The sequence below is a fragment of the Rana temporaria genome, chromosome 2 (genome assembly GCF_905171775.1).
Source record: "Rana temporaria chromosome 2, aRanTem1.1, whole genome shotgun sequence".
Classification (NCBI taxonomy): domain Eukaryota; kingdom Metazoa; phylum Chordata; class Amphibia; order Anura; family Ranidae; genus Rana; species Rana temporaria.
The window spans coordinates 118,492,440-118,629,959 of record NC_053490.1 but is presented as its reverse complement, the minus strand read 5'-3'; the positions used below and the strand labels follow the sequence as shown (position 1 = coordinate 118,629,959).

Here is a 137,520-nt window from a genome sequence, read left to right as displayed (position 1 = left end):
TACTGCACACCTGGGGAGTGGTGATCTCTAACAACAAGTTGTGTCTGTAGTGTAGTAGTGTTCACAGTGTAAGGAGTATGGCCAAGGGTTACATTACAAGAGTGTCCAGCTCGCTTTAAGTCTTGCGGACACCTTAACCACTTAAGGACCTTTTTGTCACATCGTATTTGCACAGCGGTCTTACAAGCGCACTTTTTTTGGAAAAAATTTACTTTTTTGAATAAAAATAAATAAGACAACAGTAAAGTTAGCCCAATTTTTTTATATATTGTGAAAGATAATGTTACGCCAAATAAAATTATACCCAACATGTCACGCTTCAAAATTGCACCCGTTCGTGGAATGGCGTCAAACTTTTACCCTTCAAAATCTCCAAGGGCGACGTTTAATATTTTTTATAGATTGCATCTTTTGAGATACAGAGGAGGTCTAGGCCTATAATTATTGCTCTCACTCTAACTAACGCGGTGATACCTCACTTGTGTGGTTTGAACACCGTTTTCATATGCGGGCGCTACTCACGTATGCGTTCGCTTCTGCGCGCAAGCTCGTCGGGACGGGGCGCTTTAAAAACATTTTTTTTTGTTTTCTTATTTATTTTATTAATGTTTAAACTGAAAAAAAAAATGGATCACTTTTATTCCTATTACAAGGAATGTAAACATCCTTTGTAATAGAAAAAAGCATGACAGGTCCTCTTAAATATGAGATCTGGGGTCAAAAATGACAACAAGAAAATATTGCTTTAAGAAGCATGGGTGAAAGTGACGGTTTGACTTCCGCCCTGCTATGTTATGGGGACGGGTGGGGGCCATCTTGCCCTCACTCGTATCCCAGCCGAGCAGGGGACAGGACCCGATCGCCTCCGCTGCTACCGATGGCTCCAGTATGCGGCGGAGGGTGCGGGAGAGCGGCGGGAGGGGGGCCCCTCTCCCGCCGCCGATAACGGTGATCTTGCGGCGTTATCGTTTACAGGACTGCTCACATTAAAGATGGATATCTCGGTTGTGGCAGCAGCTGCTGCCGTTACCGAGATATCCATCCTTAACCACTTGACCACTAGGCACTTAAACCCCCTTAATAACCAGACCAATTTTCAGCTTTCGGGGCTCTCACATTTTGAATAACAATTACTCAGTCATACAACACTGTACCCAAATGAAATTTTGTCCTTTTTTCCCCCACAAATGGAGCTTTCTTTTGGTGGTACTTAATCACCGTTGGGTTTTTTATTTTTTGCGCTATAAAAGAAAAAAGACTGAAAATTCTGTAAAAAAAATAATTTTTCTTTGTTTCTGTTATAAAATTTAGCAAATTTGTAATTTTTCTTCATAAATTTTGTCCAAAATTTATACTGCTACATATCTTTGGTAAAAATAAGTACAAATTGGTGAATATTATTTGGTCTTCGTGAAAGTTATAGCATCCACAAGCTATGGTGCCAATATCTGAAAACTGTTCAGGGGTATTGCAGAGTATTGTGCGGGGGTATTGCAGAGTATTGCGCAGTGGGTATTGCAGAGTATGGGTATTGCAGAGTATTGTGCAGGGGGTATTGCAGAGTACTGCGCAGGGGGTATTGCAGAGTACTGCGCAGGGGGTATTGCAGAGTACTGTGCAGGGGGTATTGCAGAGTACTGCGCAGGGGGTATTGCAGAGTACTGCGCAGGGGTATTGCAGAGTATTGCAGGGATGGCTGGATCTGTGACTGCAATAGTCATCAATTTACCGCGATCCGTGATGCGCCGGGTCCTCTGGACCCGGCGGTCACGGACACTCCCGTGTGCGCGCCCCAGGGGGCGCGGGACCACAATTCTGGGAGGACATCCATGAACACGTCCTCCCAGAGTTAAGGAACCGCCTTGTAGCTGTAATTCGGCTATGAGGCGGTGATTAAGTGGTTAAAAACAGGACGTATATAGTCGTGAGTGGGTCCTTAAGTGGTTAATGCTGAATTCACATGTTAAAGGAAAAGATCCATAAACCGCACATCATGAAGCAGACCCATGTGCATGAAGTGAGATGAATGGCAGCCTCAGCCCAGACACCAGCCAGGCCACGCCCCCAACGCATTATTCCTTTTGACATTGCTGCAGCTTGGAGCTAGGACAAGCTCCCTGTCCCTGCCTGCAATGATAGCGGTCTAGTTGGACTTTACCTCTCTACCTGGGCGGCACCTAAATTATTTATTTTTTTAAGTCACGCTGTATTCACATGACCACGGCTCTAACTTTTAATACAGGCATTAGCAAGTACTGTTTCACAGTTTCCCCACTAGGGCAACTTAAGCCCTGTCCATGCATGCAGCAACACCCCTTTCACTTCCGAAAAAAGTTTGGTGTGTGGCATCAGTTCCAGCCACAAAGGCTTCAGGGGGAGGAGAAAGAAATTTGCCGGTGCCTATTTCCAGCTCCAGTCTGGAGCAGGGGCATTTCGTAATTCTAGAACTGGTCCTCTAAAGCCACGCTTTTCGCTGCAGGCTCTGCATTGGAGGAGGCAGGAACTTGAGAAGTGACTGGGACAGTGGCAAGGCCCAGGTAGGGAAGGGGATGTATCCTTTTGCTGGGTCTGCATGTCAGGAGTGTCTTGCACACCTGTTCCTCATTTGAGCATTCTTGTTTTGGCTGTGGCATTCTCCTTGTCTGTCTGTCCACCTGCAAAGTAATTAATGTGGCTAGTCTCTGGGTGGAGACCAAACCTGATTTAAGCCAGCCAAGCCTGCAATTTCCTGCTTGTGCTAGCGTGTGTAATATGTGTTGCAGGTTCCCTGTTTGTCTGTCCTGCTACTCATTTATCCTTTGGGGAAAAGGCTAGCTCCCAAGGACTCTGCTTTTTTTTTTTATTGTGGCAACCACAGTCACTTTGTCGTCAGCTGCCTCAATAAGCGGAAAAATCCAAGAGTCTAGTGTGGGTGGGGTCTGCTTCTTTAGACCCTACAGTGTCAGGTAGATACTGCCACATTTTCTCATCACCTCTCCGCTTTCATAGATTCTAGTGCCGCTAGTAATTTTATCGATAGGGACCTAGCACAACGTCTTCAGATTCTCTTGACAAATGTGCACAGACCCTTTTCAGTCTTAGCTGTTGACTCTGTGACCACCATGCAAGCTCTCGCATTACTGTGGTTACTAATTGCGGGGAGGACCGAGGGACCCCAGAAGACGTGGATCGGGGCCACTCTGTGCAAAACGAACTGCACAGTGGAGGCAAGTATGACATGTTTGTTATTTTAAACAACATTTTTTTTCCTGTACAAACACTTTAACCACTTCAGCCCGAACCATTTGGCTGACCAAAGACCAGAGTACTTTTTGCGATTCGGCACTGCGTTGATTTAACTGACAATTGCGCTGTCGTGCGACGTGACTCCCAAACAAAATTGACATCCTTTTTTTCCCACAAATAGAGCTTTCTTTTGGTGGTATTTGATCACCTCTGCGGTTTTTATGTTTTGCGCTATAAACAAAAAAAAGAAAATTTTGAAAAAAACAAAACAATATTTTTTACTTTTTGCTATAATAAATATCCCCAAAAAAGATATACATTTTTTTTCCCCCTCAGTTTAGTTAAAAAAAATTGCAATAAGCATTTATTGATTGGTTTGCGCAAAAGTTATAGCATCCACAAAATAGGGGATAGTTTTATGGCATTTTTATTATTTTTTTTTCTAGTAATGGCGGTGATCAGCGATTTTTATCGTGACTGCGACATTATGGCAGACACATCGGACACTTTTGGCGCTATTTTGGGACCATTCACATTTATACAGCGATCAGTACTATAAAAATGCACTGATTACTGTGTAAATGTGACTGGCAGTGAAGGGGTTAACCACTAGAGGGCTAGGAAGGGGTTGTGTGTCTTAGGGAGTGATTCTAACTGTTAGGGGGAGTGGCTACGAGTGACACGTCACTGATCGCTGCTCCCGATGAGAGGGAGCAGACGATCAGTGACCTGTCACTAGGAAGAACAGGGAGATGTGTTTACACTGACATCTCCCTGTTCTTCAGCTCTGTGACACGATCACGGGACAACGTCGGACATGGATCCCGCGGGCACGATCACGAAGCTCGCGGCAGGGTCGTACACACACCAGCAAATTTAAAGGGACGTACCTGTACGCCCATTTGCCTGTTCGTGCCATTCTGTCAACGTATAAATTTATGCGGTGGTTGGCAAGCAGTTAAAACACAAGGCTGCTCTGCAAGCATCTCCTACAAGATTCCTCTGCAGATGGGCTGGGAAAGCGACGGGTCACATGACAGGTGTATAGATTTTCTTTTTTTAATTAAAATAAATACAATGGAATCATCTATATACATAAAGCAGTGGTCATCAACCCTGCCCTACAGGGCCCACTAACAGGCCAGGTTTTATGTATTACCTTGGGGAGATGCAGACTAGAATACTGCAATCACTGAGCAGCAAATGATATCGCCTGTGATGTATTTCAGTTATCTTGCAAACCTGGCCTGTTAGTGGGCCTTGTAGGGCAGGGTTGATGAACACTGCATAAAGGGAAGGGGTAATGTAAAATTAAAACCGTGTGTGTTTAGTTTTATAGTAAACCAGTAAATGTTACCGATGGTTGTTTACAGACATGTTACCAGATACTTGCGCAAAGGAACAGTCTCAAAAGGCTTTGAGGCCAAATAAAGATATGAGACTAAATTATTACGAGCCTCAGGAGGCCCTACTGCAACATCTGAGCAATAAGACTATATTTTAATAGAAAGGTTAAAGGGGTTGTAAAGAATTTTTTTTTTTTCCATAATAAAGCATCCTTTACCTGCAGACATTCCTCTTTTCACTTCCTTATTGTTCGTTTTTGCTCAGAAGTTGCTCTATTTCTTCTCTGTTCTATTCACTTCCTGCTTATCTGATTTTACTGACCACCGTGATGGGAGGCTTTACTGCGGTGGTCAGTAACGTGCTCACCCCCTCCTGGGAACTACATCTGTGTGGCAGGACGCTCTCTACGTGTTAGAGACTTCAAGGAGGTGTGAATTACTGGGTGTGCCGCAATGCATACTGGGAAATGTTCTTACATGAACGAACAATGCAAACCAGGAAGTGAATGAGAGAACAGAAACTAGAATGCCGGAGTTGATATCGATCAGTGGTTCTCAACCTTTCTAGTGCTGTGACCCCTTGATAAAATTTCCCAAGTTGTGGGGACCCCCAACAGTAAAATTATTTTCGTAGCGTGCGTTGTATGCACCCAAGGCGAGACAAGTAATTTGCGCCCCCAATCCATGGACATTTAGCGCTCCCTAAATCCCTTCCACTCATACTGTATTAAAACCCCTTATGGTACATTTTAGGTTTTACCAGTCTTTCTCTTGGTTCTCCTTTCTTTCCCTTTTATCTCTCTCTATCCTAATTTCTTGTTTTTCCCCCATCCCTCTCTCTAGCTGTCTTTCTCTTATTCTTTCTCTCCCCTTTTCTTTGTTCCTCCCCCTCTTTTCCTCTCCCTTCCATGTATTCTTTATTTTTATTCCTTCTCCTACTCCTTGGTGGGGGCAATGGGATGAGCGGCAGTGCTGGTAGGGAGTTGGTATGAGTGGCAATGTTGGGGGGAGTTCTGATCAGCCAACTTAGGTGCTCTTGATCAAGGTCATATGCTGATCTGAGAAATTCTAGTGGGGACTTTTAATGACAACTATAATTAAAGTTAGTGTTACTCACTGTGTCTCCAACTTTGTGTTGTCTTGTAGCAGTGACACCTATGCTAAAATCAGGAGATAGGGTCCCCTCCAGCCCCTCCCACTTCACATTTCTCACCAGTCAGCTAACCTCCAGTCTCTGCCCCCCAGCCATGCCATGAACTGAATGGGCGGCTGCGAAGAGGCTGAGTGGGCGGCCACGGGCTCCAGGAACAGCCCAGCTGGGTGGCCACAAAAAGGCTAGGAGAGCGTGTGGGCTTCATGAGCAGCCCAGGATATGGTGACCCCTGGCAAATCATCATTCAAACCCCGAGGGGGTCCCGACCCCCAGGTTGAGAACCACTGATAAAGATGAAGGAATTCAATAGGTATTTACACGTTTTTTAACAGAATCATTACACTAGTCTGTCTACCTTGCAGACATTAATTTTAGGCAAATTTTTTTTCCCTTAGTGACCCTTTAAATTGTGCAGATTTATAGGGATCTCTCAAATAAGTAGTCATCCACAACCCTTATTTACAGGCAATGTAGCCAGTTATCAATTCTGTGCAATGATCATGTCAAGATTAAGCTCCCTCAGAGGCAACAACCAGCACTTCCACCAGTCAAATGTCTTAACATCCATTCCGAGACCTCTACCTGTTGATGGACAAGTAATTGTTCTCACAATTTTCTATTCTGAGACTACCAATCAGGAGCATGCACATTATGTCTAAATAAAACTTAGTTGCAAGTGTACTTTGCAAATTTCCTGATGTTCTGGTATCATTGGGCATATGTGGGAACATATTGACATACATATGTTGCATTTTTATTGATGACTGTGGCCTTAAAGAGACTGACAGGCATGAAGTGCATGCTCACAAATGTAACCACATTTGCCTTCAGTAAATAGGAGTACCTCCTGGCTGACCCAAGTGGTAAACCCTTTCCGGCTGGTGAAGCTCTAGCACAAGAGTGCCCAACCTTTTGAAGCGCAAGGTCCACTTAAAGGATCACTAAAAGATTTTTTTTTTTACCTTACTGCAGTACTGGTTTCATGTCCTCATTGTTCGTTTTTGCTTTGAAGTAGCTGTAATTCTGCTGTGATCTCCACACTTCCTGCTTGTCTGGCTCCTTATGAAAAAAACTCATGGCAGCTTCTCACTGTGGTCCAAGCTGTGTGTCTAAAACTCCTCAGAACCAATCAGATTCATTTAAAAAAAAAAAAAACACTGCCCTGGATTTGTTTGTTTTTGTTATGTGGGTCTCTTTACTTCACATAAACATGAAACCAGTTTAAAACCGAAAGTGAAACTAGAGGCACATTATATGATAGAATTTAATCTATTTTTAATCATTTTGAAAAGGAATCAGTTAACTTTTATGTCTCTATACCCTATAAACAGTCATTTCAGCAAAAAATATTTTTTCCTTTAGTGACCCTTTAAGCGACTTGGTAACTGGTCGCGGGCCACATATAGCAGAGCAGGCGGGTGGCAGGTCCATGTCCGCTCTGCATATGCAGCGCAGACACAGCCGGATCAGATTGGAGGTAGGACACAAGTCGGTTTACATCTGTCACTCCTTAGAGGTGAATGGAGGGTCCATTTGGGTCGGGCTGCTTTCACACTGATGCGCTGCAGTTTACAGCGGGTGCAACGCAGTGTACCTTTTGTCTTTTCTGCACTTTGCAATAGACTTCTATTATATTCTGCAGGTTTGGTGCACTTTCAGAAAGCTCACCAAACTCGCAGGTAATAACAGAAGTCTATGGCTCAGTGCAGGTAACCCGCAGGTGTGCTGCTCTGCATCTGTGGATTAGTTTGAAAGCAGCCCAGTAACCACTGCAGAAAAGATATGCCCATATACACTGTGATTTTAGTAATAAACTGACCTTTAACCACTTGCTTACTGGGCATATATACCCCCTTCCTGCCCAGGCGAAATTTCAGCTTTCGGCACTGTCATGCTTTAACTGACAATTGCGCGGTCATGCGACGTGGCTCCCAAACAAAATTGACGTCCTTTTCCCCCCCACAAATAGAGCTTTCTCTTGGTGGTATTTGATCACCTGTGCGGTTTTTATTTTTTGCGCTATAAGCGAAAATTTTGAAAAAGAAAACAATATTTTTAACTTTTTGCTATAATAAATATCCCATTTTAAAAATATAAATATATTTTTTTCAGTTTAGTCCGATATGTATTCTTCTACATATTTTTGGTTAACAAAAAAAAAAATCACAATAAGCGTATAGTAATTGGTTTGCGCAAACATAACGCCTACAAAATAGGGGATAGAATTATTACTTTTTTTTTATTATTATTTTTTTTTTTACTAGTAATGACAGTGATTTGCGATTTTTTTGTCACAATTGTGATATTACGGCGGACACATCGGACACATTTTTGGGACCATTCACATTTATACAGCGATCGTGCTGCATAAATGTGACTGGCAGGGAAGGGGTTAACACTAGGGGGCATCAAGGGGTTAAATATGTACCCTGGGAGTGATTCTTACTGTGGGGGAGGTGACCAATGGGACACACCATTGGTCTCCTCTCTCTGACAGGATGTGGAGCTCTGTGTTTACACACAGAGCTCCACGTCCCTGGCTCTGTGACTGCCGATCCGGGGTGCCTGGCGGGCATCGGCACCTGTGTGACGCCGCCAGGCACGCGCATCGGCACCTGTGTGACGCCGCCAGGCACGCGCCCGTATATAGACGGCCTCCCGGCAGATGAGAGCCACCTTGCGGCCGTATATAGTCGGCCGCAAGGTGGGAAGTGGTTAATAACAGTATTCTATTCTATTTCATCCCAGAGCAGGAGGTCGCTGGCCACATCAGAGGGCTCTGCGGGCCACTGGTTGGGCACCCCTGCTTAAGAACTACCAAATAGTGCTGAACCTTCCCTACTTGCCTCCTGTTCATTCCATTTGGGCAATAATGCAGCTTATCATAATAATGGGCCAATGAGCAATGTTTAGTGCTATATAAATGATCAAACAAGACCTAGGGTTGTAATAAAGTAAACTCTATTGTATTATATTTTTACACAAGGCCTAGCAATTGACACGGATATTCAAGCTGATTTTACAAAAGACGTCTATTATTTTTTTCCGTATTCCAACAGGATAATTATTAGACATGGTAGCAGTTTTTAGCTATTTATATCTGAATTAAAGTAGACTAACAATATACTGACAATTGAGAACAAATAAACCTATTAACAGGCTTGGTATTTCTACATTAGTACATCAAGTGCTACCTTTTAAGGCTGCATTCACACCTAGGCGTAGGCGATTTGCGGCGGTTTTTACTGCGACAAATTGCGGCGTTTTTTACCACGATTTGCCGCGACAAAACACTGCGTTTTTTACCGCGATTTTCGCTGGAGGGGTGATTACACATTGTGTAATATGGCCGAACGCCGAAGACTGAAAAAAAGGGTCAGGGACTTGTTTTGAGCTTCAGGCGTTTCGGCGTTCGGCGTGGAGATGTGAACCATCTCCATAGCCGACAATGTTAAATCACCCCTCCAGCGTATTGCAGGCTGTAATAGCGGCGGGCGTGAAAACGCCTAGGAGTGAATGGAGCCTAAGGCATACTCAATCTTTCCAACCATGTGGCTACGACCCATATGTAAGGTGTAACTGTAACATGATCACATTCCCCAACATGCCCACCTTCAAACAGCACTCCACTTACCTGAATCGTGGGTTACATTTCTCTTCAGCGTCAGTGATGGTGGAGCATATGTCCGGCTGCGTCCGCACGGGGGGGAAGAGCGCGTGGGACACGGAACAGGAGTTGGAAAGGGTGAAATAGGGGACCTGGGGCATGAGAGCAGACTAGAGTGGAGTAGCGGTCCCTGTCGGACCGATTGTAGTGAAAAAAATGAGAGATCTGGGAGGCTATGTAGTAAAGGAGGAGGTCCGGGAGCGCAGCGCCGCCCAAGTCGGCTGGGCACTTCAGGACCCGCCAGGACAGCTTGTGACGGGAAGAGCCCCATACAAAAGGAGTTGAGGATAGACTCCATGGCCTTAAATATGCGGGGGGGGGGGGGGAGATACAAAGGGGCTTGCCAGAAAACGTAAAAGTAGTTTGGGGAGGAGAATCATCTTGATAAGATTGATACGGCCCCTCACCCCAAGGGGGAGACGGGACCAGACCTGTGTTTTAAGTTTAAGCAAAGCAAAAAGGGGTTCCACATTAAGAGTGACGTAGTCAAAGGGGGACCTAGAGACCGTGACACCTAGATATTTGATAGTACTGGTCCTGACGAGGGGAAGGGAGGCCTGATCGGATGTAGGGGCACCAAGGTCCAGGGGGAGAATCTGGGATTTGGACCAGTTTATCTGGAGTCCAGAGTACAATCCGAACTCCGTGATAACCTGGAGAGCCGTCTGGAGCGAGGGCCCCGCGTCTGCGAGGTATAGGAGCATGTCGTCAGCATAAAGGCTAACAACTTCAGTCAGCCGACCGCAGCGGAGGCCCTCGATGCCAGAGTGAGCTCTGAGGGCAATGACGAGGGGTTTCACCTCAAGTGCATAAAGCAGGGGGGAAATGGGACATCCCTGCCGAGTACCGCGGGAGAGAGAGAATGGGGCAGAAGTCCGGCCGTTGACCTGAATGCGCGCTGAGGGGGACTGGTATAGGAGTTGGAGTCACTTGACAAATTTGGGACCAAACCCAAAGCTATACAGGCATTCCCACAGATATGCCCACTCGACGGAATCGAACGCCTTGGCCGCGTCCAAACTAACTACCACCCTGGAACCGATGTCCGAATGGCGCGCCTGAAGGTTCATGTGTAGCCGCCTGAGATTAAAGGCCGTATTTTTACCTGGCATAAACCCGGACTGATCCGGGTGTATGAGGCCAAGGATAACTTTGTTGAGGCGCAGGGCTAGGATCTTGGCCAGAATTTTGATGTCGAGCTGGAGGAGGGAAATGGGCCTGTAGGATTCAGGGAACAGCGGGTCCTTGCCCGGTTTGGGGATGAGAACAATTAGGGCCTCGCTCATGGACGGGGGAAGGGAACCAGTATCGAATATATGCGTGTATAATTGGCAAAGTCGCGGGACGAGGGTCTCACCAAATTGTTTGTAAAACTCGAGGGGTAGCCCGTCGGAACCGGGTGTTTTGGACGCGGGAAGTGCTGACAGGGCCTCTGTAATACACTCCTCGGTCACTGGGGCCTCTAGTAGGGCTATCTGGGGGAGAGTAAGCTTGGGGAAGTCAACGCCACTCAGGAAGGTCAATAGCTTGTCTCGGGTACGGTGGGCAGTAGAGGAATACAGTTCTGAGTAGAAGGACCTAAACTCCGTGGCCACCTGGTCAGGGTCAGTCACCCTGTCCCCGGAGGCCAGCTGGAGTGTGACCACCACCGGGGGCCTATATTCTAGGTGGGCGAGGTACGCAAGGAGCTTACCGGCTCGTTCGCCAAACTCATAGACACGCTGCTTGCAGAAGAAAATGCCTTGTTTGGCCTTTTCAAAGTGCAGCTGGTCCGCGAGTCTGGTCTGCACCCGAACGCGAGCGGCGTTGGCTGCGGATGGGTCGCTCTGAAAATCTTGTTCAAGGGCATCAAGGCGCTCCTCCGCCTGGCGGAGCAGCACCTTGGAGGTGGCTTTGTGCCTGTTAATTCGCGTGGAGAGTATAAGACGGGCATGTGATTTGAAAGTCTCCCAGACGGAGCCGAATGAGGCAGAGCTAGCATTTGTGCGAAAAAAGTGGTCCCACTCGAGCCGGACCGTGTCCAGGTCGGGCAGGACAGTGAGCCAGAACGGGTTCAGTTTCCAGATTCTCGCGGTGGGGGGGGGGGTCGGAAGCCGTAGTTTGATCCAGCATGGGGAATGATCAGAGAGGACTCTGGTGCCAATCTCTGCCTCGAGGAGGTGGGGGAGGAGGTGAGGGGTAGAGAGTATGAGGTCTATGCGGGACATAGTCGAGCGTGAGGGGGTCAAGCAGGAAAAATGTGTCTGCGTCCTGTGCATGTGGCGCCACGTATCCGTGAGCGTGAAGTCTGAGGAACTTTCCGAATCTAGTAGTGTCAGGGGTTGAGGGGGAAGGAGCAGTGGGACTCAGTCTGTCGAGGGTTGGGGAGATCACCATATTAAAGTCACCGGCCCAAATGGCCGGCACCATGGGGTGTCGGGCCATGAAGGCCACCCCCTCCTGTAGCATAGTAAACTGGAACGGGGGAGGGATGTAGAAAGCAAGAAGGAGAAGCTCAAGGCCCCCCACAGTTGCATGCAAAAATAATGATCTGCCCTGGGGGTCTGACTTCAGGGAGTGGAGGCAAAATTGCACAGACTTGGCTATGAGGATCGCAATCCCTCGGGCGTTAGAGGTGTGTGGAGCCTGGTATAGCCAGCCCACCCACGTTTTTTTAAGGCATATTTGTTTCTGGCCCGCTAGGTGGGTCTCAACCAGGATGGATATGTCGGCCCGGAGAGTTTTAAGATGTGAAAGGACAGCGGTACGCTTCGCCTTCTCTCCAAGGCCCCGGACATTCCACGTTAAAATCTTAAGAAAAGCCATAGCAAGTTAGGGGGAGTGTAATAAGCAGTCGGACACCCAGGGGGCAGCACAACACAGAAAAAGCACCCAGACCAATACATCACACAGTGCATCGTAGCATGGAGGAGCCAGGCTATTCCCAGTGCCAAATAAGCACGTGGAAGGCCTTGGCGCAGGAGACATGTCAAAATGGAGTCAAATGCAATGAAAAAAAAAAAAAAAAAAAAATAATAACATATGTACATGTGAGCCGAGGCTAAACAGTCTGCATAGAAACTGGACCAGCACTGCAGTTCCATCACACTACCGATCACCAAACGTGGGTGGGCAGTGGCTGGCCAGGGAAACTTGGATTGGGGAACAGTGTTCCTGTATGGCGCAGGAGCCATATTGTTGGTGGGGTCGACCAAGCTGAAGAGCGCACAACTGTGCAGGGGGGGATACCAGAAACTCTGGTTATGGGTGCAGGTTAGCCGCCAGAGACCCATATAGGTAAAGGGGGAGAGGGGGGAATTCAAGCAGAAGGGGGGGGGATCACCAGCACCCCATATCCCAGGTCGGAGGTGTAGCTTCCATCGGGGCACAACGGGGAGTATGCAAAAAAGTGTATGCGCAAGAGTCAACTCACGGTTGTGCAGTGGGCCACGGGTGTGCAGGGTGTCCACAGAGGAGGAGATCGCGGGTCCATCGGAGCAACGGACGCAGTCAGCAACGTGGCGAGGATCCCAGCCGGGACCCGTGGTCCGTGCCATGATGCGAGGGGAGAATGGAGGAGGTCAGTCAAGCGAGGCAAACGAGGGGGGGGGAGAAGATGAGCGCCACTCGACTCCGCGGACTTGAGAAGAAACAGGGCCCCCATCTGTGCAGAACGAGGAGCAGGGGAGAAGCAGGTGCGTTGGTGAGTAACAGGGGTGCTGGGGATGCAGGATAGTCAGGGAGCGGGACTCACCGGTTGTAGCACGGCGGAGGCAGGCGGGAGAGACAGGCTCTAGGCCAGAGCCCAGCGGGGGTCACCATGATGCTCCAGCCAGGTAAGAACGGCCTGCGGATCCTCAAAGAACTGGACCTTGCCCTCACAGACCACACAAAGCCTCGTTTGGTTTGTTTTTTAGTAGTTGAAAGGATAGCAAACTAAAAAAAACAAAAACACTTCACAGTAGGCATCTGTCATAGTATTCAAAAATTAGAGTGTGAGGCCTCTGGGTTTGCATGTTAACCACTTCCAGACCCGCTCATGTACATTTACGTCGGCACTTTAAAGATGGATATCTCGGTAACGGCAGCAGCTGCTGCCACAACCGTGGTATCTATCTTTAGTGCCAACGGTCCTGTACACGATAACAGCGGTCTTCGTAGCGAGATCACCGTTATCGGTGGCGGGGCCCCAGCTGTTCACTGGGGTTGCGAGTGAAGGAAAAATCTCCTTCACCCATCCCCATAGCTCTGCTGGGCGGAAGTGACGTCAAAACGTCAGTCCCGCCCAGCCTCTTAACCGCTTCCATACCGGGCACTTACGCACCTTCCTGCCCAAGCCAATTTTCAGCTTTCAGCACTGTCGTACTTTGAATGACAATTGTGCGGTCGTGCTACACTGTACCCAAACAATTTTTTTATCATTTTGTTCCCACAAATAGAGCTTTCTTTTGGTGGTATTTGATCACCTCTGCGGTTTTTATTTTTTGCGCTATAAACAAAAGAAGAGCGACAATTTAAAAAAAAAAAACACAATATTTTTTACTTTTTTATTTAATAAATATCACAATTTTTTTTAAAAAAAAACGTTTGTTTTCCTCAGTTTAGGCCGATACGTATTCTTCTACATATTTTTGGTAAAAAAAAAAATCGTAATAATCATATATTGATTGGTTTGCGCAAAAGTTATAGCGTCTACAAAATAGGTGATAGATTTATGGCATAATTGTTTTACTAGTATTGGCGGCGATTTGCGATTTTTTTTACTGTCACCGTGACATTGCGGCGAACACATCGGACACGTTTTTGGGACCATCCACATTTATACAGCGATTAATGCTATAAATATGCATTGATTACTGTGTAAATGTGACTGGCAGGGAAGGGGTTAACCACTAGGGGATGCTGAAGGGGTTAATATGTGTCCCTAAGGTGTGTTATAACTGTAGGGGGAGGGGACTCTCAAGGGGAGGAGACCGATGTGTGTTCCTCTGTACTGGGAACACACATTGGTCTCCTCACCGCTGACAGGTGGATCTGTGTGTTTACACACACAGATCCACACTCCTGCCGTCATTACCGACAATCGCGGGCACCCGGCGGCAATCACGGCCGGGTCACGGGCACGCGCCCTTAGATCGCCGGGAACGCTGGACGTCATATGACGTCCACCCGGATCGAGGAGGGGTTCCTGCCGCCGTCATTTCACAATGAGGCGGTAGGGAAGTGGTTAAAGAAACATTTTTTTTTTTTTTGTCATTTGAAAAAAATTACAGTTTCAATTTTTTTTTTCTTGCATTTTAGTCTGAATATGAGATGTGAGGTCTTTTTGACCCCAGATCTCATATTTAAGAGGACCTGTCATGATTTTTTTCTATTACAAAGGATGTTTACATTCCTTGTAATAGGAATAAAAGTGATCAAATTTTTTTTTCAGTGTAAAAAGTAATAAAATACAAATAAATAGGGAGGCTCCCGTGATGGCGGCTTAAGCTCGGAGCTCCGCACTGCCCCGGCCATTCCGCCGTCCTAGCCTCGGACGAGGGCAGCCGGCAGCCGAAATTTTTGGTTGAGCACCTCGGGGAAGCTCAGGGCTAAGAGCCCATGGACAACAGCTCGGTCCGGCGGGACCGGAGGACAAGCTCTACGCTGACGGAGGTCGCGGTCGAATCCAAAATGGCGACCGCACCTCAGGTAATAGAAGCTAACGCTGAGGGAAGGAAGGAGGGCAGACAGGCTGCATCCCAGAACCCGGTCTCCTATGCTGAAATGGCTGCACATGGAGCTCCTCTCCTCTTGTCCCTCTCACCTGCTGCCTCAGAGCCTCATAAAGGGAACCCATCACAGCAGCACTCTGTCCCTCATAATACTCATATGGGAGCCGCTCTCTCCCCCTCAGGCGCCATTTTCTCCTCAGGCAGCCAGGAACCCATCATGCCTCAAAACGCAGGGGAACTCTTCTTAAAACTATCTGAATTGCTGGAAAGGGGCCTAGCTACTACTGCTAATAAGATAACTAATGATATTAGATCCGATTTCCAGAACCTTGGTTCCAGAATGGAGGTGATAGAGCAAAAATTGGATATCACAGTCTCCAGGGCTAACCAGAACACTGACCATATACAATCTTTACAAGAACAACTTGACACTGCTTTGAACAGAATTGACGACCTCGAAAATCGTTCGAGAAGAGAGAATTTTAGGGTCAGGGGGCTCCCTGAATCCACAGCAGTTCAAGACCTCTTAAAACACCTTTTGCCATCAATTAATGGTCATAAATTAGAACTGGACAGGGCTCACAGATCCTTAGGCCCTCTCAGGAAGGACGGCTCACCCAGAGACATTGTAGTAAAACCACATTACTATTCAGTAAAAGAGGAAGTAATGAAAGCCTCACGTCAACATCCTTCCATTTTGTTTCAAGGAAGCAACATCCAAATTTTCGCAGATATATCCCCCCTAACCATCCAGAGGCGCAGGTCCCTAAAGCCCCTGCTATTGGTTTTGTCTCAAAAGGAAATTCGGTATTGGTGGGCCTTTCCATTTGCCCTGAAATTTTCAATTAATGGAAAAAATCACTCCTTCTCATCCCTAGCTGAGGGAGAAAAGATCCTATTGTCCCTGAAGCTCATTTCGTTGGATCCAGCAATGGACACTTCTACCCCACAGACAGGATCCTCCAAAAGGCCTACTCCCACTAGCCCTATTTCGCCGCCTTGGAAATCTAACAAAAGCAGACGCATAAAAGAATCAGCCGCAACTTGACTTTTTCATGTCAACACTCCTGCTTTCCTCCTAAAGGTTTCCTGAGATGTCCCTAATGGGGGCTTCTCAGTCGGGAATTCCCAACATCATTGGGGAATCTCTGGTCTACTTGGACCTAAACATGTTCAACCAATTTCGTTCACTTTTGCTCCTCCTCAGGATCGACTTTTGCAAGTCTTCTCATTACCGGTGTTTTTTTTTTTTTTTTTTGACTTTTCAGTGCTACTATGCTACATATTTAAGTTCATGTTTGTTCCAGTTAGGTGAGAAAATCTGAGATAAATACTTCTTTGGTTTTTTTCGGTATTTTTTGATAACATCTACACTTATTTTTGGCCCTCTCAAAACCTTACGTTAGTTATCATTGACTCAGGGTCATTGAACATAGATGCAAAATTTTGCAATATGATACTGTTCTAGAATTACATGTTGCCGGGTTTGATTTAATTCTAGTCCTGATCCAAGGGCTTCGGCTGCCCTCGTTCAACAAGTTCTACTATGTCACAGTTTTTTCTTTTTTAGATTTACATAACTTTGATAATTTTATGAGCCTTATTCCTCTCAGGGATGGCTTTGGCCGGGGCAGATGCCTTGTGCCCTCGTCCAACCTTCGACTGTGGATACTTCACGGTCGGGAGTTGGACTGGTAGCCCTTAATTTGGGCTATGTGAATGTTTTGTTTGGCGGGAGGGGGTTGGGGTTTTTCTCCCACCACTCTCGTCGGTATCATTTAATATGCTTTATTATATGCATTTTTCTTCTTCTTTCCTGTTATTCTAGTCTATCTTCTATTGTCGCCAGTCTACGGACACAGCACCTTCCAGGCCCTCTTCGGGGGTTTGGTCCCACTGGTACTGTCTGCTCTAGGATCCCACGACTCCCACTGTCAGGGGTAAGTTTTCATAGCTATGATATGATATTGTTTTTCAATGGTTATGCCACGTAGTACCATTCCGTCTCCACTCCTTAGAGTGGTGTCCCACAACGTCCAGGGCCTGAATTCCCCGGTCAAACGCAAGAAGGTGTTCCAATCCTATAGTTCTCAAAAATTGGGAGTACTTCTTCTACAAGAAACCCATTTTCCTGCAAGCTACTCCCCCTCGTTCATCCACAATCATTATCCACAGTTCTTCCTGGCAAATGCTGAGGATAAGACCAGAGGGGTCGCAGTTCTTTTTGCTAAATCCTGCCAATTTAAATCGCAGTTAATACACAGGGACCCGGAAGGCAGATTTATTCTAGTGAAGGGGTGGTTAGATGAGCAACTCTTCTCTTTTGTATCTTACTACACTCCTAATAGAGGCCAACTTAAATTTTTTCAAGATATGTTTAACACTGTAGATCCACTACTGGAGGGGATAATCATATTTGGAGGAGACTCCAATGTGGCTTTCGATCAAAGTCTTGATAAGTCCAGACCTTTATCATCTCAATTAACCCGTCCTACTAGGATTAGTTCAAATAGCAAAGCTGGTCTTCCAACGAGGCCTTGTTGATGTCTGGAGGGAATTTAATCCCTCTAAAAGGGATTATACTCATTTCTCCAACCCCCATCGCTCCTACTCAAGGATAGACCACATTCTTGTCACCTCGAGGCATATCCCCCTGATCACTAAAGCACTTATAAAGGATACGTCTCTCTCCGACCACTCAATGGTGATCTGTTCCCTGCGAGGTCGAACAAGTGACTATCGTCAATTTCATTGGCGCCTTAACGAAACCCTCCTTAAGAACCCAAATGTTATTATGGACATTGAGAAAGCATTACTGGAATACTTTAGCTTAAATGATGTGGAAGGCATCTCAGCTGAGACTTTGTGGGCCGCGCATAAAGCCTCGATCCGTGGTAAGATGATACAAATTGCCGCTAAACTGAAAAAGGCCAAAGCTTTGGAAATAGAAAAATTAGACAGAGAATTTACAGAGCTATGCAAACAGCACAAAAAAAAACAAACAACCATTACGACTTCTCAGTTGGAAACCGCTAGACTTAATCTTAATCTAGCGCTTACCGTAAGGGCTGAAGGGTCCCTGGGTTGGAGCGGAGCAAAATTTTACCAACATAAGGACCGAATGGGCACTATGCTGGCCACCAAACTATCACCGACTTATCGCACATTCTCTCTCCCAAAAATTAAAACTCGAGATGGGACTACAACCCTCAACCCTGAAAGCATACTTAAATCCTTCCAAGGTTTCTACTCTACACTTTACCAGTCTGATGTCTCAGCTGGGATTCCTGAGATTCAGTCCTATATTGCCAAGCTACCTATTCCTAGCCTTCACAGGGAACATGTGGAACTCATGGAGGCTCCCATCTCCGTGAGGGAAACATTGGAGGTGATTAAGAACTTGAAGGGCGGTTCAGCCCCTGGGCCGGATGGCTTCTCAAACCATTATTATAAAAGCTTTGCCGATACCCTCGCCCCTCACCTTACAAGGTTTTTCAACTCCAAGAGAACGGGGGAGGAACTGCACCCTCATCTGAACGAGGCGTTCATATCGGTTATCCCTAAGCCTGATAAGGACCCGGAATTAGTAGAAAATTATAGACCCATCTCGTTGATTAATAACGATATGAAAATTCTTACAAAAATTTTGGCTAACAGAATAAATTCGTTCATCTCCCATTATATACACAGAGATCAAGTCGGTTTCATACCGGGAAGACAGGGCCCGGACCAGATCAGGCGGGCAATCAATGTGGTCTCATTATTACAGTCGGGGTGGGATGGAGGTCATCCTCAGGAGGGTATGCTCCTTTCACTGGACCTTCGGAAGGCCTTCGATTCTATATCATGGCCATACTTATTTGAGGTTTTAAGGCGGTGGGGATTTGGAGAGAGTTTTCTGGGTATACTGCGTTCCTTATATTCAACACCACAGGCGAAGGTCAAACTACAGGGGTACTTCTCAGACCCGATACAGATTAGAAGAGGGACCAGACAGGGTTGTCCCCTGTCACCGGTGATTTTTGCATTGGCAATAGAAACCTTGGCCATTGCCATTAGATCTAATCAAGACATTACTGGTGTTGGTTGCGGACAACACACTCATAAGTGTGCTTTGTTTGCTGACGATTGTCTCCTTTTTGTTACCTCCCCAAACACATCCTTGACGGCCATTTGCAAAGAACTTGAATCTTTCGGACATGTTTCAGGACTGCGAGTGAATATGAACAAATCACATGCTTTAAATATAAATTTGCAGTCCACAATGGTAGAGAATCTGAGGGCCTCCTTCAAATTCCAGTGGGCGGATTCTTCCATTCGCTACCTTGGGATAAATCTAACTAATAGATTTGAAAATCTTTATCAGGCTAATTTTCCTCCTATGTACCGCAAACTCGAAATGGACCTAAAAACATGGGCCACTCACAAAATATCTTGGCTAGGGAGAATTAATTCCGTCAAAATGACGCTCCTACCCAGACTGCTATATTTATTCAGATCTCTCCCCATTGCAATAAAAAAAGATCAACTTAAAAAATTCCAGGGAAAGGTGCTTAAGTTTGTGTGGGGAGGTAGAGGATACAGGTTGCCCCAAAATGTTCTATATGGGCCCATAACTAAAGGGGGTCTAGGATTACCACATCTCTTTCGCTACTATCAAGCAGCCCGGCTGGCTCAGTTGTCTTCTATCTACTCCGGTCGTGAGAAACCGGATTGGATAGAAATGGAGGGACAGGCAGTTCCTCACAATTCTCTGGATGACCTGCTTTGGTGTCCCCAAAGATTGAGACCGGCCATTATGGCCCCTACACTCTCCCAAGCCTTCAGGCTTTGGGATGACTTGCGGAAGTCTCCAGCTATAACCTCTGCCATACAACCTTTGGCTAATCTATTTCAAAATCCCTATTTTAACCCGAAGGGGGACTCTACAATTTTTCGATGGTGGTCGGACAAGGGACTTTATAGGATTGGACACTTTCTTGCCCCATCGGGACTGATCTCGTTAGCACATTGTGTGGGGACCTTAGGAATGCCGGATACAGAAAAAATTAGATACTCCCGAATATCTCAATTTATTAACTCAATCTGGAAAAATAAGCCAAATCCCCCTGACTTCACTCCTTATGAGAAATGGTGCATCAAATCTACAGAACAAAGAGGTGGCATTTCCATTGTATACAATTCATTATCAGAACCTACATCCAAATCTTCCTACATGGAAGCGTGGGAGAGGGATCTACAGATGTCATGGACCATGGAGAAGTGGCATGAGGTAGGGTCGAGGGCTTCCAAAGGTCTCATCAACATCTCTCTAATAGAAGCTAACCTCAAAGTATTTATGCGGTGGTATTTGGTCCCCTGCAAGCTAGCTGCAATGTTCCCAACCACATCCCCATTGTGTTTCCGAAATTGCCTAGCCCAGGGTTCTATGTTGCATACCTGGTGGGAATGCCCTAAAATCAGGGGATTTTGGAACAAGGTGTTCTCCCTCATAAGGAAGGTGACCGGGATACCGGTGGATAAATCTCCACAAATAGCGTTATTGGGGGCTGACGTCCCCCAGGCCAACAAATACACTCAAAAATTGATAGCTTTCTTGCTCACTGGGGCTAGGATCACACTGGCTGGGGCGTGGAAACAACAGTCTGTATCTTTCCAGAAGACCAAAAGTAAAATCTCATGGATCATGCACCAGGAGAAAATGGTCAGTACAATACTCAATTCTTCTAAATCTTTCGAGGCTGTATGGGAACCCTGGGCTAGATATATAGGCATCTCTCTGTTATAGGGATAAGGGAGGGTGGAGGATATCCATCCTTTTTGGACTGCTGTTATTTGTTGATGTTGGGACGTATAGAGCGAATCATATAGTCCGTAGCTGGCGACAATAATCTATGTTCTCTTTCTCATTCTTTCTTGTCTCCCTCTGTCTCTCTTCTTTCCCCCTTTTTTTTTTTTTCGTTCTTTTTTCTCTTCTTTTTCCTTTACATATCTCCATAAAAACATTAAGGTATGTTAGGCAGTTGCACCTTGAAAAGATTACAGTAGAGAACTTTATCTTCTCTCTTCTTTGTTTATGCTTATGTGTTATATTGAGCACTGGAGATTACTGCTTGTTAAGTAAGCTCTCGTCAGGAGTCTCATGCTTTCACTAAGATATGGAATTAGGCTAGGTTAATCCCTACGTTGGGATGGATCCATGATCCCGGAAATATCAGTTATTCCGGGACAGGGGGTCCACTTTCACCCTAGTTAGGCACACATTGTGAGCTGAAAGTATTCACTGGTTCTTAGGCACAGTATGAACCCACTGGGGGTGCCGGGAATGCAGTCAGTACCAGTTGCCATTTTATTATTTTTTAATCGCATTCTTATTCTCGTTTTCTCCATTTTGAAGACTTTAGTCCCAAAGTGGTGAAAATATCCTATTACATGTATAAGTGATGTCCTTGATCTAAACTCCTTTTGACAATTTTGTTACTTTAGTCTCTGAACTGTATGTATACCTTTTAGCCCCAGGTTGTGCTGGAGGCTCATACTATGTACTGTACTGCCTTTCAATAAACTATTTTGAAAATCAAAAAAAAAAAAATACAAATAAATAAGAAAACAAAAATTTTTTTTTTTAACCACTTAAGCCCCGGACCAATATGCAGCCTAAAGACCCAAGGGGTTTTTACAGTTCGGGACTGCGTCGCTTTAACAGACAATTGCGCGGTCGTGCGACGTGGCTCCCAAACAAAATTGGCGTCCTTTTTTCCCCACAAATAGAGCTTTCTTTTGGTGGTATTTGATCACATCTGCGGTTTTTAGTTTTTGCGCTATAAACAAAAATAGAGCAACAATTTTGAAAAAAAAGCAATATTTTTTACTTTTTGCTGTAATAAATATCCCCCAAAAACATATATAAAAACATTTTTTTTCCTCAGTTTAGGCCGATACGTATTCTTCTACCTATTTTTAGTAAAAAAAATCGCAATAAGCGTTTATCGATTGGTTTGCGCAAAATTTATAGTGTTTACAAAATAGGGGATAGTTTTATTGCATTTTTATTTTTTTTTATTTTTTTACTACTAATGGCGGCGATCAGCAATTTTTTTTCGTGACTGCGACATTATGGCGGACACTTCGGACAATTTTGACACATTTTTGGGACCATTGTCATTTTCACAGCAAAAAATGCATTTAAATTGCATTCTTTATTGTGAAAATGACAGTTGCAGTTTGGGAGTTAACCACAGGCGGCGCTGTAGGAGTTAGGGATCACTGTGTATGTGTTTACAACTGTTTGGGGGTGTGGCTGTAGGAATGACGTCATCGATCGTGTCTTCCCTATAAAGGGAATGACGCGATCGATGCGCCGCCATAGTGAAGGACGGGGAAGCCGTGTTTACACACGGCTCTCCTCGTTCTTCAGCTCCGGGGAGCGATCGCGACGGAGCGGCTATAAACAAATAGCCGCGCCGTGGTCCCGGATCGCTCCCCGAGCGGACCCGACCTCCGCATGTAGCGGGGGGGGTCCCGATCGGACCCCCCACCCGCTAATAGGGGAGGACGTACCCATACGCCCATGTGCCTGTACGTGCCATATTGTGGACGTATATGTACATGGGCTGGTCCTTAAGTGGTTAAAGCGCCCCGTCCCGACGAGCTCGGGCGCAAAAGCGAACGCATACGCGAGTAGGGCCCGCATATGAAAACGGTGTTCAAATCACACAAGTGAGGTATCGCCGCGATCGTTAGAGCGAGAGCAATAATTCTAGCCCTAGACCTACTCTGTAGCTCAAAAAATGCAACCTATAGAATTTTTTAAACGTCGCCTATCGAGATTTTTAAGGGTAAAAGTTTGACGCCATGCCACGAGCGGGCGCAATTTTTAAGCGTGACATGTTGGGTATCATTTTACTCGGCATAACATTATCTTTCATAATATATAAAAAAATTGGGCCAAATTTATTGTCTTATTTTTTAATTAAAAAAAGTGATTTTTTTTCCCCAAAAAAGTGCGCTTGTAAGACCGCTGCGCAAATACGGTGTGACAAAAAGTATTGTAATGACCACTATTTTATTTTCTAGGGCAGTGATGGCGAACCTTGGCACCCCAGATGTTTTGGAACTACATTTCCCATGATGCTCAACTACACTGCAGAGTGCATGAGCATCATGGGAAATGTAGTTCCAAAACATCTGGGGTGCCAAGGTTCGCCATCACTGCTCTAGGGTGTTAGAAAAAAAATATATAAAATGTTTGGGGGTTTTAAATAATTTTCTAGCAGAAAAAAATGTTTTTGTCTTGCAAACACCAAATCTGAAAAACACCTAAGGTCTGGAAGTGGTTAAATAGTAGCATGTGAGACTCCATTTTATATCATGGCATTGCAAAGCACAAATTAGTAAAGTTGTAGACAAAGTTGTAAAGCGAAAAAGCCAACTCCGAAATTTTGCAGCCCAACTCCCTGCCTATTCTGTTATAGTATACGTGCTGTATAGGATAAGCCCCAGAGCACCCCGCTATGAATATTACTTTACAAACGGATATACTGCTGAATGCTTGGTCTAAAATGCTGCAACTGTAGTACAAGACGACCCCCAGCACAAAGCAATGATTAACAGTAAATGGCAGTTTATTGTTGTGCTGTGCAGACAAGTAATACTGGTTCTCAATACTTGGTCTAATTTGCTGTGATTGCACATAAAGAATACGTCCCATAGCACAATGAAAGGAAAAAGAAGATTATGACTATGTTGTAGGAAAGCAGCACTGGTACTCAATGCTTGGTCCAACATGCTGCAACTGCACACAGGGCCGCTGATAGGGGGGGACCACCAGCCCTCCTGTAGGGGGCCCAAGCAAACAGGGGGGCCCGGACAGCAGAAGGAATCATTGTGGTCGGATGGAGGGGCAATTACAGAATGACTTCCCCCACACCGACATTCTTTAAAAAATGTATTAAAAAAAAAGCAGGGGGCTGTATGGGGCCCCGTGATTTCTAACAGCAGCCCTGACTGCACATGTAATGGCCCTACAGCACAAAGCAATGAGCCTAAAGCAAGTCATACAGGATGCACTTTTTCTTCAACCAGGTTGAACAAAATAAAATAAATTGCTTCCCTCATCCACAAACTCAGGCCCAGTTCACTCCTGGGAGTTTTGGGATTGTGGTAGAATGGCTGAGATTCCAGCCGTGATCTCAAAAAGCACTACAATTACAAAACAGGTTCAGGTGCCATTGTTTTTAATAGCTGTTAAAATGCGGCGTGGTTGTGCCGCAAGTCAATCGAGGCAAAATGCATTGCGTGACGCTTGTCACCCAAAAATGAGCAGAAGCTCCTTTTGGGCGACAAGCTTCATGCAATGCAATTTGCCATGCAACAATCGAATCAAAACTACACCACAATTTAAGTGCTATTGAAAACGATGGCACCTGCACCTATATTTTGCGTTTTAACTTCCACTTTTCAGAATCCCCCCCCCCCCCACTTCCGGTCATAGATAGCCGCAGTATCCTCGGCTACCTACGCCACATCCCGTCCCTCCTCTGGTCTGGGAGACACACAGGTCCCAGAAGACAGCAGGGACCAGTGAGGACGCGCCGTGCGACTCGAGCATGTGCAGTAGGGAACCAGGCTGTGAAGCCGCAAGGCCTCACTTCCCGATTACCTTACCAAAGATGGGACAGATCGGCTTCGGGTGCCAATATCGCAGGCACCCTGGACAGGTAAGTGTCCTTATTTTAAAAGTCAGGAGCTGCTGTATCTGTAGCTGATGATTTTTTTGGTGGAACTCCGCTTTAACTTACCCCCGATCTAAAGTCAGAAGACAGTTGGATGTGTGGCAACATTTGCCCCTCTCGTTGATTGGCCCAGGTAAACCTTCTCATTTTACTGACATTTTTGTACTTTTTATGCAATTCCCCCAATCTGTGTACCCCGGTTTCTATTTTAAGCATGCAAATCCCATGATAAATTTTCATACCCTGCAAGAACTCCTTGGACAGGGAGTCCTGGTGCTACTGCATCTCTTGAAATATTTTTTAGCATGACAAATCGTCTTTGCAAGACACCGGTTATTATGTGATGGAGATGCAGCAAACATGCTCCTGGGATCTTATGAAAGTCTAGATTATCCGGTATACAGGGGTCCCCAGGTGGCTTATCCTTTGACCAGCTCAATGCAAGCCAAACAATGCTTGGGACAAGGTGCAGGCGGTGATGCAACCCGACGGCCTGACATGCTCTGCCCTATTGTGGTTCAATCCTAGATTTCCACACTTTGGTGACATCCCGGATCCCATTTTGTGGGGCAGAGTTGGCATCAAATACCTGCGGAATATCACAGGGGAGGAAAGACTTCCCACGTTTGATCACCCTCCAAATTGGTATCTCTTCTGCTACATGCATTTTTGGCACAATTTGGTTCTGATACCATGGACATCAAGTCATCTCCTTTAGAGCTATTGTATGATGAATCTATGATGATGTCGCCATCTGAAATCTATAAGGAATTGTTCACAGAGAGGCCAAAAGCACTCACTAAATGTAGGGAAATCTGTATGCCATTAATCCCCAATTTCCATGGGGACAACCCGTTTAGGACTCATGTCAGCTACATACAATTTAAACTGCTCCACAAAGCTCATTATACTCCAGCAAAAGTGCCCACTATTTATGGCACTCTCAGTGGAGGGCTGGCCTACCACTTCTCCTGCTGATTTCAATCACATTTTCTGGCACTGCCAGCCGATACAGGAGTCACCCGCACCCTCCCACGACCTATTTCCCTTCCAGCCCCTTTGATCATCCCGGTGTGCCTGCTGGGGCATTAGCACCACGCAAGGCACAAAGGAGTTTCCTCTCAATCTCACTTTATGCCTGCAAGAACAAAAACAAAAGCCCCCTCATCTTATTTGAAGGGCATTGACAACAATTTACCACTATATAAAGCCACGTATTTGAGCAGGGGCTGCCCCAAAAGGTTATGACATTGTTGGCTTTCAGACACGTTGGATTTCTTTTTTTTTTTTTCTTTGATACTACTGTAATAGTCCTAATGTTTACCTCTTACATGGACTCAGAGTCTTAGCCAAGGGTGCCACCTTATCTTATGTGGATCAATGCTCTGTACTTGAGCTGTATCTAAACTTGTGGGCCAATTATCTTGTTTCTTCTGCACATAAAGAAGCAGCATAATGGCACTTACCTGCAATTGAAGTCTGAGCTGTCCCAGCTGGTGGAAGCATCCATCTTCTGCCCGCTTCCTTCCAGGGGACACAGACTCCAGCTCTGCGATTGGCCGGCGCCACCACTCCCACGCTGGAGCAGTCAGTCACAGCACATACAAGTGAAGAAATGGCATGGAAGTCAGTTTCTTCACAGCGCATGCGCCGATGACATCAGTGCGCTATAGGGTAAATATCTGCTAAACAGAGCATGTTTAGGAGATATTTCCACTACCAATAGGTGAGGCTTACCTATAGGTAAAAGTGAGACAGGAGGGTTTGCAACCACTTTAATAGAAATGCTGCACATACAGGAGGAGGGGCTGGGCTTTTCTTTTACAGGCAGTTGATTATGTTATATGGGCTTATGACTTGGTGAAATGTATGATGGGGTTATATTGCCGTTTTGGAAACATTTTTTTCAAATATAAAAAAGTGTCCACAAACCATACACCACTGAACAAAGGCTTAATTTGTAATTCACGGGTATTAGCTTATCTGTTCCATGGAAGTAGATTTTTTCTCATCCGATTTTCTTACAATATTTGACCAAGTAGTAGAATTTATGCAAGGAGTCCTGACTTTCCTGAGCTGCATTCTTCTAAGAAATAGAGATCTGGGTCAGCACGACAACCAGGAAGGTAGCCTTTTGTGTGTATGTCAGCCCCTCTGCTTTCCTATTAAAAACTGACCACACTAAGCAGAACACACCGTAGTCAATTCTGTAGCTATGCTGGGAACTCTGCCTACTCTCCTTCAAGGATCATATTGCTTTGACACCTACCCTACGGGGGGGGGGGGGGGGGGGTAGGGTAGGCATCAAAACAATATGATCCCATTCACTGGGACGCTTAGTGTGCTGCCACTTCTCCTCCCCCAGCTCTTATGTAGCTGAGAACAGAAAGAAGATAGCTAAATATTTTTTTTTGTTATAAGATTTTTTTTTTAATATATACATTTATTTCTAATTTTAGACATAATGCTTTGTTTTACAAGGGGATTGATTACTTTGAGAGTGGTGTTGGCTAGTTTTAAACCAGCTATCTTTAACCACTCGGACCATTTGGCTGGCCAAAGACCAGAGCACTTTTTGCAATTCGCCACGGTCGCTTTAACGGACAATTGCACGGCCATGCGACATGGCTGCCAAACAAAATTGATGTCCCTTTTTCCCTGCAAACAGAGCTTTCTTTTGGTGGCATTTGATCACCTCTGCAGTTTTTATTTTTTGCGCTACAAAAAAAAAAAAGTTTAGGCCGATACGTATTCTACATATTTTGGTAATAAAAATACGCAATAAGCGTTCGAGTGGTTTGCGCAAATGTTATAGCATCTACAAAGTAGGGGATAGTGTCCTGGCATTATTAAATCTTTTTTTTTTTTTTATTAGTAATGGCGGTGATCAGCGAATTTTATCGTGACTGACATTATGGCAGACACATCGGACACTTGACCCGCGGTCGGACTGCACATGCGCCCACAATTCCGCATCTTAAAGGGGACATACAGGTACGTCCATTTGACCACAGGAGCCATTGTATCAACGTATATCGTCGTGCACTGGTCCTCAAGTGGTTAAAGATTTAGGACCTGGCAACCTTGCCAGTCACACCAAGACTGAAACACTGCTTTACTGTTCTTTCAGGGGACATTAAAGTGGAACTAAAACACAAAGTGAATAGTTACTGTTGTAGGCAAAATGTAGAAATGTTAATTGAGCAGTACCCATTTGTCTGAGATTTCTCCTGAAAAATAGGGCGTACTTCCTGTTAGATGTGCCTATAGCTACAGTCTCATAGTTGTAGGTATGCAGCGTGAGATCCAAGGCAACATGATAGATTAGGAGCAAGTCAGACAATACCTATCCTTAAAAAAGGTGTTACTCTTTAAAGAACAATTACTATAAATGGTACCTTACTTTTCATTAAGGAAGAGAAATATATGACAGTTAAAAGCACATACATTTGTGTAAAAGTAAGCATTAAATCAGAGTGAAGTAAAATTTACCAAAACACAAGTAGATACATTTACTTAAAAACAATTTTTATTTCAGACAATTTTATATTAAGGCTTTCATTTTTGTAAAGGATTTGTATGCTACTTTTTCCAGAATTTGTGTGTGAATGCAAATAAAACATAAAATAATGTGTTATTGCCTCCACTGCAATACCTGGCACCCTGAATGATTGTTGAGTAGACCACAAACGTTTTCACCAAAACATATTCCATTGAGTTAGGTGTAAATATGAAGCTCTAAAACAGGAGGGGAAGTGCAGGCAATACCTCGGTCAATCAGACTTTCTGTATGGTATTTCTCTGGTGTATGGTAAAGCTGAACTCCAGGTGGATATACAGAACATAAAACAGCTCTGTAATCACTAGCACATTAAATCTATTTTTAAATGAAAGCAGCATAATTAACTGAAGACTTGGTGTAAGCCTCTTGCAGTTGCCTGTAGAGCAGAGCTCAGAAAGAGGAGGGAAATGTAGGTGTGCTGCAGTGCAAGGAACCATGCTGACAGGACAGATGAGTACATCAGTGTGCTGCTGCTCTTTTCACTGTCCAGTCACAGGGTACAGGTTGGGACCTCCAAGTGAAACTGCATCATAGATAGGATAGATAAAGGCTGACTGCTCCCAACACACAGACAAGGCTGGGCTTTGGGACAGAGCTGTGCATTTAGTAATTTGCCTGGAATTCAGCTTTAAAAAATGAAAGCCATCAGCTGACTAGTTACACAAACCTTTGCAAGTATACGCATTTGAAAAAAATAAATACCCAACTGTCCATTAAAGAGGGAGATATTTACTATATGCGCTGCTGCCGACGTCATCAGCCATTTCTACAGGGCCTGTGCCGTAACTGGCAGTGCACATGCGCGGGAGTGACATCACGGCTTCGGCCACAGCCCCCGAACCCAGCAGTAACTCCGGGGAAGATGACAGCCGTGTCAGCGGTGTGCCAGCGCCGCTGCAGGGCATCATTCTAAGGTAGGCATTTCATAATGAGCTAGTATGTTTACTAGCTCATTATGTCTTTGTCTTGCAGGTTTTTTTTTTTTTTAAGGGGGGGGGGGGGGGGTTGGAGGTTTACAACAAATTTAAAGCGGGGGTTCACCCGTACATAACAATTTTTTCCCTTAGCTTCATGCTCATTTTGTCTAGGGGAATCGGCTAGTTGTTTTAAAATATGAGCTGTACTTACCGTTTACGAGATGCATCTTCTCCGCCGCTTCCGGGTATGGGCGTTCCTATTTTGATTGACAGTCTTCCGAGAGGCTTCCGACGGTCGCATCCATCGCGTCACGATTTTCCGAAAGAAGCCGAACGTCGGTGCGCAAGCGCAGTATAGAGCCGCACCGACGTTCGGCTTCTTTCGGCTACTCGTGACGCGATGGATGCGACCGTCGGAAGCCTCTCGGAAGACTGTCAATCAAGAAGGAACGCCCGCTCCCGAAGACCCATACCCGGAAGCGACGGAGAAGATGCATCTTGAAAACGGTAAGTACGACTCATATTTTAAAACAACTAGCCGATTCCCCTAGACAAAAACGAGCATTCATCTAAGGGGAAAAGAGGAAAAAAAAACATCATTGGGTGAACTCCCGCTTTAAGGTTTCACAATATCAGAGCGCTCTTCTGATTTAGTTTCAGTTTAGTAAGTTATGATTGCCCAATTCCACCAATCAGATATCAAGGATGATTTACTAAAGGGGTGAAGAATCTTCACACAAATTCTTTGCATGTTCACTGCAATTATCCGATTACATACAAGTGAAATATGTAAACAAGAAATTGCTTTTTACATGGGTGGATAACTGAAGTGACTATTCACACAACGGTTTGTGGGAAGATTCTCAACTCCTTTAGTAGATCAGCCTCACTGGCTATGAATTTCTAACTTGCACTGGAAAAACATTCTAAATACACCTGTGGTGAGAGGAATACATTGGCTGACACAATAGGGCTAGTTGTCTGTCTTGGGAAGTCTATAGTTGTTCTGGGCCAGTGACTCCAGCACTGAAGCATCAGGATGTGGCATGCAGGCAACAGACTTCAGAAAGTGTCAGCATTGGGGGCCCACATATTTCTTCCATGACAGATTTATTTTTAAAAGGCAACTATGTACAACAAAGCTTCCACAGGTCACTCATTAACTTAAGGAATGCCTTGAAATGAAATAAACACATCAAAAATGTACTTTCATCCATGACCAGCATTCACACATATCAATGTTTATAGGAAATACACCTTCCATAACAGAGCTGGATCACAAAATTCTTGAAATGGCAGCAATGTTTTTATTATTGGAGGTATTTGCTGTCCCACAAGACTTCTAGAATGCCACAGGTGACTCTGTAAATACAGAATAGCAATGCCTTGCAAAACTCTTGCAAAATAAATGCAACAATAACTATTTGACAAAAACAGGATTACAAAAAGAAAAATGAATCAAAAGTAAAAAACAAAAAAAAAAAAAGTAAAATGTCAGAATACAAAAGTTAGAGGGGCGAGTTATAATGGGATACAGTTAAATAGCCAATGAGATTTAATAGTTTAACTGTTTAATGCAGGCCATGTTACACCAAATCTACACCCAGACATCAATAAAGTTCCATAGCATGCAAAGGGGTGCTTACAGGAACTTATATCCGATAATGGTACAACACAGAGCAAGAAGTTGAAGACTGCACAGTTTGACCTGGCCTTGAGTTTATTAGTAACAAAATGAAGACATAAGCTGCTTTGGGATTGGCACAATCTGACAAGTGGGGACTGTGCTCTTGAAAAGTAATACTCTCGAATCAGCAAATCGATACTAGTAATCTCAGGGCACTCTTAAGTCACAGGCTCTATTTCTGCAAAATGCCTGGCCTTTTGGGTGGACTGGCTTAAACATGTTCTATACTCTAGAATGACTCTTTACATCTGATCAGATAGAGGAAGAGCCAGCCTCAAGTTTACAGTACAAAACAGCATGATCACTGATACACAGCACTGAAAGAAGTCTTAAATCATTAACCGGACCTTTACCTGTCCAGCAGTCAAGTAAAAATGGCTGATAACCCCATGTGGCAAGCAAATAAAAAAAGAAAAAAAAAATGTAAAAAAGCAAGTAAAAATCTGGGGGGAGGGGCTTGAGAATAGGGACAGCTAGGAAAGATGGCTGGTGTTACAAAAAGCATCATACAAAAAGACACATGCTACATAAAAAAATACTAACCCCCCCTTACCATCTCTTTCAGACAGTACAGTTTGATGGGTTGACCAATAACATACACCAATATGATTCAAGAATATCATATTCCTTTCTTCCTGCAGCCAGCACGAACAGCTAAAAATGCTTCTTTGCTATAGTATAAAAAGAAGAGACCAGTGAAGGTATGAGACAAAGTAATGTGCTACTTTGTCTGCGATGCACTTCAAAGTTCACTTCATTTCAAGGTATCTGGAACCGTTTGTGCAGGCAAAACCTGATTTGATAAATAAGCCATGGCAACAACTGTTATGGTCTCTTCTCACCACTGCTCTAGTATGTTTCAAAGAACAAATGTGACTTCAGTCTGCACAAGCAAGGTCAGCATAACTGTTCTCTAATGGAAGAAAATTAGGGTAGCAAATTGCCAGCGATGTGGCAACACTGCGAGATTTAGTTGTCTCCAATACGTTCAAGCCTTGGGAGCCCATTGAAGAGCCCGGAGAGACGAAATCTGTGTCTTCAACGACAAAATAATCTGGATTGCAAGTGGAACTTTATTTTAGGATAATGTGGTAACTGTCACTTGTTTCAGCTGAAAGAAATCAAAAGAATAAGACATTTGTTAAAATTGAAAAATGTACCCAGAACCGACCTTATATAAAAAAAAATTATAAAAAAAATAAATAAATGGATGATAAAAGCCCAGAACATTATATATTTTCTGAAAGAAGAAGAGGCTATGGAGGAGGCAGACAAAGAGGAAAAAAAAAACGAACATTTGGGGTCATACAATATTAGTGCAACAGTTTATCAAAGGCATATGTTTTCAATAAAGACTACACCAGTATTAATTTTAGTGCACTTAAACATATTACCCAATTTTCAGGTCAAATACAAAAAAAAAGTTCAGGTTGCACTGAGTAAATGTATATCCAGCATATCAAGCCTAAAAATACCCATAGGCGTGAAACCGATAAACTTCTGTACCCCAAATTATGCATAGGCAACGCTTTAAAAGCCCTTACAGGTCATCAGTTAACCATACATAATGGCCCTCACTCAGGTATGCAGTGATATAGAACATGTAGTGTAAAAGTCATTTTCAAATGGGGCAAAATTGTTGAAAACTTTTCCAACGTATCTTTATTGCAATTGAATTTGGGACCAATAGCCCTTTAGGCCATAGCATTTTTAGAGTAATAGGTTCTATTAAGAAATCACTGCAGCACCAATAATGCTCAATTAGCCGCTTATCCAGCCATCACTACTGTGGAATGACAGCACTGAACCCAGGAATGGGATAATACACAAGAGGGAGGATCAGTGAACGGATGTTACCCAGCAACATGCATCATGCTGGTCGCTGGACTGCAGGTAGCCAGGGATACTTGGCGTGAGGTGGTCCATTCAAGTGCTCGTGGAACTGATTGGGCAACTTGGAGAAAGCAAACAGATGGCTTGTAAAACACACACTGCAGCAGCCAGGAGTGTGCATGAAAGCTGCCAGTGGCACAGACTTAAAGTGGTTGTAAATTCCATTCATGAAATATGACCCAAGCAAACATATCTGTAGAGTTTACTTATCTATATCCAAACCTCTAGTTTCTCTCTTGTACTTCATTCCTCTATTATCAGCAGTCTCACTTCTGACAAGTTCGCCGACACACGAGATAACCGCAGCCAAAAATTTGTGTCGGAGAGGAAGCTCGTCAATTCAGACTACAGCTCTGCATGTTCCTTCGCTCCTCTGCCTATATCAGTGGTTCTCAACCTTACTAGTGCCGTGACCCCTTGATAAAATTTCCCAAGTTGTGGGGACCCTTAACAGTAAAATTATTTTGGTATAGTGGGTTGTCAGCACCCAAGGCAAGACACGTAATTTGTGCCCCTGACCAATGGATATTTAGCGCTCCCTGAGTCCTTTCCACTTGTACAGTACAGTGCTGGTGGGGACTTGGGATGAGTGGCAATGTTGGGGTGAGTTCTGATCAGCCAACATAGGTGCTCTTGATCAAGGTTATCTTCTGATCTGAGAACTGTAGTGGGTACTTTTTGTGGCAACTATAATCACAGGTAGTGTTACTCACTGTGTCTCCGGCTTCACTGTGAGACACCACTTTGTGGTGTCTCGTAGCAGTGACACCTATGCCGAAATCAGGAGATAGGGTCTCCTCCAGCCCCTCCCACTTCACATTCATCACCAGTCAGCAAACCTCTAGTTTCTGCCCCCAGCCATGCCGTGAACTAAATGGGCGGCTACGAAGAGGCCGAGTGGGTGGCTCCAGGGACAGCCCTGCTGGTCGGCCCCAAAAAAGCTGGCAGAGCGGTGCAGGCTTCAGGAACAGCCCATGATTTGGTGACCCCTGGAAAATCATCATTCGACCCCCAAAGGGGTCCCGACCCCCAGGTTGAGAACCACTGGCCTATATGGAGGGTGGCTTTCCTCCAACCAGCTCTCTCACAGTATAATCCCAGGCTACCCACCCACTACTGAAAAAGGAAGAAAGATTTTTAACATGATCTGCATATTCCAAAGTGTGTGGAAAGGGGAAGACAGCAGATATACATGTAAAACTTGCATAGTAGGATTTGTCTAGAGGGGTGTGTGTGTGTGTGTGTGTGTGTGTGTTCAATGAGTTTCTGGACTCCTGACAGACACTTGCATCTTTCATCCAGTGCTGCACCAACTTTTCTGGATTCTGAGTCATGGGGAAAAGCAAAAAAGAATTGTCAAAAGGTGGGAAAAGGTAGTTGAACTGTATAAAAACAGGAAAGGGATATAAAGAGATATCCAAGGAATTGAGAAGTGGAAAATAAGGGGTTCTGTTGAAACCAAACCACAGTCAGGTAGACCAACTGAAATTTCAGCCACATCTGCCAGTGAAATTGTTTGGGATGCAAAGAAAAACCCACAAACATCAGGTGAAATACAGGACTCCCTGAAAACATTGTTTTCAAGATGCACAATAAGGAGGCACTTGAAGAAAGATGGGCTGCATGGTCGAGTCGCCAGAAAAAATCCATTAGAATGCAAATGCCAAAAAGTTTCCTGGTTACAATACGCCAAACAGCACAGAGACAAGCCTCAAACATTCTGGCACAAAGTATTTAGGAATGATGAGACCAAAATTTTGCTTTTTGGCTACAACCATAAAAAGCTACATTTGGAGGATTTAACAAGGCCTATGATGAAACCATTCCTACTGTGAAACACAGAGGTGGATCGCTGATGTTTTGGGGATGTGTGAGCTACAAAGGCACAGGAAATTTGGTCAAAATTGATAAGATGAATGCAGTATTTTATCAAAAAATACTGGAGGAACATTTGCATTCATCAGCCAGGAAGCTGCGCATGGGACATACTTGGACATTCCAACGTGACAATGATCCAAAACACAAGGCAAAGTCGACCCATCTTTGGATACAGAATAAAATGAAGGTTCTGGAGTGGCCATCTCAGTCGCCTGTCCACAATATCATTGAGCCACTCTGGGGAGATCTCAAACGTGCAGTTGATGCAACACAGCCCAAGAATTTACAGGAACTGGAGGCTTTGCCAAGAGGAATGGGCAGCTTTACCATCTGAGAAGATAAAGAGCCTCATCCACAAATACTACAAAAGACTTCAAGCTGTCATTGATGTTAAAGAGGGCAATACACGGTATTAGGAACTGGGGCATGTAAAAATTTGATCAGGTTCATTTGGGTAGCTTCTGTTGCCATTACGATTTAAAAAGAGTAAACACAGTTGATTGATAATAAATGGCTCCAGCCAAACACTAACCATGAGTGAAAGAAAAGTTTGTGTTATTCATATTCTCTAAAAAACAGCCAAGAAATTATAAATTCTGCCAGGGTATGTAAACTTTTAAGTACAACTGTATATGAGGGTTTCCAACCACTTTAAACCCTGGTTCACACTGGTGTGATTTGACATTAAATTTGACATGTCAAATCGGCAGCATTTGCTGGCAAGGGCAACATTCTAAATCTGTGCGACGCCGTTTCTGTACTACTTTTTGTGAAACGGCACAGATGTCTCTAATCGTGGCCAAAATCGGGACTGACAAGTGGGAGTGAAATCGTGCAGGTTCAGCTGAACTCGCACGGCTTCTTACCTGCAGCCCAGTGCGAACCTCGGCTAAAGCAGAGATGATTGCAGCAAAAAGTTTCACTTCTGGTTTGTTTTAAAGCAGTTAACCAGCTAGGCAAACATCTGGTTAAACTGATTTTGCTTTGATCAGATGCTTTTAAAGGCACAGCACAGATCTGGGGTCCAATAGACACAGATCTCTCTATAAAGAATACCTGTCACTGCCTATGTTATCACAAGGAATGTTGTACGAATAAATAAAAAAGTACACAGTCCCCATTCCCCAATGCTTATGCGCAGATGGGAATAAGATAGCCACTGCTCCAGGTCATTCCATGCTGCATGTAGGCAAGGGATCCTGGCAGGTGCAAAAAAGATCCTTATTCATGCATGAAACTCCAAATGCAATACACCATACAGTATGAAGAAAAAAAACAAAACAAAAAAAGCGCAAGGATGCGTTTTGCGCATTAGCGCTTATTCACCACACGAGGTTATGAAGCGCTAATGAACGGAACGCGTTACCCTTGCTCATTTCCCCCCACTGTATGGTGTGCTGCTTTTGGAGTTTCATACATTAAGAGGAGTGCAACCATCTGGGATTGCTCGCTTACCTACAGCGGGGATCGAAAGTTTGGGCACCCCAGGTAAAAATTTGCATTAATGTGCATAACGAAGCCAAGGAAAGATGGAAAAATCTCCAAAGGGCATGAAATTGCAGATTAGACATTCTTATAATATGTCAAAAAAAAAAAAGTTAGATTTTATTTCCATCATTTACACTTTCAAAATTACAAAAAACAAAAAAAATGGCGTCTGCAAAAGTTTGGGCACCCTGCAGAATTTATAGCATGCACTGCCCCCTTTGCAAAGCTGAGACCTGCCAGTGTCATGGATTGTGCTCAATCATCGTCTGGGAAGACCAGGTGATGTCAATCTCAAAGGTTTTAAATGCCCAGACTCATCTGACCTTGCCCCAACAATCAGCACCATGGGTTCTTCTAAGCAGTTGTCTAGAAAACTGAAACTGAAAACAGTTGACGCTCACAAAGCTGGAGAAGGCTATAAGAAGATAGCAAAGCATTTTCAGATGTCAAATATCCTCTATTCGGAATGTAATTAAGAAATGGCAGTCATCAGGAACAGTGGAAGTTAAAGCAAGATCTGGAAGACCAAGAAAAATATCAGACAGAACAGCTCGCAGGATTGTGAGAAAAGCAATTCAAAACCCACGTTTGCCTGCACGATCCCTCCAGAAAGATCTGGCAGACACTTGAGTTGTGGTACACTATTCCACTATAAAGAGATACTTGTACAAATATGGTCTTCATGGAAGAGTCATCAGAAGAAAACCTCTTCTACGTCCTCACCACAAAAATCAGCGTTTGAACTTTGCAAATGAACATATAGACAAGCCTGATGCATTTTGAAAACAAGTTCTGTGAACCGATGAGGTTAAAATATAAAACTTTTTGGCCGGAATGAGCAAAGGTACGTTTGGAGAAGAAAGGGCACAGAATTTAATGAAAAGAACCTCTGTCCAACTGTTAAGCATGGGGGTGGATAAATCATGCGTTGTGGTTGTATTGCAGCCAGTGGCACAGGGAACATTTCACGAGTAGAAGGAAAAATGGATTCAATAAAATTTCAGCAAAATTTGGATGGTAACTTGATGCCATCTGTGAAAAAGCTGAAGTTAAAGAGAGGATGGCTTCTACAAATGGATAATGATCCTAAACACACCTCAAAATCCATGGGGGATTACATCAAGAGGCATAAACTGAAGGTTTTGCCATGGTCTTCACAATCTCCTGACCTCAACATAATTGAAAATCTATGGATAGACCTTAAAAGAGCAGTGCGTGACAGAAAGCCCAGAACTCTCAAAGAACTGGAAGACTTTTGTAAGGAAGAATGGGCAAAGATACAAGAATTGAAAGACTCTTGGCTGGCTACAAAAAGCGTTTACAAGCTGTGATACTTGCCAAAGGGGGCAGTACAAGATATTAACTCTGCAGGGTGCCCAAACTTTTGCAGATGCCATTTTTCTTGTTTTCTGTCATTTTGAAAGTGTAAATGATGGAAATAAAAGCCAACTTTTTTTGACATACAAGAATGTCTAATCTGTAATTTGATGCCTTGGAGATTTTTCCATCTTTCCTTGGCTTCGTTATGCACATCAATACAAATTTTTACCTGGGGTGCCCAAACTTTCGATCCCCACTGTATATGTAAACGGCAATATATGTAAACGGCAATCACACCACAAGTTAGGCATTACTGCATTTATCAGAGTGAAAGCAATAATTCTAGCACTAGACCCCATGTTTACCTCTAAAACTGGTAACCTGCAAAACATTTAAAGTGTCTATGGATAATTTAATGCATCATAGTTTGTCACCATTGCAGGGGCGTACATCATTTTAAAAGCATGAAATGTTAGGTAGCCATTTACTCACTGCAACATCTTTTATAAATGTACCAAAAAAATGGGGTATTATATTGTAGAGCGATTTAACACACTTTTTTTGTGTACACAAATATCATGAATTAAAAAATTGCAACAGCCACCATTCTATTCTCAAAGGACTTTGCCATCATAAAATATACAATGTTTGGGGGTTCCAAGTAATTTTTTTAGCGAAGAATTTTTTTTTTTAGTTTTACACATATGAGCAAAGTCAAAATTGGCCCTGAAAAGCAAGTGGTAAAGATTTAAAAGGTCTAATTGGTATCAGACCAATGCACACCGAAGCTGGGTTGCAGTGTTCTCATCTTTTATGCTACTCCTGTAACAAGCACCTAGGTTTGTGCAGCCTGCATCATCGTGTATGGTGACCAGTCTGCAGGAGACCTGCACACACCCATGTGCCAAGATAGGATTCCCTTGTTATTGAAAGCCCAAAACTACATTAACTGAAACTAGTAGAGGGATACCTGATGCCAAAACTTTTTTTTTTGAATAGCCAATTTTAAAATATGCCCCTTAGCCGAAAGGGTTACTAAACCCAGGACCCTGCATTCACATCTGGTCTCCCACAGTACATCAGCAGTATATAGCAGTCTTGTGCCTTCTAACAGAGTAGAGTGAAAACTCCTACAAGTGTTAAATAGACCCCGACTGTCCTATGAGGCTGCAGGACCCCCCTCTATTGGGACAGTGTGGATTGGCCCTGTGCTGATCACACGCACTGCACTTACAAGTGAAAAAAAAAAACGCTCTAGCAGTACACACCAAAACTGAGCATGTGCAGCTTGACCCCAAGGCTCTGTTCTAATCGGGAGATAGTTTGGGGTCTATGGAAGGAGTATCAGAGAAGACTTGATCAAAAAACCTTTTTAACCCCTTATGTTCCACAGGGAGTATAATCAGCATGCTTTACTGCATATATACAGACCGATTTACTGTTGTGGGCTTAGTAACACTTTAAACTTTTAAAAATCACAATTAACTATGGTCGTTTTAATATTGTCGTCCTGACAAATCTACCTCTAGAGATCCATCTGTCTGTCCATCTCATGTAGTGTATTGTATTTGTCCATTCATTCCCAAGGAAGGAACAACGCGGCAGCTGGGGCCGCCATGCACAAACAGGCATATTTTAAATTGATACACCCATAGATCTGCAAATACGCATTTGTGCATAAGTGCTCAGAATTCCAACTACACGGCTCTGTGTGAATAGCTTATACTATAAAGAAAAGCAAAACAAGTTGATACCAAGCAATACATTTTAAAAGTTATCCTGTAGACAGTAACAGGTGAGAGTATTAAGTGATTTCCGAGAACAACCACTAGATGGTGATAATAGAATGTAGTTTCCAAAACCTAGTATACATACGAACTGCAACTATTGATACCCAAATAGAAATTTGTTCAAATGTGTATGTTTACTGTTCTCATGCTACCCAAATGCACTTTTAAAACTTGCTTCAGAGGAAAAAGCAGTAACATGATATCTGAAAGTCAGCCTCAGAAATGTTTAAACTGCTCACCCAGACAATAAATGCGTAAAAACTGGCTCTCTTCCTTGTCCATTGAGAGACAAAGGAAGTCCGATACTGGTGCGTTAGAAAAGTAAAAAAAAGGAAAGAATTGGACACCGAAAAAAACAACTGTAAGCCATCCTCAGGATAACGACAAGTTCTTCAGCTCTCTCAACTACAGTCTAACCTTTGCTAGGACTCTCTTCAGTTAATTTCTATGTGTATTCTTCCTCCATTGACATTAATCAAGATTTCTCCAGACAATGCCTGAGCTCGTCTCTAGCTATGCAGATCATAATTTCCGCAGTCCAACACTGGAGTGTTGTACCCAGCCCCTGCTGAGCATGTGGGGCTAGCCTGGAATGTGATCTTCAGGCACTGACAAAAGTAAGTTGCAGAGTGCATTTCAGGTCCAGAGTCACTGCATTGTCTGCACCGGGTAAGGCCATTGGATACCCTTATGCACTGTTACGCGCATATACATTTTCCCACTACCGCCACTTTTACTGCAGAAGGTGTTAATGTTGGGGGACTAAAGGAAGGAGTAAAAGCAGACATCATCCACTGGGTGGAATGTCTTGTGGGCTCATTCCCACCAACAGGTGCCTCTCCTGTTTTGTAAAGCACCATGTATAACTGGTCTGTTTCTACTGCATGTCTACAATAACCTGGCCACCTCCAACCATCCAACTCTTATCAGCACCAACTGCCTGGGTTTGTGAGACCAAGCCCCACATTAAAGTGGATGTCAACCCACTTTTTTTTATGTCACAAATGTAGAGAATGCGATTTCCTATCATCTGTGCCCAGTCTTGCCACACATAGTTAATCCAGCTCGGAGCAATCCACTTTTATTGTGGAGTGAAAATTAACAGACTTCCAGATAAAAACCCAAATAAAAAGTCCTTTCCGTCCCCTTGCTTTGAGTGACAGGGTTTTTACATATCTCATGCACTAGCTTGGACATATGCACATTGCTGGATGTTTATCATAATATGGGTGGTGATCCACAGTTCATTGTTAGAGGTAATGTATGTCACTCGAAGCAAGGGGACGGAAAGGACTTTTTATTTAGACAGGTTTTTATCTGGAAGTCTGTTAATTTTCACTGAATAAAAAAGAGGATTGCTCAGAGCTGGATTAACTGTGTGGCAAGACTGGGCGCAGATTAGGGTTGTCCCGATACCACTTTTTTAAAGACCGAGTACAAGTAGCGATACTTTTTTTCAAGTACTCGCCGATACCAAATACCGATACTTTTTTTTAAATCTCATGTGACAGCGGCGCATGTGTCAGTTTTTTTTTTTATTATCTTTAAACAATTTGTTTTCATTTTTTTTTTATTTAAAATGCTTTTTTTTTTTTTTAAGGGGGGGGGGTGGGGTTGGTGGACCGTGTCAGTTTGTTTTTTCTTAATTTATTTTTTATTTTCTACAATAAATTTGTTTTATTCTTTAAAAAAAAATGTTAAGCCCTGTTGGGGGGGGGGGCTTTGGTGAGATATCAGGGGTCTTAACAGACCTCTGACATCTTCCCTTTGAGACAGGGAAAGGGACTAGGGACACATGTAACCCTGTCCCTTTCTCAGCAGCATCAGCTGCGCTGAAAATGAAAGGAGAGAAGACAGCGTCTTCTCTTCATTCATAAAATGAAACATTGTAATCACAGTTTACTTTTCAGTTATGTGAATAGACTGAGTCAGTGATCACTGACTCTGTCCATTCAGAGCATTAAGGAGCCGGATTTACGGGCTCCTACCCCGCTCTCCATCCTGACATTTCCAGGGGGTGGAGGAGCACGGAAGGGGAGAGAAACACGGCGGGATGCACGGATACACGGTGGGATGCAGACAGACTGCAGCAAAACGGAGGGGGGCTGGAGGACACGGGGCGGTGATCGTGTGTGGGGGAGTTACAAGCACCGATCACCGCTGATTTTAAAGCAGCTGAAAGCCGCGCAGGGGGAGGGGTGTAGAGAGAAGCGGAGAAATTAATTTTAAATCTATACAGCGGTGATCGGTGCTTGCAACTTCCCCACGCACTGATCACCGCTGACAGTACAAGTATCGGGTGAAGCATCGGGAGCATTTGCCCGAGCACAAGTACTCGGGCAAATGCTTGGTATCCGTCCCGATACTAGTATCGGGACAACCCTAGCACAGATGATAGGAAATCTAATTCTCTACATTGTGACATCAAAAAATCCACTTTAAAGTGAGGGGCTTGGTCTCACAAACCCAGGCAGTTAGTGCTGATAAGAGTTGGCTGGCTGGAGGTGGCCAGGTTATTGTAGACATGCAGTAGAAACAGACCAGTTACACATGGTGCTTTTTTGGGTTTACATCCACTTTAAGGCTAATTGCATTACGGCCACGTGAGGCAACATGTCCTGTTGCTATGGGTGACTCAAGCCCATAACAGTTCGAGACTCTTACGCCATATTCTCTGAGGGGACAAATACCTGGAAACCAATGACCCTGTTGTCCCAGGATATACATAATCCGAGTCTCTCAGCTTCACAGAAGTGAGACACAGTTTACTAGCCTGTTGTCAGGGGCCTCTACAGTAGTAAGAGGTTGTGACCAAATTCAGCCAGTTCCTTGATGCAATCTCTGGCTGGCCCAAAGGCCATCTGCAACCCAGATTTAGAGCCATAAAAATCTGTCTCTAAAGGAGGCACAGCAGTCTCCTGCCTTCACCCAAGAATTACAAGAGGTTGCCTCAGACCTCATTTATGCAGCCTGCTGTCTCATGGCTTGGGTCTTTCAGAGCTTACAGCTGCAAAGACCTATATCCATTACACTTGCTATTCGAGATATTCCTCTACATGGACTGGAAGCACCCGAGGGGTCCCCGCCAGTGTGTTGGACTGTTCCCCTTTGAGTAGAAATTTGATAAACAGTGGCCTATACCACTGTGCATTCATTAGTAACACACCTCAACAGGAACGCTACTAGACAGGTAGAGTACATACTTACTACTGACAGAATCCAGTCACAAACCTCAGTTTGTTCTGCTGGTTCTACTACTCGTCCTGTATTGGCTGAGACTGTAATTTTTCAAAATGTAACAGAATAACTTGGATTCCTCACAGTGCATCTCTCCAGTGCCAGGGTAGAGCCCCTTTATTGAACATCCAGGTGCCACGGACCTCCCCTTTAGACTCCCAGACTATCTTCCAGGTGTTACCAAACAGATTAATGCACCTTCCCCAGTTTCGTTGTGTTCCTCTCACCCCTGGAGCCCTTAGATTCAGCCCCTGTATCAAACTTTAAAGTTGTGCCCCATTAGGGTCACCATTTCAGTTAGAAAAAAAAATTAAATAAAAAAAAGCAGATGAAAAAAGTCCTCAATGGTGCACTGTACCCATAATCTGCACCGCTCTACAGGAGGGACACCCTGATCTATGTAGATCTGGACCAGCTCTTACTATTCCCAACCTGGATCCTCAGTGTCACACATTCACACTTGCCATTTCTTGGAGCATCAACTGTGTTTAGTCTAGTGATTTTTCCTGACATTCCCACTGTGGGACGCTCAATTGACCTCCATGAAAGTCCATTTCATCGATCCTTTAATCCCTATTCCTCAAGGGGCCATTACTTGAAAATGTGCCAGCAGCAATTTAGTATGCCTGGGAGGAGTTCTCCGACATACACAGGAGTCACATGACACCCCTTGTGGGTCTTGCCTAGCGAGATTGCACGCCTAACCAGACAACCTCTTCCATGATGGAGTTCTGCCGCTTTGGCGCCAAGAAAATAATGTAAAGGCTTTGGGCCTTCTCATGTAACCTGGCTGGTCTTTCTCACATGGACCTGCAGGTCCTAAGTTTTTTTCCAGGGGTTGTCCCCAATTCTTTTTGCTCCAATCATGCAGTTTTTTTTGTTCACAAGAATGTGTTAAAAGTGTGCGTTTTCTGTGGGCTTTGATACCCCCTTGTGTGGAGTCGTTTTCACTGGTGGTGACCTTTCTTCTAGGCCACAAATCTGACGATGATTCCTCAAATTCCCTGATTGTGTTGGCAGGTTCCCTTATGTGGAAGACAGTTTCAGCTTCATCTGGTTCAGAATCAGGCCTTTGTCCTTTCAGTGGCTCCTGCTCTGCAAGCAGTTCCCAGGTCTTTCACTGGACCCTTTAGCGATGGTTGCTGTGGCGTCCTCCCCTTAAGTTGGGGTGCTTATGGACGTCACCGACATTACCTGAATTCTTGTGTCCCTTCAAATGGAACAGGATTTTCAAACCGTAAAATATTCTTAAAGTACATCACATGATGCCGTATTGGTTATTCTTAGACCAATGGTTAGGCTCCATTCACACTTTGCTTCATGATTTGGAATCCCAAATTGCAATTGCAGCACAATGAGCATTAGGGTACAATTATCCCTTAATGGCACCAGAAAAGTGATGCCACTCCGCCATGATTGTCACATGGCAAACCATGCCTTTAAAAAAGTGCCATGATTGTCGCACAGACTTATTTTTTGGCATCACACATGTATAGAGCAGCCCATTCAAATGAATGGGCTGACCCTTTGCAACATGCAATGCAAAATTGCAAGCAGGAATGATTTTTCCTGCTACGTTAAAGAGTGTGAATGTAGCCTTATGCTTCTTTTCCAAGTAACTGGACACTGGCAAATGGAATTCTGAAATCCAGCCCAGCATAACCCCTCCCTTACCCAGCATGCCTCCGTTTCAAAAGGGGCAAAAAAAAAAAAAGGAACTGTATTTTGCTCATAGTAACCAGCGCTTTACTTTTATACCTCAAGTACAGGTTGGAAAATAAGTTTTTCTTTTGGACACTTTGATCAATAAGGTTGTTTATATACAAGGAAAAATAGTATCAGTCTTTCATACCTTTCATTGAATCCAACACAAAGCACGACTCATCCTGGAAGTTCTGAATCATCTAGTTAAAGAGAAAAAAATAAAAATATGGGAGAAGATTTATCAGGATTTTCATAAATTTGGTTCTAAATTTTGTTAACTTGAAGAACTAGTACTGTAGGCTGGTAAAAACAAAAAGGAGAAGATGTATTGACTCAAACGATTAGGAAATTTTTAAGAGAAAAAAACAAAAAGGCATGGTGGGACATGGTTTATGTACAGTATGTTTAAATACAATTCCTTTATCATAGGCTAAAATATTATATTTTTAACATTTTAAATACTGCACAGGAGTTTTTTGCCCCATTATTTCCAACCAAATGATGGCTCTGTAGAATCTTTTAGCAGCATTTTTCCCCCATGTTCTCCCTACTCTCAACCTTCTCCCTTCTGTGCTGCGAGGGCTCTAAAGGAAATTTCAAAATAGACAGTCTGTAAGTAAACAGCTACTACTGCGCTCTACCTTTAGAAAACCCATAATGCTCTGTGAATTATATACGTTTCTGCAATGAAGCATATTTTAGCTTTTGTCCTTCAGTTATGGGTGATAAAATGTGTTAAACAGCAACACACTTGTGTACTGCAGTCCGATGCCATTAATTTAATTTGCACTGCAACAGACCTAGGCTTAGGTGTACCACAGCATACAGATACGGGTTAATAGTTCCATTGTGGTTTAATATAGTAGGCTGCCCTACTACAAAGCACATCAACATATTTCAAGATTTGTGCAGCAACAGTCCAAAAATATACAAATATGGCCTAAATGTATTTTTCGAAACAAAGATTTTTATACTTTTTTTTTTACAAATGAAAATATAAATCAAAGATTAAAAAAAAAAAAAAAAAAAAAAAATTGAACCTTTGACACATTATAGTTTTTCTTTAAATTCGTTTCTACTAGAAATCCAGTTTTGAATTAACTTCACATATCACAAATTTAGACTTTCCCCTTCCAGAAGTCTGTTGGTATGCAAGTTAGCTGATCTCCTTAACCAAAAATAGGGTGTGAGGGGTTCTCTTCAATGAGGCATTGGAATTGGTTTTACTTTAATGCTTTCTCTGCCTCTAGCCCATACAGATCAGAAACACTAGGTTCCAAGTTTGAATGTTGTCCAGCTGCTGTTACCTTGAAGTGTTCAGCTAAACACCTCAGGATGATTAACAGTCAGAGGTGTAATCGGTGAATGGAAAAATCTGATTTCCAGTCAGTCTCCATCCTGCATCTTGCTGCATTGGTCCATGGCTCACAAATAGGAACCAAAAAGCCCTAGTGAGAACACTGAATCTGTACAAAACTCCTACACTCCTTTAAAATCAGAATAAAAATAAAATAAAAAAATCCAAGAATTAATAAGACAACAGCCTTGAGAAGAATAATAGAGTACAAAAAGGTCATGCAAATAATTCAAAGAACACTTCTGTCAGACCTGTAAAAGGGAGCCTTTGAATATTATGTGACCTAGGTAACGCATTAGTGGTTTTACAGCAAATGTTGAAGCAGTGCATTTGGTTAGCTTTTATACAGTGTACAAAGACACAAACCACACACAAAAATGTGCTTTTAACAGAGATAAATACAATTAAATGGCCATCAACTAAAGATAGTGTACACATTCACAGCTCAGCAGTCTGAACAGCACACATGTGATATGAGAAACCACACTCTTCCACCGGTCAAGGGCAAAAAAGCATATTTTAGTCAGTGAATATACATCTGTATCGGTTTCTGTATTCTAGTAAAATGAGCAGAGAGAAGAATACAACATTAACCACTTTAGTACTAGTCTGCAACACAACTTCATTACCAAGCCATTTTGCAGTGTCAAATTTAATACAGTATATATTTTTTGGGACAGCACTTGTCTTTGGGGGCATTTAAAAACCATTGGGTTTTTAAATTATAGAATGGAAAAAAAATACCAAAAAAATAAAAAAAAACATGTATACTCCGTTATAAGAACAGTGAAAAATAAATGCCAGCACTGTAAAAATTACCCCTTTTTGGAAAGCAGACAACCTAGTGTTTTCACATTTCCATAGAATTGTGGCAAAAAAATGAAACATGCTAGTATTGAGGGGGTAAAACATGATGCTTAGTAAGGGTACACGAGATGTATTAAAAAGGAGAAGTATAGCCAATGCTATTTTGGCTACAACTTCTCCTATGGATCACAGGAGAGCACTTAATTATGCACTCTTGTGACCCATTGTCAGCCGACAGTAGACTTAAAGCGAGCCGTCGGCTGACGTCACAGAGCTGGTCCAGGCTCCCAAAATATCCTGACCATATGGTCGCAATCCACCCAGAGCCCTGGCTCCGCCTCTTAGCAGATCGCTGAGCGCCAGAGCCAGCCCCAGCCCCATCAGTGTTTTCCGGTGAGCTCTGGAGGGGCAGAACAGACAGCCAGAAACAAAAATTCCCGGCGCTCTGCTCAGAGTGGAGGGGGACAACTTAGCAATCAGTGGCGTTTGGCTCTACACTGAGAACTGAGTGAGCAGTGTGCAAGACAGATGTAGCATTAGATTAATGCTACACTCACCTGAAAATACATTCTTTTTTAAGCCATATTTATCTTTTAAATATACAGGTCATAAACGAAAAGGTGGTGGAGGGGTTTATGTAGCAGTCACAGGGGGGTAAAAATATATATAAAGAATGCTGCCGCTGACCAGGAATGAATGATTCTTTAATTCCTCCTTCCTACAATGCAACAGGAAGGGGTGGGCTTACCAATGCAAGGTTTACATTGGTGATCACTGCGATTGGTCATCTTGGTGATCACATGGTACAGAGCCGCTCCAATCAGCTCGGTACACAGTTCGAGGACTTAGTTCTCAGCTATTAACAGGCGCAGCAGCTGCTCAAGGACAAATTCTGTTGTGCCTTTTATAAACATGGATGATCATCCATTTACATCTTTTTCCATAGAAATGCATTTATGTTCATTTTTCATTAGTCGATGGATGAAAAACAAACAGTCCGCATGTGTGAAAGGGGCCTTACGGTCAAATGAGACTATGATTGAATTATTTGGCCTCAACACCAAACGATAGGTCTGGTGGAAATCCAATACAGCTCATCCAAATAACACCATTCCTACAGTAAAGGAATGCCAATATGGACAATCTCTGTGGAACGTTTCCAACACCTTATTGAATCTGTGCCATAAAGAATTAAGGCAGTTCTGAAGGTGAAAGAAGGTCCAACCTAGTACTAGAAAGGTGTACCTAATAAGGCCAGAGAGTCTCCGTCTCATCTTTTAAAATATATTTTTCATTCAGGAGTATCCGAGCCCATGGTCTTGCAAGACACCTCAACTATCTCCTACATATCGCAGTCATTCACCACATATTGCATTAATTTTTCTTTTCAGTCAGAGAATAGAAGTGGAAATGTTAATAAACGGGCTATTCTTTAGAACATAGTTGTGTAATGGCAGTAAACCATGCAGGTTAAAAGTACATGTTGGTCATGTATGAATGCGGCTAAAAGCATCAAACTGACCTTGTAGTGTCCAGAAATACACTTGTGTTATTTGTAGATCAGTCAGTCATACATTTTCAAACTGCCAGAATTTTGCTCAAAATAAAGAATCAAAACAATTGTATAGTGCAAACTGTAAATCATATTACCTCATCACTTATCAGAACATGAATGCCCGTGGGCCCCTGTTTGTAAATCTGGTTAATCTGATGAGGAGAAATGTTAAACAGCTGGGCTATCTTCTCAGTCAATTCCAGAGATGTGAGCTCCTCCAGGTAGATGGCATGATACACTGTAGGCAAAGAAGGACCTTTACTACTGATACAAATGAGCAGAGTAAATAGTTCACCCCAAATGAGGGGAAAAAAACACGTGCATATAATACAAAAACAATTGTGTTAAAAGGCCCACTGAAGTTTCAAAACCTTTAATTTCTTTGGAGTTCATAACCCTGCACATTATGGTTTGGGACACATTTTTGCTAGGAAATGCACAGCTGTACAGGCAGAGCCGAGTCGCAGCCACCCCTCAGCATAAGTGTCCTTGCATTGACTTCACAAAGAGGGAAAGGGGCATTTATATTAGTGCCAAGATCCAAACTGTCTAAATGTAAAACAGGATTTTTTACTTGCATGTAAAAAGCCTTTCTGCAAGTGCATTACAGGACAGTAGATTGACTAATTTAGACCAATGAGTTATGCTTAACTTCCTTTTAATTGAACGCTGGCAAAGCTGAAACACAGCGTGGCATAACCCCTCTCACTCCTAACATGCCTTAATTTTTTTAGCCAGCTACAGCAGTGATTAGAACATGTCCTGTGATGTAATTCCAGGAAAATTTTTTTTCTAGATAAATGTAATAAAAAAAAAAAAATAAAAAAAACTGTCGCACATCGTAGGACACAGGATCACCCAATTCTTAAAAGGATGGCCAACACAGCAAACAGCCTGTAAAAACAAAAGAAAAAGCACAAAACTCTGCTCGGTCTAAATTGACTTTCCAAACCAAAACCAGCACCTACTTAGGCCTGTAGTAGGTAAAACTTAAATATGGGGAGAAAAAATAAAAATAAAAAAAGACAACCAGATGGCTGTCTTACTGACAGACAAGTCTGATGTTGGAACATCCAAGAAACACTAAAGCCTTGTACACACAATCAGATTATATGAAGAATTTGTCAGGGTTTTGTTGCATGTTAGTCTTAAATCGAAAGTAAAGAGGTTACGCACCATCATTACATTTTCGTACGACAGAATTGAACATCAGAAGTGATGTAATGTGTTGAATTATTTTACATGTGTTCTTTCATTTCTGAGCATGCCTAATCTTGCTCTTCAGATTTCTTTTCGGCCGAAAAACATACGAATGAACAGAAAAATCAGACGTTGTGGTCACAACCGACAACAATTTTGGAGCCTGCACATCCAGTTTTTGTCTGATGAAAATTCATAACCTGATGTCAATAGCAGCATACCAATGATCAGAAAATCAGCAGATCGTTCATTAGGCAAAATTTAACCTCAGTTTTCTGATTGTGTGTATGGTCAACACCACTGGTACAATATGCTCAGACCAGAAAGAGGCAACCTTTCCCTTAAGACCCTTGATCTGAGAGACGAGTTGGTAAATACACCTAAAAATTGTGAAATAAGAAGCAGCCTACCCCTTATAAGAGCAGAACAAGGCAGTTTGACTGATAAATGGAGGCTGTAGTCAACAGCCCTATCCAAATAATGGAGAGCAATGAAGGATACTAATTGTATTTTTGTTTACAAAAGGTACTTCATCCTTTAACTGGTTGAGAATGTTTAGATCCAAAATTGGATGTACACACCCCATTTGGTTTGGAGAGAGAGAGAGAGAGAGAGAGAGAGAGAGAGAGAGAGAGAGAGAGAGAGAGAGAGAGAGAGAGAGAGAGAGAGAGAGAGAGAGAGAGAGAGAGAGAGAGAGAGAGAGAGAGAGAGAGAGAGAGAGAGAGAGAGAGAGAGAGAGAGAGAGAGAGAGAGAGAGAGAGAGAGAGAGAGAGAGAGATGCTGTTCCAGGGCAGCCAATGGATGTGCTTTCCTGCATAAGCAAAAGGTACACCAGATGGTATGAACCGGGAAAGGGGGATAAGAAATTTAAGGTGAAAAACTCCAGCTCGTAGCACCTGGACAAGATGTGCTGGACCCATTGGTTTGAAATGTTCCATATCCAAATGGCCAACAAAATAACCTCCCAACTTGAGTGGGGACTTGTCCCCATTCTGCGTTTAGTTCTTCTTACAGAACTGGGTTCCAGGTTTGGATTTTGCCAAGGTCAGGAAGGGATAAAATTAACTCTTTCAGTTCAATCATCTTGGTTTTTCAGGGCAATAGGATGCCCATGCCTTTGGTTACATTTGGATACTTTTATCTATAAGATTATTGAACAGACATTTATTTTTAAAAGCCATCCGTTCAAGCTTTGGAGGGACACACTGGCAACCAACACTTGAGCACAGCACATCGGAAAAGAGCTCCAGGTGCTGAAGTGTCCATGGACGGACACCGCTCCTTAAATCTTGACGAGTGGGTTATGTTCCCTGTTTACAGGAGAGGACTAGGCAGAAACATGTTCGATAATTAAATACATGTTACATTAACATAGTTGAACAGCCCCGCCCAGGAGGCGGTCCCTCCAGACATAACCCTCCTCACGGCAGCATGCAGCCTCAGTTCGTAACAAGCGGTACAAACCTAAAAAAAGGAGGGGTGGGTGCTGTGTCCGTCCATGGACTTGGAGAAAAGGATTTTACGGTGAGTACAAAAAATCCTATTTTCCCTCATCGTCCATGGACGGACACAGCTCCTTAAATCTTGACAAGTGGGATGTCCCCAAGCAGTGTCAAAAACGAGGGGTAGGAAGTATATCAGTAAAACCAATTTTAACTTCACCCCAAAACAAGCAGAGCTCCTCAACGGAGGAGGTGCAACTTTAAACAGCCGCCTGCAAAAACTAGCGGCCGAAAGAAGCATCAGAAGATGCACTAAAAGCAACCATGTAAATTCTGGAAAAAGCGTGAACAAACGAGCAAGTCGCTGCCTCGCAACACCTGTGAGACCGACGCATGATGTCGGAAAAAAACCCAGGAAGCACCAATTGCCCTGGTCGAAAGTGCCGTGACCGGAAAGGGGGGCCGGCAGCCTGCCTGATCTACCGAGAAATGGTGGTCGACGAGACCGCCAACCCTTTTTTGTGGACCAGACACCGACACAAAAGAGAGTGAGATCTCCGAAATGGAGCCGTAGCAGGCTGGTACACCCGCAAAGCGTGTACCACGCCTAAAGTATGAAAGGCAACCTCTGTAGGATGCGCCGGCTGAGGACAGAGGGATGGAAGAACAATGTCCTTATTCCGGCAAAAGGCCAAAACCACCTTCGGAAGAAGGAAGCAATTTTAAGATCCACTCCAAGCTGTAAAAACAGCAGGACCCTGGACACAGAGTACGTCACTCCACCCCTTCGCACCAAGAGATGTAGGCCTGCCAGGTGCAACGCTAGATCCTCTGGAAGACTACCGTGCCCTCAGCATTGTTGAGATGACCGAGTCGGACAGACCACGGTCACTTAAAGTCTGGCTTCCAATAGCCATGTTGAGCAAGTCAGTGACTGAACAACAGGAGGAAGTATGGGACCTCGAGACAGAGGGACCTCCCGCCCTGGTAACCGCCAGGGTACCTCCGCTACCAGGCGTCAGATATTGGCGTACCAAGGACGCCAAAGTCAATCTGGAGCGATCTCCTCAGCCTCCACTCTGGAGCAGCCGAGGAAGCAACTACAATGGAGGAACAGCAAAACATTGCCGATACAGACCCCACAGCGTGACTGACGCGTCTACCAGATCACTACACCTGGCCACCAACTTCGACACCCTTGCGGTGGAGACGAGCGGCCAGATCAATGCTTTGTGAGGCTCACCTTCTGCAAGGGAGCCAAAACACCCCAAGCACAAAGACCAGTCGCCCTGGTCCAGCATCTGGCGACTCCCGTAGTCCGCCTGCTGGTATACCTGATGGTAGACCGAAGCCACGGCCGTGGCGTTGTCTGGCTGAAACCAGATCGGACGACCTTGCAACCTCCTCGACCACGAGGAGAAGCATAGCCTGATTGCCTAAAATAGTAGGACAATGAACGGTAGACAGCACCTGGTATTCCCAGGCGGTCTCCCACCCAGGCACTAGTCAGGCCCGACCCTGGGGAGCTACCGAGACCAGACGAGAGCAGGCACATTCAGGGAAGGTGTGGCCGTAGGTCCACGCAAGTCCAGCGACTCAGGGCCGCCACAACCCGTGAGGCTGGCATCCGTCGTAAACACCGACCACTCGAAGGAAGAAACAACTTCCCGCACCGAAGAGTCGGGGGATATCCGTCACAAACTCAAAGAGACCGACTAGGTGGCGGACCGGAATCTGATGATTTCAGAGACAAGTGATTTTTATCACCTGGACAGTATTTCCCCTGGAAAACCAGAGTGTGGAACTGGGCATACAGTACCGCCTCGAAGGAAGCTACCCACAGGCCCCGGACCAGCAGGTGCCCGGAGAGAAGATCGATTGCATGATGCCAATACCTTCACCGCAGACTAAAGAGTCTGCAATTTCTCCAGGGGAAGATGGACCTTCGCCACCGAGGAGTCCGGATCAACCCTAGATACTCCAACGCCGAGTCGGAACCTAGCATTCCCAGGATTTTAACCCTGGGGTCGCACACATGGAAGGCGGGCTTGCTGCCACTGAGCTACACCTTCTGGCCTAAACGTTTAACACCCACCCGAATCTTCGGAGAGTCTGAATGGGAATAACATTCACTAGGTCTGAGACAGAAGCTGCTCTCAGAAGAAAGTCATCCAAGTAGCCAATGAGGCAAAGCCTCGCTGACCCAACAAAGTTAGGATAAGTGCAAGCTCCTAGCTGAAAACCCATGGTGCTCAGATCAAAAGGGAGGGCCACATGACAGAGACCCTCTCTCTCATCACAGAAAAAACACTGACATGCGCAAAAACGGGACAAACATGTATGCGTCCCTGATGTCCGAGGACGCCCCCCAAATGGAGCGCAGTTACCACCGAACGAATGGATTCCATGCGGAGCTACCAGACGTTCACAAAAGGTATTCAGGGCCTGAGGCCCATAGAAAACCCCAAACCTCTTGTCCTGCAGGAAAGGTAAAATTACCCCGCAGCTTAGCAAGCCCCACACTGCCCAAGGAAGACCAACGGGCCGGGAGAGGAAGGCACAAGGAAATAACTTTGTTCTTTGGATAGGAGGAAACCCTATCTAGTACTCCGAAGAGACCACCTCGCAGACCCACTGGTCGGAGAGCAGGGAGGTTTCACTGAATTGTGAACCTGCAAGCCGCCCCTCCCACCTAGAGACAGGGAGGGAAGGCTACATACATTGGCAGGATTTGGGTGCCGGCGCGATCAGCTTACGCACCCGGGGACGGATTAGTCCCCCAGCTGGGCCTTTGACGGCCTGAGAGGGTTGCCCATAATTAATACACACAGTGTGTATGTATATTATGTAGGTGTATGTACACATGCCTTTAGAGGAAACCCACGCAGACACAGGGGACTCAGCACACCGGAGGAGACTGCTCAGCGCCGCTGCCTGCCCCAGCACACCACCGTGTGTGTGAGGAGAAAAGCCGTGAGGTAGCTGTGGGGTGCTGCGTGAGGAGAACGGCACCGTAGGAATCAGCACTAGAGGCCGAGGACCCAGGCAAGATGGCCGCCGAACGCAGCATATGGAGCCTGACACGGCCACAGGAAAATGGCCGACCGCAATAATATGCTGTATCATGGCTACAACTAAATGGCCGCCAATGGGATTTCCAATAGAAACTGAAAATCCCCCAGCCATAAAACACACATAGGCCAGACGCACAGTCCCCGCAACCAGTCCCCCCCCCCCCCCCCCCCATTCCGACAGCATGTAAAACAGCAGAAAGAAAAAAGGGAGCAGGAAAGGGAGGATACCCAAACCCCAGGAATGCTCAGCCGTACCACCCCACCTAAGAGGGAGGGACTGTACTTACCCGTCCATGCGACGACATACTGACGCATTCCAGACAGGCGTATAACCGCAATTGAGGAAGCCGTCGGCCCGGTCCACTGAGTGAGACACAGCCCAATCATTTGCGGACCTCGGAGAAAAGCTCACTGGCCACCCCCAGGAGTCATGGGGCATGTCGTGGCAGACCCAGCCTCTTTGCAAAGGTGTGCTCACGCTCGCTGGCCGAACTGAGAAGACTACAAGGATCTATAATATCCAGCCTGTCTCTCAGCCGACAGTTGATAGTCAAAAAGACAAAATAAAATCTTTTCCTCAGGGCGCTGGGCCCAAAGGGAGCCATACGTCGTCGTCCTTTGCTAGGCAGAACGAAACGGAGGCTGCATGTTGCAGTTAGGAGGGTTATGTCTAGAGGGACCGCCCCCTGGGCGGGGCTGTTCAACTCGGTTAATGTAACATGTATTTAATTATCTAACATGTTTCTGCCTAGTCCTCTCCTGTAAACAGGGAACATAACGCACTCGTCAAGATTTAAGGAGCGGTGTCCGTCCATGGACGATAAGAGAAAGTCATTTTTAGCCAAATCCAAAAAGTGAAACATTTACATGGCTGAAAAGTTTCTCATCTGTGTGTTAAAGCTTTGTAACCTGAATGTGTTAGCTACAGAAAAAAAGTACCCTTACAAACATACCATAGAAAGAACCATTTCCTTGCTCTCCATTTTCATGTTTCTGTTGCTGATGCTCACGTAGTTGTTGTGACTCCTGACATACATAAATCGTAAGCCTCGGCCGGACCACCCTAGATGTTTGTAGAACAAAAAAAAAAAAAAAAAAAAATGAAGAAAAGATTTTAGAGCTTAGGCCACAATTCAGAGCTACATCAAATCCATACAAGACACAGTTCAAGTTAAATTTAATTTACTCACCTCCCTTTCAGTGCATTGAATAGCCGTATGCCATCAGCAGGCCCACAGATCTGGATAACATCGTCTCTAGTTAGTTTTAATAAATCTGCACCTGAAAACAAAGGCACATTTTTTAATTGCTTTAGCTTCATGATTGATGTATTTGCTGGATGAAAATTTACATTGGCTGAAATTACTGACTGCCTGAAATGTTAACTACCTGGCAGTCATGCTCATTCAATGGCTTTAACACCGAGTCATCAATCCAGAAACAAGTATGCAAATCTAGAAAGACAAACCCATTTGCTGCAATCTTGCCCAAGGTGACTCAAAGTACTGAAGACCGATAGCCAGATTGCTAGCATTTTCATCAGGTCAACAATGCCAGCCCAAATGATCTCAGAATAGGTTTCCTACAAAATTTAATGCAACCCTACACAACTTCTAAAACTAACTCTGCACTGGGACACTGTCAAAATACACAACAAATCTCAAAAACAGGATATGGGAAATATAAGAACAAGATCCCTACACAGATTGTTCAAAAATGTAATGTTTTAAAAATGAAACTTTTTGGGCATAGCTAAGCTAGCTAACACTGACAGTAAAGGGTTCAATAAAAAAAAGTTAAATTGTTAGGGACATGAGTAACTATGATCTAAGTTTCCAAAAATTAACACAATCCCTGTTTAGGTCTTTTGCAATTCAATCTGAACATTGCCAGGGGCATGAAACATAAAAATTGTGATTTGTGAGGCTGCACACAGAAATATAACATATCTAGTAGGAGAGAGCATTTCATAATTTAAGAAAACTTAAACCATATGTTGAAAATAGGGCATATATTAAAATTATGTATACTTTGAGTGAAAATGCTGGGCATATTGGGAGTGAATTATCCACTAATCTCAAGAAAATAAATGAAAGAAACAGAAGCAAGCTATACACAGTATGGTGTGGTAGTTTTTTTTTTTTAAAGTTATATTTCTGAATCTACCCAATTAACACTACAGGAGTTTTATTTGGTGTTGGGCCTGTACTTAAAATATAACCCAGGTATTGTCAATTGATCCAAACTTAGCTGCCATCTTTGGCTAGTGTTTTACTATTCATAGTATTTCTCAGATAAAGATTTGGTTCCTGCTCTCCCATTGCTTTCTACACACTGGGGTTGATTTACTAAAACTGGAGAGTGCAAAATCTGGTGCAGCTGTGCATGGCAGCCAATCAGCTTCTAACATCAGCTTGCTCACTTAAGCTTTGACAAAAAAGAAAAAAAGAAGCAGATTGTTTTTTAATATAGAGCTGTACTAAGTTTTGCACTCCAGTTTTAGTAAATCAACAGTGAAAAAAAAAAAAAAAAAAAAAAAAAAGAGAAGAAAACTTACTCCCACCCAACTTTTAACTCCTATGCCAACTATCAAGTAGAAAGAAGATGCTTATACTTGCCTATCCTCCAGGTGCTCCGGTCCATTCACATGATTGGCTCCCAGCTGCTGCTTTTAGAACAGTGGAAGGACATCTAACAGATGCCCCATAGTAAGCCTATTGGGTGAGGTCACTGGCCATGCATTCTATCTGTTGGGGCTCTCTGCACAAAAGCCGGCTGCTGGGGAATTCACGCAACTGGAGCAGAGAGCTCTGAGAATAACCATCTTTTTAAAATGGTAGTTTTTTTTTTTTAGTTAAAACATGGGTGGGAGCAGTTTTAAACAGTTTTCGTCCAGACTTCTACTTTAAGACCCAGAAGATGTTCCGCTCATTCATTATGTGGAACGTGACAGTGACGTGTAGAAACGCACCAGGTTTTGCAGTTCAAATAGAACAAATCAGCATTCCTAAACAGATGCCTTTGCTTGCTCTATCTTACAGATGCATGTATAGAATTAAAAGCGTTTAAAGTCTTGTTTAAAACAAACATGTTACACTTACAAGCTCTGTGCAAAGGTTTTGTACAGAGCAGCTCAGATCCTCCTCTTCTTGGGCCTGTCGTTGACGCTCCTGACACCTCCCTGCTGCCAAGTGCCCCTACAACAAGCCCCCTCTCACTCCTCATCGGCTCACAGACTTTAACAGCAGCGGGAATCAATGGTGCCCGTTGCGGTGTCTCAGCCAATCAGGACGGAGAGTCTCCCTCAGCCGAGGCTCTCGTGGAACATCACTGGATCGAGATGGTGCTTAGGCAAGTATTAAGGGGGGAAGATAAACATTCTGCCTTTAAAACCAATAATTGGATTTTTTTGCTCTGTGCACTTCGAGGTCAGTCCCATAATTTCTGCCTCTTCACCCCAATATGCACAGCAGAAATTCTTTCAGAAGCTTTCTTCTGTCATATTATACAGCACTCTCTAGCCCCTCAGGCACTAAACTTGGTTACCATGACATTGCCCGTTGTGGGCTGAGCCCAATTTTCACCCCTGCAGTACAGGAGACAAGAGTAAAACTTCCCTGCGTGTATCACACTACAAAGGCTTGCATTTTATGTACACTATGTTGGACATTCATAAACAGGTGAAATAAAAGTGGCCATAGACCGGTATATCCTCCATCTATTTTGACAAATCTCAAATACCGTATTTATCGGCGTATAACGCGCACTTTTTTCCCCCTAAAATCAGGGGGAAATCGGGGGTGCGCGTTATACGCCAATGTCATTTTTTTACCAATGGGGGGAGCGGGGATTGGGCGGGGGTGTCGTGCCGGCCATCCTACCTCTTCTGGTCCTGGGACTCCTCTTCTTGCTCCTCCTCCCCCTCCGAGTGTAGCTTCAGATTGGAGGAGGAGAGCGGTCACATGAGAGGAGAGCGATCATGTGACCAGCCGGGGAACACAGTGAGAATGAATGAGAAGGAACTGTCAGCTACGGTATGTAGAAGGGACTGGCAGTGCTTTATTTTTAAACTTTACAGTACGCTGGCAGTCTCCTGGGAGTGCAAGGGGGCTGTGTAATGTAAATGAGCTGTACTGTGCAGGGAGACAATGCTGTGTAGTGTATGGGGGGGGGGGGGGGGGGCTACGTAGTGTGCTGGTATCTATGTGCAATGTGCTGGTATCTATGTGCAATGTGCTGGTATCTATGTGCAATGTGCTGGTATCTATGTGCAATGTGCTGGTATCTATGTGCAATGTGCTGGTATCTATGTGCTGGTATCTATGTGCAATGTGCTGGTATCTATGTGCAATGTGCTGGTATCTATGTGCAATGTGCTGGTATCTATGTGCAATGTGCTGGTATCTATGTGCAATGTGCTGGTATCTATGTGCAATGTGCTGAGATCTGTGTAATGTGCAGGGGGGGGGCTTTGGAATATAAAATGGGCTGTTTAAAGTTTTTTTCCTGAAACTTCCCTCTTAAAATTAGGGTGCGCGTTATACGCCGGTGCGTGTTATACGCCGATAAATACGGTAACTATCCTTTTCAAAGAAGCTGGGAAGCTACATATCCACTATTTAAAAGGACATACCACCCTTACAATGCACTGTATGCAAAGCAGCCAAAATGACTTCCCTCATTTAAGGTAACACCCTGCCATAACCTGTCATTTTCAGGTTGCTTTTTAGGTGTTAAAACTGCTTACAGGCCTGTAATAGGAATAAGCTCTAAATAAATAATTCACATATGCATTCTTGTTTAACATAATTAAGCTGCATAACTATGGGTACTTCAAGTTCACTTTAAAAAAAAATAAAAAAAATGCACATCTTTTAGCAGGTAAAAAAAAGTGCAATTTTTTTGTTTACTATGAGACGGCACAGAATTGCAGCCACGTTCAGCAGACTGCGGATGCCATGCAGGGCTATTGCAGACTGTCTGTCCAGTTTGTGGGGGCCGATGCATCTGTAACAGGTTACACCCCGAATATGGACAGAACATGTTAAAGTGGTTGTAAAGGCAGGTTATCTTAATGCATTCTATGCATGAAGGAAAAAACCTTCAGTACGCAGAAGACCCCCTAATACTTACCTGAGCCCCATCTCTATCCAGCAATGTGTACCAGTGCCTTGGCCATCCAAGACTCTCCCTCCTGATTGGCCGAGATAGCAACAGCACCATTGGCTCCCGCTGGGGCCAAAGTCAGCTAGCCAATCAGGAAAGGAGGGAGCGGGGGCAAACAGCGGCTGCATGTCTGAATGGACACACAGCTGTGGCTGGTCTCCGGTGCCCCCATAGCAAGCGGCTTGCTGTGTGGGCACCCAACAGGAGTGAGGAGCCAGGAGCGCTGGCATGAGATCTGAAAAGTGATCGATGCAAAACCACTACACAGAGCAGGAAAGTATACAAACAAGACTTTAGTATCACTTTAAGAAAGGTGAACTTATCCTTTATTATCCTTTCTACTCTTACCCTTTCCCACTGCTAAGGAATCGGTTAAAAAAAAAAAAACCCTCTAACTGCATTATGTCAACAAATACTAGAGCCAACTACATGGAGATTTGTATTTATTTTTTTCCCCCAACCCCACACTTCCCTTTATGCTCAGCATATCACTCAAGTGGGAGAGACTTATACAATTGTGCTTGGTTCTAAAGAGGGAAAGAAGGTAGGTTGCAGGCGGAGGGAATGTAAAAAAGCATTGTATTAAAACTTTTCCTTCTAGGGAGTTACCTGAGAAATTTGAGAATAGCCGCGAGAATGCAGCAAATCTATTTCTATGTAGCCACTGTTGTGCCTCCTGAGGGGTTGATGTAGGCAAGAGGTTCTACAAGAGAAATGCATAAAGAGAGCTCCACAAAACTCCATTCTATACATTAGGTAACAAACCAGTGTCTCATGAGAAGGGCATTTCCTCTTCTAGAAGACTGTATGCACACACAATAAGGAGTGCGTGTGTACTGTCAGACTGTGGCATTATTCCTAAAATAAGGGTAAGCAAACTGATTTTTCACATCCCAACAGTGCAAGTTCTACACTTTTTTTTTTCTCTTAAAAAGGAACTGTCAACTCCACATAAGACAATAGTATGCGATTGTGATACATTGCATAAACACACAATGTGCTATTCATATTTTTAAACATTTATTTTTAATATTGGGGTAGAGTATTATGATTCCGACACATTTAGATACAATTAAAATGCACCTATATGCATCATAAAAAACCCCCAAAAAATAAATAAAACAGGCAGCAAAAACATACTTTGTACAGATTATTGTATTTTATATGTTAAAAAAAAATCCAGTTCATTACTGCTACAAAGTTATCAAGCTGTACCGATGCCCCATTTTTACTTGTAAGCTTTCCTAGCTAAAATTCCATTACTATTAATTATGGACTGTCACAAAAAGCATAAGATGGCCTTCTTTAACAGATCAAAAAATTACTTCAGTGCACAATGCCATTTTAAAATGCAATATTGTCAACTTAAGCAATGTTATTTTTAACATATTGAAAACTAGATGTACCATGTGTTACAGGGAAAACACAGCTAGTTTAGGAACTTGGGAAAGTGTCTTTTACCTCCCATCACCCCCCAGATGGCGTACTTGCCTTCAGATCCAGCAATATTCATTTTGGAGCCCTGCCTCACATTGCAGAGCCTTCACCAGCTCCACGCAATACTGTGCATGTGCGCTGCCATACCATATATACACAGCCCCAGAGTACAGCCATTTCACTGAAATGAATGAAGTTCAGGTCAGCATACATAGGACACCTGCCAGAGGTTCCCTTTGTTAAGGCTGTGTGGCACCGTGCATGGGTGCACAGCAAACATCGCTGGATCAGGTCTCAGGGTAATGAGTTTGTTACAGAGTGGGCGGCATTCAAGTGGGTGGGGGAGAATCTTTTTTTTTTTTGGTAAAAAAAAAAAAAAAAAAAAAAAAAGGTAAAAAGTTGTCCTTTAAACCCTGGTGTTTGGGAATAAATGCGAAACATTTAAAATCGTGACGCAAAAACATTTGCTTCACCAAAACTGGTTCTCTGCATTGAAATTTAAAAAAACGGATATATAGTAGGTATCTGGCAAATGCAAATTTACAAGGTAAAAAGGCTGCACAGTAACTATAAAGATTGACTGTTGACCCAATGTGCTTATGTTCAACTCACAAAAGGAATACAACATCAAAAGGGCATTCGTTTTCAAATATAAAATAGTAATTATTTTGAAACAACCATAAGAGATTTTTATTTTATGCAAAATACTGGAGTATTCTACCACAAGATTGTGTTTATTCTGAAGCCATATCTAGATTGATACAAATAACAAAAAGCTTTGAAGTATAACTAAAGGCTAAAAACATTTTAGTTTTGGATAGGAGTGCAGATTAGAACACCTGTCAAGTTTTTATTACCGTTTTTGCCCATTAGTCACATTTGCCGCTACAATTGAAAACATTTAAATTTAGGCTGTCCTCAGGTAAGTAATAGAGGGGAATTTTCCAATGGTGACACCAAATCTGGTGTCAGGGATTTTCCCACTTTAAAAGTATTTCCTCTCACTGCCTGTTTTGGCTATTGGACAGGAAGCAAATGCAAATCTACCCAATGGAATACAGACAGCAAAATAAAAAACAAAAAACACAACACATTGACACCATCAAAAATGAAAAGTTGTGTCTTTCTACTTTAAAGCTGAATTTCAGGAATTCAGCCACTTTTAAAAAAGTGCAGGCACACGAAGTGAAGTCCAACTAGGCGAATGACACCTACTAGACTTCTGTACATTATATGCAGGTCACAAGTTTTTGGCACTGCCCAGGATACACTGCAGTTTGAGAGGAGAAAAGCACACAACTATGCCCGTTACTCCCCTTTGATGCCCGTTCACAGAAGCCTTTGCAATATATCTGTTCAAGGACTTCTGTGACCGAGTAGGTGGAGGAGAGGGGTGGGCATAGCAGCTGCAGTGACTCTTCTGTTGAACACACCGAGACCAGATGGTTCAGCATTGGGCAAAAGTGAAAGCTGTCCTCAGTGTTGTAAAAACCCATCAGATGTACTTCGTTGGATTTAACTCATTGTATCCTTTTTTTTTGCAAAAGGAGCCAGAATTCCTGGAGTTCAGCTTTAATGCACAGGAATCTCAAACATGCACTGTAATGGGTCACAAAACAAATGATAATGCTCACATTAGGGAAAATCTGCCACCCACCTGAGGTTATTGAAAGTATGGACGTGTACTAAAACTTATCTTTACAATGTAAATGTTGCTGCAACCTTTCCACTAGTTTTATAAGTTGACATAAGGACAACTTGATTGGATCACTATGGAACTTTTGTATACATAACGTATACTGCATCACACCTTACAGATCATGGATGTAATCCTGCAACCGGATACTCACAAAAATGCCTAAGCTTTGCATATGTAATTACTCGTACAACTTCCCAAATGAACATAACGTAATAATATTGCTATGAGAAAGTGTTGGAAATCTAAATGCAATACAAGGGCCACATAACTCAAAACAGAAGCTTGCCATAGCTACAATTGTCTATGAAGTTGATTTACAGTCTGCTACAGCAAATGTCTGTGCAGGTATAAAATAAAAAAAAAAAGTGGCTGAGCTGCAAGACATGAATTGGGGTGACAGATTTTCCACTGACTGCAAGTCCTTTCTACCCTATGAACAAAAGCAGCTACAAATTCACTATTATGAGATGGCCCATTTTTAACAAGAACCTGCCCCAGACTATGCACAGTAAAGTATTTATTTAGAAAAAAAATAAAATAAATATGAAACACATGCTGCTGTACTTTTTTTAAAAAAAAACTGGAACTGAATGCAATACACAGTAAAATTATATATTTTTGTAGAACAAGCCAAAAAAAAGCACTCTAGGTACTCCCTTTAATCCCTATATTCAGTTCTGCATGCACACTGCTAAGCATATTTTTTCACCCTTCACTACAAAAAGTCTAGGTTATTACCTGATAACTCCCTTTCCAGGAATCCTCCAGGACGGTCACATGAGAGATAGGTTCCACCTCCTACAGGAAACACAAGCACAGAGATAGTTTAAAAAGGCCACCTCAGGGCTGCCCCTCAGTTATACAAAAATTACCCGGACAGCAAACACTCAAAGTTCGATCATAAATGAACTGCAATATACAAAAATAAGTGTGGGAATCCATGGTCCTGGAGGATTCCTGGAAAGGGAGTTATCAGGTAATAACTCAGACTTTCACCAAGTCATCCTCCAGGACGGCCACATGAGACCCCAACAAACCGTACCTTAGGTGGATAACCACTTGAAGGACCTGGCGACCAGAGGCCAGATCTTGGACGGAGACCAGATTGATTTTTATAATGCTTTGTAAATGTGGAGTCACAGGTCCGAATCGCTGCTTTGCAGATCTGCTCAATGGAAGCCCCAGCCCCATCTGCCCAGGAGGCAGCAATCATGCAGTTGGACTGGGCTTTCAGACCTGAAGGACAACTGAGGTTTTGAGAAGCATAAACCATGCTAATCGTCATTCTAATCCATCTAGCTATTGAGCCTTTAGATGCAGGCTTCCCCTTATGTGCTCCTCCAAACAAAAAAAAGGGCTGAAGATTTCCTGAAGGATTTGGTGACATTTGACATCTAAGGAGGCAAAGCTTTAGTCTCCCCGATTTAAAGGGTTAGTAAAGGAATTTTATTTTCCTTTAAAATAACAAACATGTTATACTTGCCTCCACTGTGCAGTTCGTTTTGCACAGAGTGGCCCCCGATCCACGTCTTCTGGGTTCCCTCGGCAGCTGTCTCTGGTCCTCCCCGCAAGTACTGACCACAGTCAGTGATGGTGAGTAATTGCGGGCGCGCTCCCGTGATACAGCCGCTCACTGTTTTGCCAGCTCCGCCCCTCGGCGCGCCGCGTCACTGGATGTGATTGACAGCAGCGCTAGCCAATGGCTGCGCTGCTCTCAATCCATCCGCTCTAGCCAATCAGCGGCCAGGCTGAGCGCCGAAGAGGATCTCGGGACCGAGCGCGGGACTTTCAAAGGGGTCAGGTAAGTATAACGGGGGCTCGGGGGGAGATGTGGCAGCATCAGATGTTTTTTAACCTTAATGCATAGATTGCATTAAGGCGAAAACATTTTTTACTTTACAACTCCTAAGAGTTTTGGCAGTAGGACGGTAACACGACTTCTTGAGTCCTGTGAAATTAAGAGGCGACTTTAGGAAGTAGCAAGTAGGGCTTTAGTACAAGTCCATCTGGAAAGATGGTGAGGAATGGCTCAATGGATAAGGCTTGAAATTCACTCACTCGCCTGGTGGAGGTGCTGGCCACTAGGAACACCAACTAAAGCAGTAATGTTAGCGAGGAGTCAACCAACGGCTTAAAGGGCTCTACGGGTTAATGCTGATAAGACTGTAGAGAGATCTCAAGTTGCTATCCTGATGGCCCTAAAGGGGCGACTTATAGAACCGGTCTTAAAATATTTTGATCATATGGCTTTCATTTAGTGATCTAGCTAAAAAGACTGCCAAAGCAGAATAAACAGAGAGAGTGCCAATCCTGCCTCTGCACCATCCTGAAGAAAATCCAACACCGGGGATAACGGTTGGATGATCCTAGTTAGACATATTTGCTGTGCATTTCCCCTCCTTCCTTCCTTCCATGGGTTTTCTGCTATTCAACAGGAGGAAAGGAGACCCTTGAGGAGAGACCCTTTAAAAACATTTCCGGTTCAGGATCCACATAATTGTTCGTGTCGGAAGCTGAGGGTGGACAATGCCTGACTGGGTGAAGTAAATCGTTCTGCAGGGGGAGAGTCCAATGTTCCTTAACCATTTTCTTCAGAGACTAAAACCAGGCCCTTCTCGGCCAGTAGGCTACCAATCTGACCCTTGTGCTTTCTGCCTGAACTTTCACCCTTCACGCTGGGCAGCAGCTGAATGGAAAGCATAGGCCATCGTGAATTGCCAAGGGAAACCCTGGGAGTCTACTCCCAGAGATTCATTCCCTATTCGGATAGAAGAACTTCTGTCTGTTTGATGTGGCAAACAAATGCACTGCTGTCGTTCCCCATTTCTGGGTTAATTTTATTAAGATCTACTGGTTCAGTTCCTACTCCGCTGGATCCAGTTGTTGCCAGCTCAATTAATCTGTAAGAGTATTGTCTGATCCGTTGACGTGAAACGACTGACATAAGGTTGGTCTCCGCCCAGGACAACAGAATGAGTCGCACACAGTGTTTTTGATCTGGTACCCCCGATAGTTGATGTAGAATACAGTAGTGCCATTTTCTGTGAGTACAAGTACACGTCTCTCTGCTATTTCTTCCTTGAATGTGCGCAGTGTTAGATTTGAAGACGCTCTTGACAAGTCTGTATCCTAGAGTGAGCTGCCCATCCTGCTGAACTCACATCTGTAGTAATGCCTGAGTGGTAGGTGCTCAGAGTTCTTCTGCCAGTAGGTCTCCTCTTTTACCACCGTAGTGACTGCTTGATGACCTGTGAAATGGAAGTTACTTCCTCCAAGGACTCCACTTGGCCATCCCAGTTCAACAAGTATGACTGGAATGGTTGCATGTGGCATTGGGCCCATTGTACTGCAGGTATGGATGCAGACAGGCCGAGGAAAGACATGATATTCCAACTTGTCACCTGCATTGCTTTTGCAATCTGGTATGTGGTCTTCACCAACTTGATCTTTGGAGGCCTGTGTTGATCGTGTAGGCCAGAAAAATCCACCTTTGAGAAGGGACTAGGTTGGATTTTTCCAAGTTCAGTTTCCATGCTAGCGACTCCAGAACAGCTCGGCTGTGTGTAAGCTTGTCAACATTTGTTTCTGTGCTGCCATAGATTAGAAAGTCATCCAGATATGGCACGATTGGGACTCATTTCAATCTCTGCTCCTGCACGTCTTCTGACATAATTTTGGCAAATATGCGAGGAGCCAAAGCTAGTCCGAAGGGAAGAGCTCAATATTGGAAATGCTGTACTCTTTTGCCGTCTTATGGCTAACCTTGGGTACTTCTGATGGATGTGTACATGCAGGTATGTAGCCTTTATATCCAATGTCACCAGGAAAGACTACTCTGGGAGTAAAGCTCTTACTGGGAATATGCACTTTTGAATTTCCTGTACTGAATTGCTTTGTTTAGCAGTTTTAGGTTCAAAATCAAATGGGATTCACTGAAGGTTTTGCTCTTAAAAACCATGGGAGTAGAAACCGTACGCCCAATATCAAATTTTCACAGTAGATTCGAGTTTTGGGATTTGTTAGTTGCAAATGCACCTGGGAATAGGACATTGGATTTTCCCTTTCCTTTATTGAACCCCCACTTGCGCCGACCTTGAGGTTTTTCTCTTTAATTGTGGCTCTCGTCTGTTTGACGAATAAACCTTTTCTCCTCGGCTTCCCTTGAACAATTTCTCAGTCTCATCCACTGGAAAGAGGTGTCTTGAAGCCTTTTTTGCCTCACCCAGACTTGATTCCTCTTCAGATTTTGAATTCTCCTGCAATAGTAGCTTGCCTTCCTCCTCTACTTCTGAGTCTGAAGTATTGACCGACACCGGAGGAGCAACTGGAGGTCTTCAGGGTCTCTCATGGCAATGCATGTCCTTTGAGCTTAGTCCTGAGGGAGAGGGCCGCTCTGTCTTTAATATCACAATTTTTTTTTTGCAGAGACTGCAAAGTAGAACTTATCTCTTGTTTGAAATCTAGAAAACCCTTGAAGAAAGGCAGTTTCTTCATCAACTATTTTCTTAAGGCATTTGTGGCAGGAGTTTGTCACCGAGGGAATTTTTGGTCCGCAGGTGCAGCAATATTTATTTTTCTTGACCTTGTCTATAGGATTTTCCTCAATTTCGCATCACTTCCACCGGCAGTCACACCCCGAACAAAGGACTGCAACACGACTTCTGGTCAGAGCACCATCTTTGCAACGTCACTTCCACCGCATCGGCCATCTTGGTCGCAACATCCACATGGGGAAGCAGCCAGCAGACAAGGGATCAAGCAAAGAGGCGAGCCCAAACCAGGACCTCCGAGCTGCTGTCACAGCACAGCAAGTGCCCCTCAAGGTTCTTCACCCTCCACCACGGGTGTAGAAGGGTGAAAAAAAAAAAAAAAAAGAAGTGGAAAATTGCGAAGGTGACAAGAAGAAAAAGGGCTAGTCCTAGAGCCCACCCCCTCTTTCCAAAATGTTGTCCCTCCCCCCCCTCCCTAGAAAAAACCCTGCAGCAGACCACCTACCTTGCCAATACAGGAAGAGAGAAATTAAGTATTTAGGGATACCTGCCCCAAATACAATGCAAAAAAAACAAACTGGAGATGATTCCTCCTTCCTCTGTGCAGGTGCTTGCAGGACACAGGAAACACAAGAACTGAGGGGCAGCCCTGAGGCGGCCTTTTTAAACTCTGCACTTGTGTTTTCTGTAGGAGGGGCCTCATCTCTCATGTGACCGTCCTGGAGGAGGACTTGGGAAGTCTATTTTTAATATGCATTTTTGATCAGATGTGTTTACACATTTATGCACGTTCCAGTGTGAAAAATGCATGCCAGGGCACATTCATAGGAAAACACTGGAACTAAAACACAAAAGGCATGAACTAGTGTCATCAGAAAACATTTACTGTATATATGCTCAACGTGTTTAAGAAGGCACCAAACTGAATCTGATGTAAACAAGCTCAAATTTACCTCAACTCACTTCACTAAGGAAAAAAAAAAAAAAAATGGTCTTCAAAAAGTTAACAGGGGCACTGAAATATTTTTTCTCCCCCTATTGCAACCGATTCTGGGAGGCTGCCAGCCCTCCAATGTAAACACACCGCAGGTGTTTCTAGCCTGTTTGAAACAACTGAAACCTGTCTTTATCGTCATTGTGAACTTTGAGGGGCTTTTAATAAGTTTAGTGATGTATTGTTTTTAGAGCCCTTATACTGCTTGTTAATGTGCAATTTAATGTCCATAGTCTTTGCACAGGTGCATTTTAAAGACTACCAAAAAAAAAGTCACTTCCAGCGCCATTATGCCTAGCTCTGAGGAAGGGGGTGCACCCCCGAAACACTTTAGCTGTACCCCGTGTGCATGCCCATGCACTGTGTTTATTGCCTTTTGTCAGCTGCATTTTGGGAATAGCCACTTTTATACAAAAATTTCTTATTAAATTATCTCTGGTAATGCACTACCACCCCGTTTTCCCAACTTCTGGACTACTGTCACAGAACGGCAACATTTAACTTGCTAATTACTAGCTAGGGCACTTTATGCAAGTTGCAACATTTAAATCTTTCCTATACCCCAAGTAACTGGAGCTCAGATATTGACCGACAAGTAAAAGGATTCTAAAATACTGTAAATGGCCAATCACCCAGCTCACAAACGGTATATTGTGGCCAAGTTAAATATAGGGAATGCTGCACAATACGTGTGAATGATAAAGTGCTGTTTATACCATTTAAGGCTGGGTAAATCATATTAAAGTACCTGTATGGGTGTCAATGCGGAACTTACATCAACGATTGGTGCCGGGGGCTCTGGCTGATGGTTTGGAGAACCATTACTGTAAAAGAAAAGTGACAAAAAAAAACTGTTAATAAATGTAGGACCATCGCAAGATGGCAATGTTAGGTGCCACAGTGGTCAGACAGTGCCAAACAATTTTATACTGATAAAACATTATAATGTCTAGGAAAGGATGGAGATGTAAATGCAAAAAGTGGACCGAGAGGCCCCCGAATGAACAGAGACCCAAGGTTACATTCATACTTGGGTTTGACCATTTATTCGCTATTATTGTCTGGACTATAGATCTATGTTTGTCCCAGAGAAGGGCAGAGGAGAGCTGCAGATGACAGAGGTCTGTAAACTGACCACTGTGTCAGGGCAGAAACTGGTAGGATCAGCCAGGTATTTAAGGTGATACAAAAAGGGACAAATTACACAGCACAAGCACTTCTGTTATTCATGCTTTAACCACCAACGGATCGCCCGCCGTCATACCCTGGCACTTTGAAGAGGGATATCATTGCTATGGCAGTAGCTGGCTGCCATTACCCCGGTATCTTCTTCAGCGGGCGGTCCACTTTCAGATAAGTGGTCTCTGCATCGGATTCGCAAGATCACTTTTAATCGGTGATCATGTCTGCTCTCTGTGGTATGGAGCTGAGCGAGGGGAAGATGCCCCCCACCCAGCTCCATACCATTGCAGGGTGAAAGCGACATCAAAATGTCACATCCGCCCATAGCTCTTAATGCGGAGGTTCACACAAAAAGTGAACCTTCCTTTTTTTCTGAACCCTCCCCCCCTCCGGTGCACGCCCCCCCGCTGGTTTCTGGGAAACACACTGGTCCCAGAAGACAGCGGGGACAGATGAAGATGTGCAGCACGACTCACGCATGCACAGTAGGGCACCGGGAAGTAAAGCCGAAACACTTCACTTTTTTCCTCACCGAGGATGGCGGCGGGGACAGCCAAGCGATAGCTCGGCTTCAGACATCGCGGGCACCCTGGACAGGTAAGTGTCCATTTATTAAAAGTCAGCAGCTGCTGTATTTGTATTTTTTATTTTGTAAGGCGGACCTCAGTTTTTAAAGACATTGTTTTTAAAGTTTTCATTTTTCCAAAAGGACTTTTATTGCATTTTAGTGTTAATGAGATCTGAGGTCTTTTTGACCCCAGACTTCATTTAGGAGGTCCTGTCATGCTTTTTCTATTACAAGGGATGTTTACATTTAGGGTAACAAACGCTTTAAAAAGACGCAAGCAACAAGTGTCAGAAAAAGGCTAAACGTTAAAAATCTGTATTTTTTGCTAAAAAATTACTCAGAACTCCCAAATATTATACAATTTTTTTTTAGCAGAGACCCTAGAGAATAAAATGGTGGCCGTTGCACCAGCGTGACATAATAAAATATTATGTCACACTATCTGCACAGCAGCCTTTTTAAATGCAATTTGTGGGGAAAAAATAAATAAAAATATACTTCAATAAATTTAACCGTAAATTCAGCACAATTTTTTGTATAATGTGCAAGATGTTACGCTGAGAATCGTGATCTTTAACCACTTCCATACCAGGTACTTACGCAGCTTCCCGCCCAAGCCAATTTTCAGCTTTCAGCACTGTCGCACTTTGAATGGCAATTGCGCGGTCATGCTACACTGTACCCAAACAAAATTGGCGTCCTTTTTTCCCCCACAAATAGAGCTTTCTTTTGGTGGTATTTGATCACCTCTGCGATTTTTTTTTTTTGCGCAACAACTAAAAAAAGGCTGAAAATTTGGAAAAAAAATTACGTTTTTATTTTTTTCTGTTAATTTTTTTGTAAATAAGTTTTCTCTTTCAATTACGGGCACTGATATGGCGGCACTAATGGGCACCGATGAGATGGCACTGATGGACATCGATGAGGTAGTACTGACGGGCACAGATGAGGTGGCACTGATTGGCGGCGCTGGTATGCGACACTTATGGGCACACATAGGCGGCACTGATGGGCACACATAGGCGGCACTGATGGGCACACATAGGCGGCACTGATGGGCACACATAGGCGGCACTGATGGGCACTCATGGGCGGCACTGATGGGCACTCATGGGCGGCACTGATGGGCACTCATGGGCGGCACTGATGGGCACTCATGGGCGGCACTGATGGGCACTCATGGGCGGCACTGATGGGCACTCATGGGCGGCACAGATGGGCACTCATGGGCGGCACAGATGGGCACTCATGGGCATGGATGGGCACTGTGGGGTGGCACGGATGGGCACTGTGGGGTGGCACTGATGGGCACTGTGGGGTGGCACTGATGGACACTGGGGTGGCGCTGATGGACACTGGGGTGGCGCTGATGGACACTGGGGTGGCGCTGATGGACACTGGGGTGGCGCTGATGGACACTGGGGTGGCAGCACTGATTGTTGCCAGTCAGTGCCCATTTGTGGGCACTGACTGGCATCTTTTTTCTTTATGTTTTTTTTTTTTTTTTTTTTGACTTTTTTTTTTTGGCTTTTTTTTTTTTTTTGCCCACCCTGGTGCTCCAGGGTGGGCATCCCTGGTGGTCCAGTGTGGCGATCCGAGGGGGGGGCTGCGCTGATAAACAATCAGCGCTAACCCCCCCTGTCAGGAGAGCCGCAGATCGGCTATCCTCTACTCGCGTCTGTCAGACGCGAGTGAGGAAGAGCCATCGGCGGCTCTTCCTGTTTACATCGTGATCAGCCGTGGTTGGACACGGCTGATCACGTGGTAAAGAGTCTCCGCCGGAGGCTCTTCACCGAGATCGGAGATGCAGGGTGTCAGACTGACACCCCGCATCACCGATCGCCGCGATGCGCGCCCCCACGGGCGCGCGCGGCATGAAATCCTGCAGGACGTTCTAGAACGTCCTGTCAGGATTTCATAACCACTTCCCGGACGTAAATCGGCCATAGGCCGGGCGGGAAGTGGTTAATCTAAGCAAAAAATAAAATTGCGATTCTCATTTTATCCCGAATCGTGCAGCTCTAGGTCACACTAAAGATCTATATAGGGGAAGCAGAACCTCTTTTTGCAATCAACTGAAATAAGTACCCTAAAATCTTTATTCTATAGTGCTGGCCAACACTGTACCCCCAATGTTGTAGTCTCTCAGGGGATTCTTTTTACCTAGGTGCATCATTTTACATTTAGAAACACTGAACTGCAGTTTTAACTGCTTTGACCAACCTTCCAGAAATGCCAAATCATGTTTCATGTTGGACACCTCCAGGAATGTCAACCTTATTACATGCCTTTTGTATTAACAAAAAGTCATACCTTGCCCAAAAAGCCTTTAGTTAGATCACTTACAGTATCTCACAAAAGTGAGTACACCCCTCACATTTTTGTAAATATTTTATTATATCTTTTCATGTGACAACACCGAAGAAACACAATGTAAAGTAGTGAATGTACAGGTTGTACAACAGTAAATTTGCTGTCCCCTCAAAATAACCCAACACAGCCATTAACCACTTGAGCCACGCTATAGACGCAAGACGTCCACAGCGCGGCTCTCAACTGCCGGGTGGACGTCCCTGGATGTCCTTTTATGTGCATTCCCCGGGTGCGCAGCAGGGAAACATTGTGCCTGGCGCATCACTGAGATGCCGATGCGCGTGCCTGGCGGCCGCAATGTCCGCCAGGTACCCACGATCGGCAGTGACAGCAGGGACGTGGAGCTCTGTGTGTAAACACAGAGCTCCACGTCCTGTCAGGGAGAGAGGAGACAGATGCTGTGTCCCTTGTACATAGCATCGGTCACCTCCCCCAGTCAGTCCCCCTCCACAGTTAGTTAAAAAAATAAAAATCATAAATCTATCCCCTATTATGTAGGCACTATAACTTTTGAGCAGCAAACCAATCAATATACGCTTATTGTATTTTTTTTTTTTTTTTTAACAAAAATATGTAGAATACGTATCGGCCTAAACCAAGGAAACTTTTTTTTTTTTTTTTTAAATTGGGACATTATAACTAAAAGTAAAAAATTGTTTTTTTTTTTTTCAAAATGTTCTGTCTTTTTTTTGTTTATAGCGCCAAAAAAAAATAAAAAAAAAAATCGCAGAGATGATCAAATGCCACCAAAAGAAAGCTCTATTTGTGGGAAAAAAAATTATAAAAATATAATTTGGGTACAGTGTTGTATGACTGCGCAATTGTCATTCAAAATGCGTCAGCACTGAAAGCTGAAAATTGGTCTGGGCAGGAAGGGGGTTTAAGTGCCCAGTAATGAAGTGGTTAATGTCTAAACCACTGGCAACAAAAGTGAGTACCACCCCTAAGTGAAAATTTCCAAATTGGGCCCAAAGTGTCAATTTTGTGTGGCCACCATTATTTTCCAGCACTGCCTTAACACTCTTAGGCATGGAGATAACCAGAGCTTCACTGGATACCCACTGGAGTTCTTTCTCCACTCCTTCATGACGGCATCACAGAGCTGGTGGATGTTAGAGACCTTGCGCTCTAGCAAATTCCGTTTGAGGATGCCCCACAGATGCTCAATAGGGTTTAGGTCTGGAGACAGCTTGGCCAGTCCATCACCTTTACCCTCAGCTTTTTTAGCAAGGCAGTGGTCATCTTGGAGGTGTGTTTGGGGTCGCCATGTTAGAATACTGCCCTGTGGCCCAGTCTCTGAACTGAGGGGGTCATGCTTGGCTTCAGTATGTCACAGTTCATTGAGGGGAACCATGAATGCCAACATGAACTGTAGCTTCCCAGTGCCAGCAGCACTCATGCAGCCCCAGACAATGACACTCCCACCATCATGCTTGACTGTAGGCAAGACACACTTGTCTTTGTACTCCTCACCTGCTTGCCGCTACACACGCTTGACACCATCTGAACCAAAACATGTTTATCTTGGTCCCACAGGACATGGTTCCAGTAATCCATGTTCTTAGTCTGTCTTCAGACAACAGTTTGCAGGCTTCCTTCTGGGACGACAGCAATGGAGACCATTTTGATGCAGTATGGTCTGAGCACTGACAGGCTGACCCCCCCCCCCCCCAACCTCTGCAGCAATGCTGGAAGCACTCATATGTCCATATCCCAAAGTCAACCTCTGGATATGACGCAGAGCACGTGCACTCAAGTCCTTTGGTCGACCACGGCGAGGCCTGTTCTGAGTGGAACCTGTCCTGTTAAACGGCTGTATGGTCTTGGCCACCGTGCTGCAGCTCAGTTTCTTGGCAATCTTTATGTAGAGCATCAATTTTTTTTCAGATCCTCAGTGAGTTCTTTGCCATGAGGTACCATGTTGAACTTCCAGTGACCAGAGTGAGAGCAATAACCCAACACCAAGTTTAACACACCTGCGCCATTCACATCTGAGACCTTGTAACACCCATAAGTCACATGACCCTGGGGAGGGAAAATGGCTAATTGGGTCCCAATTTGGACATTTTCACTTAGGGGTGAACCCACTTTTGTTGCCATCGGTTTAGATATTAATGGCTGTGGATTGAGGGGACAGCAAATTTACACTGTTCTACAAGCTGTACACTCACAACTTTACATTGTAGCAAAGTGTAATTTCTTTAGTGTTGTCACATGAAAAGCTATAATTAAAACATTTACAAAAATGTGAGGTGTACTCACTTTTGTGAGATACTGTACATATAGATTACATAGAACAGGACCTACTACAGAGTACTGTGGTACACCACTAGGCAACTGGTCTCTACCCTTAGTGAACCCCATTTACAACCACACTCTGGTATCTATCCTTTAGCCCAGAGTGTCAACTTTTTCTCAGTCAGGACATCCTTTAAGACTGTGCACAATCCCAGAGCACACCAATCTGAGGGCTTGTTCACATCAGCATGTTTTTTTTTTTTGCATGTTTGCAAACGTCTCATGTGATAATGGGCGTGAATGTACACGCAAGATAATAGTACCCACGTACAGCTGCAAAATGCAGAATATACTTGTGTGGTACAGGAAAATGTGTGATTGTTGGCTCACTGCATCTAGCACAAATCCACCCTCTAACCACAATTTAATCAGACACATAGAACAAAACTTACCTTTCCCCAATTGTAAAACTGTTATGTGAACTGTTAAACCCAGGAGAGGGAGCATTTGACACATATGCAATCTCTGGCCACGGAGAGCACTGTAATAGACAAAATACATGATCAAACATTTATGTTTCACCTTAAGTGACTACAACTAGGCTTGTTATAATTATGAAGTGAGGCGAAGTGTAGAACCAGCATTTAAAGCATCCGACAGAGAAAAAACAAACAAACACATAAAAACATCACTACCTCCAGCATAATACAGACAAAGGTGTCCATTTGCTCACAAATTGACTGTTGTAGGGCCCATTAAATACTGTTATACAAGTTTACAGCATTTGTACAAAGCCATTTTTTTTGCATAAATGATTTAATAAAGGGTTCTTCCATTACATGGCTTGCTGTGCATTCTGTGATTTCGAATTAGTACCTGCTCAGCTGTAGGCCTGTCTTAATCTAAAAAGGCTGTATACTAGGCACGGAGAGATGGCTGTGTCCCTCTAACAGCGGTGTAACAGAGCTGAACAGCATGGGAACACAATATGCATTTACAGCATATTGAAGAGCCCCTTCACCAAAATTTGCAGATAAAATACATTACCGTATTTATCGGCGTATATCGCGCACTATTTTCCCCTTAAAATAAGAGGAAAATAGTGGGTGCGCGATATACGCCGATAGCCGATTCCCGCACTCTGTTTGAAATCCTGCGCCGACATATACCGAGTGCAGTACACTCGGGTACATTCGGCCAGGTTCGGCTTCGCTTGTGCTCACGCATAAACGTCACAGAGCGTGAGCGCGAGCTAAGCCGAGCCTTGCTGAATGTACCCGAGTGTACTGCGCTCTGTATATGTCGGCGGAGGCGTTCGAACTGAGCGCGGGAAGCGAGGACTCGACGTGAGGCGCGTGCTGGAGAAGCCGGGAGGACACCATCGAGGCCGCAGACGGACGCCGGACCGGACGATGGACGCTGGGAAGACACCAAAACTGTAAGTAATAAAATCATATAACTTTTTTTTTACAGGAATTTCGGGGGCAACATTAGGGGTGCGCGGTATACGCGGGAGCGCGTTATACCGCGATAAATATGGTATATATAATACAATATATCTTTACTGCCCTCACTACATCTAGAGAGTGCAATAACTTTTCATCCGCTGTCTGCGGTTCAGGAAAAAAGGAAGGCAAAACAATGTCTTGATTTAAATGAAACGCTGATACCACCTTAGGAAGAAAGGTAGGATGAGGGCGTAATACAATTTTGTCTTTGTGACAGTTTAAATAAAGTTCTTTAGAAGAAAAAGCTGCCAATTCTGATAACCTTCTGGTGAAAGATAGCAAGCAGAAAAGCAAATTTCTTGCTCAAGAGAATCAAAGGAATCTCATGAATAGGTTCAAAAAGGGTGCTCTTCAGAACTGATACTAGGTTCAAATCCCAAGGACACAAGGGGGACTTGACTGGCGGGTTTAATCGCAGTACTCCCTGAATAAATGCCCGAACTAGGGAATGAGATGCCAATAGTCTTTGAAAAAAGATTGATAGAGCTGATATTTGACCCTTGATGGTACTCAGGGCTAATTTCATATCTACACCAACTTGGCAAAAGGCTAGAATTCTACTTATGTCATATTTTAAAGGGATTCAATTTCTTGGATTCGCACCACGAAACTGAGGTACTTCCTGTATGGGAGGGGTTATATGGAGGGAAACTTGTTCTCATAGGTTGTGCCAGTGTCCAATCACCTCTGGTGACTAACTATACAACCCACTATGTAATGAATAAAGGCTCTGTGTCCTGTGGTGTACGATAAAGAAAAGGGCTTGTTCCAGCAACACCAATGATCACAAATAGATTTCTCAAACAGTGCTCAAGTGACCAATCACCAACAAACTATACCTTTTGTGCTAGTAGCCTCATTTTCACATTTAGATTTTTTTTATCACAGTGCAGATTCTGTCACATTTAGAGTCAAAAGTTTCAGCATGGTCTCCCCTGCCAAACCTTTCCTATTCTGGCAGCATTTAATAACGCTGTGCTGACTAACCCCTTGCCCCCCCACCACCACTTTCCTACATAACCTTTTATGTAGCTACCAGGGGAGGAGCGTTGGAAAATAGCGTTGTGTGGCACCTGAGCAACAGCTATAGCCGCTAGTAGTAGTTCACAACATTCAACTGAACTTGTACCGTAAAGTTAAAAAGATGATTCATAGCCAATTCAAGACACTTTGGTATTGAGTGTCACGAAAATACCCCAGCCCTTATAGCCATGAAGAGATCGAGAGAAAGGTTTCACCACCCTACCATCCATCCATCTGACCAGCAACAAGAGCCACGCTAAGCCATATTAGAAGTTAGATCATCACAGATTCAGCAGTTGAGGCTATAAAGATTCCTCTTCTTGGCCCTGTCCGACTACTGATCTCTTATGGATCTGTTTTGGTACATTACTTCCAAATCTTTCAGATCTGAGACACTCCGATGACCAAGATATCCATTAGCTCATTGCATTTTTCCACCTAGTGCACCCTTTCTGTGGTGCATGGTGATCTGGCCTGCACATGTATCTGGCGGATGGACCTGGTCTTATTTTTCTACCTCCAATTGAATTATCGCATTTGTGTTGATGAAACGCTAAAACCATGTGCATTTTCCGAAACGCGTTGGATGGTCTGACGTTTTGATAGCTTCTGGGCTTTGGTTCTTAGTTGGTCTTTTAATTACATGTGTTATTTATATGTTTTTGGTTTTATCCAATGCTGTTGTGTACTGTATGTTTTCACCATGAATTGTCCATCTATGTGATTAAACACATTTTTTTCTACATGCTCTCTGCCTATGATCCATTTAACCACTTCCATACCGCGCCATAGGGAAATGACAGCGGCAGGAACCCCTCGCCAATCCGGGTGGCTGTCATTTGTCAATGTCGGGTGGCTGTGTTCCCGGCGATCCAGGGCGTGCACGCCCGCGGCAGCGCTCGTGACCCGGCGTGGGTGCCCAGCGGCCGCGATTGCCGCCGGGTGCACGCGATTGCCGGTAATCGCGGCAGGAGTGTGGATCTGTGTGTGTAAACACACAGATCCACCTCCTGTCAGCGGTGAGGAGACCTATGTGTGTTCCCAGTACAGAGGAACACACATCGGTCTCCTCCCCTTGAGTCCCCCCCTACAGTTAGAACACACCTTAGGGAACATATTAACTCCTTCAACGCCCCCTAGTGGTTAACCCCTTCCCTGCCAGTCACATTTACACAGTAATCAATGCATATTTATAGCATTAATCGCTGTATAAATGTGAATGGTCCTAAAAACATGTCAAAAGTGTCCGATGTGTCCGCCGCAATGTCACTGTCGCAGTAAAAAAAATAAAATAAAAAAAAAAAGGAAAATCGCCGACAAAATACTGGTAAAAAAAAAAAAAAAAAAAAAAAGCCATAAATCTATCACCTATTTTGTAGACGCTATAACTTTTGCGCAAACCAATCAATATACGTATATTGCGATTTTATTTTTACCAAAAATATGTAGAAGAATACCGTATTTATCGGCGTATACCGCGCACTATTTTGCCCTGAAAATCAGGGCAAAATCGTGGGTGCGCGATATACGCCGATACCCGCTTTCCCGCCACGAGTTTGAATACTGCGCCCGCATATAGCGAGCGCAGTACACTCGTGAATCTTCGGCCAGTCTCGGCGCCTCTCGTACTGACGTCCTGAGCGTACAGGACGTCAGTGCGAGAGGCGCCCGAGCCTGCCCGAAGATTCACGAGTGTACTGCGCTCGCTATATGCGGGCGCAGTATTCAAAGTCGTGGCGGGAAACGAGCGGGAGGACGCCGCCGAAGGACGCCGGACCCGCCGAAGATGGACAACGGACCAGCCGAAGATGGACACCCGAAGCCGCAGAAGGACGCCGGACCCGACGAGGCCGCAGATGGACGCCACGCAAGACATCAAAACTGTAAGTACAAAAAAACAAAAAATCTTTTTTTCCCCACAGGATTGGGGGTGCGCGGTATACGCCAGAGCGCGTTATACCGCGATAAATACGGTACGTATCGGCCTAAACTGAGAAAACGTTTTTTTTTAAATTGTGATATTTAATAAAAAAGTAAAAAAAGTGTTTTTATAAAAATTGTCGCTCTTTTGTTTATAGCGCAAAAAATAAAAACTGCAGAGATGATCAAATACCACCAAACGAAAGCTCTATTTGTGGGGGGAAAAAAACAAAGATTTAGTTTGGGTACAGTGTTGCATTCAAAGTGCAACAGCGCTGAAAACTAAAAGTTGGTTTGGGCAGGAAGGGGGTGAAAATGCCCTGTATAGAAAGGGGTTAAAGTCCCACGTTTCTGAGTAAAGCTTTTTTTTTTACCCCCCCCACTACCTAAACCTGCAGAAATTACCACGCACGGCCAAACCCAAACCCTTATACACAAGTGCTCATTTCTGCTTTTTAACATTGTGAGTGGTTACAATTATATTAACTGAATATACGGTTTTACACTATGTGGGTCCTCCAGGCTTTTTGTTTGTATATTACAACGGAACATCTTATGTTGCTAAATCGGGAGATACTGGTGACCATTGATGAACCCACTGTGGAAAAATTGGTTCCTTCTACAGATGGTAAATTCATACAGCCTTCTTGACTTTTACCTAGTAAAGGGTCCTTATACTTTGGTAAGATGCAATTTTGTCTAATGGTGGAGGCACACTTGGGTGGTGTTGTACATTTTGGATTGGAATGATTTTTCCACATTTGATTTCCTCACGAATTTGGACTTCGGATTATTTAAAAAAAAAAAAAAAGTATATCGGATATCACATTTGTCTCGATTTACTGTAGTCACACTTTGAGTGTGGCAAAGTTTGTTTTATTGCTCCTGCATTACGCTAAAGTATTTTGCATGTTAACCAGTACCATGGCAAGTCAGCAAGTTTATGGTTAATGGGCTGCCAACAAAACTACAATGAAAGCTACAATACACCTAGTCTTTATTTTATATCACCATAGTACACATCTGTGCACTGGTGCAGAGATGTAGTGTGCTATGGTGATTCACATGCACTAGAAGAGTGTCACTGAAAATAGATGGCAATTCAATGCTTTGCACTAACCAGTGGTTTACTGCCCATCACCATAAAAAAAGGTTTGAATCTGGCTCCATGGTTCCCAAAAAAAGCAACACTAGACTATTAGACCATAACTTGGGGAACGGATGTCATCTCAAAATTTACATCAGCGTACATCTGTGCTATGTTTTTCCATTTATTCTTTAACATTTGTATTGGTTGTAATGCCGATGTAAAAATGTGAATGGAGTGTGTGGACACCATACAAAACCCACGATTACAGATACCAGACTGAAAGATGATCATTACCTCTGTGAGGATAGTCGTTTCATAAGATGGCTGATATTTTTCCTTCTCTTGTGGGGTTCTTTTCTCCATCTTTTCTCGGTCAGTTTTCTGTTTTCGATCTGCTCCTTTTGGCTGAAGGTTTACATGGTAAATGACAATTAAAACAGTAAAGTTCAAGAAAGAACTATGCACAATGTTAAAAAATACTCAACCAATTGTGCCAATTACCAAATTTGTGCATTTGCTGCCAACATAGCCATACCACATGGTTTTATGTTAGCCATTTCAAGGAAAATGCTTGTAAATTGCAGGTGGTAATACAATTATACTAGTTCTTTGCATTTATCGTGTCTTTGAAAAGATCCTGGTTTATTCTCTCAGACACCAAGTTGGTTGAGAAGATGAACCATTTTCATATTACTGGGTTTAGTAACACTTTAAAAAAAACAAACACACACCTTCTGTGCCACAGGATCTCCCCTTTCTTACCCGAGCCTGATCTTAATCCAGTGCTGTGTTAGATTGCAGCGGCTCCCTCTACTCTCTCGTTCTCACAAGGCAGACTATCAATATCGATCAAATCTTGTGACAAGGGAGTAGGCCGAGATGTGCCGTCTATAGAGGCATTCAGCATGGCATTGAAGCTGCTTCCTATGGGAGCACTTGCCGATGAGACGGAGCCAGGAGTGCTGGTGGGGACCCCTTAAGACAGGGTTTGACAAATTTGCTTGGAATCTAGGAGCCAGCTAAAAAAGTTAGGAGCCAGAGAACGCACCCCGTCCCGACGAGCTTGCGCGCAGAAGCGAACACATACGCGAGCAGCGCCTGCATATGTAAACGGTGTTCAAACCACACATGTGAGGTATCGCCGCAATTGGTAGAGCGAGAGCAATAATTCTAGCCCTAGACCTCCTCTAACTCAAAACATACAACCTGTAGATTTTCTTAAACGTCGCCTATGAAGATTTTAAAGGGTAAAAGTTTGTCGGCATTCCACGAGCGGACGCAATTTTGAAGCGTGACATGTTGGGTATCAATTTACTCGGCGTAACATTATCTTTCATAATATTAAAAAAAAAAAATGGGGATAACTTTACTGTCTTATTTTTTAATTTAAAAAAGTGTAATTTTTTCCCCAAAAAAGTGCGCTTGTAAGACCGCTGCGCAAATACAGTGTGACAGAAAGTATTGCAACGATCGCCATTTTATTCTCTAGGGTGTTAGGATAAAAAATATATATATATAATGTTTGGGGGTTCTAATTAGAGGGAAGAAGATGGCAGTGAAAATAGAGAAAATGGCATTAGAATTGCTGTTTAACTTGTAATACTTAACTTGCAATACCAACGGCCACCACCAGATGGCGCCAGCTCACACAAGGAAGAGCTGGGGACTTGACCAAAAAAAAAATTAAAACATTTTTTGCCCACCTTCCAAGCCAAGTCGCCAGGACGCTATTTCTAGTCACCATGGCGACCGGGATTTGTCGAGCCCTGCTCTAAAGAGGATTACGGTTGCTCTGTGCAAAAGTATTGCACAGAGCAGGCAAGTATGACAATTACTAAAAGGAGGGGGCGAAGAATTACAATTCCTTCAGAAACCCAAGAAAAAGTAGGTAAATGGTTACTGTGTACTGCAGTGAAAATGGCTGTTAAACTGGTTTGCAACTCTGTAAAGCATCTAAAATAAAGCACATGGTTTTAATATATCCTGGCATGTTTAATAAATTCCTTAAGTAACTGCTAACACCGTCTAACTCAAGGTCAGACGGTTTCTTTGTACTAAAAACAAGAAAATGGTATGCATCTATAGTGATTATATAAAAGTAAAGGGGTTAATTTTGTATAAAGTGTGCATTTTTAAAATGGCAGATTTCAACAGAAATAAAAAAAAAGTTGAATGCATGATATAGAACTTTCATGAACAGTAGGCAGATAGGTAGACGGATAAGCAGCTTCCATTACAGGAGCTTGTACAGTGCCTTTGTTCCACATACTTGAAGGAGTCAATTTACTGCAGTGCTGAAGGTTCTTGACTGGAGAAGTGTCATTTATATTCAAATGAAGAAAAAGCGCCCAAGGCCAAAAGCTTACGTCTGGCAAGAATAGAGCGATTCTGTAGAATAGTAGACAAACCAGTTGTCACGTTGAATAGAGAATTTCCTAGATTTAGTCTTTATAAATTGCTGGCATGAAGATATCCAAGCCAATACATGATTGAAAACTTACAAGGTCTCAACTTTTCATCTCAACTAATGCAATAAAACTTGCTGTAAAAATGTTTGAGAGTCCATCCAGACACACCGGAATTCAGAAACAGACAGGTTAAGGAGGTTGGGACACTGAAAAACCAAATCAATTGTAAGCCAGCCTCTGTATAACCCTTCCTCTACAAAGCAGTCTGTTTTGTGATAAAGCAATGCACAGGGCCAGCAAAACAGAGGTGAGACCTGTGTCACCCAATGGACAAGAACAAAAATCGTATCTTCTCTATCGTCCATTGAGAGACACAGGCAATAAGAATGTGCAGGGACACCCCAAAGCAGTGCCAATTGAGGGGTACGGAAAAAGCTTACAGGCTTCCTCAACATACTGAATGTATGCCACAGAAGGAATGCCCAACTCTCAGGTTCCATAAAGGTCTCTCTACTCAAGGGGTACCAGCAGCAGGATTCCAGGGCATTTTACCTGACAAACTAGAGAAGCACATGATCATTGAGGGATAGATGCATCCCGTCATGTAGGAGAGGAGCACCTAGGTGCAGAATCCTACTTCTGAATAGACTAGCAGTAGAGGGGAGCTAGATGGAAATGCATGTTTCATCGATCATAGGGAGCAGACCACTTAAACTGTCACAACAAAAGACCTTCCAGGAGGTGAAGGCCCAGCTACACATGGCAAGAAAAGAGGAGCCAGTGAACACAGAAATAGCCCTCAGTGCTTTGGAGAGGGACAAGTACACAGTACAGAATGATGTGCTCCCCCCCCCCCCCATTTACATGTCCGAGGTTTACGTTCACTTTAAGATAGCTGCTGGCTTAATGGAATACCTTGAAGACTTTAATCTGACAGCTGGCTGAATGCAGGTGTTCTGTGTACTCTCCATTTTCATTCTCTTTGAAGGTATCTATCTGAATTCGGAAGGGAACACCTTTTTCACCCCCATGCTTCCTCATGGTAAACTCTGTACTAATACAGTGTACCTATATAAAAGAAAAAAGTAAAATTAAATGCAAATCTAATGGAAAACATTCTCTAAACTAAGCTTTTCTTAAACTATAAATTGTATATTTTGACAATTTTTGATACATACTTATGAACCCAAAATGCTTACAAATAACAGTTTAGTGATCTGTAAAATCCATTTCTTGCAGTGCAGTACAACACAGGACACTTAAAAAGGGGTTGTAAAGGCAGGTGGTTTATCTTAATGCATCAAGATAAAAAGTCTTCTGTGTGCAGCAGCCCCCAAAATACTTACCTGAGGTCCATCTCTGTCCAACGATGTCTACGAGTGTCTCAGCTGTCCGAGATTCTCCGGATTTGCCAAGGCACAGCAGCAGCGCCATTGGCGCCTGCTGCTGTCAAAGTCAGCTATCCAATCAGGGAGGGGGGGGTGCCGGGTCAGGGCTCAGTGTCTGAATGGACTCCGCTCAGGTGCCCCCATAGCAAGCTGCTTACTGTGGGACACTGACCAAGAGGGGCCAGGAGCACAGAAGAGGGACCCGAGAAGAGGATCTGGTCTGCTCTGTGCAAAACAACTGCACAAAGCAGGAAAGTAATTTTTTTTTTCTTTAAACACACGACTTTACAATTACTTTAAAATTCCAAGACCATTAGGTTAAGCTCCACCTCAAGGTGATTGGACACTGGCAAACAAACATCTGGCTCTGCCCTGCATAACTCCTCCCACTTCCAGCATTACCCCAGTTTTGTCAAATAGAGTGAAACAAGAGGTGAGGAATCAGTGTCCTGTGATGTACTCCAAGAGTGGTAAAGTGGTTGTAAGGGCAGAAGGTATTTTATCTTATGGCATTCTATGCATCAAAGAATATAAAAAAAACAAAACAAAAAAAAAAAAAACACACACACTTAATCAGCTCCCCTTATATGTACCCGAGCGCCATCTACATCCAGTGATATTGCACGAGAGACTAGGCTTTCCTGTTGGTTCAGGGATCTTCTGTCCAAGATCGGCCTTATGTCCCCATTTGGTTTTAGAACCGTAAACAGGTTTGAATGAAACCCTGTGCCTCTTTTCAGAGACCGGAACCCTGATGCACTAAATGCTCTAGTGTTTGAAACAATACGTTTCTTTTTGGAGAATCCTCAGGAACATTGGATCTTAAAAGCCTCTAGGAGGTGCAAACCCCTGTAATTACAGCTTGTAATCGCAAAACACTGTTGAGGTGACCCACCACTGTTCTCATAATGTCCACAAATTGGAGCAGCCTTCAGCCCACTCAATAGAGTGGGGGCGCCCACTCAAGAGGGCTTGCTGCCGGGTTTAGATGAGTTCTGGACCCAGGGCCTTGGCACTGAAACACCCGATGAAGTCTGGGGTTTTAATGAGGGATGCCTGGTCCTTCTCTTTACAGGAAGTAAAGATCCCTTTCCTCCAGAAATCTTTTGGATGTACTTGTCAAGTTTAAAGGTTTCCCATGGAAGGGGAACCCCCATCAACTTCTTACATGGAAGCTTGGCTGACCTGTTAAGCCACAGAAGTCTGCGGATGTGTACGGACAGGAGAGCCAAAACGAGAAACCTGCTTTATTGAATGCTTCAAGGTATCAACAGAAACACAGTGCTCAAGGTATATCTGCTCTGTTTTCAACAGGATCATCCTCTTTGTTAGGCCATCTGACCTCATCCTTTAAAAAAGGACTTTCAGACTCCAATTGCTGCAACAGCTGGCTAAATAGCTGAACTGGCCAGAGAAAAATAGTGACTCCAGTTTATCAACAGGGTCCTTCAAGCACTGTGTGTTATCCACAGGACAAGTTAAGTTCTTGTTTAAGGAAGAGACTGCTGCATCTATGGCTGGCATGCTTCATTTCTTATACTTTTCCTTCCTAAAGAGGTTCTCCCTTTTATATCCCATGAAGGCAAACAAGGGAGATTTGCTCTGGCACTAAAATATCATTATGGCAGCTGATAGCCGCCATAACCCCGGTATTTTCAACGGCAATCGACTGGCTTTCAGATAAGTGGTCTAAAAAAAAGATTTATATTGCATTTTAGTGTAAATGTTAGATCTGAGGTCTTTTTGACTCCAGATCTGACATTTAAGAGGTCCTGTCATGCTTTTTTTCTATTACAAGAAATGTTTACATTCCTTGTATTAGGAACAAAAGTGACCCAATTATTTTTTTTTAAAGAACATTGTAAAAATAAATAAATAGTAAAGTAAAATTTAAAGCGCCAAGCTCAAACGCAGAAGCAAATGCATACGCAAGTCGCGCACACATATGAAAACTATGCTCAAACCCTACGTGAGGCATCGCCGCAATCGTTGGAGCAATAATTCTAGCACTAGACCACCACTAACTCTAAACATGTAACCTGTAGAAAATTTTTCAAATGTTGCCAGTGGAGATTAAGGTTAACAGTTTGTCGCCTATCCATGAGCGGGCACAACTTTGAAGCATGACATTTTGGGTATCAATTTACTTGGCGAAACATTATCTTTCACAACATATAAAAAAAAAAAAAAAAAAAAAAAAAAAAAGTATTTTTCCAACGACCGCCATATTATTCTCTAGGGTGTCGGATTATCTCTCTCTCACACACTAAAAAATGTATTTATTATATATATATATATATATATATATATATATATATATATATATATATATATATATATATATATATATATATATATATATATATATATATATAGTTATTATATACACACACACACACACACACACACACACAATATAATGTTTGGGGGGTCCAAGTAATTTTCTAGAAAACAACATGATTTTGACCACTTCAACCCCAGATTTACCCCCTTCCTGACCAGAGCACTTTTTGCGATTCGGTACTGTGTTGCTTTAACTGACAATTGTGGTCGTGCAATGCTGTACCCAAAAGAAATTGAGATCCTTTTTTGCCCCCCTCACAAATAGAGCTTTCTTTTGGTGGTATTTGATAACCTCTACAGGTTTTTTTTTTTGTTTTTTTGCGCTATGAACAAAAAAACAAAAGAAAGAAACAATTTAGAAAAAAAAAAAATTCCTCAGTTTAGGCAATACGCGTATATTGATTTGCACAAAAAAAGTTATAGCATCTACAAACTTGGGGATAGATTTATGGCTTTTTTTTTTTGTACTAGTAATGGCGGCGATCTGCGATTTGTAAAATCGGGACTGTGGCATTATGACGGACAGAGCGGACACTTAACACATTTTTGGGACCATTGATAATTTTACAGCGATCAGTGCTATAAAAAGGCACCGGTTACTATAAAAATGTCACTGGCAGGAAAGGGGTTAACACTAGGGGGCGATCAAGGGTTTTAACAGTGTTCCCTCGCTGTGTTCTAACTGAAGGGGGATGGGACTTGCTAGGGGAGATGACAGATCGCTGTTCATACTTTGCATGAACACACGATCCGTCATTTCTCCCCTGAAAGAACCGGGATCTGTGCGTTTACATAAAACTGCAGCGGCTGGTCGGTAAGTGGTTAACTGGTAAACACGTGCCAAAAAGAGGCTCGGTCCTCAAGTGGTTAAAAGCGGAATGAACCATCTCGGTAAGTGTCTGGATCTGCAATTGAGAGGCTGATACCAACTGGACATCTTCTGGTCCAGATCCCTCAGAAGCAGACTCATCTGCTGGGCCATCTCCTAAGTCCTGGGCATCTAGCTCTTCCCCCTTCAACTCATTCCTGCTCCAAATTAGGAGGCTCAGGCGAGGGGGGGGGATCTGTCAAACTTTTTGCCACCCTGCAGGATGGATGTAATCATGCCAGCAATCGGGTGCTCTAACGCGGCTAGGGCTGACAACAGTTCATCCCTGGTGATGAAGGGTGAAGCAGAAGCGTTGACTTTAGGCACAATGGCTCAGATTGCCTGGAAGCCTCTGGTCTCTCAGGGGATACAACACTAGGACTTTGCCTAGACTCCCTAGGAGCCGACATCATCATAGGTGTGCCCTTCCCTGTAGGGGGAAGGGCACACTTTTTTTTTTTTAAGACATTGCAAGCCACAAAAACATTGCAAGCCACTCTTTTTTTATAGACATTGCAAGCCACAAAATTTGAACCTGGGTTTAGCATTTTACCCCAGAAAGGAGACCCTTTAATACACCAAGCCCCTATGCAACAATCCTGCCAAGCACTATAGATTGCCAAACCAACACCTGGTGACTCATGTGACCCGGGTAAGGAGGCATGAACTGCTAAAAGCTAAAGCTTTTTAGAGCCTCCTCTGTGTCCCACAGCTCTGCCCACTGGAAGCGCCATGTCAGCCACACTCAGCCTAAAAAAAGATGGCTGTGCGCTGGGATGCTTTGCACGCACATGTGCACGCAACAAATTTCCGTGCGCAGACTATCCACAAGAAAGCAGCCAAGACAAGAACGGTACTCCTTACCCAAAACACGAACAATAAGCCCAAAAATCCCCCCTGCGGTCATCGGTAAACAGGTGTCCAACCATAGCAAATTGATAGTTTATTACACACATGGGGCACCACATAAGAATGCGGAGCTGGTTGTGAACGACCTTCTGATACTTGTCAATCTTTCTCTAACCCATGGCGTGTTTCCGGCTCGCTGGAAACATGCCATTATCACACCAATTTTAAAAAAACCCAACTTGGACCCTGGCTGTCTTTCTAATTACAGACCCATTTCTGCTATAGGTTTCCTGGCTAAACTGGTGGAATACGAAATTTTTCTCCAACTTCAATCGTACTCGGAGACAACAGGTCTGTTCCACGACTCGCAGTGCGGTTTCCGCCCGGGCCGTGGGATTGAGCTCACGATTCTTTCCACCAGAGAGAAGCTGCTCGGAGTCAGGGATGCGGGGGGAGCGGCTGCCTTGGTGCTCCTTGACCTCTCCGCGGCCTTTGACACCGTGGACCACGCTATGTTGATTGCCAGGCTTCGGGACGAGTTTCACATTACCGGCTCCGCTTCACATTGGCTTTCAGACTTTCTCACCCACAGGACCTTTCAGGTTAAAACCGGTCCTTTCCTATCTGCCATCAGCACCCTGAGTTGTGGGGTGCCTCAGGGCTCTGCCCTGTCACCATGGCTGTTTAATGTGTATCTTCGGCCGCTTGCGAGTCTGCTGGACACCCATGCAGTGTTTAATCGGTTGTACGCAGACGATGTCCAGTTGGTCGTTGACAGCCTATCCAACCCTGCTCCTGGCCTGCAGCTTGCTTCCTGTCTATTAGACATCAAACAATGGATGGATCGCAATTCCCTTAGTCTAAATGCTAAAAAGACAGAAATTCTCATCTCTGGACGTATTGATCCAGCTGTCTTTTTGGGAAACTGGCCCACGAGCCTTGGGCCGTGTCCGGTTCCAGTGAATCAAGTCCGCGTCCTGGGGACAATTTTTGACTGTAATCTGAATTGGATACCCCAAGTCAATCAATGTATCCACAATGCACTGTATTATATCAGGTGTTTGAGAAAGGTCAAAAATTTGTTTTCTCAGTACCACCGGAAAGTCTTGGTTCAATCTCTCGTCAACTCCCGGATTGACTTCAACAATATTGTGTATTTGGGTATGCCTCTAAAGTGGCTGAGGAAAATCCAGCTCGTCCAGAACCAGGCCGCTAGACTAATCTCCGGCTTAAATAGGCGGGAGCATATTACCCCTACCCTGCGATCACTGCACTGGCTCACTGTGGTAGATCGCATTGAGTTTAAGGCTCTCTGTCTCGCCTATCGCGCTTATCATGGGACGGGCCCACAATACCTGAATTCCTTGATAACGCGATACACCCCTGCACGAGGACTTAGATCACTTACAGCTGGTCTCGTCACTTGTCCATCTGCTCGCCTGCTTACCTTCGGGGGTAGACGCTTTTCTGTGAAAGCAACAGCCCTATGGAATAGTCTCCCTGTTTCTATCCGGTCTCTCCCCTCCATTATGGCCTTTCGTAAAAGGATAAAAACTTGGTTTTTTGAGGGAAAAGCAGGCTGAGTCACGTTAGTTTTCCCTGTTGTTCCTTGGTAGTTTGCTTTTTTTTTGTGCTCTCCTTTTTTCTTTTCCTTCTATTTTCTTTCCCTGACTTGATTTATCTATTTACAGGTATGTCTTCTGCGCTTAGACGCTTCCCTGACGGGTCAGTATTTGGCGCATTACAAATCCAATCAATCAATCAATCAATCAATAAGTAAATGGGGTGGGGGAATTTCACTTACCAGGCGATGCAGGGCAACCATAGAAACTAAGAGCCCAATCTTAACCCATCACAGCGGGTTCCATCATGTGGGGGACCTTCAAGGACTGGGTACCCTTTTCATGTTTTGGGGTCCACTCCCTTGGACCTGTACAGCACCGTGCAAGCATGCCTTCCACTATGCAGGGTCCAGCACCTGGAGGTCGCATTACAGTCAAAGCTAGCATAATTTATCTAAACATATAAGCCAGTTTTAAATGGATTTGATATGTCAATCTCTTGATTCATTTAATAACCGTGCTGGGACTCCAGATCTGGTGCTCGAGGGAGCTCAAAAACGTGCCTATCCACCTTGCAGACACTGGTTAAAAAAAAAAAAAAAAAATCTGACGTACTTTCTGTATGGGAGGGGTTATATAAAAGATCACTTCCTGTCTAAAGACCTTTGGTCTACCAGTGTCCATTCACCTGGAGATGGCGTATAACCAAGTAAGGAATAATAGCCTCACTCCGTTTCCCGTGATGTATGATAAAGAAGGCATTGTTCCTCACCAAAAACGGTTCTTAGATGATTGGGAGAAGTTGCTCTCGGGCATGTTTTTGTACCAGTCCATATTCTTGGCTGGGTTCTTAGGCAAAATCGTGAGGGAGCCCAGTCCCTTGGGCTGAGAATCAACCCCACACATCAAAGGTCTCAGAATGCTTTACTGTTGGCATAACACTGTACTGATGGTAGCGCTCACCTTTTCTTCTCAGGAGAAGGTTTTTTCCCCAGATGCCCCAAACAATCGGAAAAATAATTCTTCAGAGAAAAAAAAAAAAAAAAAAAAAAAGAAGGACTTTACCTCAGCCCTTGGCACTCCAATCCATGTACCTTTTACAGACTCCAGGCCCGCCTCCAAAAGTATTTTTCTCACTGTGCATGCAGATGCACCCACACCTGCCTGCTGCCATTCCTCAGCAAGCTCTGTACCGCAGCTGAATAAACTGTAGGAGACGGTGCTGGCACTTGCTGGACTTTCTTGGGCTCCCTGAAGCCTTCGCAAATGCAGTGGAAAGGTTTATGGCAGGGATATGCAATTAGCGGACCTCCAGCTGTTGCAAAACTACAAGTCCCAGCATGCCTCGGCCTCTGGGTGTAATGCTTGTGACTGTCAGAGTCTTGCTATGCCTCATGGGACTTGTAGTTCTGCAACAGCTGGAGGTCCGCTAATTGCATATCCCTGGTTTATGGGATCAAGTTTATTTTCATGGCAAAGAGGGACTTTGTAATTAATTCATCTGATCACTATAACATTCTGCTGTATATGCAAACTGCCATCATGGTCAATGTACTGGTAATGTAGTCAATAGGTTATCCTTTTGGAAAAATCCTAGCACAGCACTGAAGTGGTAAATACCGAGTCCTAAAACTCCAATTGCTGCAACTATAATGTGCTTTTATTTGAACAGGAAGATAGAACAGTTTGAATGTCACATCCCCATGCCTACAGGCTTGTTAAAAACCACCTCTCTGTATAAACTGCGGTGTGAGGCAACTGAGCTGAACAATCTAGTAATATGGAAACAGCTGTTTAGTTATGTCCACAGCATATCACAACTGGATCTAATTTCTTTACAAACTGAACAGTTATAGGGTATTTATAAAGAAACAGTATGTCCTTATATAGGACATACTGTTGCTTAACCACTTAAGGACCGGGCCTATTTTTCAAACATGTTTACAAGTTAAGACCTCATATTTACACTAAAATGCAATAAAAAGGCTAAGTTATGGGCGGAAGTGATGTCGCTTCTGCCCGGCAATGGTATGGAGCCGGGTGGGGGCCATCTTCCCCTCACTCAGCTCCATGACAAGTAGGGGACAGGAGCCAGGGCACCGGAGTGCGGTCGGAGGGGGGTTGAGGGGTGGGTAGGCACCTGTCCCACCACCAATAAGCTATTTCATGACAAATCCGCCTATTAGACCACTTATCTGAAAGCGGACCACCCACTGAAGTAGTGGATACCGGTGTTATGGCAGCTAGCCATTGCCATAACGATATTCCACTTCAAAGAGCCACCGTATAATGGGCCGTCCGTAAGTGGTTAACATAAAAAAACATTTACAATTTAAAATCTAAAAGCAGAGGGATGTTCTCTACAAATGTGCCCAATTCTTGAATTGGCAAAAAGAAAAAAGCTGGGGCGACGACAGCCTGCTCACATGACATGTTAAAGTCATGTGGTCAAACTCTCCTCCAATCACAGTGTTCTTTACAGGGTTATTCAAAAAAATTTATTGAATGTCACAGCTTACATTTTATGAATAAGTCTTAAAACATTGTAGTGTAAATGCTGTAGGGTCCAGTAGAGAGCAGTAAATGGGTGCTTTAAAACACAGATGGGGCCAGGAACTAAAATTAGGTATCTTGTCATAAGTGGCCATGAGAACAGATAGCTGAGAGTCTCTTACTTGGATAAACACAGATGTCCTCTTTGAGGGATCCCAGAGAAATTCAACAGTATTAAGCTGTGTAGGATTTGCTCGCGGGTCAATAATACCCACAGACATTGGAATATCTAGGGTTTAAGAGAAAAAGAAAAGATACTTTGTTATCTAATCAAACAGAACACACAGGGCAATAATACTGCAATTTTAAAGAAACTGGCGCCAGCCCATACATAGATTTGTGAAGTATTAGTGTTGAGATGCAACAGGCCATCTTGTAATCTGGCAAAGTATTTTAACACAATTTTATCAGTTTTTACTTTGTAACCAGCGATAACACAAGCGTAAACATTTCATACAACCTTATTAAAACATAGCATGGGTGCTTTTAAAAGTGTTGGACCCCTTTCACACTGTTTTTTTTATTTATTTTTTTAATAGCTGTAAAATGTCTCATTGGCAATCCCAATGTGAAAGCCCAAGTGCTTCCACACCGGGGTGCGTGCTGCTGGCAGAACCTCAAAGTCCTGCAAGCAGCTTCTTTGAGGCACTTTAGGAGCAGTGTACACACTGCTCCTAAAGCACCCTTGCCCATTGAAATCAATGGGCAGCTCCGAAGCACCTGCAAAACGCCTTGGCAGCACCGCTTCTAACCCTTTATCAGGCTGCTAGCGTGGGTTAAAAGCACCCTGCTAGCAGCCGAAAAGCGCCTCTAAAAACGATCAAGCGCCGCTTTACCGTCAACATGGAATACAGTCGAATACAGTCTAAATAATTCAGTGGAAAACTGGCAGCAATTTTTTTTTAATAGAACCTTTATTTCTTGAACCTACAGTGCCAACTATATGCATGTTATAATGAAGTCCAACATAAAAAGGCAGACCATATACATATGTTTCTGCATGCTTAATACAGAGACACGTTTCTTCAGCGCAGACTTTGGTATAGTTTCAATGCAAGTCTATGGACACGGCAATCCGATTTCTTTGCACTACAATGTACGTTGATGTGGGACCATCTTGAATTTCACATGATGTATCTGAATGCCTTGATTACTTATGCTCTACTCTTTCCAAACCTTGGTACTGATTTTTTATTTTTTTAAACACCCACAAACTAAAAGCATTGTCATTAGATATTCTTATTAAATTAAACAAATAATTCTGGTGTCCGAGCCCTAGGCAGGATCTACAAGAAGGAGCACAGGCTAAACCTATTCATGTCCCAGCTTCTGGCTGAGGGGGAAATCATGGTATATTATTGATTAAATGCACCAAAGTGGTTTTCCTCATGGAATCCCTCTGACAATATATACAAAAAGTGTATATCTGGAGACAATAGTAAGATGAAACAAAAACCCAAATCAGTACACCTCTGCAGTACATGCATTTTTTCTAGGCTTTGCCTTTTTTTTGTGTTTAAAAAAGTACAAAAAATGTCGGTCAATCTGCCAGAAATCTATGTAGCTCCTAAATTCCTGTTTAAGCTTATAATACAGTGCCTCTACTGCACTGAAATTACAAGATTGTCATCAATGTTTTAGTTTTCTTCTGCTGAACTACACAATACCTCACTCCCCCCTCATACCAAAAACATAAAAAGGGATGTGTTCCGTAGTTCAGCAAGAGAGAAGTGGACAGAGCTGACTGACTGACACTGGTTGGGATTTCAGTACAGCAAAGGCAGAGTATTTTCAGGTTAAACAGGCAGTTGATGGCACAATTTGATCGGATGGATAGCTAGAGATGTAGTCACACAGGTCCCACCCACCTAAAAAAAAACACACAACATCACGCTGGGAGCCATCTTGCTGAGCTGACAGATCTACACTGTATATGCAAGCTATGAATAGCACCTCCCCTATGCTCCGTTCTTGGGAGACTGGCCTTTAGATCCTGCATAGGACATCTTCCCAAGAGCTATACACAGTAGGTATAGAAAAGAACCACCCTTTAAAAATCTAATTCTGTTGCTTTGCATACTGAAAATTAAGATAGACACTGGATTTGTATTTCTATACTCACTGTACATATGACAAATGTAAGACTAAGGAGTTATAACATTATGTAATCCATTAGATACAAAATTATGTCTGTACTGTGAAAATTGTTTTCCAGCTTTACAACTGCTCCCGTGGTGTCCCCAATGAAGCAGGTGTGTCCCCGATGAAACGGATTAGCACTAACCAGCGGGATACATTACCATTTATTTAACCTACGCATTTGTATTGATTTTAACTTTGTATTAGCACGTTTGTAATTTAGAGCATCTCACAAGAGTGAGTACACCCCACATTTTGTTATTTTATATCTTTTCATGTGAAAACACTAAAGAAATGACACTACTACAAAGTAGTGAGTGTACTGCTTGTATAACAGTGTAAATTTGCTGTCCCCTCAAAATTACCCAACACACAGCCATTAATGTCTAAACTGCTGGCAACAAAAGTGAGTACACCCCTAAGTAAAAACATCCAAATTGGGCCCAAAGTGTCAATATTTTGTGTGGCAACCATTATTTTCCAGCACTGCCTTAACCCTCTTGGGCATGGAGTTCACCAGAGCTTCACAGGTTGTCACCAAAGTCCTCTTCCTCATAGACGACATCACAGAGCTGGTGGATGTTAGAGACCGCGCACTCCTCCACCTCCACAGATGCTCAATAGCGTTTAGGTCTGGAGACATGCTTGGCCAGTCCATCACCTTTATCTCAGTTTTTTTTTTAGCAAGGCAGTGGTCATTACGTTGGAATACTGCCCTGCGGCCCAGTCTCTGAAGGGAGGTGAACATGCTCTGCTTCAGTATTTCACAGTACATGTTGGGATTCATGGTTCTCTCAATTTACTGTAGCTCCCCAGTGCCGGCAGCACTCATGCAGCCCCAGACCATGACACTCCCACCATCATGCTTGACTGTAGGCAAGACACACTTGTCTTTGTACTCCTCACCTGGTTGACGCCACACACTCAACACCATCTGAACCAAATACGTTTATCTTTGTCTCATCAGACCCAGGACATGGTTCCAGTAATCCATGTCCTTAGTCTGTTTGTAGGCTTTGTGCAACATCTTTAGAAGAGGCTTCCTTCTGGGACGACAGCCACGCAGACCAATGCGATACATTGAACAACGTATGGTCTGAGCACCGACAGGCTGATCCCCACCCCTTCAACCTCTGCAGCACTCATACGTCTATTTCCCAAAGACAACCTCTGGATATGACGCTGAACAAGTGCGCCCAAATTCTTTGGTCGACCATGACGAGGCCCTGTTCTGAGTGGAACCTGTCTTGTTAAACCGCTGTATGGTCTTTGCAGCTCAGTTTCAGGGTCTTGGCAATCTTCTTATAGCCTAGGCCATCTTCATGTAGAGCAACAATTCTTTTTTTCAGAGCCAAGAGTTCTTTGCCATGAGGTGCCATGTTGAACTTCCAGTGACCAGTATGGAGAGAGAGCGATAACACTAAATTTAACACACCGGCTCCCTAGTAACACCAACGAGTCACTTGACACCGGGAAGAGAAAATAGCCAATTGGACCCAATTTAGACATTTTCACTTAGTGGTGTACTTACTTTTGTTTGCCAGCCGTTTAGACATTAATGGCTGTGTGTTGGGTAGTTTTGAGGGGACAGCAAATTTACACTTTTTATACAAGCTGTTCCTTCACTACTTAACACTGAAAAAGAAATGACACTTTGCTACAATGTAGTCACATGAAAAGATATAATAAAAAAGTATTTACAAAAATGTGAGGGTTTACTCACTTTTGTGAGCTACTGTATGTGTGGCGATGTATTTCACGGTCTGTTTTAACAGAATTGAATAAATATGGTTTTACTAAATTGTGGTGTTAGTTTGACTAAGATGCCTTCAAAAGGCCCCTAATCCTGGAAGGAAATCTTCCCTTTGTCTTGGTAGTATCTGGCATTGTACACACTCCCTGAGATGTGGTTATTTATTTTATATGAATAGACATTTGTATGCGTCTCAGTACATTGTGTTACTCCTTTTTTTTTCCCATTAACCACTTCAGCTCCATAAAGTTTTACCCCTTGCTGACCAGGCCATTTTTTTTGCAATACGGCACTGAGTTACTTTAACTGACCATAGCGCGGTCATGCGACACTGCCAAAAATAAAATCAATGTCTTTTTTTACCCACAAATATGAGCTTTCTTTTGGTGGCATTTGATCCAACTTTGTGTTTTTTTTTTCCTCACTATAAACAAAAAATTTTTTTTAGGTCAATATGTATTCCGCTACATATTTTTGGTAAAGAAAAATATCAATAAGCGTATATTGATTGTAGATGCTATAACTTTTGCGCAAACCAAACTATGGGATATTTTTATTTATATTTACTAGTAATGGCAGTGATCAGCAATTTTTAGCCAGACTACAACATTGCGGCAGACAGAACACCTGACTTTTTGGGGAACCAGTGACACCAATACAATGATCAGTGCAAAAATTGCACCGTTACTGTACTGATATTAGCAGGGAAGGGGATAACATCCATTTCCTATGAGTGACAACTGTGGGGAATGAGCTTTTACTCAGCAGAAAACTCAAGATCTCCATTTTCCTCTGGCAGAATGGCGATCTGCCTAGTTTACAAAGGCAGACCACTGCTCTGCCTCTCTTCAGAATGATCCTGGGTGGCCGGCGGATATCGTGTTCGCCGGACCCGCTGATCGTCTCCCTTCTGTTGCTAATCACAGCTAGAACTAGGCTCTGGGGGTGTGCGCCCCAAAGTCGAAGAAGAAAGTCACTTACAGGTAAGCAATTTTGCACTTAAAGGCTGCCCTGCCGCAGTAAAATGTACTTGGTGCAGTCCTTAAGCGGGTAAAGTCACTGGCAACATTACACTATTGGATCCTCTTTGCAGTTCAGTTTTATTTTTGTTTTGTTTTTTAATGCAAGAGCTGCAGCATAGAGATGTGACCCGAGTGCTACTGACATGTTGCCTATGTGGTTAAAGCACTTTTGACCACGTTGATTTTAGGGGTCCACCACTTCAGGTGAGGCGACACCAATTAGGCACATGGGGCAACACTTCGGTGGCAGTCCATGGTGGTGGTGCTTTTTTTGAACACTTCTAATCTAATTGGATGATATCCGAGACTGTTCTCACTTTTTATATTTCTACTTACAACCCAATTGGATAATGCATGGGATTGTTTTCATGTTTGTTCTGCACATAAATTTGAGGATAGTGCATCTTCTCAATAGCAGAGAGGCTGCCTGACTATTTGACAATATACAGTATTCAGCTTACACAAACAGCATTTGGGGTGATGGCTCAACTTGGTCTCATCATACTACATAATCCTATTAAAGCTGACCTAAACCTTCCACCTGCCTTCTGGCAAGCTGTACCATATAAGATTTAGTTGCCTGTGGCTGTCTTTGCCATATACATAAATCAGCAACTGGTGAAGCACCCAGGTAACAAGTTGTTTGCATAGTCTCCTCAATCTCAACCATTGAGGCCTATTAAGTCTCCAGAGTATTTATAGGCATTTTTCATTAGTATCTTGCTACCTGTACCCCAAGTGTTATTTGGCGATGTGGAAAAATCCTTGTAATAATTTGTACCATTTATAATGTGAAAACCTCTAAGGTTGGGATTATATAGGCAACGAAAAATATATATATATATATATATATATATATATATATATATATATATATATATATATATATATATATATATATATATATATATATATATATATATATATATATATATATATATATATATATATATATATATATATATAACAAAATATAATACAAAAAACACTGATTACAGACATATAAGCAGATAGACACCATGCCATATTTCAACAAAAGTTCCCCCTAAAGGGTAAACTTTGAAAAGTTGGCTAATCCTAAATTAACTAATGGATTAGCCAACTTTTCAAAGTTTACCCTTTAGGGGGAACTTTTGTTGAAATATGGCATGGTGTCTGCTATTTATAGGTCTGTAATCAGTGTTTTTGTATTATATTTTGTAATGCAATATATATATATATATATATATATATATATATATATATATATATATATATATTTTTTATACTTTTTGAATATATATTTTTTCGTTGCCTATATAATCCCAACCCTAAAGGTTTTCACATTATAAATTTACAAGGGATGATGGCAACCACATGGTCACTTGTATAGGCTGGTTTATTTGCACCATATTTTTTGACTATGGTAAGAAATCTATGTTTTAAAGGAAACCCACACAAAAATGGCGAGCACATAAAGCCTTCACAAAATCCTATTGGCAATTAAAGCCAAGACCTTAGCGCTACAAGCCCCAAAGGATAACCACAGTATATGAAGTGGAAAATTGGCCGGCATATAGCGTGGGCAGATTCTAGACTAATTTGCCATGTAACCTGTATAGTCAGAAATCAGAAGTAGATAATTCCTGCAAGGTTTCTTTAACCATATCCATTTCATCCAAAACTTGCGTCAGTCCCTTCCTTCTATAAACAATACAATGTCCACAAAGTTGCTACAGTTAACCAATCACCTTCTTTCAGACACATGGCACACAGCTTCATACAAATGCACGGCCAGTCTTATTACCAATGTCAAGTATTCTGTCTCCAGGCCTGTTCCACCTCCAGCCTTCCAGCTGCTGGTGCTCTGTGTACTGCAGACGCCGGTCATGGAACACCACCCGAAAGATGCTCTGTAGGCAGAACAATTATTAATCCAGATGAATATTGCCACAACAAAATGTCCTACGCTAGGCTATGAGATCTGCAGCCCGGTGGAACAAGCCATCCTTTCATTTCACAAAGAAAGCACTAAAGTTGTTCAAGTCAGCTCTCAGCAGCCCAGCTCTCCCTTCCCACAGCACCTGCTCTGTGTTTACATCCGGTTATATTAGAGGCTGAGACACTGTTGGGGAGGAGAGAGCAGGGCAAGTTGAGGTGCAGAAAAAATGGCTTTACTGCTGTAAAATATGAGAAGTTCTTCAAAAGTCCCTGCAGCTACAGAAGAATTTACTGCTTATTGATAACTAAGAATTTTACATTTCGTTAGTGTACATAGTTTGCCTTATAATCTCAAAACCAAACAGCATATGTCATACACACAGTGATACTTATGGCGGTGGCAGCAGGGTTTTTTTTTTTTTTTTTTTACACCAGCACCCGGTGGCTGCAGTCACCAGGAGTGTGTACATTTCACATACAACTGTTGGCTTTCTAATGAAGGCAATTCAGCCTTAAAGTTATAAGTGAAAGGGGGGGGGGGGGGGGGGTTGCTCCCAAGCACACAACAACCCCACCCCCCCAAACAAAACTTGAAGGCCCCATGTATACAAACATAAAACGCACTGGTCAGGGGGTGGATGTGTTCAAAAGCGATGCTTGCAATACACGTTACACCAGGCATGCTGAGTGATAAATAATTCTAGGCACATTAACGATTAACTTAAAACTGCACTGTATGAACCATTTAAAAAAAAAAAATATGTGCTGCTTTTGGAAAATATAGAGTACCAAAGTATCGTTTTAAGGGCATGCATAAAAATTCTAGGTTTGGCACTTTGGGCATCTATTTACTCAGCATAACCAAAACTTTTATATTTGATCAAAAATTGAGTAACAAAATTGCAACTGTGCGTGTTAAAAAACAAAATTTTTTTTTACAGAAATGTTGCACTTTATAAAACGGTTGCACAGATATTGTGTGACCAAAAAAAAAGAAAGAAAAAACTACCACCATTTTATTCTGCATTCAGAAAACATACATGTTCGGGGGGTTTTAACGAACCTTTGGGCCTAAAAAATCATATTTTAAACGTGTGTAAAAACAGCTCTGGCAGCAAAAGTTTTAATGCCAGTTATGAACCACATCATTACCAGTGTACATTTTTCACTATAGTGGTCTGTAGTCAACAAAACCTATTAAAACTTACCTTAACTAATTTGCCAGTTAATTCTGGTAATTCTCCAAGTTTTCTATTGTCCAACATCCTGATTTCGTAAGACTGACCTGTGGAAAGCAGAAAGAATGAAATGAAGTTTGTATTTTATTAACTTATTGTCCCTTTCCAAATAAACTATGTCCATTTTTTTTTAAAGCGTTTAACCCAAAAGCAAACATTGTAGCTTACCAATTCTTGGCTACGATGGCAGCATTAGTTTTCATGCTCCATTTGAATTTCACCTGGTGATCCTTCCAGCAAGTCTTTTCAACAGAAGAAGCTATCCTGCATATGCAGCAGTTGGAGGGATGAGACAAGCTATTTGCCACTTTTACAGGAGTGCTTCCAATGAAATTAAACCTGTCAAGTCTGTTGCCCAGACCAACAATGCTGCTGCCCAAAGCGGACAAAGGGTACCTACACTCTGGATGAGGCAGCATAAATACAGAAAGTGTGTTACCAGCCAGATCACCAGGTGAAAGAGAGCAAACTAATGCAGTCACCACACTGATTGACAAGCTGCAATATAGGACATGTTTTGTTTTAACAACGCTTTAGAATACCCTCTAATTGAATTTTAGTATTACTCATATAGTGCCAACAATTTCTCTTCATCTGTCCCAACCCTCAAGGAGCTTACAATCTAAGGTTCCCAAATCACAGCAATACAGATTTTAACATCACCACACAAAGTGTAAAAAGACTGTACTTCGGTATACTTTAAAGACTGGAAACCAGGCATTGCGATAGTGTTGCACAATACAAAAAAATTCAGTTTTCGTTTTCTAAAAAGTTATTTGAAAGAAAAAATACAAGAGATCAAATATTTGAAAACAAAAATTTAAATTTTAAGCAGCAAGAGGTGAGAGCGACCCAAAAGGCTGAGAATATATATATTTTTTTTTATCCCTAAATTCTTCATCCAATCTTGGTTTAAGTTGGCAGGATCAGTCTTTTTTGCACATATGCTAGCTGCTTCTGAAATATTCTTTATCACAGTCCAGTAGAGTCGCATTCTTTCTTAGAAACATGGTGTATAAGCATGAATTCCATTGTATGTGAATTAATGCCTCTCTGCCCCTATGCAGTGCTCAGCTATTTACCTTCTGTATTGTGCAAAACAGTTTCACAACCATTGTAAACTTTCACCACCTCATTCTTGAATTAGTCATTTTGTATTTGTATGCTGCTGTATATTGGGGTGAAAATTATTAAAGCGGCCCATACGTGAACCCCCCCCTTTATTTTATATATTATATAAATAAATATAAATAATAAAGGGGGGGGTTCATGCTTATACACCATGTTTCTAAGAAAGAATGCGACTCTACTGGACTGTGATAAAGAATATTTCAGAAGCAGCTAGCATATGTGCAAAAAAGACTGATCCTGCCAACTTAAACGATGAAGATTGGATGAAGAATTTAGGGATATATATATATATATATATATATATATATATATATATATATAACACACACACACACACACACACACACACACACACACACACCTTGTTATTGTAGGAAAAGCTAAAAAAAAAAAAAAAAAAAAATGATAAACATTGTCTAAATGACCAAGTTAAAAGTGGCCATACTTGGAGGTCTGTCACTGAAAATGGCTGGCGGTGAGAAAGCCTCTTGTGCTCAGATTAAATGTACCGTCTTGATGAGTTTTAACAGGTTTTCTACTTTATTTGGCGAATACTATAATGTGGCACATTTTCCATAGGGCAAATTTAACATTTACAGACATTTTCATAAATGAAAAAATTACTTTTTTTAAACAGGCTATATAAAGAGACAAATATGTGAAAACCAGCCACAGATTCTTAGCCCTGGCCAGAAGTAGCAAATTATATACAAACCCCTATACATTATCATTAATACTGTTTGCATCCCTGTTGGGAAATGGTCCCATCACTATCTTGCATGGTGTAACGCCGTCAAGTGTCACGAGGACAGGGCTAGTGCACTCAAGACTCCTAACCAAACTTAATAATTTTCCTACAGGGCACTTTCACCCCCTAGCTGCCCAGGGCAATTTTCAGCTTTCATCGCTGTCGCACTTCGAATAATTGCGTGGTCATACAGCACTGTACCCATATGAAATGTTCTTTTTCACACAAATGGAGCTTTCTTTTGGTGGTATTTATTCACCGCTTGGGTTTTTTTTTCATTAAATGAACTAAAGACAAATTTGAAGAAAAAAAAAAACGCCCAAAAGTTTAATAGTTTTGGTTACAAAATTTTGCGCGGATAATTTTTCTCCAGCACTCATCATCAGCACCCCGATGATCAGTGTAGATGGTGCCTTTCACAATTGCCGGTTACTGGCTTTCTCGTCTCCTCATGCTGTGACAGTATAAGGAAAGGAATGCAGATTAGTGCAGCAATTTTCATGTCATTCGACTCAAAAACGCAACAGGGGTGCAATGGGGAGAAGCACAACAGAGCAGTGTGAAGACATAGAATTTATAGGGCTGCAAAAGCGCTTTAAAAAAAAAAATGTAATTAAAAAGTCGAATATATTTATTTTTAAACTGTCTATTTTGGTTTTCAACCATTTTCGGTTACGGTCCAGAATTTTAATTTCGGTGCACCACTAGATCTGATGCAACCAACTTAAAGAGGAACTGCAGCCTGCTCACATATTTGTAATAAAAACATCTTTGCCATTCTGAAGCTTCCCTCCAACCACTTTGCATAGTATTTTATATATACACACACAATGGAACCTCAGTTTAAGAGTAACTTGGTTTGACAGCGTTTTGATTTGCGAGCAACTTAAAAAAAAAAAAATTCTGACTCGGTTTGCAAGTGTTGACTCGCAAGACGAGCAGAATTCAAGCTAAATTGGCCTGCAGTACCTCATTTGGCCCAAGGTACGGAGGTGCAGAAGCTGAGCAAAGCCAAAAATTGGCCTGCAGCACCTCATTTGGCGCTCTGTCCGCATTCGGTATTGCATCCCATTGAAGTTAATGCGGAACAAATTATTTTCGTTTACATTGACTTCAATGGGAAAACACGCTTTGATATGCGAGTACTTTGGATTACGAGCATTCTCCTGGAACGGATTATGCCCGTAATCCGAGGTTCAACTGTACTGCAATTCTGTACTTGCCAAATATGCTGCAGAAATCTCCCTCCACCGAGGCCAGCTGCATGCATTTTAACTGTGGGCAGCTGAAGCTGCTGCCTATTCTTTTCCTGGATTTACACATGCACAACTCCAGCTCTGCAGCTTTCATTGGCCCTCTTAGGACTCATCCCCCCCTCCCTTCCTGGAAATCTCACAAGTGTTAGAGAGCGCTGTGCATGATGTCATAAGTCTAGGCTTTTTACCAGACAAGAAACAGAAAGTGGGCTGTATAAGATTTACTGGCAGAAAAAAAAAAAGTTTTACTATACAAAGTTAAAAACTAGGGCAGAAGATTTAATAGATGGAAAGTTGAAAACTGAAGGTCCGCTTTAACAAGAGCACAATTTTAAAAGACCTCTTTGAAGGTCTACTGTCCAACCCATGATAAAAAGGCTTGGAACAATGGTCAGTTATGTGAAATGCGATCATGAGGCCTCCAGGTCTCACCTTGGTTGAGATAGGTGAGGGTCTCTTCGTGAAGCTTCACCGCGGGGGAGGTAGCTGTACACAGCACATACTGAAAAGGTAGAATCTTGTTTTCATTTTCAGAAGGCAAACTGGACTCTTCTTGCTTGAAAATAGGCAGGGCGAGGACATCACTGTTGTAAAAAAAAGAAAACAAAATGTAATCGAAAAAAGCATAAATTAAAAAAACGTGATACATGCACTGAAGCATAATCAAAGAAAGGGTAAAAATCACAAAGTAATCTTTATATAATTGAAAGGGTTTAAATCTAAGCGACAGTAAAGAAAAAATAAATAAAAATGTTATACTTCCCTCCACTTTGTGGCTCGTTTTGCACACAGTGGCCGCGATCCACTTCTGGTGTCCCTCGGCGGCTGTCATGGCTCCCCCTCCGCAAGAGCTTTCCACCTTCATGCGAGTGAACTTGCATGGTGGAAAGTTTTTGCGGACATAGCCGGCGACTGCATCACTCGGCCCGTCCCCCCGCGTCATGGGATGTGATTGACAACAGCACCAGCCAATGGCTGCGCCGCTATCAATCCGTGCAAGCTAGCCAATCAACAGCCAGGCTGGGAACCAAAGAGGATGACGGGGAAGAGCGCGGGACTTTCGAGGGGGCGGTGCTGTCGGATGTTTTTTCACCTTAATGCATAGGATGCATTAAGGTGAAAAAAACATTTTTTACCTTTACAACCCCTTTAATCAAAAGCAGACCCCGATGGTAATTTCTGTATGGCGACAGACCAAACCAAAATTAAAAAGGATAAATTCACTTTTTACAAAAAAAAAAAAAAAAAAAAAAAAAAGCACATCTTTTTGCAGGAAAAAAAAAAAAAAAAAAAAAAAAAACACACGTTCATGAATGTTTTTTATTTTTTTTTATTTTAGGAGCCTGTAAAGTATTGCAACCGCTACCAGGGTGCAATGCAAGGCTCCGGTAGACGGTCAGTGTATGTCTGCTAATACCTCATATGGGCAGGCAGTTACTAGACAGGAAGCAATTGAGTGCTCTGGTAGTTAATTGAGAACTACAAGCCGTCAGCCGGGACTGCTGTTACAGTGGTTTTGGGGCTGCTCGTTTAGCAACATATTACACCCTGCTGCCCAAATCCATGTTACCAGGAAAATTATCCCTGAAGTATACCGGGTAACCAGCCCTTCACAGGTCTTACTGGCTCACCACTGCAGACCTTAACCTCAATACAGGGGACAGTGGTGACAAGGTGGACAGCAGGAGAAACCAATAAGCCAATAAGCCGAGATGGACCCCAGTGGTCCAACACATTTCATTTATCAGGAATGGAATGATGGACAGCAGCATAGCCAAGTAACCCATCTCCCTCAGCCTCATGCACACTGGATGTTATAGAAATGTCAGTGGCGTTAGCTGTAGAACAAGTTATGTAGCATTTTTTGCAGTAGCGTTTTTCTAGCAATACTCCAAGAGCTTATGGTTTAAAAATGCTGAGAAGCTTTTATCAGAGTTGGACCTTTTTTACAGCTGAAAAACCTCCTAAAACCCACTAGTACTGGGTTATTTTTCCCAGACGGAAAACACCAACTAAAAACGCTGAAAACAGCCTGTGTGCGTGCGCATGAACCCATGGGATAACATGCTGGGGAGATACTGGATGCAAAAAAAAAAAAACAGTCAAAAACAGCAGGTGTAAAAACATCCGGTGTGCACGAGGCCTTAAGGTAGTGTTCCTTTGCAAACTTTACAATAAAACACAAATGATTTAAGTTGCACAGATTTAGAAGAAACCGAAAAAGTATGTTTATGTAACAAGCAGATCTAGCATTCCTTATGTACATTTGGAATTCACAAGCTTGGACCCATTCTGGGTACAGGATGAATAATGATTAGTGGAATTCAATATCTGTGCCGTAAATAGCACCTGCATTTAACTTATCCTGTCCTGGGTGTGGGGTGAAAGCACTGCAATGGTTAACAGTTTTGCCATCAGGCTTCCTGAGTAAGCAACATACCGTATTTTCCGGCGTATAAGACGACCCCCTAATTTTCCAGTAAAAATTTTGGGATATACTCACTGTATAAGACTACCCCCTTTTTTTTTTCAAGCCCCACTGTGCCACTACATGCCCCCACTGTGCCACTACATGCCCCCACAGTGCCATCACATTACTTTCCCCCACAGTGCCATCACATTACTTTCCCCCACAGTGCCATCACATTACTTTCCCCCACAGTGCCATCACATTGCATGCCCCCACTTTCCCCCCCCACTGTGCCATCACTCACGTTTTGCAGGCCGGTGACAGTCTCCGTCTGCTGCGAGCGTCCATGATTTCAAAGCCGCGCGCCGTCTTCTCAGCGTGTCCTGTGATTGGCAGAACACAAATTTTCCCAGCAGCGCCTCTGTTCTATGTTCCGCCAATCACGGATGCCTTCTCATCTCGTCCGAGGATGAGAAGGCATCCGTGATAGGCGGAAAACAGAACAGAGGCGCTGCTGGGAAGATTTCTGTTCCGCCTATCACAGGACAGCGAGGACGCGCAGCTTTGAAATTATGACGATCGCAGCTGCACGGAGACCGTACCCGGCGTATAAGACGACCCCCGACTTTGGATGCATTTTTTTGCATCCAAAAAGTCGTCTTATACGCCGGAAAATACGGTATATTCTTTTATTGTAAGAATTCCAGGGATTGTCAAAAATTCCATGTGTTTGACATAAAAATCCGCACTAGTGTGATCTGTGTGCATTGGTCTCTCTTAGAAGAACCCCCTATCCATCTATTGTGGCATTTGCCTGGTGAAACGCCACACTAAGTTGGGTTTTATACTTGACATCGCCTTTGTATCACCCTTCAGAATGTTAAGCTACTCACCATTTAGTTTAGCCGTTTAACACGCATGGGTACACGCCGAATCTGGCCAGCCAGATTTCATGTAGCCCTCGCCATAAGGGGAGGGGTGGAAGCGAGATGTGAATAGCCTGAGAAAAAGAGCTGAACCCTGCAAAACTGTGCACTAGCACACCCCTAAACCTTGCACTCTGTACACTGCACACCCCTGAGCTCTGCACCATGTATGTAGGTTAAGCTTTTTTATTTAGTAGGAATTTTGTAAAATTTGCTGCGTTTATATCTAATGATTTTAGTGTATTTTTAACAAAAATATTGTTTTGATAAACATTCGCGCAAATCTAATTGTTCCGTTAAAATCAGTAGCATCTTGCTTGTATTCTATTGTTCACATGCTTTCTAAAATAGAAGGTTGGAGGGAGGGGTCTTTAATAAACTGAAAGTGGGAAACAAAAACAAAAAAGTAATGGAAAAAAAAATTGCAAAAATGGCCTAGCCAGCCAAGTCTAAAAATGGAGCACAGGACCCGGCAACAAAAGGGTTAAAGTGATACTAAAGTCTTGTTACTAATAACAAACTTGTCATACTTACATGCTCTGTGCAATGGTTTTGCACCGAGCAGCCCAGATGCTCTTCTCAGGTCCCTCTTAGTCGCTCCTGGCCCCTCCCTGTTAAATGCCCCACAGCAAGCAGCCTGCTATGGGGGCACCCAAGTGCCCAGACACGAAGCTGCGGCTAGACCCTGCCCCCCTCTCTCATTGGCCGACTGATAGCAGCGAGCGCAAATGGTGCTCCAATGAGGAGGAAGAGTCCTGGACAGCTGCATTTCTCCTGAAGGAGAAAAGAAAAAAAAAAAAAAAAAAAACACCCGCTGGATGGGATAGAGATGGGACTGCTGCACACTGTTTTTATCGTAATGCATAATAAAAGTTAAGCTTCTGCCGTTAGAACCACTTTAGAAGTTTGAGTGGGTAACTATTTTGGGGTGACTGTGGTGAAGCACAAGTGGGATGGAGTGGGTGGGATCCAAAGAGACCCTGTCAATTTTGCACGGAATAGACAAGGGGGCAAAGGTTTTTTTTCACAAGTACCAATGAACATAACACATTGCACAGCTGTGAGCAGATGACATTTAAATGTCTATTCGTTCAGAGTTGCATACAGAAGCAGAGGCATTATTTATAAACTGGCATTTCCAAAATATATGTGGTGCAGGCTGCCCAGTGATCTTATTTTATCAGAAGGTTGGATCAGCACTTTGATTTAACTCATTAAGACAAACTGAAGATGCTCAGGTAAAAAGTCAAAAAACAAAACCGGTCAACACAACCACACAGTGCCATTCTACTTTATAAGATAAATTAAGGGGACATAATGTGAGTTATTTACAATGTTATACAGAGCAATTGAACATTTTGGAAGTGTCAAAGTGACAATAGTTTAAAAAGAGATTGATTCAATAAAAATGGTGTGGGTCAGGAAGAGGCAGAGAGCTGCTGCTCTTGTGCACATTGTTGGATCCAGATAAGGTTCAGGTTAGCACAAGTCCCGGTTCACACCAGTGCGCTGTGCAATATCACATGAGATTCGCACTGCAGATCACATGCAATGTCTGTGCAATGTGATTTCAGCCATACAGATATGAATTTGCATCGCATACAGACCAAATTAACACAGGACCCTTTTTGTGGTCTGTGAGACATGTGCGATTCGGGAAACCGCAGTGGGTTCCCGCATCGCATTGCGCTAGTGTGAACCGAGCCCAAGGGGTGGCGAGATAATGCAAAAAAAGCAGATCTTCACTGCATTCAAGTGCCAGCACATGAGGCTTACTTCATTACTGGCCAGTTAGGTCACAAAACTATAGAGAAGTTTTTTTGGGGGGGCTAAACTAGAGCTTTAAAACCATAAGCTGGCCATACATTATACAATTTTCTTATTCAATATCCTTTAGAGCTAACTTTCATCTATGTAGTGCAAGGGCCTTCCTGATTGGGTTTGACCTCATATTACAAGTGAAACTCGAAAAATTGGAATATCATGCAAAAGTTCATTTCACTAATGCAACTTAAAAAGGTGAAAACTAATATACGAGATAAACTCATTACTTGCAAAGCAAGATATTTCAAGTCGTGATTTGTCATAAGTGTGATGATTATGGCTTTCAGCTCATGAAAACCCCAAATCCACAATCTCAAAAAATTAGATTACATGCAATCAATAAAACAAGGATTGTACATTAGAACAATATATGACAAAGGTGCAATATTCTAGGCTCAAAGTGTCCCACTCTAATCAGCCAATTAAGCCATAACACCTGCAAAAGGTTCCTGAGCCTTTTGGTCTCAGTCTGGTTCAGTAGGAATCACAATCATGGGAAAGACTGCTGACCTGGCAGTTGTGCAGAAAACTACCATTGACACTCTCAACAAGGAGGGAAAGCCTCAAAAAAAGGTAAAAAAAATAAGAAAATAATGAATACCCTTGCAGCATGTCAACCAAACAAAAATGTGAATAGTGAAAATGTACAAATTTCACAGATCTAAAAATATACGATGCCATTATAAAGTCTTTTAGTCATAGTAAGAGAAAAATACAGTAAACAGACTGCATATTTCTACAAAATTCTTGTAAAAAAAAAAAAATAAAAACCACCTGCACAAACACATCAATAGGACCAGACAGTCTCTCATGTGTGACTGAATATTAGTTAAGCAGCCCACAGGACAGGCAGTGGTTGGCATGGTAGGAATGTATTGTTTCTAGGGGTGCGCCAAATGGAATTTTTGGTGCCGAAAATTAAGAATACACTAGGACGGAAACCGAAAATGACTGTATATGAATGAATGAATTCACTAGGACGGAAACCGAAAATGACTGTATATGAATGAATGAATATATAAACTTTTTTTTTTTTTTTTAAATAAAAAAAAAAAAAAAAAAAAAAAAAAAAGGTATACATTTTTATATAACACATTGCTAATATTGGCAAAATTTCTCGCGGTGCACCTTTAGCAGATGTGATTCAGGAGCTGGTCAGACTGCAGACATGGTAGCAGATTTAGATTAGATTAAAAATTAAAGCTAAACTCCAGCTAACAATTTATAACAAACAGCTGTTTTTCCCTTTTGGGATAAAGGTTTTACAGAAACGCTGATCATTTTAAGCACTCCTGATAGTAAATGTAAATAGTAGTCTCATTGCTGTAATGTATACATCTGTAGGTTTTATTTTTTGCGCTATAAACATTTACAGTATGCCGATTTTTTTTTTTTGCTGTACATACCGTCTTATAGCCATTTCCCACCCAGCTTCCGGGTTCTCACTCCCGCGGGAGTAAGCGTTCCTATGGAGAGGCGTAGTGTCACGTGGGACTTAGCCCAAATGATTGACGTCTTGACAAAACCTTCTCCCCGGTGGACTAAGGCACGTCACGAGTTTCCGAAAGAAGCCGAACTGCGAGTCGGCTCTATACGGCGCCTGCGCACCGACTAGGAGCCGTGTAGAGCTGACTGCGCAGGCGCCGTATAGAGCCGACTCGCAGTTCGGCTTCTTTGGGAAACTCGTGACGCACCTTATCCGCCGGGGGGAAGGTTTTGTCAAGATGTCAAGCTGGGCAAAGTCCCACATGACACTACGCCTCTTCATAGGAACGCCTACTCCCGCGGGAATGAGAACCTGAGTGTAAAATAGCTATAAGACGGTATGTACAGCAAAAAAATAAATAAAAAATCAGCATACAGTAAATGTTGGAAGTATGCACAATGAAATGTTAGAAAACTGTTTTTAGGGTGAACCTCTACTTTAAGGAAACATGTTGACAACACCTGCACAGGTAAACGCCTATGCTTCTGTACATCGGCATTTACACGAGTACAGCCATTCACTTGTATGGGAGGATATACACACACACACACACACACACACAACACCTATGGCTTCTTGAGCAGAGAAATATTCCTGGAATTCTTTGCCCAACATATCCTTAGACACTCATCGTCTGTATGCACAAGTCCATATTTTCTGCTGAGAGCAGAATCTCAGCAGTCTGGCAGCCATGCAATATAAGCAAATAGCAAGTCTTTCTAAGTTGAACGAAACTGACAATCCAGGGTCTGTTGTGATCTTTGAGGATAAAATTACTTCACAGTGCATACAGCTAAAGAGATCAGCAACGCCATGCTTTGAAGCCAATTTAAAGTAATAGTACCTGTAGAAAGGCAGGAAAGGCCCCTTTCACACATGGCCGACTGCCAGCTCAGCGAGGGGTCCATCTGCTAATCCAAGCTGAGCAGGCAGATAACTAGTCGGTGTCCGCTACACTTATGCAATGCAGACATGGACACAGCCCTTTCTCCTCTATGGGTGATCAGACGTAAATGGACTGCCTGTTCATTTACACTAAACTGCCATCATACCTGATCCGCTAGACAGAAGGGGAATGGATCCTCCATTCATCTGGTTTTAGCAGAGTAGATTAAAGCAAGTGTAAATTGACACGCCCATGGAGAATGGAGGGTCAGATCGAGTCCGCCTGAAAAACCGACAGACCAGACCACTAGTGTGAAAGGGGCCCAATGCTTTTCTGTAAATTAAATAGTGCCTTATATTGTAGATTTCACATACCAGCACAAATCCTCTAGTGTTGCGACAAATACTTTTTATTAGGGTTGTCCCGATACCGATACTAGTATCGGTACCGATACCAAGTATTTGCCCGAGTACTTGTACTCGGGCAAATGCTCCCGATGCTTCACCCGATACTTGTACTGTTGGCGGTGATCAGTGTGTGGGGAAGTTACAAGCACCGATGTATAGATTTAAAATTAATTTCTCCGCTTCTCTCTCCCCCCCCCTCGCGCTGCTTTAAAATCAGCTGTGATCGGTGCTTGTAACTCACCACCACACACTCACGATCACCTCTGACTGTCCCCTGTCCTCCTCCAGCCCCCCTCCGTTTTGCTGCAGTCCGTCTCCCTCCATGTATGCCGCCATGTATCCTGTGTATCTCTCCCCTTCCGTGCTCCTCCTCCACCCCCTGGAAATGTCAGTATGGAGAGCGGGGTAGGAGCCGGTAAATCCGGCTTCTTACTGCTCCGAATGGACAGAGTCAGTAATCACTGACTCTGTCCATTTATATAACTGAAACATTGTAACCAGTGTTTACAAATGTTTCAGTTTATGAATGAAGAGAAGACGCTGTCTTCTCTCCTTTCATTTTCAGCGCAGCTGATGCTGCTGAGAAAGGGACAGGGGAACTTGTGTCCCTAGTCCCTTTCTGTCTCAGAGGGGAGATGTCAGAGGTCTGTTAAGACCCCTGATACCTCACCAAAGCCCCCCCAACAGGGCTAAAAAAAAAAAAAAAAAAAAAAAAAGTATAAAAGAAAAGAAAGCATAATAAAAAAAAAAAAAATTGTAAAAAAATTAAACACAAAAATTGTTAAAGATAAAAAAAAAAAAATTACTGACACATGTGCCACTGTCACATGATTAAAAAAAGTATCGGTATTCAAGCAGACTACTTGATTTAGCGCCGTTTGTTTCTGGTTGTGTACCATGTGTAATTCAATGCAACACAATCTGTATGCTTTGCTGCTGTTTCTACAGCTTAGAAACTGTAAAACCCTCATCTAAAGACTAATCTTGCCATTTAGCTGATAAAGCAGACTGCTTCACCTCAGACAACTTTCATCTGCAGGCAGTGTTTTTGTAATACAGTCTGGACTTGGCTTATTTGGATCTGGAAAAGAAAGCTTTGCATTCCACAATGTACATATCCTATTTCTCTTAGGTAAAGCAGTCTGGACAGAAAAGACCCATCAGAATGAGGACCGATATATAATAACAGATACATGGATCAGACATTCTGCTAAAGCAAACGGTAGGTTATATGCCTTAAAAACTATTGTCTCAAAAGCAAAGCATTGCATACTTTGTGAATTTGCCCTCATGAAGGTAGCCATTTTAAATCACTGTTTGAACCAAGCAGCAACGTTTCCTCCTGTAATTTGTACACATGTGAAAATAGCCCTTGGTGTTGGTCTGCTCTCTTAACGTGTACATTAACCCAACACCTATTTTTTCAATATTTGCCAAGGCTTCAAAATTGGCAGCATTTCCAGCCTACTGTGTGCCCTCATTTAGTTGTCATGCCTGGACTCTGACCAGTCCTTTCAGCCCCAAATCCAATCGCCAAATCTTGCAGACTTCATCTTCGCAACACCTCCAAAATACGTCCCTTTAACTGTTGAAACCACTAAGCAACTTATTCACTCCTTCCTCTCACCTTGACTATTGTTAACGCCCTCTCCACACCACAGACTTTCCTCTATTCAGTCCATTATGAAAGCTGCTGCCAGACTCATCCATCTTACCACACAGTGTACGCCACCACTCTCTGCCAATCCCTCCACTGGCATGCCGCTGCCCAATGAGTAAAATTAGAAAAACACTAACATACAAAGCCCCTCCCTTCTAGATTGTAAGCTTGTATGAGCTGGGTCCTCCCAACCCTCTTGCATTGTGTCCCTTTATATTATAAAGTGCTGCGCAAACTGTTGGGGGATATATAAATCCGGTATTATAGTAATAAAAAATAATAATAATAATAATGTCTATTACATTGTTCAATAGCCAACTGATGGAGCTTGCAGCAAAGGCTGACAATGCTATAAATTGTGACAAGGTAGCATTGTCACCCAGCACCAGGAAGTGCCATTACTGACAATTTCTGGTGTGCGTTTTATAAAATAAAAAAACACATATAGCCACCAATCCTTGTGATGTGTCCAATATATTTCCCAAACATCAGCTGCGGACATCGCTGGACTCCAAGACAGGCAAGTGACCTATTCTTAAAGCGGGGGTTCACCCTTAGAGGGCACTTTTTCCCCTTAGATTCCTGCTCGTTTTCTCTAGGGGAATCGGCTATTTGTTTTAAAATATGTGCAGTACTTACCCGTTTACGAGATGCATCCTCTCCGTCGCTTCCGGGTATGGGCTGCGGGAATGGGCGTTCCTTCTTGATTGACAGTCTTCCGAGAGGCTTCCGACGGTCGCATCCATCGCATCACGATTTTCCGAAAGAAGCCGAACGTCGGTGCGCAGGCGCAGTATAGAGCCGCACCGACGTTCGGCTTCTTTCGGCTACGAGTGACGCGATGGATGCGACCGTCGGAAGCCTCTCGGAAGACTGTCAATCAAGAAGGAACGCCCGCTCCCGAAGACCCATACCCGGAAGCGACGGAAGAAGATGCAGCTCGAAAACGGGTAAGTACGGCTCATATTTTAATACAAATAGCCGATTCCCCTAGACCGAACGAGCAGGAATCTAAGGGGAGGGAAAAAAAATTTAATACATGGGTGAACTCCCGCTTTAAAGGCAGCAGCTGCAGTGTGTGTACCTGCAAGAAAAAAAAAGAAAAAAGAAAAAGAAAAGAAAAAGAAAAATAAGTTTGTCCTCCCTTGTTCGAGTGGAACACCGCTTTAAGATTCCCTCAGTATACAGTACTAAAGATAATCCAGTGCACCTCCTCCAGGGTCCATCAACACTAGCATATTGAAGAAATGTGACTAATTTGCATAGACAACACTGTACAAAGTCAGTGAAGACGTAAAAGGACACATTCACACTAGTAGCCATGTTATAACAGACCAGCTGTAGCGTGCTGTGTAGTACACAGTGCCAATGTGCCGGTTATGGCACATTTACATTACACTTTCTCCATTTTTGTTGAAATATCACAAAATGACATTCTATGGGCCAGATCCACAGAGCCGATACGCCGGCGTACTTTCAAATTACCCGCGTCGTATCTTTAGTTTGAATCCTCAAACCAAGATACAACGGCATCTGGGTAAGATCCGACAGGCGTACGGCTTCGTACGCCTTCGGATCTTAGATGCAATACTTCGGCGCCCGCTGGGTGGAGTTTGCGTCGTTTATCACGTTGGGTATGCAAATTAGCTATTTCCGTCGATACACGAACGTACGCGCGGCCGTCGCATTTTTTCTAACGTCTGTAGTCGGCTTTTTCCGGCGTATAGATAGACTTGCCATGTTAAGTATGGCCGTCGTTCCCGCGTCGAAATTTGATTTTTTTTTGCGTAAGTCGTCCGTGAATAGGGATGGACGTAACTCACCTCCAAGTTAAAAAAAATGATGTCCTAGCGACATCATTTAGCGCAATGCACGGCGGGAAATTTCGGGACGCCGCATGCGCAGTTCATTCAGCGCGGGGATGCGCTTCATTTAAATGAATCACGCCCCCTAATCGCCGATTTGAATTCCTCCGCCAGAAATACACTACGCCGCCGTAACTTACGGCGCAAAATCGTTGAGGATTCTAACTAAAGCCAGATAAGGTACGGAGGCGTAGCGTATCTCCGATACGCTGCGCGGATGTAATTCTATGTGGATCTGCCCCTATGTGTCTGGCCTACTTTTTAGTGCACAGTCCCTGGCTTTGGGACTGTGCTGGTTAGAATGTGCAGCTCAGCACAATGCTCTTGGAGTGGAGTAAACAGTACATTAAAAGAGATAGTGATAAGATCTCTCCGATAAGGACAGAGAAAGCAACAAAAGCACAGGGGGGGGGGGGGGAAAGCGCTTAGTGCATCCATCAGGCATTAACCACATTCCCTGCCTTCCTAACTCCGTGAAATCTGCACCCTTTAATTTTTTGTCTTAAGTGTCAGAGACTCGAAATAAGCAAATCTCCCAAATGAGGAGACTGTCATGTTACAGCCAAAAACCGAAATGTATTTTATGTGATAGACCAACACAAAGTGGCATATAAAATTGTGAACTGAAAAAGGAAAAATATAAATGGTTTTCATTTTTTTTTTTTTTTTACACAAATATGTGAAACATGTGGCGTGCATTTCTATTCAACCACCTTTCACTGCAATTACAGCCGACAGTCTTTTTGGGGATGTCTCTGCCAGCTTTGCACATCTAGAGAGTGACATTTTTGCCCATTCTTTGCAAGATAGCTCAAAGGGGTTGTAAAGGAATTTAATTTTTTTTCATAATAAGCATCCTTTACCTGCAGACATTCCTCTTTTCACTTCCTCATTGTTGAGTTTTGCTCAGAAGTTGCTCTATTTCTTCTCTGTTCTGCTCACTTCCTGCTTGTCTGATTGTTACTCACCACCGTGAAGGGAGGCTTTACTGCGGTGGTCAGTGACGTGCTCGCCCCCTCCTGGGAACTACATCTGTCCGGCAGGACGCTCCCTACGTGTTAGAGACTTCAAGGGAGGTGTGAATTACTGGGTGTGCCGCAATGCATACTGGGAAATGTAGTTCTTACATGAACGAGCGCCGCAAACCAGGAGGTGAATGAGAGAACAGAAACTAGAACGCCCGGAGGTGATACAGATGAAGGAATTTAATAGGTATTTACTCGTTTAACAGAATCATTACACTATTATGTCGGTCTACCTTGCAGACATTAATTTTAGGCAACTCCTTCAAGCTCTGTCAGATTGGACATATGATCAGCAATTTTCAAGTCTTGCCACAGCTTCAAAATTGGATTTGACTGGGCCATTCTAACACATGAATCTGCTTTGATCTAAAAGCAGTGGTTCAACTCCTGTCCTCAGGACCCACTAGCAGGCCAGTTTTGAAATACATCACAGGCGATATTTTCTGCTCAGTGATTGCAGTATTCTAGTCTGCATCTCTGCAAGGTAATACTTAAAATCTGGCCCGTTAGTGGGTCCTGAGGACAGGAGTTGAGAATCACTGATCTAAAACCATTCTATTTTAGTTCTGCCTGTGTGTTTAGGGTTGTTGTCCTGCTGGAAGGTGAACCTCTGCCCAGTCTCAAGTCTTGCCGACTCTAAAGCCCTGAACATATGGTCGGAATTTCCAATGGAAAAAGTAAAGTCCAGCGACTTTTTCCATCGGAAATTCCGACTGTGTGTATGCCCCATCTGACTTTTTTCCGAGGAATTCCGTTTAGCGGGGCAAAAGCCTGACCGTGTGTACGGGGCATAACAGGTTGCCCTGTATTTAGCTCCATCCAGCTTGCCTGTCCCCGCTGAAGAAAAGCATCCCCACAACAACATGATGCTGCCACCACCACGTTTCACGGTGGGAATAATGTGTTCAGGGTAATGAGCAGTGTTAAGTTTTACTTTTAGACTTAAAAAAAAAGTTCAATTTTGGTCTCATCTGACCAGAGCACCTTCTTCCACGTGTTTGCTGTGTCCCCCCATATGGCTTCTCATAAATGGGACTTCTTAAGGCTTTCTTCTTGCCACTCTTCCGTAAAGGTCAAATTTGTGGAGTGCACAACTAATAGTGGACAGATTCTCCCACCTGAGCTGTGGATCTCTGCAGCTCCTCCAGAGTTACCATGGGCCTCTTGGCTGCTTCTCTGAATAATGCTCTCCTTGCTCGGCCTGTCGGTTTAGGTGAACAGCCCTATGTCTTGGTAGATTTGCAGTTGTGCCATGCTCCTTCCGTTTTCAGATGATGGATTGAACCGTGCTCCATGATATGTTCTAAGCCTGGGATAGATTTTATAACCTAACCCTGCTTTAAGCTTCTCCACAACTTTATGCCTGACCCGTCTGGTGTGTTCCTTGGCCTTCATGATGCCGTTTGTTCACTAAGGTTCTCTAACAAACTTCTGAAGGCTTCACAGAAGAGCTGTATTTATATCAAGATTAAATTACACATAGGCAGACCATTTACCAATTAGGTGACTTCTGAAGGCACAATTGGTTCCACTAGAGATTTTAGGTAGGGAATATCAGAGTAAAGTGGGCTGAATATAAAACGCACACCACACTTTCAACATATACATTTGTAAAAAAAAAAATTAGAAAACCCATCTATCATTTTCCTTTCACAATTATGTGCCACTTTGTGTTTGTCTATCACAAAAAACAAAAACAAAAAACAAACAGAAGAGTAGTGAATTTAATAGTAAATGGATAGCCTCTTCTCTGCATGGATAGCAGTACAATACAAAAACAAAATGTTTCAGCAATATAAATTTCAAACATAAACAACAGAGTTGGAACAAAAGCGTGATCACCCATGCAAGCCATATGGCGTTCCCAACATCCCTGATATAGATACAGTATAGAACAAAAAAAGCACTCCCTAGTACTATTGGGACTTTTAAGGCAAACAGAGGGAAATTTTTATATATATATATATATATATATTCAACTTTAACCCCGGAAGAATTGGCTGCTCAATGACAAACGCATTTTTTGCTATTCGGCAGTGCGTCCACTGCGACGTTGTACCCAAACAAAACTGACGCCCTTTTCCCACAAGTAGAGCTTTCTTTTAGTGGTATTTGATCACCTTCGCGGTTTTTATTTTTTGCGATAAACCAAAAAAAAATATATATTTTGTACTTTTTGCTGTAACAAATAGCCCCCAATTTTTTTTAATTAAAAAAGCTAATTTTCTCTCAGTTTAGGCCAATATGTATTTTTTTTTACCAAAAATATTGCAATAAGCGTATATTGATATGCGCAAAAGTTATGGCGTCTACAAAATAGGGAATAGATTTATGGCATTTTTTTTTTTAGACCAATAATGGCAGCGATCTGTGATTTTTATTGGGACTGCGATATTGCAGTGGGCAAATTGGACACTTGACATTTTTGGGACCAGTGTCATTTATACAGCGATCAGTGCTATAAAAATACACCGATTACTGTATAAATGACACTGTCAGGGAAGGGGTTAACACTGAGGGGTGATCAAGGTGTTAACTGTGTTCTAACTGTAGGGGGGGGGGGGGGGGAGATCAGTGTACATATGATCAGTCTTTGCGTGTACACACACGTTCTGTAACGAGCAATCGCAGGTGCCTAGTCAGGAAGCGGTTAATTATAAGCAGAAAAAAAAAGAAAAAATGTACATCACCACCAAAAGAGGAGGTATATTATATACGACTATGGTAGATTCCATTCATTGGTACAAAATGCCAATGCGTTTTGGAACAAAGTACATCCCATCATCAGGGACACCATTACAGAAGAATCACAGTATTCTAGAAAGAAAACAATGCTCATAATATGTGATATATACAGAACAGAAGATCATGTGTAACAAGGGAATGGCAGATGTAACGAGACTCACCGCCACTGTTCCACACAAGTATCTCGGCAATCAGGGATGTAAGTGCACTAGTGGTCGTCACCAAGTAGGTGCAACACGCTGGGGTGCTGTAGAGAAATTGAAGGGAGACCCATACAAACCCATTGTGTTAGTTATAAAGGGGATGTGCCGACATTGTAGCGTCAGTTCTAGATACACAGAAAGCGCTGCTATCTGGACCTTCAGCGTACCTAGTGCTAGACCTTTATCAGCACCCTGCTGTAGGAATTTGGGCTTCCTGGTGCTCAGAAGTGTCACCGCCACTTTTTCTGGGAGTCCTTTCAATGTTAGGATGTCTTCCTCAGTAACCCAAACAGCCCATTTGAAAAGGGAGGGGGTTGCACATCTTGAAATCCCACAGGTTTTATAGTGCGCCTATCCCCAGAGGCTGGTCTCATGGGTTTAGCGAGTAGAAACAATTCACATTGGTGTTTTTTTCTGAGATGCAAATAGATCTATTTTTGGCATTGCCCAGCGGGCTGTAATTTCCCTGAACACCTCTGGGGGAAATTCCCATTTCTTTTGGCGGTGGAGGAAGTCCGCCACTTGATTGTTCCCCCAACCTTTAAGGGGACCGCTCCCAGCGACAGATTTACTTGGGCTCATCAAGAGATCTGGTTGGATATGTGGATTAAGAAAGGGCTCCTCGTTTCCCCGTTTGTTCACATGGTGGCGTTGTCCGACAGGACTAGGGTGCGCTGACTTCTTAGCAGGCCTTAGAAGTGTTTTATGGCTTTGGCCATAAGCTCCCTCCAGTTCGAAGAAGCCTGGGCTTTTTTCAAGAACCACTTCCCCAGAGCATGCTGACCTGCTAGGTGGGCTCTTCAACCCCAACTGCCAACAACCGCAGTCAACTTCTGTGAGATTGGGAAAACACTATGCCAGCACTGGTTCAGATTTGTGTGGTCCCTCCACCACCAGAGCAACCTCTTCACAGAGGTTGGAAGCAAGAGTGTCTAAATCCGCTTGTTCTTTTAGGAGAAAGGTTTGTAGAGGCCTTAGATGATACTTGGCCCATTTTACTGCAGGTATCGTTGAGGTCATCAGACCCAGAACAGACATCAGTTCTCTGATCAATATTGGGAGGTTGTTCTCTATAGAATTCCCTCTCCTGGTAAGGCTTTGGACTTCTGTAGGAACGTCTGTGGAGTTGAGCGGATATCCCAGAAACCATAGGTTCTGGGTAGGACACAGGTTGGATTTTTCGACATTTAAAATCCATCCCAATGACTTCAGCCATAGCTGCGCTTCTGCCAGGTCTTTTATCAGCTGTACTTCCGATAGTGCCCAAAAAGAGCAGGTAGTCTACGTAAGGCACTACGGTCATTTTTTCAAAACCTCAGAGGGGCCAGGACTTATACTAGGACTTTGTTGAATATTCTGTGTGACAAGAATATCCTGTAATAGGAAAGTATGGGACTTGCCCCCACATCTCGCATGTGAAGTGCTGGTGCCTGGCAGTTGGCCACTCATGTAGCCAGCACTGTCACTTAGGGGATTTGGAGAGAGTGCTTAGTCCTGTGTAAGATTAAAGTCACAGTACCTCCTCTGGGTGCTGGTCTTCAGCCTTCTTGATTGGCTGGCACAGGGTGGCATTAATCCTACATGTGTGCAGAAGACATCCCGGACACACAGGGACTGTGTCTGATGTAAACTTATCCTGTGTTTCAGACCTTTGCACAGGGCATTAATTGGTGGTACCAAAGCATTTAGCTGCAGCCTGTCTCCTCGCCGCTTGTCAAACGCTTCTGAAAAGTGATTACTCTTCAGAGGAAAAAGCTTGTGTAAAGGATCCCTCAGATAACCTTCTCTGTTGGAATGGCAGGCTGCCAGTTCAGTTCTGTCATAAATGTGACGAATTTCTTCACTTACATTAGATGTTTGATTGTAAAGTCTAGTTTAAATTAAAAAAAAAATACATTATACTTGCCGTGTGTACATTCAGACATGGAGCCCCGACCCGGACCCACCCCCTTTCTCCCCTGATTGGAGATCTGACAGCCGCGTGGGCCAATGGCACTGATGCTGTGTCTCCTCCAATCAGAAGGAGAGTCCCGGATGGGTAAAACACTTGCGGACATCGCTGGAGAGATGGGGCTCAGGTAAGTCATTAGGGGGTGCTGAGGAGGCTGCGACACACAGGTTTAGTCTTGATGCATTAAGATAAAACCACCTGCATTTACAACTCCTTTAAAGCTCTATATCTTGTGAGGGACCTGCATATATGCGTTTTATGTGTATGCTATATCTTTCGGGTCGTAACATGTATATGTGCAGTGGAGAGATGTATTATTTGTGTAAACCTGTCAATGTTTTAATAAACACCTTTCTGATTAAAAAAAAAAAAAAACAGCTCTATATCTTTATTATAGCGCAGATGCACTATAAAATCCAAAACCAGTGTCCTGCCTTCCCCACCACTTTTTTGCACCCTTTTTCTGGTCATGTGATGCCCCAAGATCCTTTCCCTGTGGCAGTGGTGGATAGTTCTCTATTCTGCAGAGAATGGAACTCATGTAGTGAATTAGTCACTAAATGCAATGGGCTACCTCAGTGATTAATTTTGAGGCTTGGGGCATATGAGGGGGTTGGGCCAGCTTTATTGGTATTTTAATTGTCCTGGACTTCAGGCACTCCGGGAGATCTTGAAAGGAATGTTTAGGAACCAGCGGAGAAATCACTTCTCCATGAACCTATGGCAGCTTATTTATTTAGCTAAGGAACCCCTGCTTACAGTGTGAAGGGTCAGTCACATTTAATCTATATCTAGAAAAAAGTGTGCATGTGTATAGACAGGCATTAAGATGGACTGTCAGGTGGGGATTTGTTGCTTAATCGTTTTTTCTTTTCCCCCAGTCGCCTTCCAGGTCAGCCCGTGAGACATGGTTTTCCTTCCTTTTAATGCAAAACGTTGCCATTTTTTTTTTTTTTGGTTCAATATACTTCAATGGAGAAGCTGCAGAAAAGCATGCAATGTGTTTTTGCAGCAATTTGTGTTTTGTAATCTGCCCGACAACAAATTGGCCCAAAAAAAATGTAAAAATGCCAAAAAAAATTTAAGGCCATTATCCGATTAATCGAAACAATAATCGGGCAACTAATCAATTATGAAAATCATCATTAGTTGCAGCCCTAGTCGGCACATGCAAATACAGGGGATATCTCCTAAACCGTTCAGGAGATAGGCAGGGTAGCTACAGGCAAGCCTTATTATAGGCTTACCTGTAGCAAAGAGTGTTGCAAGGGTTTACAACCAATTTAAAGAGTATGTAAACCTAACATTTCTTCTTCTTGCTATACTATGTACAAAAATAAAAAGTGTTCTGTTCTTTGTATTGCTTCCTTTGTGTGAAATCCCTGGCGTTTCCTACAGCCCCCCCCCCCCCCATTCTTTCCTATTAAAAACTAACCACACCAAGTACGAGAGCACAACATGGTCAGTTCTCTAGCCATGCTGGGAACTCAGCCTGCTCTCCTCCAATGATCAGACTTATCATGACACTTATCCTGTCAGCGTGAGGAAAGATAAATTGATAACTGGCTTGCATTTACATCCTGTGATCAGCCGTCATTGGACACAACTAATCACGTGATAAAGGGCTGATGTGCTTGGCCCTTTACCCTTCTCTGAGATCAGGGAGCTTGCCCCCCGCGCACGTTCTTGGAAGGATGTCCATGGACGCCCTCCTGGCAAACTAAGCCCGCACTGTGGCAATCTTTTGGCTATAGCACGTGCCGGAAGTGGTTAAAAGCATTTTCACACTTCCTGTTTTTCCTCAGTAAGCTTGCCCCCATCATCTGAGCTGTTCTGGCTGGGGGTTAGTCAGCCAGAACAGCTTACTGAGGAAGAACAGGAAGTGAGAAATTCAGACAAAGAAAAAAAAAATTTAGAAGGGAAATGGAAGGAAAAGGTTAGTGAACCAACAATGCACTAGCTTAAAGGAACCTATTTAGACAATAAAAAAGAAACCTTTACAACCCCTTTATATTGGGCACCAAGAGATACCAGAACATACCTGCAGTGATAGTACTATCACCTTCCAGGGTACAGGAGGAGCAGGCATCTTCACTCCCCCTTCCCACAGTATTGTGCTCAATACCAGTGTTTTGAGGGCTGGAAGCATATTGCAAAGTCTATTTACAAAAAATATTTTGGAGGCGTTGGCAGCGCTATGAATGGCTGTAACATTCATTGCATCATCTGACATTTTACTAAGCATACCATCTCCAAGTACTTTTAGTTTTGTTCTTTTTAAATCACTAACAGGTTTATAAGGATCTCTACACTCTATAAAGTAGAATATTGCTTTGAATATTAGAAAATAAATAACGCTTTTGGCTTGTGTTGCTCAGATACAGTGTAGTTCCTCTTTAATCATCTGCAACTTTTGCTTTCGGAAAATATGTTTGAATATATGTTCCAAGGAATTTTATAGCAAAAAAAAAAAAAAGCAGATCTAAAAACGCAAAAAGTCAAAATTGGCGCGAATGGCAATCTGTTAAAATAAAAAAAATATATATAAAAGAAACAAAGAGCCAGATTTCACACCCGAGCGTTTTGAATTGTCAGATATGATGCAATTCTGACCGTGATTTCAAAATGCCCAGGTGTGAATGACAAATCGCACATTTCAGATGCCATTCGTTTGAATGCCAACTAAAAACACAGTGTGGCTCTGCCACGATAAATTGAGCTGCATCGCAGCAAACTGCATTGCGTGAAAGTGCCTGAACTTTTTTTTGGGGGGGGGGGGGGGTTGGGCGCAACAAGGTTTGCAGTTCGATTTATCGCAGTAGAACTGATCCATATTTTTAGTTGCCAGTCAAACTAATGTCGCCTGAAATGTGCATTGCGCGATTTGTCATTCGCAACTGGGCGTTTTGAAATTGCGGCCAGAATCGCGACACATCTGCCCACAATTTAAAATGCCCAGATGTTAATGGAGCATTGATTCAATAATGCAGCGGTCTCCCACCAGCTCTACACAGAGCTGGGCGATCAAAGGCTGATGGCTCCGTTCTCTGGTCTGCTATGAGCACAGAGCGGTGACCATTAAGCGGAATACACACTATTTAAAATGTGTTTGATTTACCAAAACCATGTAGTGCAAGGGCCGGCCTGACTGCATACAATTGAAACCGTTAGGCCGGGTTCACACCTATGCTAATTGGTTGCGGCTTAAACGGCATTGCAGTGCGGCTCAGGTGCGAATTCAGGCCCATTATCTTCTATGACAGTGGTTCTCAACCTGTCTAGTGCCGTGACCCCTTGATAAAATTTCCCAAGTTGTGGGGACCCCTAACTGTATAATTATTTTCTTATCATGGGTTGTTGCCACCCAAGGTAAGACAAGTAATTTGCGCCCCTAACCCACGGACATTTAGCGCTCACTGAGTCCCTTCCACTCGCACAATATTAAAACCCCTTACAGTGCATTTTAGGATGACCACTCCTCTTTGTTCTCCTTTCTTTCCCTTTTATCTCGCTCTATCCTAATTTCTTGTTTGTTATCCCCATCCCTCTCTAGGAGTTGGGATCAGTGGCAGTGCTGGCGGGGAGTATAGGATCAGTGGCAGTGCTGGCGGGGAGTATAGGATCAGTGGCAGTGCTGGCGGGGAGTTGGGATCAGCCAACTTAGGTGCTCTTGATCAAGATCTGCTGATCTGAGAACTGTAGTGGGGACTTTTAAAGGCAACTCTAATCACAGGTAGTGTTACTCACTGTGTCTCTGACTTTGTGATTTTTCGTAGCAGTGACACCTATGCTGAAATCAGCAGATGGGGTCTCCTCCAGCCCTTCCAACTTCACATTCCTCACCAGTCAGCTGACCTCTAGTCCCTGCCCCCCAGCTATGCCATGAACTAAATGGGCAGCTGTGAAGAGGGTGAGTGGGCGGCCGCAGGCTTCAGAAACAGCCCAGGCTTTGGTGACCCCTGGCAAATCCTCATTTGACCCCCAAGGGGGTCCCGACCCCCAGGTTGAGAATCACTGTTCTATGGGCACGCATCTGATTCGCAGATGTGTTCATTTCTCTTCAGGATTTCCCTCATTCACCTCAATACACTTCCCCCCTCCCCTCTCCCAGGTCTCCAAATTCGCAGCTAAAAACGGAGCTGATCTGCTGAACAGTTCTCTTATCTCTCTGCAGAGATGAGAGCTGAAATTCGCACAAGGGTGAATCCGGCCTTTAGGTTTATACTCCTATTATATGGTTTTGGTAAATCTAAAAAGGAAACAAAAGCTAAAGAAAAATTATACAGTCTGTATCCAGCATTAGACATACAATTTTCCTTTAGATTTACCAAAGCCATATAATTTGGGGGTCAGACCAAAACACTTTCAATTTGTATGCAATTAGGCTGGCCCTCGCACTACATAGCTGAAGATGGTGCTAAAGGAAACTGAATAAGAAAATAAATTGTATAATGTATGGCCAGCAATTATGCACCGTACACACAATCCGAAAATCGGACGGCGGAGCGTCTATTTTTTTGTATGCTAGTGGTATATGGAACCTGAAGAGATTACTAAAGTTACGAAAATTATCGTACAACAGAATAAAAAAAATAAAACAAGTGATGTCATGTGTTGTAGGGCATTTGTATTTTCGGATGACAACTGTACTGATTACATGAAAATGGTAGGATACAATGATTTTCGTGCTTGGCCAATCAGATACTATTGATGAACTGTCAGGATCGGCGATCTGAAAGCTGTGTACAAACTATCTGATTATCATACGATCGATGCAAAAGCAGTATTTTTCCCATACGAGCTTTGGATTGTGTGAATGGTCCATTAGTCACCGCTCTGGGCTCTGCCCCCTCCAGCACTCAATGGAGCGCCAGGAGGCTAAGCCAGCTGCCAGTCAGGAATCTGGGTGGATCCTGACATTATTGTCAGGATCCCTGCAGAGCCTGGCTCAGTGGCATCAGTGGACTTTAGTGGTTCTTGTGTGACTCACTGGAGTAAAGAATAGTAAAGAATGACAAGTAGAAGATGAAGTAGATCCAGACAGCATGCAGTGATATTTGGAGGGAAAGCAGAGATCAGACTTTGCACCCCCCAGGGCTGTTCCTGGAGAGCACTCCTCCTCCTGATTATTACCTCATACTGTAGGCGCCAGCACCCAGCTCCTGCCCTATCCCAGACAAGCTGGCATCGAAGTCCTGTACCAGTCCGGATTCTATCACCTCATCTGCCAGGGGAAGCTTCAGAGCCCAGGCCATGGTTGCGGGCGGGAGGGAGAGCCTGGCACTTCTAGTGTCCGGTGATGAGATGTGGATCTCGGAGGGAGTGTTGATGGGGGAGGGGGGGAAGGTGGGTAGAGTCCGGTAGCTGCACGTTCCTATTACCCGCGGAGAGCGGAGCTCCCTCCGTACGGAATAATGTCGCTGACACAGGCGGACATGCCAGGGCGAGGATGTCTGGGCGGGAGACGGTCCGTGGAAGCTCCGGCTTTCTAGGAGATCATAGTGGTTGCGGCGGTAGCAGCTGAGGGAGGCATCACAGGGAACGCTCCGCCACTGGCTCTCGGCAGCCGCCCTCCCAGCGCACGGAGAGACACATGTAGAGCGGCGGACGGGATGACAGCTGCTGTCTCCGGGTAGGGCTCCCTCCGGACACAGGTGACAACCGGCCGAGGCTGTTTAACAAGGCAACATGGAGGAAGCCAGAGCAGCGGCTGCGACGGCCCACACCCGACGCACACCGTGACGCACTCACGCCACGCCCCTTCTCCGGCGACCAGCCACCTATCGAATAGCAGGCACGTCGTAGCTCTCGGAGGCTTGCGATGGGAACCCGCTGCGCGCAGAGTAAGCAGAGGGGCGGAGCTACAGAGCGAACCTGGATGTCATTGGCTAGTGGGAGGCATGGACGAGGCGTGAGAGGAAGTGTAAGCGGCGTGACGTGTTGTGTATCAGCACGCGAAGCCCAGTTGCGGAGAGTTCGCTTCTATTCCGTTCTCTTCTTCAGAGCTGAACCGGCGTTTTACAGGGCGGAGCTGTTATATCCCCTGCCATGGATAGAATGGCGGGGTGTTCATACATCGCTAAGGGGTTCACTGGCACAGGAAGTAATGAGGGAACAGAAATCTGAAAGATGTAGTGACTGCTGGAGAGTTTTTTTCTCAGGAAACCTAAAGCTGAACTTAGAAATACATTAGAAACCTCTTGTTTGGGATTATATGGACAACAGTCAACAAAATGAAAGAAAAACATTCATTTATTTATACAAAGACATAATAAATATCACATAATAATTGGTTGAAACATAAAAACATTAAATATTTGGAGAAACATTTGTACAAAAGATGCAAAGAGCCAAAATTCAAAAACCTCCAGGTCAATCGGAGAAGAGAAGCTTTACCCAACGCGTTTCAAACTTATAAACATTTCTTCATCAGGGATAGTTATTTGTATCTTTGTCTACAATAAATCAAAAAATCATTAAAGAGGAGTTCCACCCAAATTTGAACTTCCGCTTATCCCACTCCTCACCCCCTTACATGCCACATTTGGCATGTAATTTTTTGGGGGGGGAGTGGGGGCTTCAGTACGAGTGGGACTTCCTGTCCCACTTCCTCCTTCCTGTAGGCGACTAAGCTTAATCGCCTACAGGAAGGGGCTGCTGTAGGCGATCGCCTAGGACACGTCACAGGTCCTAGGCGATCTCCTGGCCAATTACACGGCGCAGCGCCGGGCCTCGCCGCTCGCGCATGCGCAGTGGGTGCCCGGCCGTGAAGCCGAAAGCTGTCACGGCCGGGTGCCCACACTGAGAATGAAGACGCCGGCCGGGGAGAGGAGCGGAGCCCCGGCCGGAGCAGGTAAGTGTCTGTTTATTAAAAGCCAGCAGCTACACTTTTTGTAGCTGCTGACTTTTAATAAACATACAAATTGGCTGGAACTCCCCTTTAAGTAACAACAAATATTGATTCACATTTCCCACACCCCTACCCCTGTAAGTAAACATTGACTCACTTCATTAAATTCTTCAAATACATATGCACTTCCCATATAGGCTGCAGTGTTGATATTGGTTTCCCCTTTTAGTCTCACAGGGGGTAATCCACAAAAGGGATATGCCGGCGTATCCCTGTTTCTATCTATGGAACTGATCCACAGAATCAGTTTCACATAGATAGGGAGAAGATCCGACATGTGTAAGGGACTTACACTGTCGGATCTTAGGATGCAGTACCGCAGCCGCCGCTGGGGGCTTTTTTTCGTCAAAATGCCGCTTCGGGTATGCAAATTAGCACTTACGGAGACCCACAAAGCTTTTACGCTTCGTTTTTTTTTCTACGTAAGTATTAGTTTGCCGTCGCAATATTAGGGCTGCTTTTACAAGGCCTAAACTGTTTACACCTTGTAAAAGTAGACCCTTCTATCCCGCATCGCCATCTTTTTTTTTTCAAATTTTTTTTTTTCCCGCCGCAACTCTTATTTTTTTTTTTTACGCCCGTCGCGATTCTCAAAACCCGGCGCAACGTAAAACCGCGCAAAGCACGTCGGGAAAATGACGTCGTGAGCATGAGCAGTACGGCCAGCGTGGGAGCGCGCCTAATTTAAATGGGACTCGCCCCATTAAATTAGGAACGCCTTGCGCCGGCCGGATTTAAGTTACACAGCTGAAAATTTCTAGGTAAGTGCTTTGTGGATCGGGCACTTAGGTAGAAATTTTCCGGCGGTGTAACTTAAATCCGAATATTTAAGTTACACCGGCTGGCTGTGGATTAGGCCCACAGTGTGCCATGGGTCCCCTCCTTCCTATAGGAGAACAGGATGATTATCCAATGACTTGGTGCTTAAGGTAGAATGTAGTATGCTAGACCAAAAATAGAAAAAAGCGGACTGATGTAATTCCAATCATAACCACCATCACTCAATTGTGGAACAGGGTATAGCTAAAAAACTTACCCACATAGTGGTAGAATTCGGGGACAGAAAAAGGAGTTACGCTCCTAAAACCGGGCCACAGACCTTTCTGCTTAGATGGAAGTCCCCAGAGTAACGTGGGTACCTTAACACCTAAAGTGCTTGCAGCCCAATACTCCTGACTGCTTGTCCAGCTGAGGAGAGGGAATGGCGCCATGTATTCTCCCTGGTGTCCTTTTAAACCTCTCTCCAAAATTCCATTGGTCCATGTCCAGTCACATGACATCCTCAGCTGACCGCCGAGGTATGTCATGAATACGTGATGACGCGGCATGCTCTGAGCACTCAGAATCACCCAGCATGGTGTAGCACGCCTTCAAGCAGACCAGACCGTGCATGCGCATGCAGATGATGGGCCGCGTCAACAGGTCCCACATGCATAGCCCGATCCGCTGATCAGCCAGGAGAATCCATTGTCATTGGCATATGACCCACAATCCGGATGTTAACATCCCGGAAATGCGGATGTCGCCATGTTGGAAATGGGCAAAGGGATGTTCTAGCCATAAGGGCCTTGCCGTTTCGATAAATCCATAGAGCATGGCTTGATGACAATGGAAATTTCTAGACATAACCAGGGAGAGTAGGAAAATCAAACCTGGCTATCATAGCCAGCTCATATTCTGGTTAAGACCCGCAATCCCTCACTGATGGTATAAATGGGGAAATACACTCGGGCCAGGGACAAATATCACCGGTGCCAGAACCTCAAAGGTTATTGAAACCATGAGGAAAAAGAAGGGCCGCACATTGAAATGTGCAGGCCCCCCTGGCACCGGATAAGAAGGAGGGGTAATTGAGGATATCAACATCAAGTGAATCAAAAGACTTTGGGGATTGGACCAAAACACACCGCAGTAGGACACATAGATGGTGCATATGCTAAACATATAAATTCTGGAAAAAACAGCACGTCATTCCATAAATTAAACAAACCCTAAAGTGTGTAGCGCTACCCCCGGAGGAGTCGCTGGTTAGATTTGGGATCGGCGTAATTACGTTACCTCTACGATGTGTCTAGGGATGATGATGGCAACAAGAGCAGTAACTGAATGTCCAGACTGTTGGTTGACGTTTTCAATGCTTTATTTCTGGTCCAACACGACCAACAGTTAACTCGAGGTAGATAAGACAGATTGGTGAAAAGAAAGAATAAACCTTGCAGATACAGGCAATGGATGAACAGAAGCAGTCCTGCCTCCAGTAGTAAGGGCCCTTTCACACGGTAATGATCCGCTCCGTGTGTCCGCAAAGCTCAGCGGGGATCCTCCGTAAAATCCCCGCTGAGCTGGCAGTTGACAGGGCGGTCTCCGCACACTGTGCACGGACCGCCCTGTGTTTCCTCCGCTCTCCCCTATGGGGGATCGGACGAACACGGACCGGATGTCCGTGTTCATCCGATCCGATCCGGCAGACGGAAGAAAAATAGGATTTCTTCCGTCTGCAAATGCGGATCTTTGCGGAGGCGGACAATTACGGGTGTCAGCGGATATTCATCCGCTGACACCCATAATCACATAGGGACCCATGTATGTCCCTTTTTCATCCGCAAAAAATGAAATGAAAATGCGGACATACGGTCCGTACGCGTGAAAGGGCCCTAACTCTTTCCTCGTCGCCACTTCTGCCGAACTGGGTAAAGTGCCCCCGGACAGGCCCCTCTCACAGGCCTGGCAGCCGGAGTGTCACTTAGCTCTCCTGGGAAGGAACAAGTCTCTGCCACAGACTTGGCTCTAATGGAATTTGCATCTTAGGATGAGACCTCTGCCACAGGCCTAGTACTTCAGAAGCTTGGATAATAGAGCAAATCCTCCCAGTGCATAATTTGGGGCCACCGACTGACAGTTTGCCGCATACAACCTGTCAATGTCTGGTACCCAGATCCCCGATGGTTCGTTCAAGCCCTATTGGATCACCTACCTCTGGGTTTTCCTCAAGCCGATCCCCCACGAACAGCACAACTCGCTTGGGATCTTCTCAATAGACATAGGGGAACCCAGTAAGTCACTGGGGCCCCTTTGCAGCATCAGATGCTCAGGGCCATGAGGGCCCAGAGTCAGGAACTCCGCGGAGCACGTGTGCCCCGGCCTGGTAGGCCATATCGCCGGGGCCCGTGATGTGCGCACACCCTAAAGGTGGGTGCCGCACCTGGAACCAGAAACCCACGAAGAACCCCGAGCAAAGGCCTCCGCCACTGAAATACCCCTCCCCAGCATGCTCTGCGAGGGAAAACTCCTCCAATTGGCTGCTGGGAAGAAGCGGCTCCGCCTGAACCCCTCTGGCGCCACCTACCGTCCGGAGATGAAACGGCATCTCCGGAGAACAGAATGACCCACAAGACAGTTCAGGGCTGACGACAGCCAAAATTAAATAAATCAAACACAGATGAGAGCAAGTAAGTCTCTCATCCCACTAGATTTAACATAGCACCTGTACTGATAAGTACACAGGCGCTACAAGTGTGTGTATCCTGTATCAAAAAACCTCCCTCCCCCCCATCCCACACACAGAAAACGAGAAAAGATGTAGATCACTGCCACTGAGAATAGTGAGCAGTGCATAGAGAGTGATGTGAATGGAGACAATGGCAGGCAAACAAAAATAGATCGTAAACAGGGTGAGCCCCACAAAGAAAAAGGGATACAGGGCAATCAACCCCAACAAAAGCAGAGATGGAAAACATGAAATGGAGGACTATCCTCTAAAGCAGTGATGGCGAACCTTGGCACCCCAGATGTTTTGAAACTACATTTCCCATGATGCTCGCCTACACTGCAGAGTGCATGAGCATCATGGGAAACGTAGTTCCAAAACATCTGGGGTGCCAAGGTTCGCCATCACTGCTCTAAAGGGAATCTAGTTCCACCTTTTAATCTGTTTTCCCTGAGCTGTACCCTTCAAGGAAGGGTCTAAAGCTCTCAATTTTGTTTAAGCCAGGAGGTGTTGTGGCTTTGAGGTACCTGACCAGCGCATTTTGCGCTGGAGCAAGACCTTATTCTAATCCCCCCCTCTTTGTGGTATGTGTACCCTCTCCACTACGGAAAAGATTACCTTCCGCATTCTATATTCATGCTTCCTTGCAACATGTCTTCCTTTAGGAAGATATAGATTCCCTATTTTCATGTTGTGCATGTGTTTCTCTATCCGATTTCCCAGTTCTTGTCTGGTTTTCCCTATGTAGAAGGCCCCACACTGGCACTGCATGAGAGAGACCACGCCCTGTGTCCTGCAGTTGGCAAAATGCCTGAGCATAATTGTCTCCCCATTGGGTAGTGCCAGTGTGGTCCCTCCACCTATAACCAGGCATAGAGAGCAGGCACCACACGGATAGGTTCCAAAGGTCCTTCCTTGCATTTCTCCTGTACTCACTTTGCACCAGCATTTTGCCTATGGATCCAGCTTTTTTGAAAGTGATTTGGGGCTTAGATGTGACAACATTTTTAAGAGTTGGATCTTCTGTAAGAATTGGCCATTATTTATTGATTACCTTTTTAATTTTCTAATGTTCATTTGAAAAATTTATAATAATTCTAGTCACATTTTCCTCTTTGTTCTTTTTCTTATTAGATTTGAAAATCAAATCCCGTCTCTATGTGTCTCTAACCCAATTGAACACATTTTTAAGGCTTGTTCTGGTATATCCTCTTGCTATCAAACGATTGCTTAATTCATCAGACTCCCTCTGAAAATCACTATCAAGCCTCGTACACACGTCCGAGGAACTCGACGGGCGAAACACATCGTTTTGCTCGTCGAGTTCCTTGTGAAGCCGCCGAGGATCTCGGCGAGCCAAATTTTCCCATTGCCATCGAGGAAAAAGAAGACATGCTTTCTTTTTGGCCCGACGAGATCCTCGGCGGTTTCCTCGTTGAAAAGTGTACACACGACCGGTTTCTTCGGCAAAAAAAAAAAAAAAACAGCAAGCTTCTTGCTGGTTTTTGCCGAGAAACTCGGCCGTGTGTACGAGGACTCAGAGGTACAATTTCTTCTGATGCGAAGAAATTGACTGAAGGGAATAGACTTCTTGAGGGCTTTGGGGTGGACCCCAGATCTCTCCATAAAGAGGACCTGTCACGGCACATGCTCTCACAAGGGATGTTGTTCAAGTGATAGCAATAAAGTTGATCAAAACGTAATAAAAAAATTACAGAAACAGTGTACAAAAAAGTTTTTTTAAATAAAATAAATATTATAAAAAAAATTAATCCAAACATACTCCCCTCTCACGCACAAAGGTGAACACAAACATAGGTCATGCTCGTATATGTTAACAGTGTTTGCACCACACATGTGAAGTATCCCCACAAATGTTATAGCGAGAGCAATAATTCTAGCAGAAGACCTCCTTTGTAACTCCAAACTGGTAACCTGTAAAGGTCTTTAACCACTTGGGGACCGCCGCATGACGATATACATCGACAGAATGGCGCGACTGGGCACAAGAGCGTACAGGTATATCCCCTTTAAGAACCCAGCCATGGGTCGCGAGCCGGTCCGAAGCTCCGTGACTGCGGACCCGCCGCCGGTGTCCCGCGATCGAGTCACAGAGCTGAAGCACGGGGAGAGGTAAGTGTAAACAAACTTTTCCCTGTTCTTCCTAGTGGCTTGTCAGTGATCGTCTGTTCCCGGTCATAGGGAACGACGATCAGTGACGTCACACACCCAGCCACGCCCCCCTACAGTAAGAAAAACACACTAGGACACACTTAACCCCTACAGCGCCCCCTAGAGGTTAACCTCCATTGTAATTTTCACAGTAACAGTGCATTTTTATAGCACTGATCGCTGTAAAAATGACAATGGTCCCAAAAATTTGTCAAAAGTGTCCGATGTGTCCGCCATAATGTCGCAGTCACGATAAAAATCGCTGATCGCCACCTTTAGTATGGCATAAAACTATCCCCTATTTTGTAGACGCTATAACTTCTGCGCAAACCAATCAGTAAACGCTTATTGCGGATTTTTTTACTTAAAATATGTAAAAGAATACGTATCGGCCTAAACTGAGGAAAAAAATGTTTTTATATATATTTTTGGGGGATATTTATTATAGCAAAAAGTAAAAAATATAGATTTTTTTTCAAAATTGTCGCTCTATTTTTGTTTATAGCGAAAAAAAAAAAAAAAACGCAGAGGTGATCAAATACCACCAAAAGAAAGCTCTATATGTGGGAAAAAAAGGACGTGGGAGCCACTTTGCATGACCGCGCAATTGTCAGTTCAATTGACGCAGTGCCGAATCGCAAAAAGGGGCCTGGTCCTTTAGCTGCATAATGGTTCGGGGCTTAAGTGGTTAAAGTGTTGCCTATGGAGATTTGAAGGGTACCTTGGTCTGGTGCCATTCCACAGACGTACACAGTTTTAAAGCGTGACATGTTTGGTATCTATTTACTACATCATCTTTTATATTCTACCAATATAAAAGTTTTTGCAAATTAACACTTACTAAATTTTATTAAAATAAAAATAAATTGCGTTTGAAAAACTGCTGCGCAAATATTGTGTGACATAAAAATATGCAATATCCACCATTTTATTCTCGAGGGCCTCTGCTTGAAAAAATATATCATGTTTGGGGTTCTAAGTAGTTTCCCAACCAAAATGCTATTTTACAGGGAAAAAAAACTGCTGCTGTAAATACTCAATTGCACTTTTCCTTAACCATGTCACTTTTGCTACACTGCTTGGACTGCATGTAAACGTCAAGGCATTTTATTAAAAATTTGAATTTGAATACTGAATGCTATCATGACATGTACTGTATTAGGTGCATAGAGTTACTGGAATACAATATTTCTCCTGTGCAGACACATTTTCTCCTTTCTTGCATCACCTTTTACTTGCAAATAATTTGATGCTTTGCCAAGTTAAACGCCCTCAATTTTGGATGGGCCCTGAGAGGATAACAGCAATAATTGACTGGGACTCTGGAGAAGAGTATCATTGTTGGAATTTTTGGCTATGTCCCTAATCATTGTTTCCTTACTCCAGGTAGTAGAACTTGGTAGATTTTCTCATCCCTTTAAAGAAACTTGGGTTTTTGAGAGGAGCTTTCGAATACGAAAGATGCCTAATGCCGCATACACACCATCACTTTATGTGATGAAAAAAAACGACATTTTCTGTGAAGTAAAAAACGACGTTTTTGAAACTTCAATTTTCAAAGACGAAGTTGCCTACACACCATCGTTTTTATCACAATGCTCTAGCAAAGCGAGGTTACATTCCACCACGTTTTTCCATTGAAGCTCGCTTCATAACTAGCTTCTGGGCATGCGCGGGTGTAAAAACGTCTTTTTAAACGACGTTTTTTGCTACACACGGTCAATTTCTGTGAAGTAAAAAACGACGTTTTGAAAAACGACACATAAAATTGAAGCATGCTTCAATTTTTTTTGGTCGTTTTTTACAAGACATAAAACGACGTTTTCCCCCCACACACGGTCAATTAAAGTGACGTTTTTAAAAACTTCGTTTTTTTTCATCACATAAAGTGATGGTGTGTTCAAAAAAAGCGCAAAAGACGCAAAAAAAACCTCAAAAAAATTTGAAAACGCACAAAAATAGGAACATCTAGCCAACTGAAGCGTTTAAGAAAAAAATGGTTATGCTCAATATAAACTTGCAAAAAGAGCCCTAAAAAAGCTTATTCAAGCTGAAATAAAAGCCTGTAAAAGCAGCTTTTTTTAATTTATTTTTTGAGCTGCAGGGGGCAGGTGACTCTGGCACCTCATATGAATCTGGGAGACAGAATATTGACATGGACAGAGACTAAAGCCAGAAAGCAGACATGGTTTTTCTTGTTTTTCAACTAAAACTGGGTGACAACACAACACTAAGATCATATCTTTATTTCTTTATTTGTACTTTCTGGTGTAGGGTTCAGATTCCATTGTGATGTGCAAACAGATGTCTTATAACCTGTACAATTAACATGCCTGATCCCCAAGAGTTTGTCTGAGGCAGGATGTCCCTCAACAGGCCCGGAATTTTTTTTGGACATTAAAGCAAAGGTTCGCCCACCGCTGCAAAAATTAAAGGCCAGCAGCTGCACATACTGCAGCTGCTGACTTTTAATAATACTTATCTGTCCTGGAATCCAGTGAAGTCGGTCATCTGTCGGGTGCTGCCGCTGGCATTGCAGGTAAGGGAACCTGGCAGTGTAGCATTACGGCTTCACGCCGGATCCCTACTGCGCATGCGCGAGGCACCTCTGCACTCTCCTACTGGCCTGGCAGCTCGGATCTCCTTTAGGCATCTCTGCCAGTGGACACTCGCTGACAGTGGCAGTGCTGCGGGTGGAACAATTTTGGTCAGTGTACTCTTGAGTCTGGCCACATTTTCTGATGCTGCCTCTATAGTTCCGGCAGCTGATCCCTTATTGTAGACAGCGGAGTGATACAGCTGCATGCTGTCTCTCCGGACCCCTCCTGTGGCTCTTCTGCTTTCATAGGATAGAAGGACAGCGGGAGGCCGGATGACAGCTAGTGGTGAGCAGACTAATAAAAAGGAATATTTGAACAAACCCTCTGCTCACAAAAGAAATGCTTGGGTCAACCCCAATCTCCAACATTCTTAGGAGGCACAAGTGATATTGTGTGTCTCCTGGCCGAATACCGCCGCAATTCTGCGGCAATTCCGATGGTATAGCGCCGCTAAAAATATACTGCCACCGCACATACTGCCCCAGTGTGAAAGGGGCCTAATGTTTTTTTCAACCTGATTATTGTTAAACCGGCCTTGCCTACACACGATCGTGAAAGAGAAATTCTCTAGCAAAGCGCGGTGACGTACAACACGTACAACAGCACTATAAAGGGGAAGTTCCATTCGGATGGCACCACCCTTGGGGCTGCTTTAGCTGATTTCATGTTAGTAAAAGACGATTTACGCTTTTCAGTCTGTTACAGTGTGATGAATGTGCTATCTCCATTACGAACACTAGTTTTACCAGAACGAGCGCTCCCATCTCATAACTTGCTTCTGAGCATGCGCATTTTTTCACGTCGTTAAAGCCCACACACAACGATTTTTTACGACGTTAAAAACGACAACGTTAAAAACGACAACGTTAAAAACAACGTGAAAATTTAAAGCATGTTCTAAATTGTTAATGCCCATTTTTAATGATATTAAAAAAAAAAAAAACTTTTTTTACATCCCGAAAAGCAGTCGTGTGTACGCGGCATAAGACTCGATTCACATCTATGCATGTTGCTTTTGAGCATTTTTACAGTGCTTTCTGCTGTGCTTTCCGCATTTTTTAACCATGTTTTTGCTGCGATTTGCACATTTCAGGGTTTTCCAGCTGACATCTGAATAAAAAAAAAAGATTCAATTTTTTTAAGGTTGTAAAAAATGGTTGTGTGTGGGCTTTAACGACGTGAAAAAAACGTGCATGCTCAGAAGCAAGTTATGAGACGGGAGCGCTCGTTCTGGTAAAACTAGCGTTCGTAATGGAGTAAGCACATTCATTACGCAGTAACAGACTGAAAAGCGCAATTCATCTTTTACTAACACAATATCAGCAAAAGCAGCCCCAAGAATGGAACTTCCCCTTTATAGTGCCGTTGTACGTGTTGTACGTCACCGCGCTTTGCTAGAGCATTTTTTTTTCATGATCGTGTGTAGGCAAGGCCGTTTTAATGATCGGGTTAAAAAAAATTTTGTTTTTTCTAGACCCTTAAAAACAACATTTTTTAGAACCCGAAAAACGGTCGTGTGTACGCGGCATCACAAGTGTAATGTGTGTAATATGTGATGCTTTTACCTACTGATCTGATAACTGTTCTTATGCAAACACATACAAGTACAGTATATGCATGTGTGTTTGAGGTGCACACCCAAGTGCAATAGGCTGCGCACATCTATGGTCTCTGGTCTATGATAACTTTGTGAGGCATGTCCCAAGTTTCCAACAACTTTTGGAATAGATTCAGAATCCCCAAAAAGTCCTATAGGGTTTTAGCAGTCTCTAAACATCTCCTGCTGCATGTATGCAGTCTATGAGAACTTTCTATAGCATTACAATATTGAATATTATGTGCTGCCCTTTGGGTCAAGGGCTGCACTTGAGGGCCCCTATATCAAAAATCTATTTCACAGTTACTTTTTGGTCTTCATGTATTAGAAAGTCTATTAAAAAGCCAGACTTTATTTTTTTAAATCACTTTGCAAAGCACAATATGCAAGAGAAAACAGTGACCTTGGAGACCATCGAGTGACCTTGGGGACCATGGAGATCGACACTACTGGAAGTGTTGGTTTCCCACTAGACTATAGAGAACTGTTTCTAGTGATCAGAATGGACCTGAGGGTGTAGGCAGCGGAAGTGATATGTATTAAGTTTTAGCTTAAAAGATAACTTCACTTTTCAGAGCATGTTACACGTTACACCCATCAATCACATGTTCCAGACCTGCTCCCCGCAACCTGCCTCCTTGCACCCAATATCACATATTGAAAATAGCATAACCCTGCAGGGCTCCGCCCACACGCCTGCATCATTCATTTACAGCAATCTATAAATAAGAGAACAACAAGAACCGTCATCCATTGAGGCTGATGGCTTGG

At 43.5% G+C, this 137,520-nt stretch overlaps 1 protein-coding gene across 3 annotated transcripts; it reads right to left on the bottom strand.

Moving 5' to 3' along the window:
* Positions 1-30,581: 30,581 nt before the first annotated feature.
* On the bottom strand, positions 30,582-125,728 carry TFCP2 (transcription factor CP2). 3 transcript variants are annotated; one of them, XM_040340845.1, is made up of 16 exons: positions 125,117-125,728; positions 103,028-103,179; positions 99,431-99,507; positions 98,089-98,194; positions 91,511-91,617; positions 82,741-82,893; positions 79,712-79,822; positions 74,329-74,417; positions 68,291-68,339; positions 62,770-62,829; positions 59,505-59,598; positions 54,920-55,010; positions 54,683-54,792; positions 48,109-48,251; positions 44,443-44,494; positions 30,582-32,095 (listed from the first exon to the last, which is right to left on the bottom strand). In XM_040340845.1, exons 1-16 carry the CDS (start codon positions 125,236-125,238, stop codon positions 32,058-32,060), a joined length of 1,554 nt encoding a protein of 517 aa, XP_040196779.1. In that variant the 5' UTR covers positions 125,239-125,728; the 3' UTR covers positions 30,582-32,057. The 3 variants fall into 3 exon arrangements, with proteins under 3 accessions (XP_040196779.1, XP_040196777.1, XP_040196780.1); XM_040340843.1 differs by having other exon boundaries at positions 68,264-68,339; positions 125,117-125,727; XM_040340846.1 differs by lacking the exon at positions 62,770-62,829 and having other exon boundaries at positions 68,264-68,339.
* Positions 125,729-137,520: the final 11,792 nt, after the last annotated feature.

Bases quoted from the DNA above. Each gene is read 5' to 3' on its own strand.
- TFCP2 (XM_040340843.1), bottom strand. From the start codon at position 125,238: ATGGCCTGGGCTCTGAAGCTTCCCCTGGCAGATGAGGTGATAGAATCC. The intron at 55,011-59,504 runs GTAACTCCCTAG...CTTTGTTTTCAG, and splicing joins GCTATTCTCAAATTTCTCAG to GTGCAGATTTATTAAAACTA. The intron at 48,252-54,682 runs GTATGTTTGTAA...CTTTGCCTACAG, and splicing joins AGGAAATGGTTCTTTCTATG to TGTATCATGCCATCTACCTG.